General features: G+C 44.7%; 3 protein-coding genes across 5 annotated transcripts; all 3 read left to right on the top strand.

Moving 5' to 3' along the window:
* The first annotated feature begins 6,287 nt into the window (after positions 1-6,287).
* TP53RK (TP53 regulating kinase) lies at positions 6,288-9,232 on the top strand. The gene is made up of 2 exons (XM_063111951.1): positions 6,288-6,634; positions 8,646-9,232. The coding sequence occupies exons 1-2, from the start codon at positions 6,355-6,357 to the stop codon at positions 9,122-9,124; spliced, it is 759 nt and encodes a 252-aa protein (XP_062968021.1). The 5' UTR covers positions 6,288-6,354; the 3' UTR covers positions 9,125-9,232.
* A 25,780-nt stretch (positions 9,233-35,012) lies between these two features.
* Positions 35,013-117,735, top strand: SLC13A3 (solute carrier family 13 member 3). 3 transcript variants are annotated; one of them, XM_063108791.1, is made up of 13 exons: positions 35,013-35,123; positions 69,216-69,481; positions 70,455-70,618; positions 78,665-78,731; positions 79,973-80,158; positions 83,519-83,644; positions 87,555-87,650; positions 88,622-88,726; positions 93,138-93,235; positions 98,153-98,265; positions 111,724-111,885; positions 114,662-114,799; positions 117,559-117,735. In XM_063108791.1, exons 1-13 carry the CDS (start codon positions 35,013-35,015, stop codon positions 117,733-117,735), a joined length of 1,809 nt encoding a protein of 602 aa, XP_062964861.1. The 3 variants fall into 3 exon arrangements, with proteins under 3 accessions (XP_062964861.1, XP_062964874.1, XP_062964867.1); XM_063108804.1 differs by lacking the exons at positions 35,013-35,123; positions 78,665-78,731 and having other exon boundaries at positions 69,213-69,481; positions 79,973-80,156; positions 83,600-83,644; XM_063108797.1 differs by lacking the exons at positions 35,013-35,123; positions 88,622-88,726 and having other exon boundaries at positions 69,246-69,481.
* A 7,663-nt stretch (positions 117,736-125,398) lies between these two features.
* OCSTAMP (osteoclast stimulatory transmembrane protein) lies at positions 125,399-133,164 on the top strand. The gene is given in 6 exon segments (XM_063094379.1): positions 125,399-125,442; positions 129,678-130,680; positions 132,513-132,864; positions 132,867-133,012; positions 133,014-133,090; positions 133,092-133,164. Coding segments are annotated over 6 exon segments (1,695 nt in total).
* Positions 133,165-144,179: the final 11,015 nt, after the last annotated feature.

Below are 144,179 nucleotides of genomic sequence, written 5' to 3'. Positions count from 1 at the left end.
CTTTGGAGACCTAATTTCCCCCTCACTAGGCAGTCTTCCACTTTCCAAATCATCTCACTTTCTTATTCAGAGCCTCTTGGATCTCCACCCCTACCTCAAAGTAACTTGTACAGTAAACAAACCTTGGTAAACAAAAATCTGTCTACTCATTCACCCTTTGGCAATCAAAAAAAAAAAAAAAAGAAACAATATTTGAATACAGTTTTATTTATCATGAGCACATGCTCAGGCAAGGTTACCTTTCCTCTCCAGGGTGATGCATTGGAAAACAGACAAGCTTCTTGCCTAGCTGATAGCTAGTAGGGCAGAGAGACATTAATCAAATAGTCACATGACAAACAAAAAAGGGAATCTGTGACGGTGATAAAGAGGAGAGGTTTGCAGGGACATAGCAGCTTATAAAAGTTGGATTTCCCATCCTCTGAGAGATCAGCAAGGGTTTCTCTGAGCAAGTGACAGTTGAGCTGAGAACGGAAGGTTGCCTATATGGATCTAGGTAACAAAGGGAGAGAAGAGAACTTCTGGCAGGGAAAATAGCAGGTGCAAAGGCCCTGTGGCAAGAGAGCATGGCAAAAGACTGAGAGAAGGTAAATGTGTCTGAAGAGCAGAGAACAAGGGGGAGTTTGGTGGGAGATGAGTCTGGAAGAGGGTGAGGAAGTCCCATACAGGATCTTGTGGACCGAATTAAAAATTGGCTCTTTATCCTAAGCACAGTGGGGAGACATTAAAAGGTTTTAAACTGAGTTTCCTACCATAGAAGCCAGAACCAGCCTGAACATAGCAAGCCTGGGTCTTGTAAATATGTTTGCACAGTAGGTTTCTAACAAAGGGATTCAGATGGATTTGGCAACCATAGAGATGGCTATGTGGACACTAACAATTATGATAATGAAGCCACAAACCTGAGAAACTGGAAATTATAAACAGAATTGATTCTGGGCGAGCTTTGAGTAGTCTGGGCTGATGAAGGGTGCTGAAAGCCACATTATGCTAACATAAAGGGGCTGATGTTTGAAAAGATGACCTGCTGTATATATGAATAAAACTAGGGACTGCAGAGCCAAGGGCGCTGGTGTCATAGCAACCCTTAGGCCAAAAGATCTTTCTCCAGTATTTCAAACAGGGCCCCAGTGACTGGGGGAAGGAAAATGAACATATAAAAAGTTTCTGCTATCCACCAGGCACCCATCATCAAAATCTTATTTAATTTTAATAAGCACTTGCAAAGTAGAACTAATTATCCCCATTCTGAAGATGATGACACAGGAACTCAGAGAAATGATACTGGGTTGCTATGTTGTACAATGTGACAGGCACTTGTGGCTGCCTCCCCAGTAGTTATGCCCGGCTCCCTTGTTCTTTGCTTGTAGAGCACATCTTCATCTACAGAGGCTGAAAATGCCAGATCCTCACTTTTCCAGCTTCCTCTGCAGCTAAGACAAAGAAACACCGGCCAACTGTGGCCAGTGTCCTGCTGGGGAAATCTAATGGAGGAAGAGGGACTTCCAACAAAGGGTTTTCTCCCCAATTGACAAGTGTACAGGAAGTAGTGCCTCCTTTGTTTAGCCAGATGGTTTTGTGTCTTATATGATGTGTGGAACTTTGGTGGCCATCTTTTGACCATAAAATGACAAGTGTAAGGACCAAAACAACATGCTGAGGCTGGTAGAGCAGATAGATGGAAAGATCCTGGGTCCTCGATATCATAAAGTGGCTGAATGACACCTGGGAGCACCTACCTCTTGAAATTTTGTGAAATAAACTTATTGTTTATGCTAATTAAGCTAATGAGGTGACTAATCTGTTAGTTGCAGGCTAAAATATCAAAACTGTGGCAGAACCTGCTAATTTTCCCTCAATATCATACCTCCCATACCTCCTTTTAGTAATTATCCCCCAACGTTTTGGCTGAGTCCATGGCTGCCCTGCTAGAGAATACGTTTCCCAGCTTCCTTCGCAGCTCCATGGGCCATGTGACTGAATTCTGGCCAATAGGAGGTGAGTGGAAGTGATGTGTGTAACTTTAGGTCAAGTTGTTAGCTGCCTGCTCTCTAGTTCCTGGCCCTCATCCCCCTTCTTGCTGAGTGGAGAGGGTGACAAGTGGAATAGACTAAGAGAAGCAAACAAGGGATTCAGGGTGACAGAACTGAACTGTTATATAAGAGAGAAACAAACATCTCTCAGATTTAAGCCACTATTTTAGGTTACTTTGTTACAGCAGCTTATCCTGTCCCCTAACTAATACAGTAATCAAAACACATAACCATTCAGTGGTGGTATAAGTCAGGGTTCTTGCTGCAAGCCACACAAAAGATAGGGTAAAGGAAGGGCTTCTATAGTAGGAGAAAGACACCACAGGACAGCACACAATGGGGGAAGCTCCCCCCAATAGTGGTTAGATGCTGGGAGTCTAATCATAATAGCTACCATATTAGGCACTCCATTCATAATAATAGCTTCCATTTCTGAAGTGATTATCATGTGCCTGGCATAGTTTGATGTGTTTAATCTCTAGTTACCCATTTAATCTTCACCAAACCCCTACAAGATGGATATTATTTCATAGATAAGAAAACTAAGGCACAGAGAGGTTAAATAACTTGATTTTTCTCAAGCATGCCAAGCACACTTCTGCCCTTGGGCCTTTGTACTTATTAGTCCCTCTGTCTGGAATGATCTTCCCCTTAGGAATCCATTCACAGGGCTCAAATGCCACCTTTTCATTGAAGCCTTCTCAACCACTACTTAAAATTGTACCACTTCCCTGCCACCTCCCATCCACTCTGATACTCATAGGGTGATCATCTAATGTATGATCCAAATTCAGATGCTTCTGAGAGTAAAAAGGGGGCACTATCAATAATTATGCTAGGGCAACAGACAGCAACTGGGGCTGGCCCTGGCAAGCCCAATACATGTCTTCCTACCCATTTCCATTCCCTGCTTTATGAAGGTACTTTTAGAAGTTCATGGAAAAATAGAATTAAAAGATAATATGAATCTTTCCATGAACATTTTGAAGACCCCTTGTATTTTTCTCCATAGCACCTATTATACCCTGTCAACGACATCTTTTCCTTATTCATTTTTTTGTTTGTTTATCATCTGCTTCTACCTACTAGAATATAAACTCCATGAAGGTAGGAATTATTCTCTCTCTTTTTTTAACTGCTGGGTACCCAGGGCTTAGTACAATGTTTGGCATATAATAGTTACTCAATAAATATCTGTTAAAAGAATATGTGAATCAATGAATGAATGAGCATCTGATGCTGACAGGAAGTAAGGAAGAGACTACAGGGTTTCCTTCAGGCTCAGAAAGGGCTCACAGCTGAAGAGTGGAAGCCTCCCACCTTCATCCACCACTGTTTGGCTAATCTACACAGAGCCCACTGCCCATTTGCAGCCAGAGATGGAAGCTTCAAAGGGCCATGCTTGGTGCAGTCACCCCAGCCTTGCAGCACCTACCTTCCAGCAAGAAGAGTCTTTTGGGACCAGGCCACTGCCCCTGCGCTTTCAGCTCCCAGCCTGTTCTCAGTGCCACCCTGCTTCAGCCACATGGAGCTGCTTGTCCTTCTGTGCTGTGTCTGTTCTCTCTGCCTGGAACCTGAGCACCCTCTCACCCTCTGGTTGAGCCTCTGAAACCTGGGAAGCTCAATGAGGGCAAAGATAAGATATTAATTTGACTGAAGTATAAATAGGCACAAACTTTGGGAGCACAGTTTGTCTGATGCATCAAATTCCAAAGTGCTCATCTCCTACAACCCAGCAATATCAGTTGTAGGAAGATGTTCTCAGAAACACCCATGCACGTATGCAAAGAAGCCTGGATAAGCCTGCTCACTGCAGCATAGTTTGTAAGAGAAAACAAACAAAAAAGACAAAACAAAATTGCAGCAGAATAAACATTATTAAAATGTCAATACTATCCAAAGTGATCTACAGATTCAATGCAATCCCTATCAAAATTCCAATGACATTTTCCACACAAATAGAAAAAAATTCTAAAATTTATATGGAACAACAAAATACCATGAATAGCCAAAGTAATCTTTAGAAAAAAACAAAAGACCAAAAACAAACAGAAAAGACAAAGCTGGAGGCATCACACTATCTGACTTCAAAATATGCTACAAAGCTATAGTAATCAAAACAGCATAGAACAGACACACAGACTACTGGAACACAATAGAGATCCCAGAAATAAATCTCTGCATTTACGATCAATTAAGTTTCAACAAATGTGCCAAGAACACACAATGGGGAAATGACAGTCTTTTCAATAAACGGTGTTGGGACAATTGAATATCCACATGAAAGAATGAAATTAGACCTGTAGGTCACACCATATACAAAAATCAGCTCAAAATGAATTAGAGACTTAAATGTAAGAACTGAAACTGTAAAACTATTAAAAGAAAACATATGGGGAAAACTCCATGACATTGGTCTGGGCAATGATATTTTTAATATGACCCCTAAAACACAAGTAACAAAATAGCAAAAACAGAAAAATAGGAAAATGGGATTACACCAAACTAAAAAACTTCTGCTTAGCAAAGGAAACATCAACAGAGTGAAGAGACAACTTATGAGTGGGAGATAATATTTGCAAACCATGTATCTGATAAAGGGTTCACAAAATATATAAGGAACTCAAACAACTCAATAGTGAGAAAGCAAATAACCCAAATGAAAAATGGGATCTGAATAGACATTTCTCAAAAAAAGACATTCAAATGGCCAAGAAGTATATGAAAAAATGCTCAACGTCACTAATCATCAGAGAAATGCAAATTAAAACCACAACGAGATATCACCTCACACCTATTAGAATGGCTAGTATCAAAAAGACAAAAGACAACACGTGTTGGTGAGAATTTGGAGAAAATGGAATACTTGCACACTGTTGGTGGAAATGTAAGTTACTACAGCCATTATGGAAAACAGTATGGAGGTTCTCAAAAAATTAAAAATAGAACTACCATATGATCTAGCAATCTCACTACAGGGAATATATTCGAAAGAAATGAAATCAGTATTTTGAAGAGATATCTGCATTCCCAGGTTCATTGCAGCATTTTTCACAATAACTAAGATATGAAATGAACCTGTGTCCACCAATGCATAAATGAATAAAAATGTGGTATATGTACTGAACAGAATATTATTCAGCCTCAAGAAAGAAAGAAATCCTGTCATTTGGGACAACATGGATAAACCTGGAGGACATTAAGTGAAATTAGCCAAGCACCGAAAGATGAATACCACATGATCTCACTTACATGTGGAATGTAAAAATGTTGAATTCGAAGAAGCAGAGAGTACAACGGCGGTTACTAGGGGCTGGTAATAGTAAATAATGCACTTTCCTGAAAACAAAACAAACAAAAAAACCCTGGAAACAACTGTTTAGCTACAAGGAACTGTTTGTGTGACCAGGGAAAAGAATTTGGTAGCTTTGTATATACCGAAATGGAAAATTGTCCAAGATAAATTGCTTAGGGGAAAAAAGCAAGTTGCACAACAATGCTCAGTACGATTTCATTTATGTTGGGAAAAAACCTAAAACTATTTGTGCGTGTGTAAAAAAATCTGGAAAGAAAGTTTATACAATGGCAGCGGTGGCGTAGATTGGTGAGGGGCAACGGCAGTCGTTGATTTCTGTGTGTGCAAAATTCTGCATTGTAAGAATTCGTTACAGCCCGTATTAGCTTTGTAATGAAACGGAAACAGAAAATTTAATTACTCCCAATTCATCTTAGGTTTTGTGTCTGGAAAACTTTTCGCCCTCTCTGAACCTCGCTTTTCTGTCAGAGGGTTTTCATCACTTAACTTTACGACTCCTGATTGCTCTCCATGAATGGTAGTTATTATTATCCTAGCATTTACGACGATGTCGGAAGCATGGTTCATAGTCTGCTTGCCCGCCCGACTCTGACTAGTGTGAGTCCCTTTTGGGGGAATTCCGGAGTCAGGGATGAGGAGTTCCAAAAAGAGACTACTGGGAGGTGCAGTTTTCCAGAAAAGAGCAAAGAGCAAAGACGTTTCTCTCTAGACGTGCCGAAGCTTTCCGGAGAGAGCCGAGGAGTGGGGAAGAGCTGCTTACCGAGAATTGCCGAGCGTTTGCGGAGATAGCCGAAGGGTGGGAGGCGGGGTCACAAGAGTCGTTCCCGAGGGCCACCGAAGGCCTCGAAAAGAGCCGAGACGTTGGGAGGCGGAACCACTCCCTCAGGGCGGAAGTGTCGGGGGTGTAGGCGTCCGAGTGCGAGGATTTCCGGAGCGAACGGAAGCATTTCCGGCAGTTTGTGGAAAAAGCGGAGAGGCTCCCAGCGGTGGCCCCGGGGCGCAGTCATGGCGGCGGCCGCTGTTACGGCTGAGAACAGCGAAGAATCCGCTCCGGAGGCCGAGGCTCTGGTCGCGGCCCGGGAGCGCAGCAGCCGCTTCTTGAGCGGCCTGGAGCTGCTGAAGCAGGGCGCCGAGGCGCGCGTGTTCCGCGGGCGCTTCCAGGGCCGCGCGGCCGTGGTGAAGCACCGCTTCCCCAAGGGCTACCGGCACCCGGCGCTGGAGGCGCGGCTGGGCCGGCGGCGGACGGTGCAGGAGGCCCGGGCGCTGCTGCGCTGCCGCCGAGCAGGTGAGGCGAACTCGGCTCCGGGGCCAGGGCGGCGGCGGGTGAGGGACTCTCCAACGCTGCGTGCCTCCATTTGCCTCGGTTTTTCTGTTAGCAAATATCATATTTTCATCTCTTAATTTATTAAATCTTAAGAAGCCACGTGGCTTTGCAGCGACTGGTAGTTGTCCTCGAGCTATTCCACCTGGTTCAGATCTCTACTGCTCAACGTTGATCATGTTACTTAACCTCCTTGAGCCTCGGTTTCCACTTTTGTACCGTTTCAATTTTCGATCATTATCTTTTCTGTCACTAGTTTTAAGAAGCAGGTGTACTTGCCCTGAAGCCAGGGTCCCTGGGTTCAAATACTAACAGCTTTCAACAGGTTATTTAACTTCTCAGCTTCAATTTCCTCACCTGTAAAACGTCAGTCATAGTAGCAATATCCATCTCGAAGGGATGTTATTAACATTAGACGAGGCATGTATGCCACATAATATGTTTGAATGTATGCCAGGCACATAGCAGTGAATAAATGTTAGATTTCATTAAATCGTTTATTTTTGCATAAAAACGGTATTGTGCACCATCACCATAAACCTTTTCCTCAGGTGAGAAGGTGAAACTCGGAGAGGGGAAGTAACTTGCCCAAGGTTGCACATGTTGAACTAAAAAGAAACTGATGCCAAAACATATAAAGCGTAGGGTTTGTTGTGCCAATATGATGGTTGCAACTGGGGAAACGCATAGATCACCTCACCCTGAGAGATGTTCTCCAAAGGGGACCAGCAGAGCTTAGCATTTTGTAATCACAAGAAAGGGGGAGAATCAAAGATAGAGAAGATGACAACCTCCCCTCCCACCCCACTTTGTTACATCAGTTTTTCTATTGGCTAGGACACATTTACAAATTTTGAATTGTTACTAGTTTACATCCTACATGCAGGAATCTAGGGTAAGGATTACAAGAAGCATTCTAGGGTATTTTGTTATTTTTTCTGTGCCTGTATGTCTGGAAATGGTCTTATGATAACGTTTTCAAGGACACATGGATGTGACTACTGACTTATCTTAGATTTCCCAAGGCACTACACTTTAGCAGACTTGGTCAGAGCAGATTTTTTTGTTGTCACACAGCTAGTAAGTAGCCCAGCCAGGGCCTCAGCGTGTATCCCTCTGACTCAGAAGCACAGGCTTTTTGTTTTTCACACTTCTTGACTGTCTTTCATTTTTAGGCAGGGACTATGCACTAGGACATTTTTAGGTGCTGGGAAATCTGGAGGAAGATTTCTAGCTAACAAGCAGACACATTGCTGCCCTTGCAGAGAACTGATGAAGTTATTTGTTTGTTCATATTTTCTGTTTTTACCCTCTCTATGATGTAAGTTCCATTAAGCAGGGATCGTGGCTGCCTTGTTTACTGCCGCATCCCCATTGAAAAGTCTTCAGTTTCTAGAAAAGTGTCCTGAGCATGGTTCACGTTCAGTAAAGATTCATTGACTGAGTTGATTGGCGGTATTGTTCTCTCATTATAGTAGCAGAAGCTGAAAGCTTGGAGAAGTTAATTTAACTTTAAGGTTACACAACTAATAAGGAAGGGAGCCAAGATTTGAACTCCATTCTTTCTGACTACAAAGATGAATCTGTAAACCATCACATTGCTTGGCCTCCTGTTTGGTCCTTGTCAGGTAGAAACTGCTCTTACTGGCTGTGCTGCTCCTTCTGGCTCTTTGTTTTGTTTTTTAGGGACTAAGTATGACAAATGAAGTCCAATCATAAAGGGTGGTTTGGGAAAGGAGGAGGAAGCTTTGGCACTCCTAAACTTAGCTGTGGGATGTCTCAGGCATAGTCTTGCAGGGCATGAGCAAGAGAAACTTGCTGATGAGTTAAGTTGTACCGTTGTCTGCAGCATTTCTAAGTCTTTTTCCCAAAATAAGTAAATGTAGACTGAAAAACTGGCTCAGTCTTTGGAAGCTAAACTTATCATTTTATAAAAAAGAATCCAACCCAATAACCACATATGTCTTGATTGCAGGGATATCTGCCCCAGTTGTCTTTTTTGTGGACTATGCTTCCAACTGTTTATATATGGAAGAAATTGAAGGCTCAGTGACTGTTCGGGATTATATTCAATCCACTATGGAGGCTGAAAAAACTCCCCAAAGTCTCTTCAGCTTAGCCAAGACAATTGGGCAGGTGTTGGCTCGAATGCACGATGAAGACCTCATTCATGGTGATCTCACCACCTCCAACATGCTACTGAAACCCCCCCTGCAACAGCTGAACATCGTACTCATAGACTTTGGGCTGAGTTTCGTTTCAGCACTTCCAGAAGATAAGGGAGTAGACCTCTACGTTCTGGAGAAAGCCTTCCTCAGTACCCATCCCAACACTGAGACTGTGTTTGAAGCCTTTTTGAAGAGCTACTCCACCTCCTCCAAAAAAGCCAGACCAGTGCTAAAAAAATTAGATGAAGTGCGCTTGAGAGGAAGAAAGAGGTCCATGGTTGGGTAGAAGAATGTGTGTAAAAACCACACAGTTAGGTGTTTTTTTCAAAGTAAATTTGAAGAAATGCTATAGATATGAGATTAGACCTAAATAAAAGTGTTGAGATACTTTTAAGTGGTGTCTGTGATTATGCTCAAGTGTCATCGTCATCTGCAGTTCCCTGTTCTGAAGAGCTTACTATATACATAAGACATGTTCTAGGTTTAAAATAAATCTAGGCCAGGCTTTCTCCCAAATTATGACGTATATACCTCATGTACATAGGCATTGAACCACACAATGAGAACATTCTCTTTTCAGTCCTTCTGGTGAGCAAGTCTGAATTGGTGATAGTTTATGTTTTTATTAGCCCTCTAACCCAGTGTTATTTGTGTACATGATGTATTTGTCTTGAACCCAGTTTAGTGGTATACAATCAGCATTTTATTTATTTATTATTTTTGGCAGCAGGGCAGTACAGGGATCAAACCCTGAACCTTGGTGTTATCAATACTATGCTGTAACCAACTTAGCTAACCAGGCAACTCACAACCAGCATTAAAAAAATGAAATAGAATCATAGACTAGAAAATATCAGTGTATTGTTTTATGAAACTTGTTTCAAATGTATATATAGACAAGAGTGTGTACTGGGTTTTGATGTAAAATATATTTCTTTTTCAGGGTCATGGTAAAAAAAAAAAATCTAACTCCAGTTTTCTCTTTTTTAAAAAAAGGCTTATAGCTTTCAGGCAACTGAAATTCATGTTAACATTGTTTTTATTTTTATTGCTCTGTGTTTTTATGGTTACCTTCTAGATAAGACAAGTGATTGATATATAACTTTTAAGGTTATATAGGTAAAATAGTGAGTTGATTTGTATCACAGGCAGTAGGTAGAGCAGAAGTGGTGAAATGGCTTGTGAATGATTGATGTTTGATAAAGTGGTTTAAGGTGCAGGAAAACTGAGTTAGGATGCAAAGTACCGGTGTCTAGCTCTTAACCTTGTCCAGCCTCAATTTATTTTTTGAAAGAACGTGGGTATGTGGGTATGCGGGTATAATAAAATACGTTTCCTCCTTGTAATTTCCCATCAAGTATATTTTGAGTGTCTTATGTGCCTGGTGCCGTCCTGGGTACAACAGTGAGCAAGGTGGGCATGGTACCTGCTTTTGTGGGCTGAACATTCTGGTGAGTATGGGACTGTGTCTGGTTTGTTCACCATGGTCAGCACCCACCCAAGTGCCCTGCGTATGACAGATGGCCAGGAAGAATGAAAATTTCCCTTTCTGGGTAGTTGTGACTAGGAGAGAGAACTAATATCAATGCCTGCTTACTGCATGTCAGGCATTGTGCTAGGATTTCTCATATTGGATCTAAAACAGTGCACCTTCCTTTTGGTTCTGGGGGGGGGTCTCAGGAGGCAGGACTACATGTAGCCTCTGCCAGGAGTCTCCCAGGGAGCAGGGCCACATGCAGCCCTGCCAAAAGAGTGCAGTGAGGTGAGTTGCTCAGGGCACGCCTTGAGCTAGGGGCTGCCACCTAGGGAGGTGGGCAACCAGAAATCAGACACAAAGTTCTGGGGCTTAGTGCACGCACTGAGCAAATTTATTGTCTCCAAACGTGTATTATATATGTTTTAGCCAGCTGTAAGCCCCTCTCACACCTCCCCATCTCCTAGGTAACTCAATAGGAAGTCTGTGGTTTGTGGTTAAGCTTTGCAAATTCTTGCTGACCCAGTCTATTTGCATTTCTGTTGATACCATCTAAATCCTGGAGAGCAAGAGTCCCTCCATCTTTAATATGTGTTCTCCTTCATTTTCCTCCACAACATCTCTAATTTAGGTACTGTCCCCATTTTATAAATGGAGAAACTGGCTCAAAAAGGAGGGAACTTGTTCAAGATGTTGCAGGTAGCAAGAGGTACTTTTACCTGGCTCCAGAGCCTATGTTCTGTCCACTGATCTTTTAAGAAATGAGACCAGCTATGGCACATCTTTATATTATTATAATATGTACTTGTATTACATAACATTTTCAAAGAACATTGAGGGCCACAGGAGCTGGCAGTGATTTTTTCAATTAATATTCTCAACATGGCTGAGATAGCGCCTTCCTCAGTTTCCTCACATGTACTGTAAGGCTAAGACCTGCCTCATGGTGCAAATGACTGGTTGACTCTTATACACAGGCATTAAGTCAACAAATCCCTAGTGCTCACCTAGTGGAGATTTAGAGGGGGGACACGATGGCTACCCTCACTCTCTGATACTTAAGACAATTTCAGACAGAGATTAGTGAAGATGTGAAGGAAAGCCAGAAATGCAGGAGATGGGGGGGGGGGGGATATCTTCCAGGTAGAAAAACTATCACATACAAGTTGGTGAAGGAGGAATGTCCTTGAGGGACAATAAGCCCAATGTGGCTGGCATGTAGCGAGCAAGGAGGAGGAGCAGAAAATGAGATTGGAGAGGTGGGCAAGAGCCAGATCATGCAGGGCCTTGTAACAAGGTTGGGTTTTATTCTTACTGGGACTCAGAGGGTTTTGAGCAGGATGACATCTGATTAGTGTCTTGAAAGGGTTGCATTGGCTGCTGGTACGTAAAGAACTGGAGGGGGCAGGAGTGCAGGCAAGCAACCTGGAAGTGAGAAGGCTACTGCAACTGGCCGGCTGTGTGAGAATGGTCGCCTGGGGTGGAAGCAGTGGCCAGCACGCTGCAACTGCTTGGCACAGGATCCAGCACCCAGTGGGGCGTGGAACATGACAGCCAGTTGCAGTGCGGGTAGCAGCAGTGGCAGAACCAGGAAGCAGTAATGATCTTTGCAAGAGTTGAGAGGGAGGTAGACACTGGAGATTGGAGAAACTTCAAAAATGTTCTCAGGAGTATTGTCCATCTATGTACCCAGCCATTAGCCCGTGATGGGAAATAAGGGGTTAACAAACATTCTTAGGTGAGCAGTGGATTGTTTCCCTAGTTCAGTGTCTCACAAAGGAGCCCCCAGATCCCTCAAATCCACGTGGGGAACAGTAAGTGCTTTGCAGTGATGAGCCAACAGCACTAACAGCTTTGTGTGACTCCCCACCCGAACCCCACCTGATGAGGATTCTAATCCTCATTTTACAGATGAGGAAATAACTCTCAGCAATGTACAATCTCATGTCCTAGGGTCATTGAAAGTGATAGAGCTGGGATGCAAACCCAAATTTTTAACAACAATAGCTAACTTTATGGAAATTACTAAATTCTTTATGTGTGTTAACCCATTTTACAGAGGAGACAACTGAGGCACAGAGAAATTAAGTCTTGCCAAGGTCACTCCATTGGTGAGTGGCAAAGCCAGCGAAATGGGATGTGACATTGAGATGTGTACAACACCAAGAAGAACAGGCCTGTATTCTCTAACATTTGAAAGTGCTCTGTGGCCAGTCCATGGGGCCAAGAGAGGTAGTTCAAGAATGGAGTTACTTTTAGAGCTTGACATAGTGAATGCTCAGTACAAGCCATGTTCTTGTCAAATGAGATGAGCTGACCATGCTCACCCCATATGCTGGTTGAGGGGATTTGGGAACAACATTACTGAAGGCATGTAGGGTAGAATTTCTGATGTAACTAAGTAAGTAAACCCTAATTTTGATCCTGGTTCAAGTGAAACTTCATTTACAAAAACAGCTGGCCAGCCTGTGGGCCACAGTTTGCCAACTGATTTTTAAAACTTAGATTAGATTAAAATGCTTGTCTTGATTATTGAGTTTTTTGGTTCCCCCTTAAATATGTGCCCTGGGCAAGTGCCTCACTTGCCTCCCTAGTCCTAACGCAGCTGTCTGTGACTTCCAGAAGACTGGTAGATAAGCTGTGTTCTTACAACCAACCTTTTTGGAAACTGGGAGTCTCCTCTTGTGTCCTTAATTCTGGGTGCTGCAATTCAAAGAACAGTGGCTTTCTTTTGCCACCAGAGGTCTCATGTTACTGTCATTCCCTGTGCAAACAGGTAAAGAGGTGAACTGGAAGCTTCCCCGACTTCCCTCTCTTCTCTCCTTCCTCCCTCCTTCCCTTCTTTTCCCTCCTCCTTCCTCTACTTTCCTCTTTTCTTCCCAACTCCCTTCCTCCCTTCCTCCCTTGAACTTATTCATTCACTCAGCAATCCCTTAGCTGAGCAATATGTGGTGGCCCTATGCTAATCACTGACAATGAGTGACCAAGACAGACGTGGGGAGATCTAGTTCCTTCCTGTCTTAATTTTTCCATCTATTCTCTTACTTCTTCACTCATTTCTTCACCAGGTATTTAGGGAGCGCTGAAGCTGTGTCTGGCTCTGTGCTGGATCCTCAAGAAGCTTCAGTGATGAGAGTCCAGCCACGGCCCTGGAGCCCCTCCCCCTCTTTCAGCACTGTTGGAATTGATGGCTTCCTGTTGGTCTCCTGGCTTCTGCATGGCCCCTACTTCTTTCTCACTCAGCAGCCAGAGGAACGCTTTTAAAGCCAGTTCTCTATTCAGCAGTTTGATGGCTTCCCATCTCACATCTCCTTGCATACCAGCTGCATGGCCTGGGACCTCCTCACCACACACCTCTGAGCCTCAGTGTTTTCACCTGTAAAATGGACTAACAATGGTGCCACCTGGTGAGCACAGCCATGGATCAGGATCCCCAGGAAGCAGAGTTTGAGATGCAGTTTATCTTGTGGGATGTTTATTAAGGCCTGCCCTTGGGATCAGCTGCCACAGTAGGGAAGGGAGCAGGAGAGGGCAAGGAGACGTGGAGCTGAGAGGCAGACCCCATGACAGCCTCAGCCACCCATATGGGAGCTCTGCAGCCCTTAGAGATGTCCCAAGATGGGCAGAGATGGCCATTCACAATCCCACATTGTGCAGGCATTGATGGGCCACCCTTGGAAAGGGCGTTGGCTTGGGTAAGGTCACTCTCCACCCACCGTGAGGCAATCTCTGCAGGGGCTGACCATGGGAGGCTGACTGCTGACTGCTCTCCCTGCCTCTGGGACAATCAGTCCTTTTTTGAAGGGATCTGGGTCACACATCAGTGTCCAATGCAAGCATCAGCGTAATGGCACACACAGAGCAGTACCACAGTGCCTGGTACATTGTATCAATGAGCAATCATTGTTGTTATTATAGTATCATTTATTTTGCTATTATTTTTACAGACCAGCAAACAGGTGATTACAACACAATACCATTTCTTCCACTTATAAGCCAAGGATAGACAAGGTGCACTTTCCTGCATTGCCTGGCCCCAGCCCTGGTGTTTCTAAATCAAAGGTCTGAGACTGGGCTGAAAATTTGCATTTCTAACAATTTCCCAGGTGATGCTGAGGCTGCTGTTCTGAGAACCACTGCCCTAATGAAAATCAAGGTGTGTCATGAGAAAAATAGGAGCTGGATGCTGGCAGGGTAAGAAACAAGTTACTTACCGTATCCATTTTACAGATGAGGGGGCCAAGTCTCAGAGATGCTAAGCGGCTTGCCCAGAGTCATCAGCCTGTAAACGGTAGAGACTGTGCCAGACATTGTCTGTTGCCTACCAAAAGCCACCTCCTATTCCTTTTGGACAGAGCCCCAATTTATCCAGTGAAGGTCAGACCGGTCCTTGATAAAGGGGTGGGCGTGTGACCACTTCCTGGCCAATAAGACACAATAGCAAATCTGCAAAGATTGCTTTTGTGGAAGATTTTGCTTTTTGTAGAAGGTGAGAGGTATATGAAAATTCTCTCTCTGACTTGACCCCAACACATCCCCATCAATAATTCCTGCTTTTAAATACAGTTGTGATAACTGGAGGTTCAGAAGCCATCGGGAGACCATGAGGCCACCCCTGAAGGTAAAGCGTCAATGAGAGGAAGATGATGGAGTGGAAAGATGGGCAGAGTGTGAGTCTGTCCTCAGCGACGTCAGACCTCCAACCTCCTTTCCCTGACTTATTACATGCCTAAGTAAACATCTGTGAAGCTGAAGCCCCTGCTATTCAGGTTTTCTATCACTTGAAGCCAAAAGCATTCCTAATCAAAACAGATACAGTTCTCAGTCACGCAATGTCATACTTGTTTGTAGCACCTTGCTGCCTTTCCTGATTGGGTTGGGGCATATCGAGAAGCACATGCCTCTCAATTTAGTTCAAAATCAAGGAGCAATGAGGGACTGACTCCAGCTCCTTCTCTCCAACAGCAGGGAGGCAAGAACTCGGGACTGAGATACAGCCTACCCAAGGCTTGGCTGGTCTCTGCCACCAACTCCCTATATGAGTTTGGGGAAAATTCTTGATTTCCCTGGTCTGTTTCCCCATCTGTAAAGTGAAGGATCTAATCTGGATTTGACTGGTTGGTGTACCTGTAGACATTTTTGTTGGGTCCATAGAGTATTTTTTAGTTGCCAATATTAAATAATTGGGATGTTTTCCTATACAAATCCATATATCTGACTTCTCTGGAAACAGCAGGTCTGGCCACAGTGGGCCCCTGTGGTATCACCTCCCCCTTCAGAAGGGGAACTGTGCTCTCTAATTTGCCCTAGTCCCCACCCCTCCCCATTGCCCCTTGACTCTGAGGCTGGCTGCCAGTCACCGTTTATCATTGTGCTTGTCCTGCTGGCCTTCCCATTGTAGAGTTAAGAGGAGAGTGAAGTATTTCCTACTCCCATACCTCTGCACCTGCATGTTACTTGTCTCTGAGAGCATTTGAATTTGCAACCCCTAGATAAGATGGTCTGTTTCCTCTCCAGGGGTCTCACAAGCATCTCAAAACTCAACATGTCCAGAAACAAAATTCTGGTTCCACCCTTGGTCTCTGCTCCCACTACAGCCTTCCCATCTCAGTCAACGACAGCTCTTTGAATCCAGCACTTCAGCCCCAAACCTGGGAGTTCCCTTTAATGCCCATATTTTACCCTGTCCCCATCCAGTCCAGCAGCAGTTTATATTTACTTGCAAAATATAATCAGGAAGTCAGGGGAGTGGCTACCCTTGGGGGAGGGGAGGTGACTTGCAGGGGGCTTCGGGGGACTTCTGGGGGAATGGCAAGTTCTATTTCTTGAGCTCGGTGCTGGTTACATGGGTGGATTTGGTTTGTAAAACTTCATCAAACTGCACGCACATTTATATGTGCATTTTTCTGTGTTTATGTTACACTTCAATAAAAAGCTCATGAATACATGATTAGAACCTACCTCTGTGTTTCCCCTCCTGGCCACTCCCTGCCACAACCATCGCAGCTGCCTTCTCACCCGTCTCCCTCCTCTGTCCTCACCCCCACAGTCAGTTTTCCATGGAAGCCTAGGAATCCTATTAGATCTCAATTCAGGTCATGCCATTCCAGAGCTCAGAACACCTCAGTAATCCCCACCTCACTCAGGGCCAATAGATCCACTTGCCCCCACCCAGCACTCACCTTTCTGATCCCCTTCCCCTTCCTCTCTCCCACTGCTCGCTTTGGGTCTACACTGGGCTCCTGGCTGTTCTTCTAACACCAGCCATGCTCGCAACTTGGCATCGCAGTTGCTGTTCCCTTTGCTGGGAACACTGTTCCCACAGATGTTCACACAGCTGCCTCCCTCATTTCCTTCAGGTCTCTGCCAAATGTCACTTTGTCTGGGAAGTGACACCCTACATAAAAGGTAATACCCCCACCCCTGTCCTGCCCCCATCTGCTTCTGCAGCTTTGTTCCTCTCTGTCACACTCACAACTCCCTGGCATCCTTCATAGGCACTTGCTCATTTGCTTACAGTCTGTGTCCCCCTCTAGAACATGGGCTCTGGGCAGGGAGCCTGGTCTGGTCCACTCCTCTAGCCCTAGTTTCTATAATGGTGCCTGGAATGTGGCAGGTGCTCCATAAACATCTATTGAATTAAACTGAATTCCCTTGTATGCGCCCAGCCTGCTTGTTGGAAAGAAAATCAAGGAGCCACAGGAGCCTTCCTCATACGACCCCGAGTGCACACACTCACATGCACACATGCTGCCTCCCCGCTGTCTTCCCTGCTGGAGCTAAAGCAGAGTATGGAACAAAAAACATTCAGAACGCTGGGGGTTTGATGCCGATCAAAGGTCTCTTCATGTTTGTAAACCTTCACCCTTTGCCTGGGACGGAGGAGATTCAGGGATGGTCCAGAACCCAGAGTTAGTCAGAGCTCCAGGGTAGGGGGTCCGGGCCTGCCCCCTTCCCCATCGTGAGGAAAGGCCCTGCAAGGCCAAGCTGCTTGAATCTCCCACCAGGGGAAATAAAGGGGGTGACTGATCCCAACCCCAGTCTGAGGGCTCTCTGCTGGGACCTGCTTCAAAGCCAATATTGCTCTTGGAGCTGCGGAGGCCTGGAAGGAAATGTTATTCTGAAAGATGCTGATGGGTACAGGGCTCAGGTGGGGGGCAGGAGTGGGATCAAGAATCCCTTCTGTGGAGGGAAAACTGAAATTTGGAGCCAATGCTCCCCTCCTACTCTCTCCCTCACACTTTCTTTTTCGTCATAGCACTAAGTATCATGTGATAATGCCGTATGTTTTACATATTTATCTTATCATAAAGCTACTAAAAATGAAAGTTCCATGACAGCAGAGACTGTTGTCCAATTTGATCACTGCTGCATCACCAGCACCCAGAATGGTGTCTGATGCATAGTAGGTGCCGAGAAGGCAGCTGCGATGGTTGGGCTCTGGGTGGAGAGCCTGGTCCAGTCCACTTGTTGAATGAATGATATTCATGATTTTGATTGATGTCTATAACAATAAAAAACAATGAGAAAAGGCACGTTCAATCATTCAATATTTATCAATACTCTACTATGTTCCAGGCACTGTTCTAGGCACTGGGAAAGTGGCAGGGGACAATTGCAACTCCTTCTTCTCATGGAGTTTAGTCTAGTGTGGAATAATTCCAAATGATGTAGAGTTGAGGACAGCTGTGTTTCATTAGATTAGATGGTCGTAGGGACCCCTCTGAAAAGGTGACAGTTGAGTTGAGACCAGAGTGAGGAGAAGGAACTGTCACTGTGATGGTGGGAGTGGTTGGGGGGGGCAGTGGTGAGGGAGATCCAGGCAGAAGGAGCAGTAAAGCAAAGAACCTGGTATGTTCAAGGAGCAGAAAGAAGGCCGTGAAGAGGGGAGCACGCAGTGATTGAGGGGAGGGAGGTGGGGCATGGGGTCGAAGAACTAGGCAGGACCTGATCATTCATGAAAGTGCCCAGCACAGTGCTTGGCATACACTGTCCTGATGACTAGAATTGATATATCTCTTCACACCTGACATAGCTTGTAATTTCCCAATTAAAAATCATTAATACTAATTAGTGAAGGGTTGATAGATACCTGGCCCTGTGCTAAACGAGTAAACATGAAAAGTAGACTGAGGTGGCACTCTTCGCTGAAGCAATCCCCAGATGGGCTGATGGCCGAGGATTGGCTGCTGGGAGCATTCCCAGCAGTTGGAGTCTTTCACTCCTAAAGGGGCACTGACTAGGCCACCACAGCATTCATCATAGAGTGGCCTGAAAATAAGTCTCCTGCTAGCTCATGTCCCCCAACGTAGCAACTTCGGTTGCAGATAACTGAACACATAAACATATAAGGCTCAGCACACCAGGGTTTGTACTGTCTTGTAAAAGAAGCACAGAGATAGTTCCATGCGTTCATTAAGGATCTCAACTCCCATCTTTCTGCTTTACCATCCTTAGTATGTACCTTCCATTCTCAAGGTCACCTTGTGTTCTAGTTGTCTGTTACCACATTACAAATCACTTCACAACTTGAAACAACACAATTTTAAAAAATTATATCTTATAATTCTATCATTGACTGGGCTCAGTTGGATGGTTCTTCTGCTTCATGTGGTATAGTTGAGGTCACTTTGGTGGCTACATTTAGCTGGCATTTTGGTTGGGGTTGAAACATTCAGGATGGTTTCTCATCTTCCAGGGCTCTTCTCTATGTAGTCTTTCATCATTCAGTAGTCTAGCCCAAGCCTCTTTATGGTATGACACTGCTGCAAGAGGATGCACTTGAAGAAGACAAGCCCTTATGTGCAAGTGATTATTAAGCCTTTGTTTGCACCACATTTGCTGATGTCCCATTGGCCAAAACAAGTCACATGGCCAAACCCAGAGTCACTGTGGGAGGTGACCACACAAGTGTGTGAATAGTGGGAGACATGGTTCATTGCAGACCAACAGTACAAGAAGTCTCTCAACACCTCATGATCCAAGAAGGCTGCTGGAGCTCAAGCCATTATACCCACTTTCTAGGAGTTGGGAAGGAGGAGGTGAGAGGAAGAGCAAAAGGATGTACTTCTTTAAAGACACACTCCTGAACGTCCTTCACAACTTCTATTAACTTCTTATTGTCCAGATCTTAGTCAAATGGATACACCTACCTGCAGGGAAACCTGGGATTTTTTTTTTTAAAGCTGGTCACGTATTCCAAGGGAATACTACTACTAACTAAGGGAAGCTGGATATGGGTGGTCCCTGCTATATCTAGCCTCCCAGTGCCCTTCCTAGGAGACAAGCAATGTAATCAATTTCTTATTTACCCTTCTGAACTGTTAAGTAAATGTAGATGCAATTTTCCCCTTTGTACATACTTTGGCCAGTATGAAGTTTTATATTCATTTCTATATGATGTTCTTAGCACAGTGCTTGGAACACAATTTTATAAATGGTAGACATTGTCCCTCAAGAAATGGTAGTTATTACTCACATTAATATTAGTACAATAAAATTATGAGTGCCACGAGTCCACTTCTCTAGTTTGCCTTGAGTGCCAATGATCAGATCAGACTAGTTCACGTGGCCTCTTGCCAAAAAGTCCATCAACCTGGGGTTTTCCTAACTCTGTCACCTGAATGTGGGCATGATGGCAGGCTTAGGAAGTAGTCTAATTAAGGGTTAGCTGCACAAGCTTTGGAGTCCAAAGAAGCATCTCTAAGCTTCAGTCTCTTCCTCTGTAATGAGGGTAACCATGTCCACCTGGAAGGTGGTTGTAAACATGAAATGAGAGAAGCTGGGGAGGCGCCAAGCACGGTGCCTGGGGATGGTAAGTGCTCAATCAATGCACCGTGGGTTTGCAACACTGATGAAGGGGCTTGACTTGTCTCTCTGACCATCTTTAAAGGGAAAGTAAAGGGAGGCAACACAAGATTATTCCTTTAGCCAAGTGTCTCTGGTTTTCAGGCCATGTGTTAAATTCCTTCACTCAACAAACATAACAACTCCTTGCTCTTCTGATGCTCTAATAAGGAAAGAGATCAGTATTCAGGTGGGAGTGGGGGGAGTAGCTGTGTGTATCATGGGAATTTCAGCTTTATCATGCACTAGCTGTGTGAGCTTGACAAATGTCTTAATCTCTCTGAGTCTGTTTTCTCATCTGTCCAATGGGCATACCTAGCAGGTGATGAAAATAAATGCTAGTCACACCATCCATCAACTGTGGAAGTTCTTTAAGAATTTCCTCCCACAATCTACTTCCTTTTCAATGCAAAGGGGAAAGAAACAAAGAAAGAGAATTAGTGGGTCCAGCCTTGGGGCCACCTTTCCTCCCGTAGGGTTCTGAGGTCCAAATCGTCCAGCTGGGGACCCTGTACCCTGCAGACTCTCCTTACCCTAAGAAGCTGTAATCCAAGTAATAAAAGTAATAGTGGTAGTAACAGTTACTGATGGCTATACAACAGATTGCTCCAACACTTAATGGCATAAACAACCACTTATTATGCTCAGAAAGCACAGGGGTCAGAAATTGGACAGGGCAGCAGAGGGATGGCTTGTCTCTATTCCACCACATCTGGGGCCTCAGCTAGAAGACTCGGGGCTGGGATCTCCTGAGGGCTCATTCACTCACATGCCAGGTAGGTGTGGCTGGCTGTTGGTTGGGAGCCTTTGTTTCTCTTCATATGGCCCTCTCTGTGTGGGTTTTCTGCCTGCTTCAGTTTGAACTTCAAATATGGTGGCTGGGCTTCAAAAGCGAGGGTCCCAAGAGGGAGCAAAGCAGGCAGAAGCTGCACCTGCTTTGTGACTTAGCCTTGGAAGTCACATAGCTCTACTTCTTCTGTGTTCTATTGGTTGGAGCATCACAAGCCCCCACCCACATTTAAGAGGTGGGAACATAGACCCCCAAGACTCAGTGGGAACAAGTACGAAGAATAATAATTGCTGTCAACTACTGAACACTTACTCTGTGCGGCTATTGTGCTACACCCTTGCTTATTAACTCTCGCACCATCTCTATGAGTTACATATTATTATAGTTCTCATTCCAGATGAGGCAACTCAGGCCCGGTGGAGTTAAACCTCTTGCCCAGCCACAAGCAAGTGGCCCAGCCAGAATTTGAGTTTAGCTTTGTCTAACGCATGGGTTTTCTAAGGATGAAATGAGCTAATACATGTAAAGTATTAGCTGAAAACAGTGCCAGGCACATAGTCAGTGTGGTATATGTGCTTGCTATTATTAATATTATTATTATTACATTTGAGCCACCATATTGAAACCTCTGCTCTAATGCCAAATATTGTACTCTTAATCTCTCAGCTGGTTCTGGAATAGGGGAGCCAACCAGGAGCCCTGGTGAGGTATACTCTGGGTCCACCTGCCTCCACTTGGACTTTGAGGAATGGATCAGAGTTTCTATGATGTTGGCTGGTCCACATCCCTAGGAATACTTTTTCCGGTTTGAAGTACCCTGTCCTCCCATGCCCAGGCCTCGAAGGTTCAAAGTGCTCCCTGGATGGCCGTGCCCCTCTATCCAGGGTTTTCTTAGAGCCTTTGATGAAGCCGGTTATTGGGCTGGCTCCGAGTCAGGTCCCAACCTGAAAGGTCATAGGAGAAAGTTTCATCACAGCTTGGAATGGGTCCATTTGGGAAATTACTTGCCTATGGGATTTATGGGAATGAGAGCAGCATGACCTTGCTAGGGAGTGAGTACCATGCCCCTTCCTGTGCCCCCTTCTTATCATCTTGCAGCTTCCCAAATTTCAGATCTTGACATCTAATTTTTGGAATATCGCCATTACCATGCACTCTCTGCCTATGAATTACCTGGCATTTTTCTTTGAGTTGCTTCACATTGTAAACTTAAACAGATTTAATTTAAATGTTTTTTTTAAAAAAAAGTCATGGGCTTTAATAAAAAACAAAAACCGCTTACTCTAAGTCAAAAGTAATTATAAGAATAAATAAAATAAAGATAAAACTCTGTTGTCTGATTCCAGCAAGATGCCAAAATCTCTGACCCTAAAGCCTTCTCTGTCTGTTACAGTGAAAGATTTACAAGTGATGAGGTGTTAAAGGGATACCGACACCCACCTGGGACTCTGTCCATCATGTGACGAAGAGCCAAAGAAAGTGACACAGGGAATAACTTTCACTTTATGCCATTCAATGTTATTATTTAAATGCTGTGTGGTGCAACATAAACTCATCTGTTTCCTCACTGGTATGACTCTCACACTGAAAAATATTCCACCACCTCATCTGATCCCAGTAACAGTTCCTGTCTCTCATACCCTCGTCAGACTTTCAGCAAGACCCGTCAGCTCTACTGGCAAAATATATCCAGAATTGAATCACTTCCATCATTACTACTCTCTTCCATCATTACTATCCCTCAGCCAGAGGGATCTTTTACATGAAAAGCACACTCACTGGGATGGTCATAATAAAAAAGACATAAATAAAAGTGCTGACAAGAATGTAGAAAAACTGGAACTCTCATATACTGCTAGTGGGATTGTAAAACAGGGCAGACACCTTAGAAAACAGTCTGGCAATCCTCAGAAGGTTAAACCAAGAGTTACCATATGACCTAGAAATATCACTCCTAGGTATGTATCTAAGAGAAATGAACATGTATATCAGTACTAAAACTTGTACACTAACGTTCAGAGCAATGTTATTCATAATAGCCAAAAAGCGGAAACAATCCAAATGTCTATCAACTGATGAATGAAGAATAAAAGTGTCACACCCCTACAACAGAATATGATTCATAAACAAAAAGAAATGAAGTATTGATCCCTGCTATGGCATGGATAACCTTGAAAACATTCTGTTAAGTGGGAGAAGCCAGACACAAATGGACTGCATATTGTATGATTCCATTTTTATAAAATGTCCAGAATAAGCAAATGTATAGAGACAGAAAATAGGATAGTACTTGCCAGGGGCTGGGAAGGTTGTGGGGAGATGGGGAGTGACTGTTCATAGGTGTGGGGTTTCTTTTGGGGGTAATGAAATGTTCTAAATTGATTGTAGTGGTGGTTGCACTGCAAATGTACTAAAAACCATTGAGCTGTACACTTTAAACGGGTAAATTTATATTGTGTGAATTATATCTCAATAACGCTGATACTTAAAAAAAAAAAAAACAAAGCAGAATATGCCACAGTGCTTAAATCCCTGTAATGACTTCCCTTGTCGCTCAGTGTAAAAGTCCTTACTCAGCCTTCAAGATCCTGTGTCCTCTACTTCCTGACTGCTCATCTCTGATCCCATCTCTGCTCTGAGCTCTTTGATAACTCAAAGACCTGTCAAGTTTCTCCTGCTCTAGGGCTGGCCGGGTAGCTCAATTTGTTAGAGTGTGGTGTAGATAACACCAAGGTCAAGGGTTCAGATCCATGTACTGGCCAGTTGCCAAAAAAGAAAAAAATGTTTCTCCTGCCTTGGAGCCATTGCACTTGACTTCTCCTTTTTCCTGGAGAACGTATGCAGAGGGCCCACTTGCTCACGTTCCTTAGGTCTCTGCTTAACTTAGGGTCCTGATGGGGGAGGTGGAGGAGGGCTTCCCTAACTACTTTATCTAAAGTAGCACCCCATTCTCTGTTTCCCTTCTTCACTTCCCTGTGTTTTCCCCACAGCATTTGTCATCTTTTCGTCTTTTGACTATAATACATTTCACTTGTTTGTTCATTATTTGTCTCTCCCCACCCCCCATGTAAATTCCATGAGGGCAGGGATTTCAATTTTTTATTTTTATTCATTACTGAATATATGGCCTTGTATATGGTTGCCATACAGAAAATATTGAATAAAACGAATGACGAAAGGTATATATGGTTGATCCCAAGTTTACTTGGAGAACCAAGTTTGGTATTCAAATATTATTTAAGTATCATGGACAAGGCACCTACCACAGACCATGCCCATGCCCCAGAGATGGTAGATAGCAAGATTCTGTACCATCTGGGGAGGGTTATAAGGCCCAGGTGGAAGCCTTTAGATTTGATGTTACAGAAGACAGTTCATATTTTGCAACAGGGATATGATTCCAGCAGAATCCAGCAATGGATGAATTAGATTTGAGGAATGTGGGAGTCGCAAAGCAGTGCAGTTGTTTGAACAGTGGTTCTCAACCTTGGCTGCACATTAGAATCTGCTGGGAGCTTTTAAAAACCCTGATGCTCAGGGCCATGCCCCAGACAATAAAATCAGCTTTCTGAGGGTGGGGCCTGGGGAATAGCTTTTTTAAAGTTCCCCAGATGACTTGACTTTAAAGTGCAGACAGGGTTGAGAATGACTGTGCTAGAGATTTACAGGAGAGCAGGTAGCTCTTGTCATTGAGGGTCATGAGCATTGGGAAACAGTCTCTTGAGTGAATACATTCAAATTGCTGACAACTCCTTTAATACTTTAGGCAATTTGGAGGATGGAGAACACCCACTGCTATTTTACTTTGTTTAATGCTCAGTATTAAAGTCATATTTCTCATATTTAATAAATACACATAAGATGAGTCATTACTGTATGTTAGGCATGTGTACTTTGGGGCTAGATTACTGGGGTTTGAATCCCCATTTAATAGCTGTGTATCCTTTGATAAGTTACTCAAACTGCTTGTACCTCAGTTTCCTTCTCTGTGAAGTGAGGATAAATTAGAACCTACTTCCTAGGGTCGTCTAAGTGTTCAATGAGTTAAATCTTGTAAAGCTTTTAGAACAGTACCTGGCATAGAGTAAGCACTCAGAGTTGGCTATTATTATTCATAAATAAATAAAATGGAAAAGCAACATTTCCTGAGCATTTGACACAGATCACAAACTTGGTAAATTCCCTTGAATAATATAAATGATAATTACAAATTTTAGTAAAGCTGATTCTTCTGAATGATTCAAGCAATTAAACAGCAGATCATTGATGATAAAATCTATGAATATCCTTATTCCAAGATCAGTTACAAAATGCTGAACTCATAGAATTTACTTTATTTCTTATTTATATTTTTAGAACTTTGTGCGGTTCTAATTTTTACCTCTTCCTAGATACAAGGTGAAAAAAATATCTTTGTGCGCATTTGATAATCTTACTCAGACTCAAAAGACAAAAAGTATTGGCTCAAACATGCCATGTTTATAGGATCTAAGTTATCAACTGGCTGATTTCTGATCAGACCATTGGATCTGGTTATATATTTAATGTGATTCAGATTTGAGCAGTATGCCGAGTTCCTTTTTATAATATAATTTCCCCTGCTATATCTATTATATATTATCTACCTATTTATCTGTCTGTCTATCTACATTAAGTCCCTGTGTTTTACGTGGGGTTTAATCTTGTCTGGCTCTGATATAGAAAGCTATAAGAGACTCTTGCTCCCACTGTAACAACCCCCCCCCCCACATGAAAGGACGAGTCGACACCAGTTGACGATCCACCAGAGAGAGCTCGTTTATTAGGCAGCACACACATATACATAGGGCTTTTAGGGAAGGCTGATTGGCTTAAAATACAATCCCTACTTAGCATACCGCATGGGGCTTGGGGTGAGCTGATTGGTGTGTGATTCACGCCGGCGGGAAGGAGGGTACAGAAGAGAACCAGCGTCATGATGGGGTGTGGCCGAGAAGGACTTATGTGATCAGGGTGTGATCCCTTGGGGCATTTGGGTTCTTACACCACACACAAAAAAGGAGGCTTTATAAGCTACAAAATTATAGTTTTAAAAACTCTTAGAGAGCTGAGCACACAAAGAAACCCAAAGGAACTAAACTCCAAGAGGAAGTGCCAAAATCATCATAGCAGAGAAGAAACTCATAACTGCTTCTAATCCTAGTGCGACTGCCTGAGGAAGAGAAATCTACCATACGTGGGTAAGGAAAAAGCAGCTAAATTTTTAACAGCTGCATGTGAAGTCCTATGTAGACTAAAATGGGGGAAGAACCCTACTCACAGAATAGGTCTGAATTTGCCTGCCAACTCTTACTATTGAATTTACCAAGTACAGGGGTGATACATGAAAGGGATGAGATGAGAGCTAAGAAGGCTTCCCCTGAGAGAAAGGGGTCCTCCCTCAAGTGCAAGGCACTCTCAAAAGTGGGGGCAGAGAACAGGACAGGAGAACTGAGAGAAAATTTGAGGTGATACGTTTTCACCTACAAAAGTTGGGGAGTAAGGTAGAAAAATTGAGAGAGGCCCTTCTCTCCCAGACACTCTGGCATTTGACTACCAGAGGCTGGGAGATGTATAAGATAGCTAAGAGACACCCCTACTAGACATTCTAGGCCTTCAAAATGGGCAGGGTCGCAACCCTCCAAAAGCCAGAAGAATGAAAACAGAGCTGAAAAATTCTAAGGTGCAGGAAAAAAGGGGCAGAATATGAGAAAAAAAGAGACCCCCCCATGACCAAAAAAAAAAAAAAAGGCAACTTGGCTCTACAGAAGGGAGAGAACCGCCACTATTCCAAAACTGGGAAACTCTACTGCAAAGCCAAGGCAGATCTCTAGAATCTCACCAGTGCTCAGATCTCAGGTCCCTACTTAAAGTTCTGATCCTGCCCTCAAAACATTTGGAGCCAGTGTTGAAGTGAACCAAACTAAAACTGCACCAATGCTGAAACCCAGCTCAACTACAGATCAGATTGATTAAGTCCATACTCTATCAGTCTTACAGGAAAAGGGGAGTGTTACCTTCTGGAAGTACATATTATTTTCTTTATTCTTTACTGTTCCTTCCTACATAATATCCAGAATACATTCAAAGAATAACAAACACACAGAAAGCAATAAAATGTGACAGTCAAGAGAGAAAAGAATCGATAGAAGCAGATCCAAAGATGGCTCAGGATTTGTAATTCTCAGAGGCTTAAAAAAAACTCACAAAAATGCTAAAAATGAAGTGATCTAAATAAAGAACAACATGCATAAATAAATGGGAAATTTTAGCAGAGACCTGGAAACTTTAAAAAGAACTAATGAAAATGCTAGAGTTGAAAAATACAATATCAGAAATGAAGACTTAGACCAAAAGAAGACTGGACACAGCAAAGGAAGGAATCAGTGAGGTTGAAGGCAGATAATATAAAATGCCCAAGTTTAAACACATGGAGAAAAAAAGTGAAAAATATAGAAAAAAAATCTGAAATTTGTAAGATAATACCAAATGCTTAAGTATAATTAGAGTTCTAGAATGAGAGGAGAGAGAAAATGGGGCAAAAGAAGTATTTGAAGCTATAATGACTGGGAACATTTCAAAATTGATGGAGATCAACGCACAGATCCAAGAAGCTCAGCAAACTCCAAGGAAATAAATACAAAGGAAACCACACCCAAGCACATCATAGTCAAACTGCTGAAAAGTCAAAGATGAAGAGGTCTTACAAGCAGCCAGAGCAAAAAGGTACATTGCATGCAGGGGGACAATGATACAAATAACATCTCATTTCTTACCAGAAACAATGAAAACTTGAAAGACAATGGAATGACATCTTTAAAATGTTAAAAGAAAAACCCGAAGAAGAAAAAACAAATGAAAAAACACCCTGTCACCCTGTCTTCGACATCCAGTGAAATAACTTTAAAGACAAGGTTAAAAATAAAGATACTTTCAGATAAACAGGGAAAATTCATTTTCAGCAGACCAGCACTATAAGAAATGGTAAAAGAAATGCTAGCATCTGAAAGAGAAATAATTCTGGTTCTGCAGGAAGGAATGAAGAGACAGGGTAAATATCTGGAGAAATACAAAAGACCTTTTTAAAAGTACTTTTATTTTTATTTATGTATTTTGTATACGTCTTTAAAAGATTATTGAGTGTTTAAACAGCTGTAACAATGTATTGTGGAATTTATACAATGGGGTTCTGGTAAATGTTAACAACTGGTTCTCTGAGGAAAAAAAGCCCATGTTTAACAGCATTTTAATTATTTCCATGGTGCAAATATTCTCACTATGAGTGATTTTAAGCTACTATCAGTTTTACAGCTGATTCACAGATTTTTTAAAAATATAACAATCATCTCTCATGAGGTAGAATGAGTTAGTTTCAGTACATCACTGGATTTATAGAATAAATTTAAAAAGACAATAAGAATACAAAGAGTGAGAGGAAGGTGGTAAATGGAATTATGCTGTTATAAGGCTCTTATCCTGTTCCTAAAATAATATGTTAGCATTTTTTTTTTTTAAAGATGACCGGTAAGGGGATCTTAACCCTTGACTTGGTGTTCTCAGCACCACACTCAGCCAGTGAGCTACCAGCCATTCCTATATGGGATCCGAACCTGTGGCCTTGGTGTTATCAGCACCACACTCTCCTGAGTGAGCCACGGGCTGGCCCCAATATATTAGCATTTGAAGGTAGACTGTGATAAAAATGCATGTTGTAATCTCTATAGCAACCACTAAAATAATAACACAAAAGAATGCTAAAAATTAATACAGAAAATAAAATGAAGTACCAAAAACATATTTGGCTGACACAAAAGAAGGCAAGAGAAGAGGAATAGAGGAATGAAAAACAAATAAGATAAATACAAAACAAATAGCAAAATGAGATGCTTAAACCCAACCAGATAGGTAATTATATTACATGTAAATGAACTAAACTCTCCAATTAAAATCAGAGAATGCCAGACTGGATTATAAAAAAAGTCCATCAATATACTGTATATAAGAAACACAGTAGAAATATAGAAACATAGACAGATTAATAGTAAAAATGTGGAAAAAGATATACAATGAAAACATTAAGCCTAAGAAAGCTAGTGTGGCAATATTAATATCAGATAATGTGAACTTCAACAAAAATAGCATCTGTAGTGACAAAGAGATTTCATAATGGTAGAAGATATAACATCCTTACATGTGTACACATTTAATGACAGAGTTTCAAAATCTATGAAGCAAAACTATGAAACAGAACTAAAGTGAGAAATAGATAAATACACAATTAAACTGGAGATTTTAAGAATCTAGATTAGAAAAACACTACTGGCTGGTTGGTTAGCTCACTCAGTAGAGCATGGTGCTGACAACAGCAGCGTCAAGCATTTGGATCCTCACACCTACCAGCCACCAAAAGAAAGAAAGAAAGAAAGAAAAACACTTTCAACCTAATTAATATTTATATGGCTAAATACACTCAACATAGTTTTGCTCCAGTTTTATTGGGGTGTAACTGTAGACAATGAAATTCACTCATTTTAAATGTTCAGGTTGGTGAATTTTGATAATTTTATACAGTTGTAAAACCACCAACACAATCAATAAAATACTTTTATCATCTGAAAAATAAAATTTTCTCGTGCTCCTGTCAGTTGATCCTGTCTTTTAAGTCCCGTCACCAGGCAATGGCGTTGATCTACTTTCTGCTAACGTTAGTAGTTTCTGTTAAAGTTTAGCTTCTTCTAACACCTCATATAAATATAATCATACAGAATGTAGTCTTTTGTGTTTGGCTTCTTTCATATAGCATAGAGTTTTTGAGATTTATCTATATTGCTGCATGTATCAATGTTCCAAAGAATAGGTTTGAAATTAGTTTATCCATCCACTGGTTAATGAACATTTGTGTTGTTTTCAGTTTTCTGCTACAGTAAATAATGCTATGATGAATATTTGTATGGTCTTTAGTGTGGATATGTTTTCATTTCACTTGAGTAAATATCGAGATGAGTGGGATTACTAGATTGCATGATAAATGGATGTTTAAGTTTTTAAGATACTGATATATTGTTTTTCAAAGTGGTTGTATATTTTTTCGTTTCTACCAGCAATTTGAGAGACTTCCAATTGTTCTAAAGTCTTGCCAACACTTGATGTTATCTGTTTAATGTTGCTATTTTAGTGGCTGCATAGTGATATCATATTACACTTTCAATTTGCATTTCCGTGCTGATATGGAATGTTCAGCATCTTTTTATGTGCTTATTGGCTATTTGCATAACTTTTTTTTGGTGAAGTGTCTTTTCAAATATATTGCCTATTTTTCAAGTGCATTGTCTTATTACTGAGTTGTAATAGATTTTAAAATACATTCTATATACAAGCCCCTTGTCAGATATATTTTTGAGAAATATTTTCCCCAGACTGTGGTAAATTTATACTTTTGGATGCTTATATGAGGGTACTTCAAAAAATCTGTGGAAAAATAGAATTAAAAGATAACACTATGGCCAGATGCAAAACAAACAAAAAAGGTTATACAAATATTTCTATGAACTTTTTGAAGTTCCCTTGTATTAGGAAAGAAGAAAGGTATGAAACAAATGATCTAAATCCCCCACCTTAGAAAGCTAGAGAAGAAGAGAAAAATAAACTTTAAGTAGTAGAAAGGAAATAAAATAACAGAGGAGTTTCCACTTCCAGGAAGATGGAGCAGACATAGCTTTCTCTATGCCTCCTGCTAAGAACAACTAAAAACCCTGGACATTACATATAACACAAACATAAGAAGACTCTGAAAAGTGGGGAGAAGAAGGCAGAGGCTTGGGATCTGGAGACCCAAGGAACAACATAATGGTGAATTTCCTGGGTTTTCTTTTTGCCTACTAAACCCCAGACTTGGAGCGGAAGAAGTAGGCAATGCGGAAATGCCAAGAGGAACAAACAAACAAAAAAGCCTCAACAAAATCCTGCAGGAAAGGATCAGCCTAGCAAGGCAAAAACTTTTCAGACAATAACTGCTCTACTCTAGCCAAACACCACAGAGAATCTGTGACCCCACCCCTACCAACCTAGGCTGAGTGAAGAGCCTAGACTTCCACCCTCACCAGCTGTAACAGTGTGTCCCAACCTCCTCACTGGAGTGGTGGCTGAGAAGGTTGAGAGGGAGCTAGGACTTTTGTCCCATCTGGCTAGTAATGACCCTTCTCTCCCCCCACAAACATGTCAATGACCACAGGGGGAACCTGAAATTCCACCCCACCTGACAGTAATGAGGCACCCATTCCCCTTCCTGCTGTGGTGGTGTCAATAAAGGTCTAGTGGAGAGTCCGGACTTTCACTGTCACCACCACCCAGCAGTGACAAGGGCATCCCCCTCCTGTGGTGTCAATGGAAGCCTTGTGGGGATTAGAAACAAGGCACTTCCACCCTCCCAGCCGGGGAAATGTCAGTGGAGGTCTAGTGGGACTGAAACTCCCACCACTGTCCATCAGTAATGAGAAGTCCCCCACCTCAGGTATTAATGAAGGCTGAGGTGGGGAACCTGGACTTCTACTTTCATCTTATAGTAATGAGGTGGCATCCCCACTTCCCTTGCCAGACTAGTGACAGAAGTCAGCTAAAATGGAAGGAAAAAAGGGTGATGTGTAAAATTATTCAAAGAAGTAACAGTTGAAAAATTTGGCAAAAGAATAAATCTACAGATCCAAGAAACTGAGTGAACTCCAAAAAGGATGTACTAGTCTGTTTTTTGTTGCTTATAACAGAATACCTGAAACTGGGTAATTTATAAGAACAGAGGTTTATTTGACTTATGATTCTGGGACAGCTGCATGTGGTGTGGGCCTCAGGCTGCTTCTACTCATGGCGGAAAGTGGCAGGCAGCTGGTGGGCACCAGCAGATCACATGGCGAGAGAGGAAGCAAGAGAGAGAGAGAGAGGAGGTGCCAGGGGCCTATAACCAACCAGCTCTCATGGGAACTGACAGAGAGAGATCTCACTCACTACCCTCCCCACCTGGGCATTAATCTATTCATGAATGATCTGTCTCCCTAACCAAAACTGCTCCCAACATTGCCAAGTTGGGGATCAGATTTTGACACGAGCTTTGGGGAGACAACACATCCAAACTCTATCACAGGATAAACCAAAGAAATCCACACCAAGACATACCATAGTCAAACTTCTGAAAACCAAAGACAAAGAAAAAAATCTTAAAAGCAGCAAGAGAGATATGAACCTTACCTACAGAGGACAAAGCAAATGATAGTGCATTTCTCACCAGAGACCACGGAGGCCAGAAGGAAGGGGCACAACATTTTTTAAGCACCGAAAGAACAGAATCCTAAATCCAGTGAAAATATCTTTCAGGAATGAAGGGGAAATCAAGACCTTCTTACGCAAGGGAAAACTAAGAGAAGAATTTGTTGCCAGCAGACCTACTCTAAAAGAATGACTAAAGAAAGTTCTTCAACAGAAAGGAAGTGATAAACAGAGGAATACTGGAAGGAACATCAGGAAGGAAGAAATAACACAGTAAACAAAAATATAGGTAAATGCAGTAGACTCTTATTCCTCTTGAGTTTTCTAAATTATGTTTGACAGTTGAAGCACAAAGTATAACACTGTCTGATGTGGTTCCAAATGTATGTACAGGAAATATTGAAAGCAATAATATTATAAACAGGGTAAAGTAAAGGGACATAAAGACAAGCAAGGTTTCTATAGTTCACTGGAATTGGTAAAATTATAACATCAGTAGACAATGATAAGTTATGTATATATGATAGTACTTCAAAAAGTTCATGGGAAGATTTGTATTATCTTTTAATTCTTTAAATTTTCCCCAAACTTTTTGAAGTAATCTCATACAATGTAATACCTAGAGCAAGCACTAAAAAAGCCACAGAAACAGCAAAAAGCAACTCAATTCAAAAATGGGCAAAGGACTTGGGTAGACATTTCTCCAAAGAAGGTATATTGATGGCCAATAAGCACATGAAAAGATGCTCTACATCAATAATTATTAGGAAAATGTACAGCAAAATCATGAGATATACTTCACACCCATTTGTATGGCTATTATTAAAAAAAAAAAAAACCCAAAACACACAGGAAATAAGTGTTGGCACGGATGTGAAATTGGAACCCTTGTGCATTGTTGGTGGAAATGTAAAATGATGCATTGTCTGTGGAAAACAGTATGGTGTTTCCTCAAAAAACAAAACAAAACAAAACAAACAAACAATAAAAAAACAACATAGAATCACCATATGATCCAGCAATTTCACTTCTGAGTGAATACCCCAAAGAATTGAAAGCAGAGCCTCAGACAGATATCTGTATGCCCATGTTCATGGCAGCATTTTTTACAATTGCCAAAAGGTGGAAACAACCCAATGTCTATCAACAAATGAGTGGATAAACGAAAATGGTATATGCATGTGATGGAATATTATTCAGCCTTAAAAAGGAATGAAGTTCTGACACATGATACAATGTGAATGAACCTTGAAGACATGCTAGGAAATAAGCCAATTACAAAAGACAAATATTCTGTGATACCACTTAACATGAGGTACTTAGATTAATCAAATTCATAGAGACAGAAAGTAGAGTGGTTGCCAGAGGCCAGAGGAGGAGGAAATGGGGAATTATTAGTTCGTGGATACAGAGTTTCAGAATTATAAAACTTCTAGGGGGGAAAAAAATGCGAGGAACTCTCCGGGATCTAGGGCTATGCAAAATTTAAAATGTTTACGCTGTGAAAGAGACTTTAAAAGGATGAAAACACAAACTACAGACTGGGAGAAATATTCGCAAACAACATATCTGACAAAGGACTGATATCTAGAATATATAAAGAACTCCCAAAACTCAACAGCAAAAAGCCAAACAATCCAATTAGAAAACAGGCAAACGGTGGGAAGACATACAAGTGTGCTTGAAAAAGTTCTTGTGCCAGCCGGTTGGCTCGATTGGTTAGAGCGAGATGCTATAACACCAAGGTTACGGGTTCGGATCCCCTTACCAGACAGCCAGCAGTCAAAAAATGTCCGTGGAAAATAAAATTAAAAGATAATAAGAATCTTTCCACGAACTTTTTGAAGTTTCCTCATAATTCACCAAAGGAGATATACAGATGGCAAATTATCACATGAAAAGACGTTAAACATCATCAGCCACTAGGGCAACAGAAATTAAAACTGCAATGAGATATCACTACATCCCTATCAAAATAGTTAAAACTAAAAGAGAAAAAGAAAAAAAAGCTGGCAAGGATGTGGAGAAACTGGATTATTTATGCATTGCTGATGGAAATGTAAAATGGTACAGCCACTGTGGAAAGCAGTTTGACAGTTTCTCTAAAAACTAATCACGTAACTACCAAATCACCCAGCAATTGCGCCCCTGTACATTTATCCAGGAGGAGAAAAAAGGCTCCTCTGGGCTCCAGCCCACAGGTGACTAATCCACCTTGGGAGAAAATGAAGAACAATATCTACAGCAGTGACAGCTCCCACTGAGCGTGTGCTCCGCCAGGCACCGCGCTAAACACGTGGCGTGCACTTGTCTGGTCGAGGCTGTTGTCATCACTTCCACTTGCAAGTTCAGAGGCCGTGGCTCAAGGTCACGCAGCGACGGTCGGGATTTGAACCCAGGTCATACTAATAAGCGCCTTACATCCTCACATTGTCATTATCAGCCATTCCTCGGGCGGCGAGTACAGTGGCAAGGACAGGTTGAGCCCGTTGCGCCAGCCCACACAGCCGGGAAGCCGCGAGCCTTCACCCCAGGCCCCGCCGCCTCTGCGGCTGGATTCCCGGCCCCTCAGTTCGCGTGCCCAACTTTCCCCAGCTTTCCCGGGTCCTTTTCCCCAGTCGCAGCGGCGCAGGCACCACCCTTGGCTGCCGGGGGGAGTAGGAAGGGGGCGGGGTCCCAGGCGCAGTCCCCTCCCCAGACCCTCCCCCCGACCCTCCCCCAGGCTTTAAGCCGGCGCCGGGGCCGGGCGGTCCAGTCCCGGCTGGCCCGCTCCGCCGGGTGACCGCGCCGATGGGGGCGCTGGCGGCGCTGGCCAAGAAGTTGTGGAGCGCGCGGCGGCTGCTGGTGCTGCTGTTCACGCCGCTCGCGCTGCTGCCGGTGGTCTTCGCCCTCCCTCCCAAGGTAACGCCTCCTCTGCCTGTGCGCGCCACCGGCAGGACCCTCTCCTGCCAAGCCTCTGAGGCGGGAGACCGCCCAGGTCCCGGTCTAGACAGCCTTCCCCGGACCCCCCTCAACCCTCTCTCCCCTTTAACCTGCCTCGGAGCCGTGAACGCCCCCAGCTCCTGTTGTCCCTTCTTGAATGCTCTTTGGAGCCTGAGTTCCATCCAGCTTTCTGGAGCTTCTCACTTCTGCAGGAATGATTTCTTTTTTGAGCTCGCACTATGTGCTTGGCGCTGGGTTGCACATTTCGCTTGACAGTCGCAATGAACACTTAATGAGTACCAAGCTGTGTGACCTGGGGCGAGTCACTTAACCTCTCTGAACTTCAGTTTACTCATTTGTAAAAATGGGGTAATGATAGTGCCAACCCATAGCATAGTGGTGAATATAAATGAGGTAATATAGGTAAATCTCTTAGAGCTAAGCCTGGTACACAGCAAGTGCCTAATAAGCGCTAGCTGATCTTTTTCTGCAGTAGGCTCACACTTGATGGGGAAAGCTAAGATTTAATGAGCCCTTACTAGGGGTAAGGCTTTCCCTTATGTGCATCACTTTATTTAATCCTTTCGGTGCCCCTCAGAGGGGGAGGATTATTTACCCCATTTTCCAGAAGAGAAAATCAAGGCTCAGAGAGAGGAAGTGACTTGCTGAGACTCGCACAGCAAGTTACTGAGTGGGGATTCAAACCCTGGCTTGTCGGAATCCAGAAGCCTAGCTATTTCCAGACTCCCAAAGAAAGTAATTCCTATAAGATCGAAGGCTGCAGGTTGAGTTCAAGAGTCCTGACAAAAGTCAACAACAGTGAGGGCTGGAAGTAGATGGCACCACAGGTCCCTACTGAGTCCCTCACCTGTGTCCAGCCCATCTTGGGCATCATGGAAGGGCTCTAGGCTCATAAGACAAGGCTTCTACCTGCGAAAAGTTGCTTCGCCATCCCTCAGTGAAGTATTAAGCGTTCACAGAAATAAAAGTAAAGGGCTGGCCCGTGGCTCACTCGGGAGAGTGTGGTGCTGATAACACCAAGGCCCCGGGTTCAGATCCCATATAGGGATGGCCGGTTGCTCACTGGGTGAGCGTGGTGCTGACAACACCAAGTCAAGGGTTAAGATCCCCTTACCGGTCATCTTTAAAAAAAAAAAAAAAAGACAAAAATAAAAGTAAAGAGAAGGTGTAATTTAGTGGTGTGTTATCCAGCATCGACCATTTGAGAACAGGGGGAGCTGCCTGGAGGAAGGGGCCCTGCTTGGGCACAGGGAATGAGGAGGTGATACCAGGTCGTTCCAAGGAAATCCAGGGCTAATACACAAGCAAGTTCTTTAGTGTGGAATTATCCAAGCTGTTAAACTTTCTTGACATGGAAGAGGAAAAAAATGATTAGGTCACCTTTTCAAAAACCAGCCCATCCTGGGTCACTTGCTGACCTGGGGACCTTGGGTCATCCTCCTTTCTCTTCTGGGTCTCACTTTCCTTGTCTGTAAAATGGGACAATCACCATATTAGCTCCTGGGGATTGATGTGAAGGGCTGAGCAAGGCTTTGTAAAACATCTTTGGTGGAAGGATGCATTGGTGAGGCTTGATTGTTGTCTGTGAAGCCCCAGGCAAAGCTCCAAGCAAGAAGACATGAAACACACAGGCTTTAGCAGGCGTTCTGACAGCTTCTCTCTGCTCTGCCTCGACCAAGATCATAAACCCAGGAGGAGATCCAAGTGTCATAAGGCCTGAAGCATGTACTATTTGAGGGATCTCTTTAAGAAAAAGGATACAGATTTACAAATACAAAATCCAGTACAGGGTTTAGGAGAGACTCCCCTGCTCAAGCTTCATTAGGTTCACAGGGAATCCTCTTCTGTGCATGCCAATGGAGGGCAGGGAGAGGTAACGTGAATGCCGTACCCTCTGTGATGGTGGTGAACCTCATGAGGAAGAGGCTTCGTTGAATGCTTAGCTCTTGCTGTGTGCAAGGCTCCATGCTAGGAGCTTCCCAAGCATTGTCCCGTGTAATGTCCACAACCACCAGGGAGGCAGCTGCAACGTGCATCCCTATTAGACAGGTGAGGAAACAGAAGCTCAGCGAGGTTTGGTGACTTGCCCAAGGTCACACAGCTGGTACAAAGCTAGAATGCAGAGTCTATACTTCTTTTTTTTTTTGACCAGTAAGGGGATCGTAACCCTTGGCTTGGTGTTGTCTGCACCATGCTTAGCCAGTGGGCGCACCAGCCATCCCCATATAGGATCCGAACCCGCGGCCTTGGCGCTACCAGCGCCGCACTCTCCCGAGTGAACCACAGGGCCGGCCCCAGAGTCTATACTTCTAATGGCTGTGCTTTGCACACTTTGCTTAGTTATAACTCAATGAAAACTCTTCCTTGTTCCTTACAGTTCCCTGGTGGAGACCCTTTGTGTAGCCCTAGATGTCACTACTGCTTTAAGTGACTGATAAGCCAGGGTCTCCTCCCAGGAGGCAGGTCCGGCTACTTGGGGGATTTTAGCCTCCCTCAAAATCTCTAGGGCCGGCCCGTGGCTCACTCGGGAGAGTGTGGTGCTGATAACACCAAGGCCCCGGGTTCGGATCCCATATACGGATGGCCGGTTCGCTCACTGGGTGAGCGTGGTGCTGACAACACCAAGTCAAGGGTTAAGATCCCCTTACCGGTCATCTTTAAAAAAAAAAAAAAAAAAAAAAAAATCTCTATTGGCATACCTGAAGCCTTCTCCCCCTACAACAGTATTTACACAATATTATCATCATTATTACATTCTTGGATATTAAGAACTGACATGTTTCTCAATCTAATGTACATGGTGAATAAAAGTATCCTTAGAAAACATTGCTGTTTTATTGATCTGTGACATACACTTAAAGCACGCACAGTGGGTTTGCTGTGCACACGTACCTTCAAGACAATTCCCGTAATTTTCACCAATTGCTCCCTGTGATAGCCTCCCCAAACAAAGGTTGGTAGTCTCAAACTTAAAAACGTGCTTGCTGTGCAAATGTGGCTTAAAGACAAGTGTCTCCAGCATCTGCCCCCATTCCCAAAATTAGATTGCCACTTCAAAGCCTCTAAGCCACATAAAAATTCTGGAGCCATCAGTTCAGGTTGTATTGTACATATGGGTTTCTGAAAACTTTTGCAAAAGTGCAGATAACAGATCAGGAAAGAAGTTCAGCTGCTTGAGCAGTTGCTATTTGCCCGGTGGTATTGAGTGAGGGACTGCCTCTCACTGGGCCTGGTTTTCCAGCTTGGTGATATTTCCAGGCCACTACTACTCTGAAGTTCTAGAATTGTGTGTGGTCTAGAGGCCTGGGGCTCATGCACCTATCCCCTGGCGACTGGTGAGCTGGTCTGCAGGGAAACTGGGGTCAATTTGCAGAGCAGATCCAGGAGGAACAATTCTTACGTTATGTCCTCTGGCTCAGGAATGCTGTCATCAGGGATGAAAAGGAGTGGGATGCAGCTCTGGAATGCAGTGGCTGCCATTACCAGTGCCACTGGGGATCTCAGCTCTTGCTATGAGTGCCAGAGGCTCAGGAAGTCAGAATGCTGCGAGAGGCACCACTTCAAATTTTTCCAAGAATGGCTGTCCAGGAAGTTGGAGGTTTGGGGAGTGGCCTTGGACAGCTTGCAGGCATGTTGCGATGTCCCGTGTAGATGGGACTGTTAGAACAGGCTTACAAATAAGCACCAATCCCCTGTTTTTGCAAAGAAGTCTTGCCACCCTCTTCCTGCCTTATACCCACTGAGAGCAAATTAAGCTGTCCTGACCATCTGGCCATGATGAGTTCTTCACAGTGGGTGCTCACAGGTGACTCTGAGGATGCTTTGAGGAGGAGGAGTTTGAGGATGTTCTGGGCAGGGCTGCTACAGAGTGTTGCACAAGTTATGCACTGCATAAAGGGCCTTGAGGAGGCAAGTGAGGCTGAACCAACCCGTACTCCATGTGGCAAACTGGGCACACAGTGCAGAGCTGGATCCACTTGAAGAAGGGTCCCTTTTCTAATTTGCACAAAAGTGTCATATGGGTTAGCAGCAGACTTGTTCTGGGTGATCTTTTTCAGGATGGTAGTGTACCTGTTAGGTCAGAGGCCCACTTTCTTGCATTTGCCTAATTCTTGGGTAGGTGGTGACCAGGAAAATGGCCATTTTATTTCCGGTCTTGAGGCATTGGAATCAGAACTCAATTCTCATTCCACACACTTGCTCTGTGACCTTGGGCAAGACATTTTACTTCTCCAGGCCTCTCTCTTCATTTATAACATAGCTATAATATCATCTTCCTTCTTGGTTGTTGTTTGGGCTCAGTGAAATAATATGTGATACCTGCATTATAAATTCTTTTTAATTCAATGTTCAAAGTATGTTTTAGCTCTCCCATTTCACAGATGAGGAAACTGAGGCTCAGTGAAATGAAATGATGGAAAAAGCATGGGCCTTAGAGTCGGGCAGACCTGGCTCTGAAACTATAAAAGAGGGGAGCCTGGACTGGAGACTTTGAGTTTCTGAGCCTCAGTTTTTTCATTTGTAAAGTGGGGAGGACTCAGACCCTCTCCAAGGGCTATTATGAGACTTAATGAAGTTATAGAAATTGTCCAGTGCAGTGTTCAATACATAGTGACAGTTTATGATAATAATAATAATAATCACAATTTTTTCCCCACATTTACCATATGCTGTTTTATGTGCACATTTGAGCTCATTTACTCTTCACATTAGTTTTCAAAAGTAGGAGCAATAATGATCTCCATTTTTACAGATGGGGAAAGCAAGGCACAGAGAAGTTAAGTAATGTTCCTGAGGTTACACAGCTACTAAATATTCCTTCAGTTCCTGCTCCTTCTCTCTTGGTCCTAGATTTTGAAAGACTGGGTGGCCAGGGTTCTGAGAGGCCCTTGAATCTTCCCCTAATAGGAATTTCCCAGAAAAAACTGCAAGTCGAGCTCTGTGGATTGACCACCTTCTCTGGCCAGACACTGCCGAGTGCTTTTAATTTATATCATCTCATTGAACCCCAGAGAGCTCAGATGGGGATTTGTCCACATGCACCCCAAAATGGAGCGGGGTCTGATTTGATTTCTGTCATCCAAATACAACCCACGTTATTTTTGCCAGATCCCCTTCCCACTCAATATTATTTACTTCATTACATTTGTATTATTTATCCAATTTTTTTTACATTAATGCCTTACTGCCCTCCCCCCGCCTTTTAAAAAATTACTTAAATGACTTTAAAAGGAGGTTTTATGTCAGTATCATGTATGAGAAACCATCATCATGAGTGATTAATAGAAGAAAACTAGCAAAAATTAAATAAATATCCAACGTTGGTTAATTCTGGCTACATACTGCTGCCTGCATGAAGCTGAGAGCCTGAGATCTGCCCTCTCTTTGTTTCAAAGGGAGGGAAATGATCAAGAGAGAAATTAAAGATAAGCTAGTACCAAACTGACACTGGGTTTTGGAAGTAATGAAGAGGAAGAGAGAATCAGAAAGGGAGTAACCTCAGTGTCCTTTACCGTCCTTCTGTGTACGATCTAAAGTCTTCCAAAGTTGGCCTTTAACACCTTGAGAAATATGGAACTCATAGCCTGGGTACATGCCTTGTCTGGGAATTTATGAGGTTGGCTGCCAGTCTTGGCTCCTGGTTTCCTCATCTGTAAAATGAGGGAACTACCCAGATGGCCTTCTTTCCACCATGACGCTTGGTGGGCTAAGTAAAGGAAGTCTCCAGCATGTGGTCAGCTGAAAAATGCCCATCAAAGATATTAGTGTCCTAATCCCCTGAACCTGCGCATGTTACCTCTTATGGAAAAAGGATTTTGCAGATGTAATCAAGGAGAGGGTCATGAGATGAGGAGATTATTTTACATTATCTGGATAGACCCAATGTAATCACAAGGGTCCTCATAAGAGGGAGGCAGGAGGAGTCAGAGTCGGACGGTGATGGCAGCAGAGAGAAAAAGCAATGTGATGTGAGTGCAGGCGACCTCCAGCAGCTGGAACAGGTAAGGAATGAATTCTCCTCCGGAGCCTCTAGGAGGAACCAGTCTGGCCATCACCTTGACTTTAGACCAGTGAAAATGATTTCAGACTTCTGACTTCCAAAACAGTAAAGTAATACATTTGGGGTCTTTTGTTACAGCAGCAATTGGAAATGAATGGCAGATCCACCCCACTGGATTGGTTCTCCCGGGAGGGGACTGGGATGTTTAGCTTCGCTTCTGCTTCTGAATTCTGATGCACTGATTGTCCATCATTCACAGATGGGTCCAGCCATGTAGGCCCCTTGTTCCTGGGTTGCAAACCCTGGTGTTCAGGAGAAAGAGCCTGGTTTGGTTAAAAAGGTCCAGGCTTTGGATTCATTTGGATATAAGTTCATCTCTGGCTCTTCCCCAAAGAGCTGTGTGTTTCAGGAAGAGTAACTTCACCTCTCTGAACCTGTTTCCCTATCTGAAAAGTAGAGATATTCATAGTCCTTTCTTCATGGAATTTTGTGATGAATAAGTAAGTTTACAGGCACGATGCATGCATCTCAGAGGACACATAAATTTTGTTTCTTTGGCAGTCTAACCTTTACGCATTTTTTTTCTGGGTGGGATCTTTGAAACTGATTTGGACAAAATAAGAGATGCTGGTAGCATTCGATGGGAAGAGCTATGTTGAAATGGTCAGTTCTGTGCCTTCATTTTCTCACCTGGAGGTTGGCTCTAACCGTAGTTCAGCCTCAGAGTGTTGTGGTCCTATGTGAGAGGCACTTTGTGGAGTGCTGCCTCAGAGCAAGTGCTCGGTAAATGTCAGCTATTATTATAGCAGTTGCCATCGTAGCATTTCAGACTTGGTGATTGTTTTAATTTAACTCCCGTTAAAAGGAAACTGAGGCCCAGAGAAGGTAGTGAGTTGCCTGAGGCCCCACAGCGAGGGTGTGGGAGGGCAGGGGTGAGCACCGCCACCCCTTCTCCAGTGCACAGCCCTTCCCAGATGTCTGTTGTCCACATATTCTTCTAGTGACATTCCATTTAATCTCTGATGCCTAACTTCCAGAAGAGATGTAAGGGGGTTAGTCAAATTCACTTACTTCTGTTCCAATCACAGTAGGCCCTCAACAAAGGATGAGAACGGCTAATATTTATTGACTGTGTAGTAGCTCTAGCCCCTGCTCCCATGCAGATCCCATCTCCCAACCCCTCTACCCCTTGCTCCCTCTGCTCCTGCCACTGTGGCCTTTTTACTGTCCTTTAAATATCCCAAGCTTGCTCTCACTCCAGGGCCTTTGCACTTGTGGTTTCCTCTGTCTGAACTGCTGTTCCTCCAGATGTTTGCAAGGCTCGCTCCCTCACTCTGTTCAGCTCAGCTCAGATTTTATCTCATCAATGGCCTTCCCTGCCCCTATCTTTAGACCTTGTCTAAAATATACAATAAGGGGCCGGCCTGTGGCTCACTCGGGAGAGTGCGGTGCCGATAACACCAAGGCCACAGGTTCGGATCCCATATAGGGATGACCGGTTTGCTCACTGCGTGAGCGTGGTGCTGACAACACCAAGTCAAGTGTTAAGATCCCCTTACCAGTCATCTTTTAAAAAAAATAAATAAATAAAAATAAAATATACAATAAAAACTTCTTCACACTCCATTCTCTTTTCTGTCTTATTTTTCTTCATGGTCTTTATTACTACCTGACAATATATTATGTATTTAACTATGTATCTGTCCGTGTATCATCTGTATTCCCCCATGGGATGTAAGCTCCACCGGGACAGGGATTTTCTTTTTTTTTGTCTGTCTTGCTCACCATTGTATCTTCAGTGCCTAGCACAGTGCCTGGCACATAGTAGGTGCTCAATAAATATGCACTGAATAAGTGAAAGAAAGAATGCCAGTCATGTGCTTGGCAAGGGTTTTCTCATTAATCGTACCACAGTTGCAAGAAGGAGCTGCGTGATCATCTCCATTTGCCCAGTGGGGAGTCCAAGGTGCAGAGAGCAGGAGCCCCTGTCCCCATAAGGCAGATGGCAGCCATGGGCTTGGTTCCCAGGCTGGCTCCCACACTCTTGCTTTCTCTCCCTCCTCCAGGCCCTTTGCCTCCTGCATAGAGATGCTGACGCAGTGCACTCTGAGAACAATCAGGGGCCACTTTGAGAGCCAGGGCAGGGGGTTGGGGTGACTCAGTGACAGAGAAAGGCTGTGAGACTCACCATTAAGCTTGAGGGCTTCTTGTCTCCAGCTGATTTTGCACTTGGATTGGATGTAGCGAGAGAAAGAGAGAAAGGAAAGGTGCTCCTGGAGAACGGCAGAAACAAAAGGCCAGAAGTGGGAACGTCCTGAGCACAGGGAGAAAGGAGTCCCTCGTGTCAACTCTTGAGATGCGGACTTCCAGACCATAGAGCCAGGAGGGCAGAAATTGGCAAAAGCAACCAGTGATTGAGCACGTGCTAAGTACCAGGTATTGTGCCCCTTGCTTCATGTGCATTGTAGCCCATCCTTATAACATCCAACAAGGTGGCCCTACAGGGAAGTAAACAAAGGCCAGAGCAGTGGAGTGATGTACCCAAGGTCTCCCAACTGGTAAGTAGGGTTTAAAATGGAATCCAAAGTCATGGCTGTGGCTCCCAAGGCCCTGCATCATCTGGCTCCTGCCCTCCTATCCTACCTTGTCTCTGTTTTAAGGGTACCAGAATCTGTTTTCATCAGGTATGGTAAACACACAGACACAGAAATCACTGTCATGAAGGAGGAAATTTATTATATTTACAGGTCTTTAGGAACAGGAGGCACATCATGTCACACAGGGCCATGTGGGGAAGCACCAGGCCCCTCAAGGAGGTAGAGGGAGCCAAAGAAAACCTGGGCAAGAGCCTTTATGGTGGTTTTTGTGGAAGAAGCAGGCAAGTCTGGGTAGGCAGGTTTATGATTGGCCAGTTTGAATAATTTCAGCAGGTTCTGGGGCCTAGAGGCTGTCCCTAGTTGTCTGTTATCTGGCTCTGGAGTGATTAGGGGAGATTGATAGTGGCCTGTAATGTGAAAGCCCAGTAAAGGAGGTGGCTGGATTGGTTGTTTTGCAGATGAAGGAATGCTTGCAGGATGGTAGTTTATTATCTTTAGGAATTGGCTAGCCTTGGGGGATGAGGGGTGGGGGATGGAAGGCAGTCAATCCAGGGTATCAGAGCATCAAATACAGAAACCAGAAAACATGATTATTACAATCTCTTTCCTCACTTATAGATATTCTTTTAGTTCTTCAAACCAGCAAGGCTTGCTCCTGCCTCAGGGCCATTGTACTTGCTGTTCCCTGGAATGCTCTTCCCCCTAATATTCCACAGCTGGATCATTCCGGTCATTTAGGTCTTAGACCCAATAATTCCTCCTTCTAGGAATTGACCCCTTCTCAAGCACAATTGCTCTCCTCACCCTACCAATCACTCTCTAAAACAGATTCCTGTTTTATTTCCTTCATGGACTTCACCTTAATCTGAAATGATCATTTCTTTGTTCAGTGTCTGCATCGCCCACTAGGCTGTGAGCAATGTAAGGACAGGGCCCTCGGCTGTCACGTTCTTTGCAGCCTCCCTAGGACCTAGAACAGTGTCTGAAACATAGTAGGTGCTCAGGAAATGACAGTTGAATGAATGAATTGGAATTGGAATTGGAACCCAAGTTTCTTTCTTTTTTTTTTTTTCAAAGATGACCGGTACGGGGATCTCAACCCTTGGCTTGGTGTTGTCAGCACCACGCTCAGCCAGTGAGCTAACCAGCCATCCCTATATAGGATCCGAACCCGTGGCCTTGGTGTTATCAGCACCGCACTCTCCCGAGTGAGTCATGGGCCGGCCCTGGAACCCAGGTTTCTGACTTCAGAACATGTGCACTTTCTAAAACCTCCAACGGTGGTTGGTTTATGGAATATCTGAGCTGGAATCAGTGTTTCCAGTCCTTTCTTTCTTCAGCTGGGAAGACTGAGGCCCAGAGGGGGCATAGAGGGACTTTCCCAGCCTCTCCTAGCCAGGTGGTCCCAGAGCCCTCATCTGTGCCCCTACATGCTCTCCCCACCAGGTGCCCTGTAGCCCCTTGCCTGGAGTAGGCACACAGACCCCTTGACCTAAAACCATTCCTCTGAGGCCCAGCCAACTTTCCGCTTTCCCGGAGCTTCTACCAGGTGTGTAAACAGGCTGGCATGATTCCCAGTGCTACGGCGGGGAGCAAGATCATGTTTCCTGACCCAACTCAATAGGACAGTGCCCTCTGGACAGATGAACAGGATTTTCTGACATCCCCAGACCTTGAAGACACAAAGTTAGTACCCTAGTTAGGGCAAGACCTGGCTGGGGCCTGGAACAAGTCACGCACGTGTGCTCGAACTGTTCTCTCCAGCTGAGGTCCATCAGGGGCCTTAGGAAGAGACATACAAGGTCACTTCACTTCCTGGCAAGTCATTTCCCTTCCCTGAGCCTCAATTTCCTCATCTGCAAAGTGGTCACCATGACACCTGCTGGGAAGACTTGAAAGTGCCCTGCCCATAGTAGGTGCTCAATAAATGATGGCAGCTGAATAGAGAGACCAGGCTCTCTGCTCTACCTGCTTGTCCTTGAAATCTGCATGAGGAGGGCGGCCAGTGGCGATGTGCCTGTGGTGGTGGGTGAGGTACCCATACACAGAACATAACAGTGATTCTCAGTTGGATAAGACATTGGAGAAGGGCCTGGAAGGCTAGCGCCCCTGCCCTGCAGGCCAGCCTGGTGGGTTCCCCTCCCTCTTCACTTCTGCTCTACTCCCCTGCAGGGGACATTATCTGGGCTGAGACTGGAATTTGATTCCAACCACCTCAAGCTCCCTTCAGGAAAGTTCCGGTCCCTGGAAGGCTGCAGGGAGTAAACTCAGATTGGTTGATGTCCTGGCCACATGCCTTATTCAGGTCCTCTCCTCTGTCCCCCAAGAGACCTCATAAGAGCCATAGCTAATACCTCTCTAGCACTTACTTAGTGCCAAGCATGGTTCTAAGCACTCAAGATTTGTTTATTAGCTCATGGATGTTCATCACAGCTCTTGGGGTAGGTGTGATGGAGAAACTGAGGCACAGAGTGGTTCTGTCACTTGCCCAAGTTCCTGTGGCTGGGAAGTGGCAGAACTGGAATTCAAACCCAGCATTCTGGCTGCAGAGTCTGTGTTCTCAGCCATTCTGTATAACCTGGAGCGACGGACCCATTTTACAGATAAAGAAGCTGAAGCCCAGAGAGGTGAAGCCACTTGCCCTGCATCTCACAGCCATCAACTGAGTAGTGGGGCCAGCATTCAAGCCTAGGTCGCCTGGTGGAAAAACCCACGCCCCTTCGTGGTTAAGGGAAGCCAAGGGGGAAGGGAACGATTGTGCTGGATGGGGAGGGGGACATCAAGGAAGGCTTCCCAGAGGAGAGACATGTCATTCAGAGAGGAGTTTGGAAGTCTTGGGGAGCTCTCTGAGGGTCGGATTTTATGGAGACGGTATGCTCCCATAAGCTGGTCAAGCATGGTAGGTAGGAGGCTGGGTTTACCTGCTTGGTTCAAATCCTGGCTTTTTAACCAATTGTGTGACCTTGGGCCAGTTACTTAACCTCTTTGTGCCTCAGTTTCTTCATCTGTAAAATGCATATAGTAATAATAGATGATGCTTGTAAAGAGCTCAAAAAATGTTGGTAACTTCAGGGACAAAGCACCTACTCTGTTTAAGGCCTTAGAAGAAATGCTTTAAATCAGTGATTCTCAAGCAAATTTGCTCCCCAGGAGACATTTGGAAATGTCTGGAGACAATTTTGATTGTCGCAACTGCGGTGGGGTGCTGTTGGCAACTAGTGGGTAAAGGCCAGCGATGCTGTTAGATATCCGACAAGGCACAGCCAACACGACAAAGAATTCTTAGGCCCTAAAGGTCAGTGGCACCAAGGTTGGGGAGCCCTGCCCTAAATGCCTTAGTTTCATTGATCTTCCTGACAACCCTGTGAGGCAGGCAAGGTCAAGAGTCCCATTTTGCTGATAAGGAAACTGAGGCCTAGAGAGGGCAGTACTTGCCTATGGGCAGGCAGCAGAGGGCCTGGCAGGAGGAGATGATATGGAAATGGAGGGCGTTCCAGGCATGACAAAATCATTCCTAGTCCCCCAGTCCTGCTCAGAGGCCAGCTCCAGGCTCTACTGGATGGAGCTGACTGCCCCTCTGCCCTCTGGGCTCTCAGCGGCTGGAGAGCCGCTTTTCCCTGGGGGTAATAATAAAAGAAGCCCTTGTTCACCACTTCACACATCCCTGGTAGTCCCCTGGATTTAACATGCCTCTTGCACCTTTCCTGACAAGCTGAGAGTGGCTGGCTCCGGGTGCCTGGGGGTGAGGGGTAGAATGAAGGACGATTCCTCCTGCTTCTTTGAGCCACTTCCCACCCCTGTCTGTAGGCTCCTTGGACTTCTCTGGAATGAGCTAGAACCAGTCAGCCAAACTTCTCATGGTGCCCGAGTAGGGCATTTATAGCATGGGGTCCAAAAACAGACGTGTAGACAGTTTACTGAGAAGTGAGTCCTGCTCTGCCTACATCTGGGACCAGAAAAATGGGGTGTCCAGGCCTGGGGGAGCCCACAGAGGCCTGACACAGTGCCCTGCCTCAGTCCCAGCTCCCACCTCCTGTTTGAGGTTCTAGGAGAGACCAAGGCCTGTTCTGAAAGGACCTTCTCACCCCAACTAAACCAGACATCAACCTGGGAGACCTGGCTCGGTTTCCTGCCCCCCCATTTTTCCTGCTGAGGAACTTCCTCCAGACCTTGGCTTTCCTTTTCTGGAAAAGGGGGCCTGTCACACCTGGGCTGATGTCTTCCTCAGAATTACTTTCTGCAGGATAGGAGTGGGAGGGACAGCATGGTGAGAGTATGAGCCCCAGCACCAGGCTTCCTGGACTCCAGTCTTGTTCTCTCACTTCCTGGCAGTGTGACATTGGGCAAGTTAGTCAGCCTTACTGGGACTCAGTTTTCTCCTCCATAAAATGAAAATATTGATAGTACCTACCTCATAGGGGTGTTGTGAAGATAGGTTTGTATACCTAAAGTACTTAAGGCTGCCTACTAGGTAAATGTTTGCAATTATTGTTACTCATAGTATTAGTATTGCTATTTGCATTACAAATGAGCCCATGGATCTAGGGGTCTGGAAGTGCTTTACATGGGATGAGGCTTGTTCCTGAATCCTCTTGCCTCCTCCCTTTTAACCACTTGGGTTTTGGGGTTCTCTGAAACTCCTATTTCCTCCCCTATAAAATGGAATGAAGCTTATCTCGTAGGGGCTGCTGGGAAGATTAATGAGATAGTGTTTGTTCAGAGAAAAAGTTCAGTGACAGTTCCCTTGCAATTCTTTTTCTTAGCCTGAATCCAGAGTCCCAGGGTCCTGAGAAGTGAGGGCCTGTGAGCAGTGGACGCTCACTGTCAGAAAGGGCTTAGAAACTCCACAGGTCAGACCTCAGTAGCAGGGGCCAGCTGCCCCATCTCTCACCAGTTTCCTAACTGTGCTGGCTCCCAGGATGCCTGGGGCAGGGCCAGCTAGGCTGGGGGTGGGGGTGGGGGGTGGGGCTGGGGAGATGGCTGTAAATAGTAGAAAATTAAAAATGTCAGGGGTGGGGCAGGCCCCCAGTGCCCAAGAAGCAGGGGGAGCACAGAATATGGGCTCAGATGACCCAGGATGGATCGAACTTTGGCCGAGAACTTGGTCTGTGAGTGGTTGCAAGATGCTCCCCTTCCCAGCCTCGGTTTCCTCGTCTGCCACATGGGCTCACCTACCTCCCATGGCTATGGAGAGGAGCCAGGCAAATCAAATGCTCTGTAAACTGTAAAGTGCCCTGAAAATAGTAAGGTGCAAATAGGGCCTTTGTCCCTCTTGTTCACCATTGTACCCCCAGCACCTAGCACACAGTAGAGCATAATAAACATGTCCTGAGCGAATATGGAATCAAAAAAGATATTTCCTTGGCGTTTCCTGTGTGCCAGGCACTATCCACAAGTGACTAATACAGTGAGTCAAAAAGTATTAATTGAGCACCTACTAGGCACCTGTGACTATTCTAGGGGGACATGGCAGTGAACCAAACAGTCACAAGTTCTTACTCTTGGGCCGGCCCGTGGCTCACTCGGTAGAGTGCGGTGCTGATAACACCAAGGCCCCGGGTTCGGATCCCATATACGGATGGCTGGTTCGCTCATTGGCTGAGCGTGGTGCTGACACCAAGTCAAGGGTTAAGATCCCCTTACCGGTCATCTTTAAAAAAAAAAAAAAAAAACAAGTTCTTACTCTTGTGGAGCTGACCTTTTTTGTGGGGGTGGGAGGAAATATAAAAAACAAAAAACAACCAGATAGATAAGTAAGATCTATTGTGTGTCACGTGACGGTAAGTGCAATGGAGAGAAAAGTCAGAGAAAAAGAGCAAGAGGTCAGGGTTGGGGGTAGAGCAGCGTTAGAGTCAGGAAAACTTCATCAAAAAGGAAGCATCTGAACATCCGAAGGAGATGGCGTTTGAGCAAAGACATGAAGGAAGTGAACAAGCGAGCCCTGAGCGTCTATAAAGGAAGAGCCTTCCAGACAGAGGAAACGGCGAGTGTGAGGTCCCAACGGGAGAGTGTGGCGGGTGTTCAAGGGATGGCACATGGTCTTCCTTGGTCCTTATGGCAGCCTTTCCCAGCAGACTGACCCCTGGACCCCAGGTCTCAGAGAAACTAAACTGCAGAGCCTAGCTGGGATTTGCAGGCACATCCCACCCCTGTGCTTGCAGGCAGGGTTTCACTTCAATCAGAGAAAAGCCTGTTCGTACAGGCCTTCGAAGGTGTGTGTGGGGGTGTCAGGGGAAAGGGGGGGTGGCCCTGAGCCGTAGATGCACTCCCCCACCCCCATCCCATGTTGGGAGCTAAAGGAACCACTTGGACAGATGGGGAGACTGAGGTCCAGAGAGAGGAAGGAGCTGCTCAAGGTCACACAGTGAGTCAGCTTCTTTTTCCAGAACCATGTGTCCTGGCCTCCTTGGGCTGTGACGCCACTGGGGGCTCCTGGGTCCAGTGTGGCTCCTGCCCATCCCTACCCACCCGCCTGGCTTGTGAATGATTAGTAAGGTCTGGGAAGCCGCAGGGTGTGAGCCACCCCAGGAGCACTTTTAATGAATGGTTCCGAGAACTTGAACTTGTCAGAACATCTGCTAATGAGTCCGGGGTCTAACACATTCCATTGCAGGGAAGGGATGGGAGGATGGGGTGGCTGGGCTGAGAGGTCTCCAAGGCGAGTTCTCCTTCACCCTCTCCTCTTTCTCCCGTTGACTCTCAGGCCCAACTGGACACAGGTGGCCTCTCCCTGCTCCCTCAGAGCTTTTTCGAGCATGGGAGAAGACAGAAGGGAGCCCTGGCTGGAAATCAGCCCAGACTTCTGGGCTGCCTCAACCACCTTTCTTCATCACTCTGAGCTACTTTCTGGCTTAACCCTGCATGCCTCAGTCTCTCCCTCCAGAAAGTGGGAACACTGAAGTCAGCTCTGCCTGCCCTGAAGACTCAACAGACCCAGAGAGGATGTGAAAGTGTCTGTAAAGCACTTTCTGCTGAGTGTCTGTCCTTTAATTTCCTCCAATAGAAACTACTGGAGTGTGTGTAAATGGCTTAAACCAGAGCCTTCACGTAATAAGTGCTCTAAATGCTGGCTGTCACCATCACTGTAATCCCCCTCACTGAGGAACTAGGGCCCATACGACCAGGACTAAGGCCCTGGGATCAAGCCACCATGGGGGGATTGTGGCTTCATCTTTCGCTAGATTAGCACACATGGATGGAGAAGGTGCCAAACCTCTCTGTGCCTCAGTTTTCTCATTTCTAAATAGAGCTGTTGTGGTGAGCAGGTGAGCTAGGCCTGCCAATAGTAAGCCCTCAATGAATGGTAGCTTTGCCGTTCCCATCTACCGTTCGTGCTGAGGTAGAGGGATGTTGGGCATGTCCCTCAAGCTATCTGGGCCATGGTAAACTTAGCCACTGGTAAACAGTGGTCGCAGCTGCGTCCTGGGGCTGCAGGTAGAGTTTAACAAGGGAATCTGCAGAGCCATGCCTGGCACATAGTAAGTGCTCAACACATGGACTCTCTGTAGTAGCTGTGGTGTTGCTCCGAGGCAGCGAGGGAGAGTGCTGCAGAGGCTGGGGGAGAAATGCTCCCAGCGTCGTGGCTGTCAAAGCACGGTCATGCCCATGCTCCTCTCGTCCTGCCAGGCTGGCTCTTTTTCGCTAGGCCTGCTGTGTGGATGCTCCAAATGCCTTTCCCTTTGGGGTCTATATCTGTGTGGCTCCTAGAATCATTACCTTCATCCCCAAATGGCAGAGCAGAAGTGCCTTACGGATCATTGGGATGAAATTCTAATGTAAAGAGGGTGAGAAATGTGCTCAGAGTAACAGAGCCCATCAGCAGTAGGTGACATTACATATGTAGGTACACAGATGCTTCTTGACTAACGATGGGGTTACATCCCAATAAACCCATTGTAAGTTGAAAATATTGTAGGTCAATAATACTCCTGACCTACATCATATCTTAGCCTAGCCTACCTTAAACATGCTCAGAACACTTATATTAGCCTACAATTGGGAAAAACCATCCAACACAAAACCTATTCTATAATAAAACATTGAATAACTCATGTAACTTATTGAAGAGATCAAAATTCAAAATTTGAAGCATAGTTTCCACTGAAGCATAGTTTCTACTGAAGCATATACTTTCACACCATGGTAAATTTGAAAAATTGTTAAGTTGAACCATTGTGAGTCGGGGACCTTCTGTGCGTGTGTGTGTGTGTGTGTGTGTGTATAGCTTTCTCTGTGCTATGCATTGCTCCCAGCACTTTACCTACATTAACTTATTTAATCCTGGCAACAATAACTTTATGAGGTTGAAATTCTTATCATCATTATTATCATTACCCCCATTTTACAGATGGGACACAGAGGAACAGAGCTGAGTTAGGTGGTAGAGGCAGGATTTGAAACCAGACACTGTGATGCCATACGCCAAGCTCATAGACCCCAAACTCCTCTGGGTCTTGGCATCAGGTCAAGATTTCTACCCTTCATCTCCTAGCTCCCTGTTCATAGCTCTTTCTGCTGATTCCAACATCTCCTGCTTCTTGGGGCCTGGCCACCCTCCTGGCAGTGTACCACTGTGGCGATTCTGTGATGCCATCGTTCCCATGTTATCCATAAACAAATTGAGCTCAGAGTGGGAAAGTGAGTTGGCCAAGATCCATACATCAGTTGTGAGTGCCTGAGCTGTGATGCTTCAAACCCGTGTGGCTGCGGAGGTTCTGATCACTGTGGGGGACCAGCCCGAGGCTGAGGCTTAAGGCTTGGCTTCTACCTTGTTTGAGTTCCAAGTTCAGGGCTCCACAGCATCTCCTGGAGAGCGGGGCCTCTAGGAGGCAGCAGGAGGGCACCACTATGGGTAGCTGGCCCCAGTCCTGCCCCCGAAGGGCCAGCCATCCAGTGCTCTGCCTGGCATGAAGCTACAGGTACCTGCCAAGAGCCTGGTCACAGCCCAGTGCCCTGACAAAAATGTCTGCTGCCGCCCAGGAGGGAGCAGGGCAGGGGGAAGGGGTTGGTGGTGGATATAGTGTCCTGAAAGCACCTGCCCCTGGGCCCTGGAGAACAGACTATTTCTCTTTCCTTCCTTTCTGAGGGTGAAAGCTCGGGGGCAGTGGGGGAAAAGTTGCCTTGTGTCTTCCTGGAAATCATTCCCCAGCTCAAAAATTAACCACCTGACACAGCATTTTCTCCCCCCTCCCCCACCCCCCATCTCTGTGTGTTTTGCCTGCAGACTTTAATCCCTTTGGTAATGCATTGGCTAAGCCCAATGAGCTGGGATTTCTTTGGTGAGGAGATTATAAGGCTTCCTGTAAGAGGTCCAGACCATGGGGAGTGTGTCTGGGTTGGGTTGGCACGAGTAGGGCTGGGTCAGGGACTATGACCAACCCCTACTCCCACCCTGTGCTGGCTCCCAACAAGGGCCAGGACTGGGTGAGCCAATCGGCCCTAGGGAGCAAAATTGAAGGAGAGGCTCACTGTTAGGGTTGTGCATGTCCTTTGTGTCATCCCTGCTCCCAACTCTGCTGCCTGGCAAAGCTCAGGGCACAATGGTCTTTCAATGATGTAAGATAAAACAAGTCCTTAGCTTGTACAATCTACCTCTGACTCGCTGTGTGACCTCAGGCAAGCCATTTCCTTCTCTGGCCAATCATTTCCTCTATTCTACTAGGGGTTAGATTAGACCAGGCTTTCTCAATATCTGCACTATTGACATTGATACTATTAAGAAGAAATAATTCTTTATTGGGGGGGCTGCTCTGGGCACTCCAGGGTGTTTAACAGTATCCCTGCCCTGTACTCACTAGATGCCAGTAGCACTCTTCACCAGTTATGACAATCGAAAATGTCCCCCAAGGGACAAAATTACCCATTGTTGAGAACCATTGGATTAAGTGATCTCAGGTTCATTCTGGCTCTCATAGTTTAAGATTTAAGAACAGTATTTTTTGAAGCCCAGCTTTAAGAAATTAAACCTGTGCTATTAACAATAAGGTAATATTAATATATGATTATTAATAATTAACACAACAATAGCTGATATTTATTGAGTACATTCCATGTATCAATCACTGGGTCAGTGGCCATCTTATATTAAATAAATGCCTCTCCAAGGCAGGTGCTGTCATCATGAGTCTATAGCACACATGGAGACTGAGGGTGAGGAGAGTTTAATAATGGCCCAGGATCAGTAATTAGAATGGGGAAGAATTGGGTCTTGAATTCAGGCTTTTCTGATTCCCAAGCCCATGCTGTTTTTACATGTTTGTTGCAGAAAGTTTAGAAAATACAGATACGCAAAAATAAACATAGTGCTTTCTGATAACAAAATTACTAGGTGAAAAGCGCTTATTTATGTTGGTAGGATAAAGACCCTTACTTCATTCATCTTTCCAAAGCACTCTGAAAACAGTCACAAAAAGCAACAAAAGGAGAAGAAAATGGTTCTAGTTTTTTCTCTTGGTCAGTAAAAAAAACCATAAATGTGAAGAGACACCAAGAACTGTGACTTTCTTGAGTCTTCACATTGAAACTTCAGCCTGCTTAGAGAAGAGACATATTCCAGGACAGTGTTGGTGAGAAAGGGTTCTGAGATAGTCAACAGAGCTAAAGCTTAGGCACCTGCAGCCCCAGACCATCTCCCCACACTTTCCTCCAACAAAGTACCATTCTTTAAAAAATGGCCCCAATTCTGTGAGGACCTACATAAAGATAGTATGAGAGATAAGGACAAAGGGAACATAAAATAAAAAGTAAGCCAAGAATAAACCTTGGAAAATTTATGTTATGAAGTAGGAGAAGCTATTGAACAGATATTTCTCTGTGAAATTAAAAATTAAAAAAAAAAAAAGAAATGATGACCTTCCTAAAACAAATCTCAAAATAGGAAATGAAAGTGTCAAAGAAGCAACATTAGGGAGTAGAGGGAGGATTGGCCAGTTAGCTCAGTTGGTTAGAACATGATGTGATAACACCAAGGTCAAGGGCTTGGATCCTCATACTGGCCAGCTGCCAAAAAATAAAAAATAAAAAAATAGAAAGAAGTAGGGGGAGACTAAGAAAGCAGTGCTCAGGAAGTAAGCGGAAGAGAAAAATAAAGCCACTCTATTATAAAAGCTGTATTAGAAAGAGCAAAATGGGGAAGTATTAAAAACCTAATCAGGGACATGATGTACAACTAAGAAGGTTGAGCAAAATGAAGTGGAAAGGAAGAGTAAGAAAGGATGGACAAAAAAGGATCAATGTGGAAGACAAAGGAAGTCCAACATCTGCATAATTGGTGTTGTTGAAGAAGAAAATTAAACAAATAAAGCAGAAAACAATATTAGAATCTTTAACAGAAGAAAACTTCTCTGAAACAAAACTAAAACATATGTAGATTGAAAGAGCATCAGTGCTGAGCTATAGCATGATAATGTTAATGGATGTGAAGTTTGAACAAAAAAAGATCTTATGGATATCCTGGCAAAAAATTCAAGTGAACTATGAGGGGGAGGAAATCAGGCTGGCCTCAAATTTCTGCAAATAGAGTAATTAAATATCTACTAATTTTCAGAGAAATTAAGTGTAACCCAAGAAAATTAAGAAAGTGTAACCCAAGAATTTTACAGATATATTACTTTTGTATTTAGATGATATCTTTAAAAAATATATACATATTTGTTGTTGAAATTTGGAAAATAGAACATGTAAAGAAGAAATCACAATGTATTCATATCCTCATACCTAAGATAGATAAATACTTTCACGTACATTTATCCTGATGGGACCCTCTGTGATGTAGACATACCAATATGGCTATTTCCAATTTGCAAACAAAAAAATTTAGGCTCAGAGTGCTAGGTGGCTTGCCCAAAGAATTCATTAGCAAAACCATTGCACCCAGGCTTCTTGGCCCTCAGGCCCAAATTCTCTAGAGCAGCCCTGTCCAATAGATCCTCTGTGATGGTGGACATGTTCTCTATCTGCTCTATCCAAAATGGTGGACACTGGTCACATGCGGCTGTTGAGCACTTGAAATGTGGCTGGTGTCACTGAGAAACTGGAATTTTTAAGTTCATTTAATTTTAATTAACTTAAACTTAAATTACCACATGTGACTAGAGGCTATTGTATTTGGACAGCCCAGCTTTAGAGACTTCCCTGGCATCTTTCGTCTTCAAATGCAGCTGACCACTTTGCATTTCAGCCATTCCCTGCTCCCCATCTCCCAACGCTATCCATATCAAGTTCTTCCAAAATTTGGACTCTGGGGTCAAAATCAGCCTTGATCATTAGGACCAGACTTCTTGTTGTAGCACCCGTCTTCCTGGGCTGCAGTTCTCCATTAGGTCTGTTCTCAGCTCCTCTATCCATAGAGGTTTTAGTTGAATCATGCCGGCTTCTGAAGGCAGAGGGAATAGGCTGGAGAGTTGAGAGATGTTTCACCTGGAGCTGCTACTCACCTACCCTGAGCCCCCTCAGCAAAACTCTCCCTCCTAAAGTGGAGCCTTTGGACAAAAAGTGGCAAGGAAGTAATCTGCTTACCCTGAGATGACCTAGAGAGTGACTCTGCAAAATCAGACACCTCACCCAACCTCTGAACTCCAGAAGTTAAAATTCAAAGAAATAGTGCCTTGGGATTGCACTCTAAAATCTGCTCCTGAGAGATCATGGGAAGCCTCCATTTTGCAAACACACAGACTGAACGTCAGTGTGGCTGCCTGGCTGGTCTCAGTTCACCAAACAGGGGGCCCAGAGGCAGAGGTGGAACCAATTTGCTGTGAGGCGAAGTAAGATCTGGTTCCACCCAGACTCCACTCCCTGGTCCCACTATTTCAATGGTAACCAGGACTGGGAGCAATGAGATGTGTTCTCATTTCTGTGTGGTCCTGAAGAAATCATGCCTCCTCCCCATACCTCAGTTTTTATATCTGCAAAATGGGGGGTTTACAATGGAGCAGGGGTTTTTAATATAGGGTCCTGTGATCCCTAGTAAACTGTCGACACTTTGACATTGCACTCATTGTATATGTATGAGCACTTTTCTGTAGTTTTCATTAATTACTAAAGGCATCCATGAGTCCACCAATTAAAATCATTTAGGTGAGAGGTCATAAACTGTGGACTATGGGTTGGATACTGCTTACAGATTTTTTTTTTCCTTTGGCTCACACCTTCCTTTTAATGAGCAAATCTTGAAAACTGTGAGATTTCACATAAAAGTATAATTTCAAGGTTCTCATGAAAAATCAGGAGATCTGGCATGATGGGGCCCACATATCCCCATTGCAACAATAACAGGAGCTGAACAGCAGTTGTCCTTAGGGGGGCCTGTGCACTCCACTTTACCCCAGTCCCCACCCCTCCCTACTGTACTCATGACACTGAAGTCCAATGCCAGCAGTAAGTTATCACCAAGCTTGGGCATTTTTTCCCCTGCTAAAATGGTTTCCTGTGCCCTCAGCACTGTCAAAAGTGCAAATGAGACCTGAGAAAATGATATTATTTTATACCAGCCCTCTTCACTCATTAAATTGTCCCCTGCATTTGAGTTTGTAATGCCTGGTTTATATTATTTTTCATTCATTTAACAGATATCTATTGAGGCACTGAGGAAAGAGGTGAACGAAGACAGGCAAGGGCCCTGTTTGCATGGAGCTTTTGGTCTGGTGGGGAGAGAGAGATAATAACAAGTGAACAAATGAAGAATACACTTCAGCTAGTGATAAGTGGCTTGGCAATGATGAAGCCACAATTGATAGTGTGATCAGAGAAGGACTCCCTGAAGAGGAGGCCTTCGAAGTGAGGGCTGAACAACCAGGAGCCAGGAGGCCAGGCAGAGGAACAGCAGGTGCAGAGGCCTGGAGTGGGGGCTTGGCCATTTGATCTCTGCGAGCCCACTGCTTAACATCGTACAGCCCTCAGCTCTCCAGACCCTGCCTCCACGCCACCTGCGAGACCTGTGTTCTCTGGAAGTCAGCTCTGTCCTCCAGGCCTGGCAGGGTAGGCAGAGGGGAAGAGGGGCAGCAGCATTAGTAATTCCCCAGCAGATGTCTGGCATCCAGCTGGCAAATCTGAATCCATTTGCCCACAGGAAGCTCATCTGGAACAGGGAAGCTATTTGGGGTCACCTGGCTCTGCTGCAGTCCCTAACCAGCAGTGTAATAGAGCATGCTCTGACCCGTGCTTACTGCCAGGGCCTTGTGCGGTCCAAGGATTGACTTCCCAACTCCTGCCACTTCCCTTGGGTCACCTCCCTATCTGATGCCTGCTGTATCTGGAGAGAGAAAGAGAAAGAGAGAGAGGGAGGAAAGAAGGGAGAGAGAGAGAGAGAGGGGAAGAGAGAGAGAGGGAAAGAGAGAGGGAGGGAAAGAGAGGGAGGGAGGGAGGCAGAGAGGAGGACGGGGAAGGGGAAGACAGAGAGCAGGAGAGAGAAGAGGGAGAGAGAGAGGAGGATGGGGGAGAGGAGGAGGAGAGAAAGAAAGAGAGAGAGAGAGAGAGAGAGAGAGATACAGGTGCCTGGGACTCAGAGCCTCGGAAAGGCAACTCTTGCAGTCAGAATTTAACAACACGCCTACCCCCCATTTATATAATGTATAGAATGAATACATTGCACAAGAGGACTCATAGGCTGCCATCCTGAAAGCAGATGTATTCAAATGTTCATAACAGCTTTATTTATAACAGCTCCAAACTGGAAATAATCTAAATGCCCATCAGCAGAAGAATGCACAAATAAATTACTGTATATTGACAGAATTGAATATTACTGAGCAATGAAAAAGAATGGTCTACTGGTATACCAGATGCATGGATGGATTGCACAGACATTATACTGAACAAAACAGCGAGACACAAAAGTGCATCCTGTTTGATTCCATTTATGTAAAGTCCCAGCCCGGGCAAAACCAATCTGTAGTGAAAGAAATCACAGCAGTGTTTTGGAGGGAGTGTAGGAATTGACCTCAGAGGGAGGAGGGAATTTTCTGGAGAGATGGAAATGTCTATGCCTTGATTAGGATGGTGGTGAAATGAGTCTGTACATTTGTCAGAACTCTTCCAACTCTTTTCTTATAACGGATAAATTTTATTGCATGTAAATTATAGCTCAATAAGGCTCATTAAAAAAAATAGTCATGTTTATGTTTCTTTCCGGCTATTGCTCTAAAACGTTTTCAGTGGTGGGAGTTATTTTCCTATTACGGCGCTTGGACAAAACCTCCTGCAGACACATGCCTTTTTGTATCATTCTTGAGAAGTAATTAAAATCCTCTAATTACTTTGATACTCAAACATGGTCTCAATTCAGAAATGGGAACATTCAGTCCCAGGTGATGATCAAAATGTGGAATTTGATTTGAAGTGAGGGCTTTCCCCCTCCCCTACCTGGGTGCTCTGTGGGCTGGAGGCTGGAAAAGAGAAAAGGAGGAGATGCTTTCCTCCTGAGTCCCCCTTAGGATTTCACCTCTTCCTCCTGATTTTCTTGGGCGAGGTTTCTGACATCCACTGTGAACTAGGTGGCAAAGTGGCAGGGAGCAGGCAAGGGCACGACCATGATTTTCTCAGCTTCCCTTAGAAGTGACATGTTCTCTTGTGAGAATTACAGGGGTAGGATTAGAGGGTCCCCCCTCTAGGAATACTTAGACCTTCCCTTGGGGGATACACTTTTCCCTGTATCCCCTCCAGTCCCTGATTTCCTATATACGGTAACTCTTTTGGGGGTTCTATACCACTCAGCAGCAGGCCTCTTAGGCAGGGTTTAAAGTGACTCCGGGCTGAACTTCTGTCATCATGACCTACATCTGGTCCTCAGAAACACCTGAGCTTTCCTTCCTCACATCTCTGGAATATTCGTCCAGCTAGGGGTGCCGGATAAAACACAGGATGTTCATGTTGAATTTCAGATGAACAATGAATTAGGTTAAAAGTATAAGTATATCCCAAACATTGCATGGGACATACTTATGCTAAAAAAATTTTGTTGTTGTTGCTATACATCCCAATGCTGATTGAACATTTGGGAATAGGCTGCTTAGCTTCTCCCTGTCTCCTGCTTCTGTGATAGCATAATGCTAAGAGCAGAGACTCACTAGTCTCGTCTCTGTGTCCTTGGTCAGTTTACTTAATCATTCTGTGCCTCAGTTGCCTTATCTGTTAAATGGAGACAATCATGGAACCTACTTCATAGGGTGGTTGTGACAATCACAAGTAAATTAGATAATGCAGGTACAACAGTTTGAACTGTGTCTGGCACATAGGAAATTCTCAATAAGTGTTAGCTATTATTAGTGTTATTATGGTGGTGGTTTTTGTGGTTGCTGTCACATGAACAGAAGAAGGACCAGAGTTTCTGGTTAGATTATTCTCTGGAGAAAAGGAGCCAGAACTGGAAGGACAAGGCTCCTAGGATGGGGGATTGGGAGAGGACGTGATGGTTATTAAGAGTGTGCCCCACAGGAGAGAGCAGGGCAGAGACGGAGGGGCATAAGTGTCAAGGCCAGGCCAGTGAACTGGAGAGAGGTTCTTTTGGCCTAGGAACATGAGAGATTCCAGGCATGTTAGAGATTAAAAGAGGATGTGGAAATTTTGCCAAGGCAGCCATGGCTTGTGCAGAAATCCATAGTGTTAAAGAATGCAAAAGCTGGAGTCAGGCTGCCTGGGTTCAAATCCTGGCTCTGCCTCAGCAACCTTGGACAAGTGACTTGGCTTACCCTCTCTGCCTCAATTGTCCCATCAGTGAAATGGGCATAATAATATCTGCCTCAAAGGGTTGTTGGGGGAATAGAATGAGTTAACAGGTGCAAATTACTTGGAAATTACTCACTGATTAATTGTTAGTGATCATTATACTTGAAGTCCCTTAAATGTTCAAGAGAGAAGAGTTTAAAAATTAGGATTTGTTTAGAGTAGGCAGTTCATGAGCTGCAACTCTACTCTGAGACTGAATGACCTGGGTCACAGCTTTATATGCATGATGTAAATAGATGAAAAGAGTTCCTTCCTGAAAAGGTTGTAGTGAGCCTTAAGTGAGTTAAGGCATGTGAGATACCCAAAACTTAGTAAATACTCAAAATATGGGGGTGGTTGTGGTTCTCATTATTTCTGTAATTATTCTTCTGCATAGTGATGTGAGGCAGGATAGGAAAGGAAACTCAGCAGAGCTCCTCAGAGTTGACATCTTCCAGGTGACTTTGCATGCCATTATTCTCAACCATTATATTTTCTTTTCTTTTAATGCCCTTACCAGGATAATGCAGAGAAGAGGGTTTTTCTGGCCTCATAAAATGAATTGGGAAGTGTTCCCTTTTTCTCTATTCTCTGGAAGAGTTTGTGTTAAGATGGTAGCATTTATGCCTTCAATGTTTGATAGAATTACCATTGAAGCCAGCAGGGCTTGGAGTTTTTTTGTGGGAAGGTTTTTAATGATTGATTCCATTTCCTTAATAGACACTGAAATATTCAGCTTTTCCCTATTTTCTGATCATTGAGTAAGTTATGTTTTTCAAAAAAATTATGTTTCCTTTAAGTTATCAAAGTTATTGGTATAAAGTTGTTTAAACTATCCCTTTATTATCCCTGTGGTATGTAAGATCTGTGGTCCTGTCCTTTTTTCATTGTATTAGAGTGTTATCAGCACTCCAACTTAGAGTGTTATCAGCAGAGAAGCTTTGATATCTTCTTAAATTTTTTTTAACTTTGTTGCTATTCATGTATAACACACACACACACACACACACACACACGCACACACACGCACACACAAACAATTCCTGTCAAGTTAGAGGAGTAAATTTGCAAGAGTCCCCTACTGCTCCAGAAATTTGCCTTCAGATTTAAAAGTACAATAAACAAATAAATGCCCAATGCTTGCTGGACAATGGGAGAGTCTGACCGTAGGACTCTACAAAAGCTTTCATTCTCTAAGATTTAGTTTAAGTAGCTCCTCCTGAGAGAAGTCTTCCCTGCTACTCCCCCTTGTCTTCAAAACTAAGTTAATTACTCTCCTCTAGTTGTCCAGAACCACATCTCCTATTGGACATGTTGGACACACATCTCCTATTGCATGTGTTGGACATGCTCTGTGCTGCAGTTATTGGAGTCTGCACCCACCCGCCCTACCCCTAGACTTTGAGCTCCTTGAGAGCAGGTGTTCACTTACTCATCTCTATATCCTGAACCTCTAGCATGGGGCCCTGAGAAGAGTAAGAGTAACAATCCTTCCATCCATATATTAATTCACTCATCCATTCATTCATTCATTCTACACTTACTGATATCAAGCCCCTGCAATGTGTTGGGCACTATGCTAAGTGCTGGGGATACAGAAGTGAATGAGACAAAGAAAACAGGGACCCTCTTTTCACGGAACTTTTATTCTAGTCAGGGAGACAGTGAAGCAAATAATTTTGAATGAATGAATCTTTTCAGGGTACAATTTGGCAGCATTTCCAAAATATTTTCCTTGGAACACTAGTTGTGTAAGATTTTAAGAAATACTTCCATCTGTGGTCAAATGTATTTTGGAAACTTTGGGTTAAACAAAGACAAATGAATGTATTTACTACATGTTTGTCAGAGCCTTCAATGTACCAACTATGAATTTTTAGAGCAGTCATAGGAAAAACAGTTCTTGAAAAACTTACTTGGCTTTAGAAGCCTTTCTTGGGAATATATCATGTGACCTTAGATCATGTACTGGGAAGTCTTACATTGACATAACTTAGGACCTTCTGGCTCAGCTCCTGCAGCTAACTCAGATGCCAGTTAGTCTACCAATTTAGAATGTGCCTGATACACTTTTCTGAGTATGAGTGACTGCTTCTTTTATTCCAGAACCACACTACTCATAGAAATATATATTTCCATCTTGACTCATTTGAAAGTAACAAGTAGATATTCCCAAAACAAAGTTCACCCTTGTGACCTTGCTACTTGAAAATATATAGATTAATATTGTATGTTAACACTAACAAATATTGGGAAATGATCCACTTTTCTCCTCCCCTCCATCTTTCCTTACCTCCCTTCCTTTCTTCTTTCCCTTTTTTCCCCAGTTGGCATACTATGACATTCTATGAAGGTCAGTAGGACACAATTGATAAGAGCACATAGTTTAAAGCCAGACCGCCTAAGTTTGAACCCCAGATTCACCACTTCCTAGCTGTGTGGCTTTGGGAAAATTATGTAACCTCTCCGTGCCTCAGTTTTCTCATCTGTGAAATGGAAACGAAAATAATAGTAATCTTCCTTTATAAGGTTGTTTAGTGAACAAATAGATATAAGATTCTTAGAACAGTCCAAGGTATATGTTAAGCATTCAATAAATATTTAGTTTTTAATTTTTTCTTTATTGTGTAACAAAGATATTCTGAATTTTGTAATAATGATAAGGAGGAGATCACACATGATAAGTTTCATTAAAATGGTGGGTGTTATTATTAGAAATGTGGAGAAGGTGATTTATTAGTCAGGGCTCTGAGTTGCAAATGACAGAAGCTTAAAGCACAAAGAAGTTAAACCACCTACCCAAGTTCACACAAGTCATAGTGAAACAGCCATGGCGCAAATCCAGAAGGTTTGGTTCCAAGCCTTTGTTCTTAACGACTGCGCTGTCCTGCTCTTCTGAGAACCAAGTGCTGTGAAAGCACAGATGTTGGAATTGACCAGGGCTTTGGGGTGGGGGTCAAAGGTGTGGAGGGACAGTAAAACTGGCCTTTACAAGATGAGTCATAATTCACTAGGTAAAGAAGTGAAGAATGTGCCAGGCAAAGGGAAGAGCATCTGGGCAAAGACCCAGAGAATGACAAATAGGGCAGACTGCTTAGAGAACGGTGCCCAAGACAACAGACAAAGTGTGCAATGGTGGGAAGAGCATACTGGGGACACACTGATCAGCTTGAATGCCATGCCTAGGAGGCTGCGGGCCATGGGAAGCCACAGGAGGTATTTGAGCAGGGGAATACCTGATCTGAAGTGCATATTAGAAATATTTCTTCGTTGGCTCATGTGGAGGTTGCATTGAAGCCATGAAGATCAGTGCAAAGGTTGGGTAATAGTCCCAGTGAAAGCTGATAGAGTTTGGTCTTGAGCAAGAGCAGTGGGGATGGAGGGGAGGAGACTAAATATACAGGCTCAGACGACAGAGCTTGCGCTCTCTTATACCAGCTTATGCCTGTGACTTCTCTCAACTGAGTTGGCTCAGACAAGTTCCAAATCCAGGTGGAGGCCATGACCCTTCTTTTTTCACTCAAATGCCAATGAAGCTTTCAGCATAGGCAAGAAGGCAGCCCCTCTCCTTCTCTGTGCCAAATACCTCTCAAATCCTAACTCAGAAAGATGTCACCATCTCTGAGAAGCCTTCTATCTTAGGTTGGTTTCCCAGAAGGACCCTGAGATAAGGATTTGACTGCAGGGGACTTTTTGGGGAGTGGGGAAGTGAAATGGTGAAGAGCATGGAAGTAATATAGGTATGTCAATGAAGAACTGACGACTGGAGCAACAGGGACTCAGTCTCACTGCGGACCTCTGGGAGATGGTATTCAGCATACCTCAGTTGTCCCACTGGAAGGGCAAGCAAACGTCTCAGTTGGAAGCTATTCCTAGGAGAGCTATTTCCCTGGCAGTCTTGGCCAAGCATGCTTCTAAAGCTAGAGATAGCTGAAGTAGTCACTGGTGTGAACAGAAATGGTAAGAGCCAAAGAGAGATGAGTAATGTCTTAGTCTGTTTGTGTTGCTGTAATAAAATACCTGAGACTGGATAATTTATAAACAACAGAAATTTATTGCTCACAGTACTGGAGGCTGCGGAGTCTAAGATCAAGGTGCCAGCAGATTCGGTGTCTGGTGAGAGCTGCTCTCTGCTTCCAAAATGGCGCCCTGTTGCTGTGTCCTCACATGGTGGAAGGAAGGAAGGACTTCAGGCCTCTTCTATAAGGGCACTAATCCCATTCATGAGGGTGGAGCCCTCTTGACCTGATCACCTCCCAAAGGCCTCATCTTTTATTACCACCACAATGAGGATTAGGTTTCAACACTGAATTTGGAGGTGACATGAACATTCAGACCATATCAAGAAGGTACTGAGGAGTCTGCCCCTCTCAGACTGCACTGGCCAACTCAGTTTCCTTCCTTCTCTGCTCCCATGGCTCACAGTACCAAACTCTGTGTTTGCACCATCTCTCTACAGGTGAATGACTTATGGACACATCCGTCTCCTTGAGCAGGGGAAGCCAATGAGTTGGGGGGCTAGGGGGAAGGCAAAAAACCTTAAAAGCCACATAGAGGAGTCTACCATAGCCTTGGAGTCTGGGTGTTTATGATAGACTAAGATGAAAGTGAAGCATCTTTTACTTGTGTTTTTTTCAAAGTGCAAAGATGGAAGATTGTCTAAGGAGGCCCAAGAGTTCATTTATGGTACATCCAGGCTCCTGCGGGCATTTAGATTACATTCCTTGCTGCAGACCCATATTTTCCAAATTGGGATACCTGTTGGTCTGTCAGGTGGTACACAGAACAGGTTAAATGTGGCATGTGTTCCTGGGACAGCAGGAAGATGTGACAGAAAGGAATTGTATATTTTAAAAAGCACGAATTCACTGGGGAGCATGATACCAAGCATGGATTGAAGAATGTCAAGTTTGCAGCAGAATGTGACCCAGATTCCTTGGGTGGGGGGCAGAATGCAAGGATGTTCTTCTGCCTAGAGACCCACAGGAGTGCTCTGGAGCCAGCTTGTGCTCACTTGGGAAATCTGATTTTCGTGAATTTTGCTAGCCAGTTGTTAAATACAGACATTAATACACATACATACACACACACACACACACACACACACACACACACACACACACTTTCAGAGAGCCGGGTGTTAAACATTTACCAGCACACCTGTGCTCAGGGATATTTGACAGATAGAGTATGGGAAGGTCATTTGAGTTTGAGAAGGACTGACAATAGAAAACTATTTTATGATTGGCGTGGTCAGATTTGCTTGTTACAATTCAGGAACTATGTCTTAGTCATTTTCCTCTTCTCAGTCCCCAGTCCAGGACTTAGCATGTGGGCAGGAATCATGTTTGCCAGGAGGAAGGAAGAATGGATGATGGCATGCATTAAGCATTTTCTCTAAGTTGCTCAACAAATATTTTGAGTGCCTGCGATGTGCCAGGCACTGTTCTTGGCACTGGAAACACAATCCCTGCCCTCCTAGAGCTTGCGTTCTAGTGGAGGAGAACAACGATCAAGTAAAAAATCTGTTTTCAGGTGATAAAATCTTGTTTCAGGTGGTGATAGTTATACGAAGAAAAATGAACCAGGGCGAGGGGATGGAAACGGGCATCACTCTTCTCTACCAGGAGCTAAGGTTCAGGATGGAGAGATGGCTCTCTCTGTCCAAAGCAATGTGTCTTCAGGAAAGCCATTTCACCTCTCTGGGCTGTGGAAACTGATTGTCTTCAGCTGATATTTGGGTCCCTCTGCAGACTCACTTGGGTTCTGTAGAAGAGCTGAATTGGCCTTGACCAAATTTGCTTTTTTGTAGTCTGAAGCTTTGGATGCAATGGCTCCCTAGGTGGTTCTTGAAGTTCTGCTGACAGAATGTCAGGATTCCAGGAGCTTCTGCAAATAGGGTGCTGTTTATTGTACCACTGCTTTCCCACATCATTGTTTGCTGTACAGGAAGAACCTGTGTCGGGCCTGCCCTCGGTTCCCTTTGTGGAACCCTGAGACCATGCCCTTTGGCTCCAAGCACCCACTGGCACTAAGAGGGCCTTTTCCACAAAGGGCCTGGTGCAGAGTCTCAGCCACCTGGGGAGACTTTAGGGTTCTAGAAACAGCTCTGCAACCTACCTGCGGTCTCGCCCTTCCTCTCTCTGGTCCCAGTCTTCACATCTGTAAAGCCAGAGAAATGCTAGGACGTTGGTGATGACCTGATCATTCTTGCCTGGATCAGGGAGGTCTCAGAGGCTGCCTGGGTGGGTGGAATGGAGAGAGAGAAGAGAGGAGCCCTGTGGACAGTTCGTCATCCCACTTCTCTCAGAAAAGCTCCTTTTTATCTGATTTTTACATTCAGGGTTTCTCTGTTTTATATATTGTGATTCAGTATACAATTGAGCTTGAACAAAGGACTGGGGGTTATAAATATTTATAGACTGCAGCCTCTGTGATCCTCTAAGCGATCTCACCTCTGATATGTAGAGATCTACCTGGGTTAGGAAATTGAAAGAATGATGAGAATTTAGAGAATTTTTTGTCATGGTGTTTGATTTCATATTATTGCTTTTGCTTTTGACCTTTAACATGTGTGTCTGATAACCTGGGTTCTTCCAAGTTGGGTTCATTTGTTTTACAATTGTTCTTCTCTGCCCTCTTAACAAGTAAGTTTTAGATAACTCTGGAGGCCTATTTAATTTTTTTTCCTTCAGGAGAATGTGTCTTAAGTCCATAGGGAAACAGGATTTGCTGTACAGAAATTCTCTCTGCAGAAGACTTTTTGTTCATCTGCAAATTTCTTGAGTGAATGTGAGCACCAGTGCAAAAGCTAAGAGACTTGGGAATCTGGAAATTCTCCAATGTAGGGCATGTTAAGCAGCCTTGGGATGTGTTTCTCTAGGTATGATAGTGCATGTGAGTGTGTTCCGTGGTCTTCCTCATCTCAGTAAATGACAATCCCATTCTTCCCGTTACTGAGACCAACTTTCGAATTGCCTTTGGCTTCTCTCTTTGCCTTACACACCAACAACAGATCCATCAGCAAAGCTCTCTGGCTCTTCCTTGGAAACAGATAAAAATTTGACTACTTCTCACTACCTGCACCACCCCCACCAGCCCCGAGCAGCCAGTATCTTGCACTTGAATTATTGCCAGAGCTGTCTCATGGGCTCCCTGGTCCTGCCCTGGCCCCCCTGTTAGATGGATTCAATAATCATAGCATCTTCTACATAACTTGATAACTGTCCTGTTTAGCTGAGGATATGTTCTCTTAGGATAGTGCTTGTTAGCATGGTGTCCTGTGGACACCAAATAAAGCCAACAAAACTTACCATGCGGAAGAAGTAAGAAGTGTGAAGTGACACCAGACAGCACCAACTCCAAGAAAAAGTTTGTGTTTCCTGGAACATGAAAGATCACTGCCTTGAGACAATATAAAAAGCAAGGGTGGGGCAGTGAGTAGTTTTATTCAGTGTCCATGTGAATAATAAAACACTGTTTATTACAGATCCTGTGGGACATCAATGTATCAGGTGGGGAGGCATTGTCATCCATTGCTCTCTTGTTTTGAGAGCAGGTTTCTATTTTGATGGGTTTTGACAAATGTACACACACATGTAACCACCATTATACCCCAGGTCTAGAACATTTCCATCACCCCAAAGTTTCCTTCATGCTCCTTTGTTTGTAACCCCATCCCTCATAACACATACACCTCCCAGCCCAGCCACCATCAATCAATTTTATTTTGAATCTTAAATTGCCTTGTCTGCCTTTCACTGGTTCTAGTATTGAGCCAATAATGGCAGCAGGGTACTTGGTCAATAGCACTGGCTATGGAGGTAGATTGCCTTGGTCTGCTCAGCCATTACCTTGCTAGTAACCTCCTTGCACCTCAGCCATTGCCTTGCTAGTACCTCCTTTTAATTCATAATATGGGGATAATACTTGTACCCACTTCACTGTGAGGAATAAACAGCACCTGGCACTTAACAGCCCAATAAATATTGGTTATTGTTACTATTCAGAGTGTGCCGTGTGTGCTGGGCATCATGCTAAGTGCCATGTATGAATGGGGCAGTTGCTACTTGGGCTCCTGCCACAACCCTTTGGTCCTCACCATTCCTGTACATGCCAGTAGCTTCTTACTGCATCTGAGAAGCTCCACGGGAGTGTTTTCTCTGGCTGCAGGAGCATGCTCCACCTGTACATGGGGAAGACCAGAAGCATTAGGGAGTTTCTTTTCCCAGGACAGCCCTTAACCAGTGATGGCCAGGAGTTGGCAGACAACTACTCCAGTTTCCTTGCCTCTCAGGCAGGACAACTCTGAGGCATGTTCTACACTGTCTCACAGGGTTTTTTATCAGGACTGAGCCCCCATTACCCACAGTGGTAACCTTTGCATAAACATACTCTGTATTGGCTTTCTTCTCTATTTCACTTCACCACTGCCCTTCTAGAACTTTCTGAGATCCCCTATCAGGTTAACTGCTTTCATTCTCATCCTCATCCAGGGGTTACTTCTAAAAAAGTGGGGTCATTCATTTAGTCCTCAACAGTCCTATGAGGTGGACAGAAATGGCTTCCCCATTTTATAGTTGACCAAAATGAGGCTCAGAAGGGTGATGCCATCTGCTCAAGGTCAAAGCTCTGGGTACTTACATACTCCACAGCTTCCCCAAGACTGCATCTTGATGGGCTCTGCCCCAGGACTTCTTCCCCCTCTGCACCTGAGCTCTACTGACCCCTGAGTCTGCGTCTCCCCCACTACAGGAAGGCCGCTGCCTGTTCACCATCCTGCTCATGGTGGTATACTGGTGCACAGAGGCTCTGCCCCTCTCGGTGACAGCCCTGCTGCCCATCATCCTCTTCCCCTTCATGGGCATCCTGCCCTCCAGCAAGGTCTGCCCCCAGTACTTCCTCGACACCAACTTCCTCTTCCTCAGTGGTCTGATCATGGCTACTGCCGTCGAGGAGTGGAACCTGCACCGGAGAATTGCCCTCAGGATCCTGATGCTCGTTGGGGTCCAGCCAGCCAGGTAAGGCCAGGTAACAGGCCAGCCCTGCACTGGGGAGGAAGAGGGACCACACCTCTCAAAGCCCAAACCCATTCTTCCTGATTTAGTCACCCCGGCCAAGAAACTCATCTTTTCCTGCCATTCATTCACTTATTCATCCCTCAACTATGAATATTTAGTGAGCACCTGCTGTGTGCCAGACTCAGTGCTAGAACCACAGGCAGTTGTTTTCAGAGGTGCATAAGAATCACCTGGAAGCGCTTGAGATGCTGAGACCCTCTGAGGCTCCACCCCCAAGGAGTCCAGTCCCATAGTTCTAGAGGAGGCCACCTTAGTAGTATGACCCAGACTGCTCAGGGCTGAATCCCAGCTTACCTGCTCTGGAAAATGACTTAACTTCTCTATGCCTGCAAAATGGTGATGCAATAACACCTCCTTCACAGAATTGTTGTGAGGATTAAGTGAGTGAATGCAGGTAAATCACTTAGATCTGAACAGTAAATGCTGGAGTTATCATCCTTGTTTACCATTTACCTGCCTGGGTGGTGGAGGTAGGGGATTGGAGAGGGGAGGGGAAGCCGAGGGGATGGGAAAATGGGCTTGGAGAGAGGGGGAGGCACAGTCCAATCCTACAGGGCCCCAGGCCCTCTGGCTAGGAGCTGGACTTTTATTCTCAGAGGGTTAAGTGGCCTTTAAAATAGGGGTGTTGTTTCAGTCTTTTCTGTTGTTGTTTCACAAACCGCTTTGGCAATTTGTTGAATCTTAAGGATCATCCCAGAATAATGTTTTTAAATGCACAAAGCACAACATATGATTTAAAACATATATGAGCAAAGTTGAGCAAAGTCTCCTAAAGTCTAAAATAAGCCTGGAGAGTGGATTTGGTGCTCGCTTTGTCATTGGCTTGCTTTTTCTGAGCCTTAACATTCCACCTGTAAAACAAATGGGTTGGATCTGGGTTCTGGATCTGCCTCTAACTCCCTCTGTTCCCCAGGCTCATCCTGGGGATGATGGTGACCACGTCGTTCCTGTCCATGTGGCTGAGCAATACTGCCTCCACTGCCATGATGCTGCCCATTGCCAATGCCATCCTGAAGAGTCTCTTTGACCAGAAGGAGGGTCGGAAGGACATCACCAGGGAGAGTGAGGAGAATGCAGGTGAGGCTGTGGAAAGGGACAGGGGCCAACTCCACCAGTGTGAAGGAGTGGGGGGCGGGGGGGATGTCCAAAGGATGTCAGGAAAGGCCAAGGGAATGCACACTTATTGAGCACCTACTATGTGCCAAGTATTTTAATAATAATAATAACTGAGAATTAGATAAGTCAGACCATGTTACCTTGCTTTTAAAAACTCTGCACTTATTGAGTGCTTACTATGTACCAAGCAATGAGTTAAACACTTTACATATGTCATTCCCTTTAACTCTCAAAACATCCCTGTGAAGTTGGTACTATAATTAAACATTGTTTTAAAGCATTTGAAGAGGTGCTCAACATCATTAATAGCCAGAGAAATGTAAATTGAAACAGTGAGATTTAAATCAATGAGACTGGCAAAAATATAAAGCCAGAAATGCCCAGTGCTGGTAGATATGGGGGCCATGGGAACTCATGTGCAGTGCTGGAAAGAATGTAGACTGGGTCAGCCTTTTTAAAGGGCATTCTGCAAGTATTTAATCCAATTGAATGTGCATATACCTTGTAACTCAGCAGTTTTGCTCCTGAATGCAAATGCCAAAGGAATTCTTGCACAAGCCCATGAGAGGACACACATGGCAATATTCCCTGCAGTATTCTTTGTGGTGTGGGGAGTTGGTGGCCACATGGGCTCCATTGCTAGCAAAAGGGTGGGTGAATGTGGTAGGTGCACACCACTGAGCACTTTGCTGCTTGTAAGAGAAAAGAATTAGCAAACCATATAGTTGTATAAATGAATCTCATAAAACAGTTATGATTGGGAAGAAAACCAGAATGTGATATAGAACACAGTCCCAATATGTAAACTAAATATACACACATGTGAATGACAAAACATTTTGTGAAAACACAAACAAAAAAGCTGCACATTATACACAGAATGGTTGCTATGGGAAGGATGGGAGTGGAAATGGGGACAGAAGGGACTAAAAATAAATAAATAAATAAGACAAAAGAGGGACCTTGGGCAACCAACAGTGGTAACGTGCTATGAATGGGGGGATTTGATTTCCTCCACCTTCTAATATTGTGTTCTTAACAAAACAAAACACAGTTAGCCACTGTGTTTTTAGATGAGTATGTGACAGCTCAGAGAGGGAAAGTGCCTTCCCCAAATCAAACAGTGGGCAAATGGCTGAGCCTGACTTTGAAACCAGGTAGTCTGGTTCCACCCTCTTACCCATGAAACCAGCTGTACTCAAATCAGTGAAAATTCTTTTGGCTGCAAGTGGCTTAAAGAAAAAAAGATTTATTTTCCTCAGATATCAAGAAGTCAGAGAAAGGCAATTCCAGGATCAATTCAGATGCACAACGATGTCAGGACTTTTTGTTGGCAACTCTGTGATTCTCTTGGTCTTTCTCTCATGGTTGTAAAGTAGCTGCCCCATCATGTTCACTTTAAAATGTCTTACTTTTAATTTACATAAATATATTTTAAAAGGAAAGTTTAAATCAATACATATGTGGGCAGAAATTGTTGGTTTATCCCCAGCATGGATTCTTCCTTTGTTCTTTTAGTAATAGAATCCCCACATGGGTACATGGCTGTGCAGAGAAAAGACTAAATTTCCCAGTTTCCCTTGCAATTAGATGTGGTCAGGTGACTAAGTTTGGCCAATGAGATATGAGTAGAAATGATGTACACAACCTCTGGGTTCTGCCCTTCCTGCTGTCTACTTCCTGCTGGGTGGAATATGAATATGGTGGCAGAAGTGAGAGATTCTACCTGGGACCCAAAGAGGGAGAACTAGATGGCAGATGGGATTCCAGCTGGGACCCATCTTGAGAGCTGGATGGTAGATCTGCCCCAGAAGCTTTGGATCATTTACCACAACTAAAATCACAAGCATTAAGCATGAAACCATGGGTTTTGTGTGCTAGTTATATTTTTTTCAAATATGCATTAAAATAAATATGTATTTGTTAAAATTTAAATGTTGATTCATATACCTCCTAAGTTAATCTCACTTGCTGACAGTGGTATGAGTATTTATCCATCATGCACTAAGGGGTCCTGCTTATTTTATTTCCACAACTGCCCTGAAAACTAGGAATAATTATAAGTACTTTACAGATAAGGTTCAGGGAGAAGAACCCGATGATGTAATCAGAATCACAATATTGGTAAAGTAGTGGAGACAGGTTCTATGCAAGGGCTAAGTCTTCCACATGGAAGGGAAGAGATGCTCTATGGCAGGGGTCAGCAAACTTTTTCTGTAAGTGACCAGATAGTAAATATTTTAGGCTTTGTGGGCCACTCTGTTGCAACTACTCACCTTTGCCCTCACAAAGAGAAAGCAGCCACAGACAAAACATAAACAAGCATGCGTGGCTATGTGGCAATAGCATTTTATTTTGAGTGCTGAAAATAAAATGTCATATCATTTTCATATCATTAAATAATATTAGTCTTCCATTGATTTTTTCCAACCATTTAAAAATAGTAAAACCATTCTTAGTTGGCAGGCCACACAAAAACACGGGGTGGACCAGATTCAGCCTGCTGTACAGTATTAGCATTACTGGGCTTTAAACTGTTACCCCCAAGTCATGGGGCTCTGAGAGAACTGCCCCACAGTCACCCTGGAGTGGCAAAAAGTGGCTGGGACTCTGTCTTTCCCTCCATTCCAACCCTAGCTAGATCCACTTTATCTGTTTTATACAGTGGGCTTCCAAATAACAATAACAGATGTTTACTGAGAACTTACTTAATACAAGGACTCTTCTAAGGGCCTCATATCTGGATGAGATGGAGCTAGCACTGACCTCATTTAGAGGAATAAAAATTGAAGAAGAAATAAAAAAGGAGGATGAAATAGCCTCCCATGTGACATAGTTTCAAAACACTGGCTCTGGTGTTTTAAATCCAGGCTGGCTGACTTCAGAGTCTGCATTCTTTCTCTCCATTATTCTGCCTCCCCCCAAGCAAATGTTTGAAAGCCAATTCTTTCATTATAAAAGTGAAAAAAATCTGAGACCCAGGAAGGGGAAGGGACTTCTCAAGGTCACACACAGCGGTGGTTGTGTAGTGAACTCCAAAGTCTTCCTCCCTATGCTGCAAGATGTCAGGAAGGAAGAGACCCAGGGAGGCTGGGGCTATACCTACTTTCACAGACCATGGGATCAAAGAGTAGGAATTGGTTAATGATCAGCGTGTCTGACCTCAAACAAGGCTAATTCCAAAGCAAAAAGAGATAATCCCTTTCACTCAGTTTCTGTGTTTTGACCAGGGGGCAGGAGGTGAGGACAGAGGTGGAGGGAGTGGACTCTGTTAGTGGGCCATGAGAGGAACAAGGGGGCTCCCAGGGACTTTAAATTCAGGAGGGACGTCTATACCAGCAGCAGCAACAATAATGAGCTATCATTTTCTGAAGAGCCACCATATGCTAGACACTCTGCTAAATTTTTCATACCCATTAGCTCATTTAATCTTCATAACTGCATCATGAGATAGAGGATCCCAATTCTATGGATGAGGTGACTGAGTCTCAGAGAGGCAAAATGATTTGCCCACAGTAACATGGTAATTTAGTTGCTGAGTTCTGTCTGAATCCGGAATCTGTGCTTATGCACACCATGCCATGGTACAAGCCTGACTCTGCCACTAACCCACTGGGTCCTCTTGATCCCAACCTTAACCCGCATCTCTGGGCCTCAGTTTCCCCAAGTGTAAAGAGGAAGGTAATAAATCTCACCTAGCTTTCCAAGGCAGCTCCCAGACTGCTGTAAGATTGCAAATGTGAAAGTCCTCAGTCTCCCCGCCTGATACAAACTCAAGGATTGGTATTACTCGAAAAAGACCTTACGTAAGCACCAATCTCCTAATTAACCAGTGATTTCTGGACCTGGAGAGGTCTCTTTGGAGACTGTGCCGCACTGGCCTGTTTCCACGTGGTCTTTTGGGCCGCTATGGCAAACTGGTGAGCACACAGACCTCTGAGGCATGGGCAGCCCCTGGAGGTTTCAGTCCCCCGTCTGTAACTGCAGACGACTTGTTCTCAACCCTGGTTGCACAACAGAATCACCTGCAGAACTTTTCAGAAATACTGAGGGCCCGGCCCCAGTCTAGGGCCACTAAACAGACTCTCTAGCATGGGGCCCGGGGACCCCCAGGGAATTCTAGTGTCCAGTCAGGGTTGAGGAAGGAGGCTGTGGGTTATGCCTGAGATGCTGATGACTCTGTGGACCTGGATACTGTGTGAAGCTGTGGTCCCGGCCTAGGCAGGAAGGGTATAGAATGAGCTAGAGATTGGGGGTAGCTTAGGGGTCACTGGGTCAGAGTCCTCTCTATCTGGCCATCCCCTGGGGAGTGACTTTGCCCCCACCATCAGTATGCTATTAACAGCCCTTCGCTTCCTGCTTCAGTGCTCTGGGCTCTAGCTTCGGGCACTGCATCTGGACATGTGTTCCCATCACGCGAGCCCTGAGGCCCTTGTCCCCATGGCCTGGGCTGAGATGACCTGACTTTCATTCTCCAGGCCCCTGCTGGCAGTCAGCAGGGCCAGCCTCGGGCACAATAAAAATGAGGCAGTCACCATGAAATCCTGTTCCCTCATGGTACCAACAGGCAAATAGCAGCCCAGGTGGGAAAGGGACTTCCCAAGCCAGGGGGCGAGACCGGAAAAGAGCTGAAGCTGGGGTCCAGCCCCTTCCTCCCAGCCATGTGGCTGAGTATGTGGCCTGCTTTCCATGTGAAGGAAAATTCCACATAAAAAGAAAAGATTAAACTTTTTTTTTTCTCTGCTAGAGTTCCTTTTCAGAGTATCAACACCCTTCAGCCAAAGACCCCAGGAACTCTAGGTAGATAAACAAGCCGAGTCTATTATTCATTGCAGCAGGCAGGAAAAGCCTACACCATGCTGTGAGTATCTCAGTGAAAGGGTATTAAAAAGAATCTGTGAGAGGATTTGGGCTCCGGTTGAATCACTTGGGGGAAGGTCTAAGGAAGCAAGGTTTGTTCTAGATTGTGTGCAGTCAGACACCAGGGGCTGTTCTATGACTGAGTAAAGCAATGCAGTCGCTCATTTAGCAAGGGAGTGGAGAGCTTGGTAGTATGTGGGCAGCATAGTGACCTTGCACTTAGACAAGATTATGAAGTGGTCTTGCCTTGTCTCATTCTGTCACAGTCTCAGGGTGACTTTGTCTGAGGTTCTTGTTCTGTTAGATTGCTGAGGTCCAACAGAGAATAACACGGCTTGGCTGTGAATGTCAGACCAGTTCCGGATGTCAGGGGCTGCTTTTTTTATTCTTTCTCAAGAGTAATCCACATTTACTGAATCCTTGCTAGTACTCAGCTTCCTGTTAAAATTTTTATATCAACGGTTGGCAAGCCATGGCCCACCAATTCCAGCCCATCTCTTGCTTTTTGGGCAGCCTGTGAGCTTAGGATAGTTTTTCTCTTTTTAAATGGTAGAAATAAATCAAAAGAAGAAAAATATTTTTTGACGTGCAAATAATATGAAATTTAAACTTCAGTGTCTCAAAATAAAGGTTTGGCCACACTCAATCACTGATGTACTGTCTGTGGCTGCTTTCCTGCTATCGTGGCAGAGCCGAGAAGTCATAACAGAGACCACATGGCTCCCAAAGCCTAAAATACTCACTTTGGCTTTTTACAGAAGTTTGCTGGTCCCTGCTCTAAATGGGTTAAATCTTTAATCCTCTAGACAATCCTAGGAGAATTGTTACATCTATTTTGTGAATTAAAGAACTGAAGTCCAGGGAGATTAAGAGATTTATCTAAACCAGGGTTTCTTAACTTCAGTGCTATTGACAATTTGGATAGGATACTTCTTTGTCAGGGTGGGCTGACCTGTGTATTGTAGGATGTTTAGCAGCATTCCCGGCCAGTAGCAGAACTGCACCCCCCATCCCCCCCAGTTGTGACCACCAAAACTGTCTCCAGATATTGCCCAACACACATGTGGGGCAGAATTGGCCCCTGTTGAGAACCAGTGACCTAAGGTCACGTAGTAATTGATGGAGCTATGATTTCAAACTAGGGCCCACATGTTTAGCCACTAGCCACACCCCCAACTCCCAGGGTGGGTTGTTTTGCCCTTGGTGGTGGTTCCAGCTGCAGGAACTTTCAGTTTATTTATTTATTTTTGTCTCCAAAATATGGTCAAAGGCGCCTGGGGAGTATGGTCTATTAAAGCAGAGGGATACTTTAAAAGTGAAGTCAGATTCTGTCCTGACCCTCTTCTGCTCAAATGCTAACTCAAAGAAGCCAAAGTCCTTACTGTGAGCTCGGAGACCCCTGCATGACCTGGCTCTCTTCCTGCCATCCCCACCCTTGCTGTTTCTCTCGTCTCGCCTCCTCTTACTCTCCTTTCCCTTGGTCCCTCCAGCCCCACTGGTTTCTCTTCTACTCCTAAGACACTAGGCACACTCTCACCTCAGGGTCTTTGCACCTGCTCTTCATCACCCCAGATATTTGCATGGCTCATCCCTTCAGTTTCTTTAAGTCTCTGTTCTATGTCAGACTTTCCTTCTCAGTCAGACTTTCTTTCTCAGACTTTCCTTCTCAGTCAGACTCTTCTCAGACAGACTTTCTTCTCGGTCACTTTTTTCTCGGTCAGACTTTCCTTGAGTCTTGAAAAAGGTGTCTCACTCAGAACCCCTGTCCCCATCTCTGCTTCTCCATGACACTCATCTGCACCTGACCTACTATATATGATGCTTATTTGTCTATGGTCTGTCTCTCCCACTGGAAGGGAAGCTCCACAAAGCATGATGTTCATGTCTTGTCACTTTGTGTCAGGCACAGGAGAGGCACTCCATAAAGATTTACTGATGATTGATTGGCTAGGGTTCATGAGGCTGAGGGCTGGCCCTGGGCTCTGAGTTGCACTGAGCTCTTACCCCAAAAGCAGAACTGAAACACATCCACAGCTTATTCACTCTTGGTTTCTACAGTCACCAGGCTAGTCCAGCCACCATCGTCTCACCTGGAAAAAGTGATAGATCCTGAACTGAGCTCTCAGCTTTCATTCTTTCCTTCTGCAGCTTATCCTCTCCTACCAGGTACAGAGATGTTGGCAAAATGTAAATCATGTCATCCCTCTTGGGCACTAAAGTCTTCAGGGAATCCCCATTCCTGATTTGGCTCCTTTGGACCTTTGCCCACCCCATCCCCCATCCCTCCTAGGCCTTCCCTCCTTACCACTTTCCCAGCACATTCGACTTTCTTGGTTCCTCAACTCTGCCAGCCTTCTTACTGCAGGGCCTTTGCACTTGCTATTCCTGTTTCCTAGAATGATCCCATGGCTCTTCATATGACTGGCCCCTTTTTATCCTTGAGGTCTCAGATCAAATGCCATCAGCTCACACAGTGTCTTCTCTGTCGACCTGACCTCATAGTCTACCTGCTCCCCCTTCCCACTTTACAGTCACTTTTTGTCACATTGCCTAGTTTTATTTCATCCATAACATTCATCACTACCTGAAATTTTCTTTATTCATATATTGCCTGTATCCCCTTCTAAAATATAACCTTCATGGGAGCAAGGAACTTTTTATATGTTGGTCACTGAGTACCCTGAGTTTACAGGCAATAGCACATAGTAAGTGCTCAATAAATACTTTTTGGATGAATGAATGAATGAATGAATGGACAATTGGGGTCACCCATCCCATTGCTGATCCATTACCATTCATAGCTGGTCTCTCCCAAATATTGCTTTAGCCATGGCTGCTCAGATAAATTAAGGCTTGAGTTATGGGTTGTCAAGCAGCCTTGCAGCTAACACCCTGCGCATGGGCCTGGGGCCATCTCCAGTGTGGATGGTGGGTCAGGAAGATGGAATGGTAAGTGCCTTGGCTTTTCTTTTTCCTTCCTTTCTTCCTTCTCTCTATTTCTTTCTTTCTCTTTTATTTTTTTAATTCAATGAATAGTACAGGATCCTTGGCAACGAAGATGGCATTCTTGACTGACTACACAAGCATCAGGACACTCCTGTCCCATTTGCTATGTTACACTAAAGACATCATGCTCTTTCTTCCTAGCTGCTGTGCGGAGAAATGGCCTACACACTGTGCCCACGGAGATGAAATTTCTTGCCAGCACAGAAGAGTAAGTTCCTGGTGAAATTCATAGAGAAGCCAGTGCTTGATTCAAGGAGATGCCGAACAAGGATTCAATTCTTTGCTGCAAGCAATTCCCCTCCATTCTCTGAATTTTTCTCCAAATGACCCAATGCCCAAGTTTCCATCATTCATCCTTGTGGCTTAGGCAAGCTTCCTTTTTAAAAAATGTGGATGTGGGAAGGGCAGGGGAGCACATTAAATCCCTAAAGGTCTGAGTGAGGTTGAGGGTTTTAGGTGCTTTCTTCTTGAAAGGAGGGACCCAGAAGAGCAAGACAGTACAAACTACATAATAGTCAAGGAGAAGAGGCATGCAGGCAGGCAGGGTCAAGAGGCTCTAGAGACAAAAAATGTCCTCTGAACAATAACAGGCCTTTGCACTTGTAAGATTTAGAAAGCATCTTTACATGGGTGTCTCATTTAGTCTTCAGCGTCCTTTGCTTATGGCAACGTGGTTATGATCATGGGATTTGGAATCACCCAGACCTGACTTGAAACTCTGGCTCTGCTACGTACCACCCATAATGCTGCTTTGTAACCTGCTATTTCACTTAATGGAGTGTAGTCGACATCTTTTCATCTCAATAAATTTGCCAACATCATGATCTTTTAATTATATAGTTAATATTCTTAATTTCATTCTTTTCTAAAACTCTTTAAGTATACAGGGAAAACAATCCAGAAAATACAAATAAAGAATAAAAGGAAAAAAAATCCATAATTCCTCCCCCAAGAAAGGCATCAAAACAACTTTGTGTATACCATTCTAGACCTTTTAAATACATGATTATTCATGAAACATGAATATTTTTAGAATTAAAAAACTAAGTAATACTGTTCCCTGACTTTTCTTTCATCTTAAAAAACACCCATCTAAATCATCATTTTAATAGCTGCATTGGTGTTCCATTCAGCAAGAGGACCATCTTTATATAGCCAATCCCTTTTTGAGGGACATTTAGGTTGTTTCCTATTTATATTTAATGCCATGGTGAACTCCCTTGTACCCACACCTGAAGCACTTGTCTATTCCTTTAGGAAAAATTCTTAGGGTAGAATATCCGAGCTGAAGGGATGCACATTTTTAAAGGCTTTTGATGTCTGCGCCAAATTGCATTCCAGAAAGACCACTTAGCTCTCCCAACCCCCAGGCAGTGTGTAGCCTGTTTCTCCACAAGGCTGGGAATTCTGAATGTGTTCTGAATGGATTCTCTTTGGGTTTATTTAAAGCAAAGACCACCCTGAGGAGGTGGAGGCTCCACTGGATCTGCTGGCTGACTCCAAGAAGGAGGAGGAATATCGCAGGAACGTCTGGAAGGGCTTCCTCATCTCCATCCCCTACTCAGCCAGCATCGGGGGCACCACCACCCTCACGGGCACAGCCCCCAACCTCATCCTACTTGGCCAGCTCAAGAGGTAAAACAAAGTAAAGTGTCCCTGCCCACACTGAGGTTTCTGCTCCTTCTGTCCGTTTTTCCCCATTTATTCAGCATTCAGGGAATGTATTAAGGGCCATCTATGGAAACCCAACTTGGTGGTCAGGCCATGAGAATAAAAGAGAAGGATTCTCCTACTGATGACTTGTTCAGTCCATTATTCCAAGCCTCGGGTCTCTAAGATTCTTAAAATTTAGTATTTCAGGGTTGTCGCTAGGATTTTCAGATTGCAGGATTCTGAGAGACTGGGTTTCTAAGATTCCTTTGCAGTGGAGATGTATCCCATGCTCATTTAATTTACATAAATGCAAATGTAAGCATTTGGCAAACTGCAACAAAAAGTATTTGATATTCAACATGGTTCCAGATGCTGGCCAACTTCTTTACCAGGTGCTCAACCAAAGAATCAAAAACCTATGAAGATGAAGGGAGAAAGGTTGGCCCTGTTGGTCTTCCTGAGAGAGTTGGGGTAATAAAACCATCAGTAGTACTGTACTTGTGAGTAATCAAAGCTATCTTCATGAGTTTTCAGTACACCCACGTTTGGCTCACATGCTGATTTTAAAACCTTACCCCCTGGGCCGGCCCCGTGGCTCACTGGGGAGAGTGCAGCGCTGGTAGCACTGAGGCCGCAGGTTCGGATCCTATATAGGGATGGCCAGTGAGCTCACTGGCTGAGCATGGTGCGGACCACACCATGCCGAGGGTTGCGATCCCCTTACCGGTCAAAAAATAAATAAATAAATAAATAAAACCTTAACCCCTGGGTAAGATGAATTTCTACTCCATTCTCAAATTTTTTTGTGTGTGTCTTTTTTTTTGGGGGGGGGGGGGACCGGCTGCACCACGCTCAGCCAGTGAGCGCACTGGCCATCCCTATATAGGATCCGAACCCGCAGTGGGAGTGCTGCTGCGCTCCCAGCGCCGCACTCTCCTGAGTGCGCCACGAGGTCGGCTCTCAAGTTTTTTGATTTTAAGATCTGATGATAGAAACCAGTGATTCCTAGCCATGCATGCAAATTCAAATCACTAGGGGAAGGGAAGAAGTCTGGGCCTGACTTACGGGGATTCTAATTCAGGAGGTATGGGGTAGGGGCTGAATATCCATATTTTACCAGTTGGTTTGAGCCCACTGAGTTCTGCTATAAACCGTACGTGTCTTTTTTCTATTCTTTGAACAAGGCCTGGCTGTGCCTCGTGGCTTTTGGTCAGTGACAGAAAAACCATAATCTAAGATGATCCTTCTTCAGATGTGGGGAGATTCTAGGCTTGGCCCTCTAGTCTCCTTGGTTTTTGTTGAGGTCGGAGCTGGCATTCGGTATTAGGGTTTGCTGGAGCCCACCCCCAGGACTGGACAGGAAGAGGTGGGCTCTGGGGGTGGGGGGCAGGGCCTGAGTTGGGGGATGGAGAGAAGGGCAAGGGGCAGTTGCTGTCAGAGGGTTCTCAGACTGCCTGTCTATTCTAATGTGAGTGGGATTTTCTTCCAACCTGAAAGAAATTAGAGAAAAAGCACTAGAGCTGTAAGTAAAAATATTAAACATGTAGGATTTTGAGTAAATTACATGCAAATTGTATGCAACAAACAAACTTGGACCCTCTGATATGGAAGGAGGGATTGAAAAGGAATTCCAAGCAATATTGATTTTGATTCTCCAGCTCAGAGCCAAAAGGAGGCTGGGGAGACAGGAGAAATAGCTCCTCTGAGTGGTCCCTTGGTTCTTGTTCCCAAAATACATTTTATTGGTTTACTCTGATTGTAAAATGATATAAGCACATTATAGAGCACTTGGAAAATATAGAAAAAATTAAGTCTGAAATACCTTCAATCACATTCTTAATATTTTAGCAGACTTCCTTCTAAGTCTTTTCTATGTGAATTCATTAAATATATGAATATATTTAACCTTATTGTCATCATATTGTTTATACAGTTTTAGAGTATAATTTTATCATTGCAATTTTTTAGAAACATAATTTTTAATGACTATAAATTTTCCCATTTTGGGTAAGTGTCATACTTTATTTAAAAAATAAAGTATTTAAGGGCCGGCCCAAGGCTCCCTTGGGAGAGCGTGGCGCTGACAACACCAAGTCAAGGGTTAAGATACCCTTACCGGTCATCTTTGAAAAAAAAAGTATTTAATTTTAATAAAATATCTTATAAAGTATTTTATAAAGTATATTTTATAAAGTATATTTAATAAAGTATTTTATTTTTAATGGGCATTTAGTTTTTCATTTTATTATTATTATTACTAGTTTGCTACTATAAATTATGAGACTGACAACATATCTTCTGATATTTTAATATTTTAAAAACAATATTTTTAGTTTTCTTTTGTCTAATGACAGAGGTGTGCTTATTCATTGTAGAAAATACAGATAAAGAAATAGAAGGAAATAAAAATTTCTCATAATCCCACTACATAGAGGTTATTAATGTTTTTGTTAGTTTGCTTGCTTATTATGCAATAGCTGTTAATATTTTAGTTTGTTTGTTCACTTGTTTAGAAGTGTCTGGGAGTGGGTTTGTGTTCACAGACTTTTGTATACACCATTTTTTAACTTACTGTTTCCCTTTTCTATGCTGACCACATTTTTTTTTTTTAAGATATATTTTTAGTAGTAAAATTTTTGGATAAAAGAGTATGCACATTTTAAAGACTCAATGCATTTTACCAAATTCCTCTCTACAAAAGATTGTTCCAATGATCAAGCATCAGGAAATCTGCCTGTTTTTCCACATCTTAACCAGCATTGAGTGTTATTGTCTTTAATCCTTTCAGGCTTGACAATGTCTTAAGAGGTTGGACACTGCTGGGCAGAGAAAGAACTCCTAGACATCCCCATCATTTGGGCACAACATCCAGGCTCTATGAGAATATGCAATGCATAGGTCAGAGGTTGCAGCCTGCAGATGTGTTTTGTTTGGTATTTTGTTAAATGCCTACATTTAACATTATATAATTACAAGTAAAAACTCAGATCTGGGCTTTCTGGGCCTGCACCCTTGAATGGCTTCCACCCCTTTAATGGATGGGGTGTGTGTTCTTCAATTGACCATGGTCCCCCCTGGCCTGCTTTACGCACTCAGGGACTGTCTGGACCCCAGGAGGCACTGAGATTTTGGCTGTAGGACATCTACAGTCCCACTAGTTCAGAATCCAGCGTCTCCCAAAGAAGAGATTGAAAGGGTGCCTTCTATTAGAACGGATGGAAAACTCTGTTCCCATGACTCCCACGGGACCCTCTTGACCCTCTGCTGCTAGTACTCCCTGCCCGTCCTCCCCAAATTGGCATGGCTGACCTTGGTCTGCTCTTGTCTCCCTCTGTTCTCCAGTTTCTTTCCGCAGTGCGATGTGGTGAATTTCGGCTCCTGGTTCATTTTTGCCTTCCCTCTTGTGCTGTTGTTCCTGTTGTTGGGCTGGATCTGGATCTCCTTCCTGTATGGAGGGTTGAGCTTGAGGTACTTCATTTTCTTCTTGGGAGGTAGGATGGGCAAGTAGAAGAACATGAGCTCTGGAGTCAGTCTGAACATGTGGATTCCCAGCTCTCCCGCTCACTAGGGCATGGCCCTCCCACATCTCAGACTCCTCCTATGAAAACTGAGGGTGATATCATTTCATGTCATATTCTCATGTCTTGACCTCCCGGAACATGAGGATTATGGGGTGTGTGTATGTCTTGCCTGCCATACCCAGGCCCTCAGCTAATGTCACCCATTACTAATAATTATTAATAGTATTGTTCTATCAATAAGGTAAACACTCATGACCAGAGGAGAGGGAAGAGCAGTGTTTCTCATTTTATGGGTCCCTGGTACAGAAGATAATTTGGGGTGCCATAAGGACGAGATATTAAGTAATACTGAAACATAGAGTGAGAAAAATATTCCTTTACCAACTCCCATCAAACTGATATGCTTACGTTGAGGAGAAGTCTCAGCTGGGTGCTAAAGAAACTTTAACCTCTCTCTAACCCTTCCAAATCAGCCTTTTAAACAAAGAAAGAGCAAGCCTCAGGCCCAGATGCTTAAGCCAGTAATGGTATCTAGCGAAAATGTATTAAGGTGCTTTGTTTGTATATTTATTTTTGTGGTTACTTTCTATTTATGACAAGTGATTCTTACTTTCTACGTATAAGAGTGATATAAAGCTTTCTGTCTAAATACATTTCTTTAATTAAATGGTGAGTCTATTTGGAGGAAAATTTTAAGCAAATATGAGCCAGGTAACATGCGGATATAGCAACATTTGTGAAGGCAGGTTAGGAATGCCCAGAGTTTGGGAACCCTAAAATAGGAGATGGAGCTCAGAGCTGGAAGTGGCAGGCATGCCTTAAAGTTACTCTCTGACTCATTCCCCTCCCCACATATCTAGGCCTTAACTTGCTCATCTGTAAGATGGACAGATGAAGCAAAATGTCTGTAAAATAGACAAAATCAGTAGAAGCGACTCTGGAGCAGAGGTGTGAAAATACTTTAGAAATAGAAAGGCTCTGAGTTGGTGTTCCTTGACTCAAATGCCTTTCAGGATTTCTTACAGCAGAAACTCGGGTTCAAAGCCCAATTTAGTGCAGGGAAGCAAGCCCAGTCTTTGGACTCAGATGGTACAAAGTTCAAATCATGGCTCTGGGTGATCTTGAGCGGCTCTGTAACTCCTCTGAGCTTCTAATTTCTTTAATTTCTTCACTTGTAGATTGAGGATAAAAATTAGTTACAGCTAAGGTAAAGGAATGAAGGAGAGTGTGTAAACTGCCCAGGACAGAGCTTGAAGCAGAGTCCCTCTGTCTTGCCTACCTGTTTTAATATCACCTGTAGTACTTGGCCTCAAAGGAGGTGTGATGGAGAAAATGCAGTAGGGTAGAGGGAAACCCACAGAGAGAGGCGTTTCTGAGTGGGTAACAGAAAAGGTTCAGGCCAGACCCATGATTCCATGTTGACTCAGCAAATGTCCATGGAGCACCTAAATGTGCCTAACACTGTCATAGCCATTGCAGATGCAGCGGTGGGCAAGGTAGAGACAGTCCCTGCCCTTGGGGAGCTTACAGACTAGGTGAGGGAGATGGACAATGAGCAATTAAGCATGGCGGGAATTACCAGCGGTGGTAAGTGCTGTGAATGAAGAGCGCAATTCGAGAGTGGGCACTGGGGACTCTCATCCAACCTGGGGGGTCAGGAGAGCTTTCTTGGGGAACTAACTTTTGAACTGGACTATGAATCATGAGTAGACTTAACTCAGTAAAGGGAAGGAAGGAGAGGGGGATGAAGAAGAGCATTACTGGGAAACACAACAGCAAGAGCAAAGGCCCTGAGGCCAGAGGTAGCAAGGGATGTTCTGGAACTGAGAGAAGGTTAAGTGACTGCGTTCAGGGAGTGTGGGGGAGATATGTGGGAGATGAGGCCAGGGAGGGAGACAGAAGTTTTCAACTGGGGATTATTTTGCTCCCCACCCCCCAACATGGGGACATTTGGCAACTTTTGGAGACATTTTGGTTGTACCAACTGAGGAAGTACTACTGGCATCTAGTGGGTAGAGGCCAGGGATGCTGCTAAACATCCTCCGATGCACAGGACAGTCCCCCAAACAAGAATTATCCAGTGCAAGATGTCAATGGAGTTGAGGTTGAGAAACCCTGGGCTAGATCATTGAGGGACCTGTGGTAGTTTGATCTTCCTAAAAAAGAGCTATTGTGGGTATAAATATACACACACACAAATGATATATATATTCATTTATTTATTAAATTTGGATAAGCAACACAAACACATGGATCAAAAAATAAAATAATTCCAAGAGGTACTCAGAAAGAACTTTTCTTCTCAGCCATGCCCACATTGGCCCATATATCCCCCCAAATAGGTATCCACTTTTATTGGTTTCTGGGTAATCTTCCACCGTTTCCTTAAGCAAATATAAGCAGACACAAACACATTTTTCTGGTGACTGGTCTCCCTGACAGATTTCATTTTGTATATTAGCAGGCATTTTTATAACATACATTTCTAGAAGTGGGATATCTGGATCAGAGAATAAACACATTTTTATTTTAATAGATATTGTGAGATCATTCTTCATAGGAATTGTACTAATTTGACATGTCATTCATAATATATGAGAGAGTCTGTTTTTCTGCAGCAAAATGGATCTTTGTCAATCTTAGAAGAGAAAAATAATTTGCATTTATTTTATGGAGTAATTTTGAGCAACTTTTCATGTTTGGGGGCTATTAGTATTTCCTTTCCTGTAATTGCTAAACTGTGTGTTCTGTTCATATCCTTTGCATATTTTTCAGATAGGTTGCTGGTCTTGGTCTTATTGATTTCTAGTACTCTTTATATATTAAAAAGATTAGCATTTATTTTGCTACATGAGTAGCAATTTTTTTCATGATTTGTCTTTTGACTTTGCTTATGGTGCTTTTTTCCATACAAAATTCTTTTCAAAATTTTATGTGGGTAGATTGATCAATCTTTCCTCATAGGGCTTCTGAAATTTCAATTACAGTTTAGAAAGATTTTCTCATTACAGGAGTTATAAAAGAATAATCCATATTTTCTCCTAGTATTTTCATATCTTTTACATTTAAACCTCTGATCTATTTGGAAGTCATACTGGGTACTGTGTGAAGATTGGACCCAACGTCAGTTTTTGTTCCAGATGGCCACCTAGCTGTCCTAACACCATTTACTGACATGAACTGTTGCCTAGTCCAAGGCCATGAAAATGTGCCCCTATGATTTCTTCTAAGAGTTTTATGGTTTTACCTCTTACAGTTATGTCTTTGATCCATTTTGAGTTAAATTTTGTATATGGTGTGAGGTAGGGGTCCAAATTCATTCTTTTGCACGTGGCTATCCAGTTTTCTTAATGCTATTTGTTGAAAGACTCTTCCTTCCCCATTGAATGGCCTTGGTACCCTTACCAAAAATCAATTGTCCACAGATGTATGAGTTTATTTCAGGATGCTCAATTTTATTCCATTGATCTGTACATCCAACAGCATTCATTTTCCACAGCAATCTGAAACACCAACTTCACTGTAGACTGAATTCCCATCTGTGATTGAGTCTATTTCTGACTTCCTATTTTGTCCCGTTGATTTATCTGTTTATTCATGTGCCTTTTTGACTCAGTAAAGGGTTTCAAGTTTGGGAGCCATAGGATTAGATTTGCTTTTTAAAAGATCAACCAGGCTATATGTGAGGAGAGCAATTTTAGGAAGAGAAGAGAGAGGCAGGGAGACCAGTCATCAGGCAGTTGTGGTCTCCAGAACAGAGATTTTGTGATTTGGCCAGGAGGTGGTGGTGGTGGTGGTAAGTGACAAGTTAGTCATACCTGCAGTGACTACTCCTAACCTCTCACTTTCTATTTCAGGGACTGGAGGAAGAAGAAACCCCAGATAAGAGCTGATGCAGAAGATAGGGCCCGAGCTGTGATTCGGAAAGAATTCCAGAACCTGGGGCCCACCAAGTGCGTGGGGGGTCCTTGGGGTGGGGAGAGAGCCAGGCAATAGACATTGAGAAGAGCTACCTCTTGGCCTAGACCTGAGTCCAGGGGCTGAGTCCCACTTAATTTCAGAACCAATAGCCTGGGATCCTGGAGATGGAAGATGGGAGGTGGCTTATACAGTCAGTCCCTTGCCCTGGTGCTGGGGTAAATACCCTGAGGAACATAAAGCTCCTCAGGATGTACATGGGGTGGGAACCTGCCACTTTCCCACCTAAGGCACGCTTTTCCTCCTGGTACACAGAATATGTGACACCATCTTTGGTGACTTCCAGGACCTTGTTTAATGCATGTTTCTCAAGTGGTGAAAATTACTAGGCTTCATCAGGCCTGTGTTCAAGGACCAGCTCTGTCACTAACTTCCTGTGTTGCCTTGGGCAAGGTACTAACCTTCTCTGGGCCCTGCTCTCCAATCTGTGAATTGGTTACATTAGGCAGCTATTTCTTCCAACATTTGGGGATTCTCTCTTCCTACCTCTATCCATCCTCCTCTCCATGTCTGTCTCCTCTCAGTGTGTCTGTCTATCTCCTTCTGTGTGTGTTTTTGTCTCTATGACTGTTCCTCTCTTTGCCTATCTCTGTTTCTGTCTGTCTATCTGTTCCCCCTTCTCTGTGCTTTTCTGACCCTGCCTCTGTTGCTCTTTCTCTCTCTTGATTTTCCTTAGGACTGTGGGAAATTCCTGGTGATAATGACATAAACATTTTGGGGGAGGGGAAGTCTTGATACTTAGGAAGGATCCTGGGGAAGTGTGGATGCCCCAGGACATCCCTCCCCTCACTCTGGGGACTCCCTGGGGAGTGAATTATTTCTTTCAGTTTTCTCAGATGTGGGGCCTGGCCCAGTCATGCCCAGTGGGCACCTGCCTGATCCCTTCCCACGCCACGGTCTGCCTGACACCCAGGGTCACCATCGTGTCTGTATATCTGTGCCACAGGTTTGCTGAACAGGCTGTTTTCATCCTTTTCTGCATGTTCGCCTTGCTCCTCTTCTCCCGGGACCCGAAGTTCATCCCTGGCTGGGCCAGCTTCTTCACTCCTGGGTGAGATTCTGGGGACCCACAGGATGGAGTCCAACAGGGAGGATTCTGGGAATGACTACCTGGAGCTGGGGAGGCAGTATAGCTGGGGAGACCTGTGTCTAGGTTTACATCTCTTGTCCCGTGTAATTATTAATAGCTCCCTCTTTCACTCCCAAAAGAGTTTAGGTTTAGGTGATAAAACATTTGGTTTTCATGCGTAAAGAGCTTTGACTTTGGAATCAGACAAGACTGGGTAAGAATTCCAGCTCTGCCACTTCCAAGCTGCATGACTCTGAGCAAATCTTTCATTCAATCAACATTTATTGAGAGCCTATTGTGTGCTAAGCACCATGCTGGATGCTGGGGACACAGACAAAAGCATGTAGTTAGACAACAAAATAACTTCAAACTGTAATGAGTGCTACGAAGGAAAGAGTGAGAGGGTTCTATGATAAAATAATGGAGCAGGGGCATTGACTTTGGATGGTTCTGTGAAGAGCCAAAGGTTAAGCAGTGGAGACACACTGGGAATATCTCCTGAAGCCTGAGGGAGGGACAAATTTGGCATGCTTGAAGAATAGAAGGAAGCCCAGCAGAACCAAGGCCTGGGGGAAAGGAGAAAAGTGGGCCAGATGTGGCTGGAGGGGTAGGTGAGGGCCAGATTACAGAAGGTCTTGTCAGGCATTTTATGCATTTTGATCTTATTTAATTATTTTTTTCTGAGAGCAGTGGGCAGCTATTGGAGGGTTTTTAATTACTTAACCTCTCTGTGCTTCAGTTTCCTCATCTGTAAAATGATATTGTAATAGTACATCTCTTGTTGGATTATTCTGAGAATAAATGAGTTAATACATGTCAAGTGGTTAGAATGGAAGAAGTAGGAAGAACTCAATAATTGTTGGCTATATTCAGTAGGGAATGGACAGTGGGGCAAAAATATAAGTGGGGAGAACAGTTAGGAAATATAACACCATCTATATGGCCCTGTCTCCTAGGACAGGAGTCAGCAAATTATGTCTCATGGGCTAAATCTAGCCCATCAGTTACTTTTGAACAATTTTTACATTTATAAATGGCTGGGGAAAAATCAAAAGACAATTACTAGTTTGTGACCCATGAAAATTATATGAAATTGAAATTTCAATATCTACAAATAAAGTTTTATTGGAGCACAGCCACACCTATTCATTACATATTATCTATGGCTGCTTTCACACTGCACCATCATGGGTGAGGCCCATGTGCCCGGCAAAGCCAAAAATATTTACTGTGTGGCTTTTTACAGAAGAAGTTTGCTGGCCCCTGGTCTGGGGGACAGCTTCAACGGCTTGAGCCAAGGTGGTAGCAATGCAGATAGAGCAGTCAAGATATATTTCAAAGTGAGATCTCATAGGACTCACACTTGGTTGGATTTGGGGTTGTGAGGGAAAGGATTACCTGCATGGATGGTGGTTAGTTGGAGAAGAACATTCTTTAGGGGGTTAGGGGTGTCTTATCCACAATTCCATTTTGAGTTGGTTTAGACTTGTCAAGTCTAATATATCATTTAAATATTTCAATAGGCAGTTGGATATGCAAGACTGGAATTCAGAGGAGGTGTTTATGTTACAGATATAATTCTGGGAGTCATCGTATAAATCTGGAATTTAAATCCATAGGAATTGATGGGCTCAGCTAGGGAAAGTGTATAGGGAGAGTAGAGAAGACCCCAACACTTAGAAACTGGGAAGGCTGGCCGCTTGGCTTAGGTAATTAGAACATGGTGCTGATAACACCAAAGTTCAGTGTTCGATCCCTGCACCGGCCAGCCACACACTCACACACACAAAGGAGCTGGGTAGAGGAGGGTGACCCTGTTAGAGAAACAGAGAAGAAGCAGTCAGTGAGGTAGAAGGAAAACCTGGAGCAATGGATTGGAAGAGGCCAAGAGAGGGGAGTGTTTTAAGAAAGAGCGAGTGGGCAAAGTTGTCCAATTCCAGTGTGAGCTGGAACACAATTAGATTTATCTTGCTGGGCGATTTCGATCAGCACCGTCCAGTTGAGATATAATGTGAATCACATACATATTTTACATTTTTTTAGTAGTCACATTAACAAAAGCAAAAAGAAACAGGTGAAACTGGTATTAATAATATACAAGAGTACTTTAAAAAGTTTGTGGATAAATGGAACATGGGCTACTCAGTAAATGGAATTATTATTGAGATATTTTACATTCTTTTTTAATATTAAATCTTCAAAACCTGATGTGTGTTTTACACTTGAAGCACATCTTGGTTTGGTCTCACCATGTGTCAAGTGCCCACAAGCCATATGTAGCCTTTGGCTGCCATATTGGGGCACGCAGCTCTAGATAACCCCCCCTGCCCCTCTGAGCCTCAGACTCCTCGCTGGTGAAATGGGTGCTATAAGTTTTGATCGCCTGAAGGTTGTCATAAGGAAGAAACAGTATAATTTCATGGAGCCAAGAGAGGTCACGCTTATTGCTATTATCATTCTTTTATTTTTCCAAAGCGTAGGTACTTTGTCATTTTTTTTAGATGAAAATGGGTGTTATACGCAATCTAACAATACAGATAAGTTGAAAATCACCTAATATCTCAGACTCCAGTTTTGATATATGTCTTTCCTGACTTTTAAAAAATGCCTACCTGGGAACTATTTTACATTTTGATCGCATTGTTGGTTATAAACTCATTGAACTGTACCCATAAGTCAGCTGCATTTTATTGCATGTTAATTACGCCTTAATAAAACACATGCCGATTAGCTAAAAAGAACCCCACTGAAACAGGATTTTTTCAACAAAATCTGGCAACAATAAACATATTATTTGTGATCTGCTTTTTTCTTTTTTGTTTAATTACAAAAGTTATGCATACTCATAACAAATTCAAACAACGCAGAATTGAAAAAATAAAAGTTCGTTGCCTTTCACTTACCTCCTGTCCCATTCACCAGAGATGATTATGATAAATAGCTTGGTGTATAACACAGGTCACACACACATACATTAATATACACACAGACATGGAAGTATACAGGTAGCAAAGAATCGGAAAATACAGTAATGTGCTCATGGACAACTTGCTATTTCTGATTTATTTCATTCTTTTTAAACACTGCATAGTATTCTACAGAATGGGAGCACCTTTGTGTTCAATACGACAAATAAAATCTTGCTTTTTCAAAAAAATTTACAAGGTATCTTGATTATATTTCTATGTCGCTACAAAAAGATCGAGACGATCTTTTATTTAAAAAAAAACAAACAAACAAACCAGATGCAGGGAATTTCATTATATGGATAAAATGCAATTTATTTAAACATGCCCCTATCAAAAATCTTTCGTTTTGTTTTACTCTTATCAGAAATGAACTTCCCTGTAACATAATCTGTGTTTCCCGAGGATAAATTCCTAGAAATAGAATAACTGGGTCAAGGGGTATTCCCATGTAAAATTTTGAAACACGTTGCCAGCTGCCCTCCAGAATGTTAAAACCATTTATTCTCACATTACTAGTATATGTTCCCAACACCTTCACCAGGTTTAATACCCCTTTTCAAGTTGTGCCAGTCTGTTAGCAGATGAATGGTATTCCATTAGAGCTTTGATTAGTATTTTTCTGATTGTAGTAATACCGACCATCTTTTCCAATCTCCTGGCTATTTGAATACTCTTCTTTCCAAATGTGTGAGCTGAAAGAGCTTTTGTTAGCAGTGGGCTCTGGATCATTGAACTTGGAGCCAGAGAAACCTGGTTCGAAGCCCATCTTCTCCACAGACCATGGTCTGGCCTTGAACAAGTTGTTTCTGCTCTCTGACCCTCCTCCGATGACTCTTTATCTGAAATGGAAGATGCCTGCCCTGAGGGCTTGACATGTACAACACTCCTCCAAAGGACACACTGTGGATGCCTGAAAGGTGGCCTTTAGGTTCTGAGGGGCTGTGAGCTGGGTGCATCTGGGCTTCATTGGTGTGATGGGCTGCATCTCTGTTTCTTGAGCTTCCCATCCCAGGAGGAATTCAACTGTGATATGAATACGTACATACAAGGCTCTCAGGAGTCCATGTTAGGGTGATTTATGGGGGTTCCATGACCCCAATATTCTGTGGCTCTCAGATTCTTCCCTCTTTGGTCAAGTCCCTCTTCCTACAGTCCTTGAATTGGGAGGAGAAGCATTTGTTTAGCTCAAACAGCATCTAAGTCCCCAGGGAGCTGCGGATAAGGGTCTTTTGCATCCAGGCATGGTTGTGTTCATGCTGAGTCGAGTTCATGCACTGCAGGACAGGACCCAACGACCCAGCCTCCAACAATGCCCCCTTCACAGCAGGCCTAATTCCCTTCCACAAATCCTTATTTGCAAATCTCCCAAGCCGCAGCCTGCTGAAATGCCCAGGGTCACATGCATTGGGGCCTTCTCATTGTAGGTTTCTTTCTGATGCTGTCACCGGTGTGGCCATTGTCACCATCTTGTTCTTCTTCCCATCTCAAAAGCCCTCTCTCAAGTGGTGGTTTGACTTCAAAGGTAAGGTGGTCAAGGCAGGGGTCTCGGTGGGCTCAGTGAGGACTGCCACGAGGAGCGTGGTGATCAGTGAGGAGTGTGGTGATCAGTGGCCTAGAAATAGGGCCCCTTGCAGTAACCACGTGATCCCTTTTTCTGGTTTGAGCTGTTACCTCATCTGGGGACTTAGGGCTGCCCAAGGTGGTACTCCAGGACAGGGTTAGCATCTACGGTCTGGGGCCAAATCCAGCCGTTGTCTGTTTTTATACAGCCCATAAGCTAAGAATGGTTTTCACATTTGAAAAAAATTAAAAGAAAAATATTTCATGACACATGAACGTTACATGAAATTCAAATTTCAGTGTTCCTAAATAAAGTTTTGCACTTCCTCAAGAAACTTGTGGAATTTTATTTTCTTTAGCTATATATGTACCTACACAATTGCCTCCATTTTCCTCTTGGCCCACAAGGCCAAAAATATTTACTTTCTGGCTCTTTATTACGAAAATGTTGCCGACCCCTTGACCCAAAGCAGAAGTTTCAACTCAGTTGCCTAAGGGACCAGGCAAGGTTTCAACCGAATAGGACATGGTGGGGACTGAGGCAAAACTGCCTACAGGCACTCACATGCAGTTTTTAAAAAATCACTGAGCCCTTCTAACCAACATGTCTGTAGGCTGTCCTTCAGACTGCCAGTGCGGGACCTCCCTGCGGTCCCAGCTGACGTCTGCCAGAAGGCGGCGCCGACGCCCACCTGCCACCTGCGAAGGAGGCCACCACTGGCCCATTCCCCACCTGGGCAGTGGGATGAGCTCTGGACCAGGACGGAGTCAGGAAGTAGGGGTCCTAATCGGACTATTTTCCCTTGTTGAAGAAAACAGAGGCTTACACAGGATAGCGCCAACTGCGGAAGAGTCAGGGTCCGAGTGCGGGGGGAGCAGCGTAAGGCTCACGGGGAGGCCAGTGTGTCCCGGCCCCCAGAACAGTTCTGTGGTGTCGCCGGAACGGGGCCCGGAGGCCTCGCTGTGGGGCTGCGGTCGCTGCAGCTGCGCGGGCTCCAGCCCCTCCCCGACTCTGCTGCCGCGTCTTGCAGCCCCCAGGCCTCTCTCTCCATCCGCTCTGCAGACCACGAAGCGACCTTTCCGTAGTTTCTGCTGCTGCTTCATTTTGGCATCCTTATGGCTTCTGCTTCATTTTAGTTTCTGCTTTCTCATAGCTCTGTTCCTTTGTAGTGTCTGCTCCTTTTGCAGATGCCACCCTTCCGAGTGTCTGTCCCCGCGGCTTCCGCTGGGTCTGCTCCCGGCCGGTTTCTGTCACCAGTAGCCTGTCCTCCCCCACACTTCCTGCTGCCTCCTGGCTTCTGCTTTCTCACAGTGTTTACTCCTTCCTGGTGTCTGTCCGCAACCTCACAGAACTCCAGCCACCCGGGCCCCTACCACATCATGCGGCCTCCCTCTGCGTTCATTCTTGCATCTTTAGGTGTCACCCCTTTTCACCCAGTTCTCTCTACTTCCCATCGATACTTCCCAGAGTGCAAGTCTGGCTGGTCCAGCTTGTTCTTATTTGGCAGATCTTCTTCCACAAGATCCGTCGTAGCCTCATAGATTCCTGAGTCAAGTGCCCATCCACGGATCTGTCAACTTTAGGTGAACTCATAATGCCTAGAGCTTTCTCTCGGCTGAGGCTGGAGGGAAGACACTATGATACAGGTGACTGGCATCCCAGCTACTAATCTGCTGGGTGACCTCCGGGAAGTTTCTGTATTCTCTGGGCCTTGCTCTCCCACTTAGAAAACGAGGGAGTCCCTTAGACACCTTTCACCTCTGGCTTTTAGTGGTTTTATCGATGAGGGGTTGCACACTCAAATGCCCGCAGGGAGGTAACGTTTATATATAGCAGATCGGGTACAGGAACATGTGTTTCGTGAAACACGTGGACCCTCCTTGTCCATCTCCTTTCTCAGTTTTGAAACAGAGAACAGATTCTGCATTCCAAGGAAAACAGCAGAGAGCGCAATCGTAAGTAGCAAGGTCCTCAGTGTCAGGGCACAGTGGGGTCTCTGGAAAACCAGAGAGCAACTGAAAGGGAGCCAGTGTTACTCAGTTTCCACCGATTGTCACCATGTGGGAAAACAGGACTAGTTTTGTTAGATTTGTTGATTTTTCAAGAGAAGCAAAAAGTGTGGATTTTTACATGAAATCTCCCTGATTTTAAATGTTGGCAACCAATTCAAGTGGAAAAGCAGACACTCCGTGGGCCAACAGCAGTCACACTAAAACACACAGGTGTGTTGGGTCTGGTCCATGGAGTGTCAAGGTGCTACCTCAGGTCAGAGTTCTTTCAACTGGGGTGACTTGATCAAGGTCACACAGCTAGTTAAAAGAGACAGGATGGAGAACCCAGGCGTCCAGGCCAGCCTTGGTTTTCTTATTCTCCCCACCCCACTGTCTTCCATTCTTTTATGGGTGTGAGTTAACACTTGCATTTCTCACCCCAGAGTCAGCAAGTATTGATCCAGTATCTGCCATGTGCCAGGCCTGGTGCTTGTGGCTGACAAGTGGCTGATGGTGATGGTGATGATGGTGATGATAACTTCCATGTCCTCTCTGCCCAACAAGCTCTTCCTCCAGATATTTGCATGGCTCACTCCATCACTTTGTTCAGAGGTCTATCCAAATGCCACCTCCCCAGAGAAGCCTTCTCTGACTACACCATCTAGAAAATCGCCCCTCCTTTGTTACTCTCTATTCCTTTACACTGTTGTATTTTTCTTCATAGCACATACAATTCCCTGACATTGCCTATTTACTTGTTTAGCACCTGCCTTCCCTACTGGAATGTAAGTTCTGCAAGGGGAGAGATTTTCTGTTTTGGCTACTTCCGTATCCCCAGTGCCCAGAAGGGTGTGTGACACATGGTAGGTACTCAACATATATTTGTTAAATAAATAACCAGGGACTTGCCCTGAGCAATGCCCTGCACTGAGCCCTTTGCACACATGGGCCATTTCATCCTGCCAGTAAGTCTCTGAGGGAAGTGCTTTTACCCTGTTTTGCAGATGGGGACATTGAGGCTCAGAGAGGTAGAGAGTCACTGGTCTAAGTCACACAGCTGGTAGATGGCAGAGCTAGGATTCAAATCTAGTTCAAAGCCTGTGTTTTTCGCTACTGCTCTTGACAGCCAGCTGGCATAAAGTTGAGCTGCAAGTGGGAAATCCACATAGCCAGAGACTGTGCTTATAAGAGATGGTGGCAAAGGCATGGTTGGATGGGAAAGTAATAAAAATAGTAATGGCTAATGTTAATCAAGGGCTCAGTTTGTGGCAGGCAGAATAGCAAGCACTCGCCATTTAAATCTGCATTACAGGAAACCCATGTTCAGAGTTTCTGCCTTCCCCAAGCTACCGTTACCTGGTATGTGGGGCAAGTCACTACTTTTTCAGACTTCCCCTGCCTCTTTAAGGAAATAATATTTTATCACCTGAAGGCAGAAGGCTGGTCACCTGACACCTCCAGTTGTCTCTTCCAGTTCTGGAGTTAACAGTATCTTGTATTTGGCCCAAGAACCCCCGGGTAATATACAACACCTGTGCCATGTGTATACACCTTTGGGCTGTATATACCTTTGTGCTGCCAGCTGGCTGTTGGGGGGATGTTATTAAGTAGCTTTTATTGTCCTTATTTTGAGATTATTGTACAAGGTTTTATAATCACAAAATAAAGACAATAAAAGCTACTTAATATCCCTCCAACAGCCAGCTGGTGGCACACACGTATATACAGCCCACAGTAGTTAAACCACTGTGTAAAACTTGGAAAAAGCCGCAGAATGTCAATGATTGCTTGACCAGAAAGTGTCCTGGGAGGTGGGGAACCACCATGAAGGAGCCAGACCTGTCTCTGCTGCCTTCCTGGTCGCAGCCTGCAGGGAAAAATCCCATTTCAGCATAGGGCTGTGTGTCATATACATTATTTAACAAACACTTATGGAGCAACTCTCAGGTGCCAGGCTCTGTTCTAGACACTGGGGACACAGCTGTCAGCCAAACAGAAACACCCCTCTGCACCTACACATCCATCATTGCCTGGGTCAGTGTTTGCAGGGACCCTTCAGGCATTATAACAGTGCCACATGTCGGCTGAGAATATGGGGCTTAGAGAGGTGAGGGCACCTTTCAAGGGCTCGCAGGAAGCCAAGGCCCAGGAGGGTCTGTGTTCAGACCTATGCGCCTCACCCAGAGACGGCACCTAACGCGCATGCGCCAAATCCGACCGGCTGCCCGCTTTGGTCGAGGTTACGGGGACGTTACCGTACACGTGGTTTAAGTGCTGTCTCTGGCTGCTTTCACGTTACGATGACTGGATAGTTACAACAGAGGCTGTGTGTATGGCTCGCAAAACCTAAAGTATTCACTCTTGAACTCTTTACAGAGAAAGTTTGCTGACACCCCCCATCCCCCCACCCCCAACTGCAGTTAACCATAACACACTGCCACTTCTGAGGAGATAAACATCATCCCAAAACTTCATGGGCCAAAGATATCCATAGTTCCTATTTTTCTGAATCTCTTTCCTCTTTTTTACCCCTCTCTGTAAACATTCAAATACAAAGAAAGCCTTTTCTCTTGTAAATGAGGATAAAAATAGCACTTCTGAAGAAGGGATGTTGGGAGATTTAAACTGTCCTTCCTGCATGTGAGTGTCTGTCCCAGAAAATTGCCAAGCTGTACTATAAAAGCCATGAAAATTATTCTGACTAGAGCAGACACCCATCATGATGCTTGTGGGGTTTTTCACTAAAACTCCAATATCAGGCACTGGAGCCAGACCTTGGCTTCCTGGGGACCCCTGAGTGTCCTCACAAAGATGGGGCTGCAGGGCTGGTGGCCCCCTCCTCAAGCTGAAGGGTCCTGACTGTGTGCTGGGTGCTCTCTCGGCCCAGCTCCCAACACGGAGACAGAGCCCTTGCTGACCTGGAAGAAGGCCCAGGAGACAGTGCCCTGGAACATCATCCTTCTTCTGGGAGGGGGCTTCGCCATGGCCAAAGGCTGTGAGGTAAGACCCGGCAGGAGCAGCGGGTGGGCTGTGGGCCTGGGGAGGGGGGCAAGTCCCAGTCCCAGTGGCAGCTCCAGGATCAGAGTGAGTGGACGACATGGGCCCTGCAGGCACCACCAGTTTCCTCATTTGCCAAATGGTAGTAATCATAGTTCCTACCTTGAGGGCCCACACTCAGTGCCTGGTGCTGTGGAGGAAGAGAAAAGGTATGATCTGGGCTTACCAGGAGCTCACAGTGGGCATAATGCTAATGCTATCATTACTCAACGACCCTGTGAATGTAGAGGACCAACACTGTGGCCACCCCGTGCCAGGCACCATTCACATGCTTTCCACATGTTAACTTACTTAAACCTCCCGTCAAAGCTATGAGGTAGATGCTATTGTTATCCCAATTCTATAGATAAGGAAAACGGGACACAGGGAGGTAAGTAATTTGCCCAATGTCAGTCACACAGCTCTGCAGTTAGGATTAGAATCCAGGCAGTTTGGCACTAGAATCTATGCTGTTAACCATTCTAATATGACTGTTAGATAGTAATATTAATTAACATTATTATTAATGTTATTCCAGAGGGCTCTGTGAGCTCAGAATCAGGGCTGGGACTGGGGTAAGGCAAGTGAGGTATCTGGAGTGCAGAGTTTCAGGAGGTACTCAACTCTCAGGGTCGTGCAAGTTCAAGGTCAGCCAGCCCTACTCAGAGTAAGTGCAGCCTCCGTGTCCAACATATATCATAATGTATTGTCTTATTTAATCTTTTTTTTTTTAAATTTTATTTTGTCGATATACATTGTAGCTGATTATTGCTCCCCATCACCAAAACCTCCCTCCCTTCTCCCTCCCCCCTCCCCCACAACAATGTCCTTTCTGTTTGCTTGTCGTATCAACTTCAAATAATTGTGGTTGTTATATCTTCTTCCCCCCCCCCCGGTTTGTGTGTGTGTGTGTGTGTGTGTGTGTGTGTGAATTTATATATTAATTTTTAGCTCCCTCCAATAAGTGAGAACATGTGGTATTTCTCTTTCTGTGCCTGACTTGTTTCACTTAATATAATTCTCTCAAGGTCCATCCATGTTGTTGCAAATGGCAGTATTTCATTCGTTTTTATAGCTGAGTAGTATTCCATTGTGTAGATGTACCACATTTTCCGTATCCACTCATCTGATGATGGGCATTTGGGCTGGTTCCAACTCTTGGCTATTGTAAAGAGTGCTGTGATGAACATTGGGGAACAGGTATACCTTCGACTTGATGATTTCCATTCCTCTGGGTATATTCCCAACAGTGGGATGGCTGGGTCGTATGGTAGATCTATTTGCAATTGTTTAAGGAACCTCCATACCATTTTCTTTTTTTTTTTTTTTTTTTGTCGTTTTTTCGTGACCGGCACTCAGCCAGTGAGTGCACTGGTCAGTCCTATATAGGATCCGAGTGCGCCACGGGCTCGGCCCCTCCATACCATTTTCCATAGAGGCTGCACCATTTTGCAGTCCCACCAACAATGTATGAGAGTTCCTTTTTCTCCGCAGCCTCGCCAGCATTTATCGTTCAGAGTCTTTTGGATTTTAGCCATCCTAACTGGGGTTAGATGGTATCTCAATGTGGTTTTGATTTGCATTTCCCGGATGCTGAGTGATGTTGAGCATTTTTTCATATGTCTGTTGGCCATTTGTATATCTTCCTTAGAGAAATGCCTACTTAGCTCTTTTGCCCATTTTTTAATTGGGTTGCTTGTTTTCTTCTTGTAAAGTTGTTTGAGTTCCTTATATATTCTGGATATTAATCCTTTGTCAGATGTATATTTTGCAAATATTTTCTCCCACTCTGTTGGTTGTCTTTTAACTCTTTTAATTGTTTCTTTTGCTGTGCAGAAGCTTTTTAGTTTGATATAATCCCATTTGTTTATTTTTCCTTTGGTTGCCCGTGCTTTTGGGGTCGTATTCATGAAGTTTGTGCCCAGTCCTATTTCCTGAAGTGTTTCTCCTATGTTTTCTTTAAGAAGTTTTATTGTCTCAGGGTGTATATTTAAATCCTTAATCCATTTTGAGTTGATTTTAGTATACGGTGAGAGGTATGGATCTAGTTTCATTCTCCTGCATATGGATATCCAGTTATCCCAGCACCACTTGCTGAAGAGGCAGTCCCTTCCCCAGTGAATAGGCTTGGTGCCTTTGTCAAAGATCAGATGGCAGTAAGTGTGTGGGTTGATTTCTGGATTCTCTATTCTATTCCATTGGTCAGTGTGTCTGTTTTTATGCCAGTACCATACTGTTTTGGTTATTATAGCTTTGTAGTATAGCTTAAAGTCAGGTAGTGTTATGCCTCCAGCTTTATTTTTTTTGCTCAGCATTGCTTTGGCTATGCGTGGTCTTTTATTGTTCCATATAAATGTCTGAATAGTTTTTTCCATTACTGAGAAAAATGTCTTTGGAATTTTGATGGGGATTGCGTTGAATTTGTATATCACTTTGGGTAGTATGGACATTTTCACTATGTTGATTCTTCCAATCCAAGAGCATGGAATATCTTTCCATCTTCTTGTATCCTCTCTAATTTCTCTCAGCAGTGGTTTGTAGTTCTCATTATAGAGATTTTTCACATCCTTGGTTAACTCAGTTCCTAAGTATTTTATTTTTTTGGTGGCTATTGTAAATGGGCAGGCTTTCTTGATTTCTCCTTCTGCATGTTCACTACTGGAGAAAAGAAATGCTACTGATTTTTGTGTGTTGATTTTGTATCCTGCTACTGTGCTGAAATCATTTATCAATTCCAACAGTTTTTTTGTAGAGGTTTTAGGCTGTTCGATATATAGGATCATGTCATCTGCAAACAGGGACAGTTTGACTTCATCTTTTCCAATCTGGATGCCCTTTATTTCCTTCTCTTCTCTGATTGCTCTGGCTAGTACTTCCAACACTATGTTGAATAGGAGTGGTGAGAGTGGGCATCCTTGTCTAGTTCCTGTTCTTAAAGGAAAAGCTTTCAGCTTTTTCCCATTCAGGATGATATTGGCAGTGGGTTTGGCATATATGGCTTTAATTATGTTGAGATACTTTCCCTCTATACCTAACTTATAGAGGGTCTTTGTCATGAATGAGTGCTGAACTTTATCAAATGCTTTTTCAGAATCTATAGAGATGATCATATGGTCCTTGTGTTTGAGTTTATTAATATGGTGTATCACATTTATTGATTTGCGTATGTTGAACCAACCTTGCATCCCTGGGATGAATCCCACTTGATCGTGATGAATAATTTTTCGTATATGTTGCTGTATTCTGTTTGCTAGTATTTTAGTGAGGATTTTTGCATCTATATTCATCAAGGATATCGGCCTGTAGTTTTCTTTTTTGGTTATATCTTTACCTGGTTTTGGTATCAGGATGATGTTTGCTTCATAGAATGAGTTTGGGAGATTTGCGTCCGTTTCAATCTTTTGGAATAGTTTGTAAAGAATCGGTGTCAATTCCTCTTTGAATGTTTGGTAAAATTCTGCTGTGAATCCATCTGGTCCTGGGCTTTTCTTTGTTGGGAGCCTTCTGACAACAGCTTCAATCTCCTTTATTGTTATTGGTCGGTTCAAATTTTCTACGTCTTCACGGTTCAGTTTTGGGAGCTTGTGTGTGTCCAGAAATTTATCCATTTCCTCCAGATTTTCAAATTTGTTGGCGTATAGTTGTTTATAGTAGTCTCGAATGATTCCTTGTATTTCAGATGAATCAGTTGTAATATCGCCTTTTTCATTTCTAATTTTTGTTATTTGAGTCTTCTCTCTTCTTTTTTTTGTTAGCCATGCTAATGGTTTGTCTATTTTATTTATCTTTTCAAAAAATCAACTTTTTGATTCGTTGATCTTTTGAATTGATTTTGGTTTTCAATTTCATTCAGTTCTGCTCTGATCTTAATGATTTCTTTCCGTCTGCTAACTTTAGGTTTGGATTGTTCTTGTTTTTCTAGTTCTTTAAGGTGAAGTGTTAGGTTGTTCACTTGCCATCTTTCTATTCTTCTGAAGTGAGCATTTAATGCAATAAATTTTCCCCTCAATACTGCTTTTGCAGTATCCCACAGGTTTTGGTATGATGTATCATTGTTTTCATTAGTTTCAATAAACTTTTTGATTTCCTGCTTGATTTCTTCTTGGACCCATATGTCATTAAGTAGAATGCTGTTTAATTTCCATGTGTTTGTATAGTTTCCAGAGTTTTGTTTGTTATTAATTTCTAGTTTTAATCCATTGTGGTCTGAGAAGATACATGGGATAATTGCAATTTTTTTGAATTTATTGAGACTTGATTTGTGACCTAATATGTGATCTATCCTGGAGAATGATCCATGTGCTGATGAGAAGAATGAATATTCTGAGGTTGTTCGGTGGAATGTTCTGTAGATATCTGCCAATTCCAATTGGTCTAGAGTCTTGTTTAGATCTTGTGTTTCTCTACTGATTCTTTGCCTAGATGATCTGTCTAATATTGACAGTGGAGTGTTCAGGTCCCCTGCTATTATGGTATTAGTGTCTATTTCCTTCTTTAGGTCTAATAGAGTTTGTTTTATAAATCTGGCTGCTCCAACATTGGGTGCGTACATATTTATGATTGTTATGTCTTCTTGATGGATCAGTCCTTTTATCATTAAGTAGTGTCCCTCATTGTCTCTTTTTATGGTTTTTAGTTTAAAGTCTATTTTGTCAGATATAAGAATAGCTACTCCAGCTCGTTTTTCTTTTCTGTTTGCATGGTAAATCTTTTTCCATCCTTTCACTCTTAGTCTGTGTGAATCTTTATGGGTGAGGTGGGTCTCTTGTAGGCAGCATATAGTTGGGTCCTGCTTTTTGATCCAGTCAGCCAGTCTGTGTCTTTTAATTGGGGAATTTAAGCCTTTAACATTAAGAGTTGTTATTGAAAGGTGTTGATTTATTCCTAGCATTTTATTGGTTGTTTGGTTGTCTTAGGTGTCTTTTGTTCCTTGCTTTCTGATTTACTGTTTGGTTTCTTTGTTTGTTGGTTCCTTAGGTTGTAGTTAGTGTTTTTGTTAGCTTGTTTTCTCTTCATGAATGCCATTTTTATTGTACTAGCGGGTTTAGATTTTTCTTGGGTTTTTATGGCAGTGGTAGTTATTTTTCAGGAACCAAACCCAGTACTCCCTTGAGGATTTCTTGTAAGGGTGGTCGTGTGGTAGTGAACTCCCGCAGTTTTTGTTTGTCTGAGAAATATACTATTTGTCCCTCATTTCGGAAGGATAGCCTTGCAGGGTAGAGTATTCTTGGCTGGCAATCTTTGTCTTTTAGTATTTTGAAAATATCATCCCATTCCTTTCTAGCTTTTAGGGTTTGTGATGAAAAGTCTGATGTTAACCTGATTGGGGCTCCCTTATAGGTGATTTGACGCTTCTCTCTTGCAGCTCTTAAGATTCTCTCTTTGTCTCTGAGTTTTGCCAATTTGACTATGACATGTCTTGGAGAAGGCCTTTTTGGGTTGAATACGTTTGGAGATCGTTGAGCTTCCTGGATCTGAAGATCTGTGATTTTTCCTATACCTGGGAAGTTTTCTGCCACTATTTTGTTGAATATGTTTTCTATGGAATCTCCATTTTCCTCCCCTTCTGGAATACCCATGACTCGGATATTTGAGCGCTTGAGGTTGTCTGATATCTCTCTCAGATTTTCTTCCATGTCCTTGATTCTTTTTTCTTTCTTTTTGTCCGCTTGTGTTATTTCAAACAGCCCATCTTCAAGTTCAGAGGTTCTCTCTTCAACTTCGACAAGCCTGCTGGTTAAACTCTCCGTTGTGTTTTTTATTTCGCTGAATAACTTCTTCAGTTCAGCAAGTTCTGCTACATTTTTTTTCAGGACATTGATTTCCTTGTATATTTCCTCTTTCAGATCCTGTATACTCTTCCTCATTTCATCATGATGTCTAGCTGAGTTTTCTTGTATCTCATTCAGTTTCCTTAGAATTATCACTCGAAATTCCTTGTCAGTTATTTCAAGGGCTTCTTGTTCTATAGGATCCAGAGTATGAGATTTATTAACTTTTGGTGGTGTACTTTCTTGATTTTTTGTATTTCTGGTGTCTTTTTTTTGGTGTTTATTCATTGTGGCAGGGGGTTTCACAGTCCACCGGTTTGAGACTAATGACTAACTAGGATGTTTCTGTGGTTGCCAATTTGGTATGGCTCCCGCCGTGACTGCTCAGTTGGCCTCTAGTGTCTTGTGTGTGTGGTTGCCTCGGGTCTTGGGCTTCTCCGGGGATCCACCTTTCTGGTCAGCTTGGACTCTGCTGGGCTGGTGGATCACGTACCACAGGGTGTGTGATCTCTGTTGAGCTTTCACTTCCTGTACAGGACTTCTCCCCGTTCCGTGTGCTCTGGCCCAGGCTGTTAGATCGTGCAGTGTGTGGTTTCTGTCGAGTCTCCGCCTCCCTGGCCGCACGTCTCCCCCCTCTGTGCACACTGTGCTGGGCGGGGGTGTGTCTTCTGCACCCCTCGTCTATCAGCTGGGCCTTCAAGACCCTGCTCGGCACCGCCTCACCCAGGAAGTCTACCAGGTTTCTGCTAGGCACAGACGACCGGTCTCTCTGGGTGCCTTTGTAGCACTGTGTAGATCTTTCTCGGGTCTTGTTCACCTTTGTATCCCCCCGGTATAAACCGAGTCTAGTGCCCGCCTGCAGCCTGCTCTCCAGCAGGTTCAAGCGGACCTGGGAACTCTCCTACCACACTATTCCCAACCAGAAATTCGTTAGGCTTTTTTCCAAACTGGTGGTCGCAGAGATGGTATCTGCCTCCCAGTAACAGGAAGTTTACCTGGGCCGGAGTCCAGGGTGTGGTGGAGTGACAGTCGGCCCGCCCGTACTTCCTTGCCCTCCCAGCACTGGTCGGGGACGCCCCACGCCCCCAGCCCCGCCAGAGAACCGCGGAGGGAGTGGGAGAGGAGGCCGGCCCGCAGGCTCCGGAAAGCCCCACGCCAGGCCAAGCAAATGGGCTCAGTGATGGCCGAGCAGGGTGGAGCTGCCCGCACCTGGGAAATGGAGGCAGTACCGGGGCGGTGAGTGGCCTGGTGGTGCAGGGGAGCCGCGTGGGCATCCACCCCCCGAACAGAGCTGTGCCAGGGATCACTCACAGTGCTGTGCCAGGTCAGGTGCTCGCTCTCTGTCTCTGGTTTGTCGCCTTCCGTGTTCTCGGCGCTGCCGCCTCGGGCTGTTCAGTCGCGGCGTGGCTCGGGCGCTCCCAGGAATCTTCTTTAATGCCGGCCTGAAACCTCGAATCCTGAATAGAGCAGCTGGCCGCCTTCAGCGCGGCCCCGGCCTCCGGGATCCTGTCTGCATCCGCAGCAGCCCTGGCGCCGTGTTCCCTGTTTAGAGACTCGCTTTTGCAGCTCTGTCTTATTTAATCTTCACATTGACTCTGAGAGACAGGTAATATTTTTATCCCCATTTTACACGTAGGAAAACTGAGGCATGGAAAAATTACACAACTCTCCTGAAGTCATACTTAATCGTACTCTGCTTAGGAGCTGGGATTCGAACTCTATCTAATTTCATAGTCCAGGCTCCTAATTTTTCCCTCTAGAGAATTTCCCACATGCCAGATGCTGCTTGAAGCACTTTGTGAATATTGACTCAATTACTCTTCACACACATCACTGAAGTAAATAATATTGCTGTCCCCATTATAAAGATGAGGAAATGGAGGCAAAAAGGGGCTAAATAGCTTGCTTACATTTGTGCAGCCAGGAGATGCTGGAGCCAGGATTTGAAGCCAGAGCTTGCATTGCCGGGCTCCCCCCGACCCCTAAATCTCCCTGTGTAAGCCACAGCATTCAAAACCACAACAATTAAGGGTCAATCTAAATTAAGGTAAAGAAAACCTGAAATTACTTCTCATATCACTTTCTCTTTTTAATTCAATTTTAACTTTTGAAACATCCCGATTGATTGAGAATGGCCAGGCCTTTATATCCCAGCATCCATCGATCAGTCTGTGGATGAGCTGTCCCAGGAATGGGCATGACATTGGGTGAGGTAGCTCTCGGGGTCTGAAACAGCTGCCTGCACTCCCTGAGCTGGGGCAATGAAGTCTCACATTCAGGTTCTCTACATGGGTACTCTTTTTATAAAATATATTTTACTTTATTCATTCCCCCCACCCCACCAAATAACACATGTACAATAGTATAGACTTCAAAAGGAACAAAATAATGGATGAGCAAAAGTACTTTTTGTCTCCATTTTAGGAGTCCTGAGACCCAGAGAGGTTAAGTGACTGGTTCTAGGTAACACAGCTCATTGGTAGCAGAGCTAGGATTTGAACTCATGTCTGTCTGACTTTTCATGCTCCTGCCTCCTACTGGGGGTGTATCATGGAAGGCATCCTGGAGGAAGTGACATGTTGTGCAGGTCTTGAAGAGGCTGTGTAATGCAATGGAACCAGATCATTTGGATTGGAATCACAAATCTCCCACTTCTCAAGTGTGTGATCTTTGTCATTACTAAACCTCTCTGGACCTCAGTTTTCTCATCTGTAAAATGGGAATAATAGCAGCATCCACTTGGTAGAGTTGTCACGATTAGTAAATGAGTCAGTGTGTGTGGAGAACTTAGAATACTTAAGGGGAAAGGGAAAATCAGAATCAAGGATGACACAGAGGTTCATGTCCTGAGCAACTCGGTGGAAATGGTGTTATTTATGGTGATAATCTGAACCCAGCTTGACCCTGAGGTGGGGGGCTGGATGAGATGACCCTGCAACCCCGAGGCTTCTCTGAGCTTGGGGGGTGGTGGGAGAAGCAGGGGCTGTCAGTGGGGGCTGGGTTGCAGAACCGCTGAGCATGCTGGGAGGCCAGTCTGGCTCTTTGCCCAGCGCTGGGCAGCTGGCCAGGGTTTCTGTTCAACGGGGGCTTTGTGTAGTAGCTGCCCCTTCCTTCTAACCTTTGCCAGTACCATCCCCTCCCCAGGGAGCTATAGACTGGCCCAGGAGTGACCAGAATGCTTATGGCACATTCTGGTTCCCGGCCACTGCCCAAGGCCTTCACTAGGCCAGGCCTCCTGAGGTGGGGAGGTCCTCGGATGGGGTCCAGGGTGAGCCTGGACATCCTGGCTGCCCAGTGTTGCTTCTGAAGGGCTGAAGCATGTCCTAGTGCTTACTCTGAGCTTGGGCAACTCGCTTAAGTCCACTACGGTTTTCTCCCTCTGCAAAACCATGTACTCATGACCCCCTATATAAACTCAAGTCCAAAGGCTTCCCTTGATTACCCACAAAGCCACACAAGGCCTGGCCCCTTGCCTACCTCCCCAACATTGACACCTCCCTTCCTTCCTTCACTCCCCTCCACTCCCACTGGCCCCTTGCTGTTCCTCAGCCCCATCAGACTCATTTGTACCCCAGGCCCTTTGCATCTACCTCTTCTCTGTTGAATACTCTTCTGAGATCTCTGAGTCCTCACTAATCAGGTCTCAGCTCCTCAGAGATATCTCCTAGGCCACCATACCTAGAGTAGCCATCACCCCCAGTCCCTCTCCCTCTCAGTGCCTTCCCTGTCTATTTCCTTTATACTGCATCTACCTCACAAATGATCCTGTGTATGTGTTTATTGGTTGTCTCTCTTACTAGAATGTAAGCTCCATGAAGGCAGGGACCATATCTGTCTTCTCTACCACTGTTCCAGGCATCTAGAAGAATCCTGGTACATAATGGTGCTCAAGAAATATTTGTTGACATGACCTATAGGATGGGCTATTTTAAGGACTGATAACATAATGTATAGCAAGTCCCTAGAAGAGAACTGATACATACCAGGGGCTAAAACCGGGAGCCACTCTCACCTTCACTACTGTTACTGCTTTTATTATTTTACTATCTCATGGATGAAAGATTGGTTTTATTCTGTTAACCTTCTTTATATCTTTAATCACCGCAACAAACTGATCTACAAATTTATTGAGATTACAGAAGCTTGTTATTAAGTCAGAGTGGAGCAAACCCCACAGGCAAGTAGAGATGTGTATTCTCCCCACCCCTCATTTCCTGCTAGAAATCTGAGAGTCATATTTATTATTATTATTATTATTATCATTTTATTGGATAAAATAATGAAAGGATTAAGCCTAATTAAATGATTGAGATCCAGATTCAGAACTCAAAATCACCAGGGAGAGTCACTTCACTTATCTCAGCAAATCTCTTAAACCTCTTTGTGCTTCATTTATTTTTTTCCCATAAAATAGGGATAATTGTATTATTTTGTGGGGTTGTTATGAAGATTAAATAAGTTAATATTATTAGCAAAGTACTTAGAAGAATGTCCAGCATAGAGTAAGCACTATATTAAGTGTTAAATTAAATAAATGATAATAAATTACGTTCAGTGTTTACTATGTACAGGGACTGTTTTACGTGTGCTCTTATAATCCTTACCACAATCTCTTAAAGAAATCAAGGAACAAAGATGTTAATTAATTTGCCAAGGTCACACAGCTTGTAAATGGTGCAATGGTTTGAATGTTCAGACATGTGCATAAAGTCTTCTCTTTTTTCCTTTAATCAAATTCACTGGTGTCTCTACCTTAAGAATTACTATATGGAATAGTATATGCACAGCTGAGCCTAACTGTGTTTTATGAGCCTTTTAAAAGATTTTCAAGGGCATTTTTGGCTGCAGGAGACTTTGACTTTGAACATTGAACTTATACCTGAACACCTTCTTTATAAGATGTGAACCTACGGTATATCAAAGAGATCAAGAAGAGAAGACCTGGTTGCAGTAGAAAAGTAGGAGGGGGCTGCCCAGTTAACTCAGTTGGTTAGAGTGCAGCTTGTAACACCAAGGTCAAAGGTTCAGATCCCCGTACTGGCCAGCTGCCAAAAAATAAAAATAAAAAAGGAGAAAGAGAGGGCATCATCCTGCCAGCTCAGACTCCCCCCTTCCCATCCTGGGCAAGGTGGCCTCCAGTACTTCTGGTCATCTTTGGGGTCCCCTAAGGAACACAGTTTGACAACGTTGGGTAATTTCTGAATCCCACCACTCTGGGCATCTTTTGACTTGATACTACCAATTGCAGCTGGCAGGCATTGAACACTTACCAGGTGCCCAGCCACATTTCTGGGCATTTCATAGATTAGCTCATTTCCTCCCAATAACCCTCTGGGACAGGCACTATTATCCCAGGTTTACAGATAAGGAAATTGAAGCACAGAGAAGTTAAGTTATTTGCCCAGGATGACACAGCTAGAAAGGATTAAGCTGGTAAGCAAACTTAGTATGATTCCAGATCCCTTTCTTCTCACCCTCTGGCCATACCTTCTCTGGCCTTGGCTGTCGCTGGTCACTGGAGTCCCCGGGAACACTGAGGGGCTGTATGTTTCCAAGAAAATGGAGCTTCCGATTTCTAATGGAATGGAAAAGGGCAGGTGAAGTCCCTTCAGCATCCTCAGCAGAACCCCAGGCAGCTGTGGCTTTTCCTCTCTCATGAAGCTGCCAGACCTCCCTCCAGTGTGGAAGCTGAGCCAAGGACCAGAGTGGTTGCCAGGACATTGGCTAGAAGCCTGTCACTCAGAGGCCCAGTTAAGGGAGGCTCTTGGCTTCTCACTCACCCAAATCATTAATATTCTCTCTCAACAGCCCCTCTCCGTCTAATTGTGCTCACTGCCATTGGTCTCTTTGCCAGGGCTGTGGCCTGTGGGAAAAACCAGTGGCCCCATTTTTTCCTTGCAGCACTCCCCGGGCCAGAGGAGGGGGGGGGTGGTTCGACTCGGCCACATACCATATTTGCCAGGCTATCAGACAGTGTAGACGTGCAAGAAACACCTTAATTTAACAAGGACTCTTCTGGGGAAAAATATTTTTAAGCATTTATTATTCATGCATTGAAGGCAACTTTTAAGTCATATTGTAGAGGCAAAGGTATTGTTTTATTTAGGCAAAAACTCTATGCTGTATTATAGAATCCATTACAAAATTTTAAGTTCTAAGTAAGTAGAGAATTTTCTGTTAAACATAAAAGAAAATAGATAAAGTGTCTTTGATAAAACCACATGTACTGGTCCGGGAGGACACCGGGTTGATAAAAGGGCTATGGTAGAAATACATTTGATTCTAAATGTTAAAGGACAGGGCACTCCGGTTAGCTCAATTGGTTCCAGCACAGTGTTATAATACCAAAGTCAAGGTTTCAGTCCCCTTACTGGCTAGCTGCCAAAGCAGCTAAACCTGTACAACCTTGTTATTTGTGTGTGTTAAGTAACCCACGTGTAGGTAGTGCCTTTGTAGCTTTACTGCGAGCTTGCAGCATGGCACCACCAGGGGGTAGCATCGAGCATAATTTGACATGCTTGGCTTTGCCGCTTTGTGGTCATCAGAAAGATGTGTTGGACTCAGGGTTATTTAAGAATGCATTTGATGGCAGGCAGGCAGGCAGAGGTGAGGAGTGTACATATTATATACTGGTAAATAGGGTAACTCCTGGAGAAGTCTGCAGAGAGAGAACCCTGGTAATTCTGCAGCACTGGTGGGAAACTTGAGTCTAGGGGTACTGCCCTACTCTTCTCTGTCCTGGAGGACTGTGGTGAGCTCCAGGCATTGCTCTTAATTAAGAGGTGAAGTGACAGACTGGCGTGTCCAGAGGAAGGTGCGGGGTGGTAGGGAGCACTGCAGAAGCACATTCGCTTCTGGAGGTAGATGTGATCTCAGTCACTACTTTTGGGGACCTTGGCAAGTCACAAAACTTTCTCAGACTCAGGTTCCTCTTCCATGGAACAGGGACAATAATATCTACCTTACAAGGTTGTTGGAAGGAGCCAAGGAGGTAACGCATGCAGGTGCCTGGCCCCCTGTAAAGCCTCAATAATGGTGATTCCTATGACATTGAAGAATAACATGATGTTAATAAGGTTAATATTTGTATTATTATCATTGAAATAGTTATCCTTATTGTTGATCATTAATACCTTTATTAATGATAATTACATTGGTTGTGTTGCACCTGATGTATATCTGATACATGTTTTATATTACATATGATATATATTATGCCTTGTATATATAATACATTTGATGCATATTAATATATCACATAATTATAATAATAATCAATATTTTATATAAATAATTATTAATATTTTTGTGATTAATAACTACTGTTGGAGGAATGAGAAGATTTACCATGGAGGGTCTGATTCCCCTCTCCCAATCAAGCTGGAGCTTAGGGGTGTTAGAACCAACTGGATTATTGGGGACCCAGGGGTTTGAAGTGGAAAATAGTTTAAAAAGTAGAGAAGCTGACTCAAGCCCCGGTTTGAATATGTGACTTTGGCTCAAATGTGTGACCTTGGACATGTCACTCTGCACCTGTCTCCCCGTCTGTGAAGGGGCACAGTTGTCATTGTTATGATCGATCCCATCCCTCCCTTGGGGGCAGCAGGTGGGGGTGGGCTGGTTGTGAAGGTGTGCCCCCTCCCCTCTGCAGGAGTCGGGGCTGTCTTTGTGGATCGGCAGGCAGCTGCACCCCCTGGAGAACGTGCCCCCCATGCTGGCTGTGCTGCTCATCACTGTCGTCATCATCTTCTTCACAGAGTTTGCCAGCAACACGGCCACCATTATCATCTTCCTGCCTGTCTTGGCGGAGCTGGTGAGGGTCCTTCTGGGGAAGGGAGGGCAGGGGAGGACCCCTCCATTAACAAAGCTTCTGAAACCTCTCCCCTACCACCCAGAGTGTCACTGGGTGCTGTGTTGCCATAGCTCCCTTCCAAAGTGCATGGAAGTGTCAGAACCACGATGCAGTTTTTTAAATACTTCTTTTATTCCTCAAGAAGTGCATAAAGAGAATAAATATTCTCAAAGTACATCAGATTCCCTCCTGTGGGAAAATTAACCCTTGGTGACATGGAGAATTTCATAGGAACACATAAATTACTAAATTTGGATAAGAAGTAGAAAATCTGACTAGACAAATTCTAAGGTAGGGGAAGCTGCAGCCGCCCTCTAAAGCAGGGGTTTCAGCACTATTGACACTTTTGGCCAGAGAATTCTTTGTTGTGGGGGTTGTCCTGTGCATCGTAGGGTATTTAGTAGCATCCCTGGCTTCTCCCCACTAGAGGCCAATAGAACCTCCCTAAATCATGACAATCCAATCTCCAGACATTGCCAAATATGCCCTGGGGGCCGCAATCATCCCTGGTTGGAACCACTGGGCTAAAGATCACCAGCCCCAGATGGTTTGGTAGGCGAGTGCTAGCAAATCAAGGGACAGATGGTTCCCAACTCATCCAAACTGTTCCTGAGCACAGAGATATAGAAATAGCCATTCAACCCATGTGTAAGGTTAGCAAAACCCTGACACTGAAACCAGACAAGGAGAGCAGAGGAAGAAAAAGCTGTATAGTTCAGTTTCACATGTAAACAAAGATGCAAATAGCAAAATGAATCCAGGATTGTAAGAAAAGAATATATCATGGTCAAGTAGATGTTATAGTAGGAATTCAAAAAAGGATTAACATTAGGCAACTATCAATATAGTTTTATATTTAAATAGATTAAAGACCAAGCCATATGATTATCTTAATATAATACAAAATTGATAAAATTAAAGCTGTGTTGCAAGTACATGCTTTGTATGCAAGCAGTGATACACCAGCACACTTATCTGCATCATCTTTGTAGTTTTTATTTGCTTATTAAATGCATTAATTTATAATGGTGATCACACTGTATTAGCACACATTGATACGCTCTTTGTTCTTTTTCAATGACTGGAGAATATTCCATTATAAGTGGACAGTTGTTAGGGTCGGCCCGTGGCTCACTTGGGAGAGTGTGGTGCTGGTAACACCAAGGCCACAGGTTCGGATCCCTATATAGGGATGGTTGGTTAGCTCACTTGGGAGAGCGTGGTGCTGACAGCACCAAATCAAGGGTTAAGATCCCCTTACTGGTCATCTTTTAAGGAAAAAAAAATGGACAGTTGTTAATTTACTTAAACAATTTCCCACTAATGGACATGTAGGTGTCTCCAGACTTTGTTAGTAGTTTGGGTAGTTTTGTTAACCTGCCTCCATATTTACCAACTTTTTCTTCTGCACTGTTCATTTTCCTGTTAAGTGTATCCTGCGAATTTTTAATTTTAGATTTTATTATCCAGCAATGCCACCTTGAACTTGCCTTGTCTGTCTATGCATCTTAAATTCCTTCTAGAGAAATTCCTATAACTGAAATTCCTGGATTAAAGAGCATGTGCATTTAAAATTTGTTAGATATGAGGAAACTGCCCTCCAAAGTGGCTCACTGTTTTACACTCCCCTCAGCAGTGTGGGGTGGGTATCCCCATACCCTTGCTAAGTGTGGTTGGATTTCATCAGACCCTTTCCGAGGATCTGAGGGACCTGGCAATGGAGAGAAATGGGGGTGCCATGGGGTGGTATGGGGGAGAAGAGGGAGCATAGAACCCACCCAGGCCTGTAAAGGGCAGCTTTTGCTAGAAAAGCCACTTGCAAAGGACACATTCTTCTAATTTGCCTATCATCAAAACCAAAACATTTTACACACAGGAGGATAATTTTAGAGCTTCCTGAGAAAATTTATATGCTTTGGGTTGCAAAAATTCCCTAGAGGGGCCAAAACGTCCTATCTTAAGTAAAGTATGAAAAACATGATCAACATGAATTGTAGGTGAATATGTCATTTGGGAGAGGTGAAAAACTCGTGGACTGATGACTGAAGCCACCCACAGCTATATTTGATCCACACAGTCTTAGAAATTTGGAAATGCTTGCCAACAGATGCTATCCTGAGCTCTCTTTATCTCTGAAGTCCAGTGAGGCCCCAACAAAAGGTGCTCAGAGGCCAGCTTTGGGGTTCGGATCATTGGGCTGAGGGAAGGTCCAGACACGGGCATTGTGACTTTAGAGCCTGGCTCTCATCATGTGGTCCCTGGGCAAGCAGCATCAGCATCACCTGAGGAACTTGTTAGAAACACACATCTCCAGGTCTCACCCGAAACCTGTGAATCCGCAAGTCTGGGTGAGGTGGGGCCAGCTGTCTGGGTTTTAACAAGCCCTCCAGTTGGCTCTGATGCATGCTCACCCACACCCATCCCTGATGAAACTGCAGTGTGGTGCTGGCACGTCACTAACCTTGGGGATGTTCTCTCCACCTCTCTCTTGGTCTGGGTCTCTTCTTGTCTCTATGTCTGCCTGTGTGGCTGCATTTCCGGCTGCATTTCTCTCTGTCGCTTACTCTCTCTTACTTGTCTCTGTTGTCCCCTGTCACTCTGCCTGCCAATCTCTATTTATGTCTTTGTCTCTCTGTCTCTGAGTCTCTGAGTTACTCTCTTTCCAACCATCTCTATCTCCTGAGGGGTTTCTCTACATTTGTCTCCATCTCCGTCTCTCCCACCCTGCTGGGCCCAGGCCATCCGCCTGAGAGTGAACCCCCTGTACCTGATGATCCCTGGCACGATTGGCTGCTCCTACGCCTTCATGCTGCCCGTCTCCACACCCCCCAACTCAATCGCCTTCGCCTCTGGACACTTGCTGGTCAAAGACATGGTGAGTCTGGGCATCTCTAGCAGAGGCCCAGGGAGGCGGGTGGCACCAGGTGGTAGGCAAGTCCTGTAGGCAGGACTCCTGTGCTTCTACCCCATCCCCCAGTCTCTGAATAGGTCATTCCAAGTGGGACCAGGAATACACATTCTAGCAAACGCTCTGGGACGATTCTCATGCTTAGACAATTTCGGGAAACACCGCCTGAGTGACTGCTTTCCAAAGTTTGCTTCAGGGACAAGGGACTCCCCTTCCCTCTGGGCACTGCTCTCTCTTCCTGCTTGTTTGACCAACTGCTTGGTGCCCAAAATCTTTAGGAGAGAGAAGCAGCAGACTCACCTTGGTACTTAGGGGTGGGCCTCGGTGCCCAGCCAGCCGGGTGTGAGGGTGTGAGTTGGAAGCTGAGGGTTGTGGCAGTGATGACCCACCAGCTTCCAGCAGGGACCAGCCACTGGAAATGTGCTCCCTCTTCACGAAGCTTCCTGCTGAATCCACTCCTCTCTCCCTCCCCCTACCTCCTGCAGCCTCTACTCTCTTCCCTGGCTGCCTGGAGCCTTTGTACAGCGGGCACTCAGGGAACGCATGCAACCCTTACAAAGCTGGTGCAGCCGAGAAGGGTGATCTGCTCTCCAGGCACAAGACCTCAGCAGAATAAATGGAGGGAGAGAGAGAGCCAAAGAGAGAGGGAGGCAGAAAGGGATACCAGAGCAAACAGAGAAGAGAGGAGAAGAAGGGACACAGAGACACTTTCACCTATTTGTTCATTGCACAGGGAGCTGCTTAGTGCATTCTGTGCTCCAGCACCAGGGCTTCAGCAACGTGGGAGAGACGCAGATTCTGCTCCTAGGAGGTTGCTTTCTATTGATAGAGACAGACAGTAGACAAGCACATTTAAAAAAATTAACTAAATTTTGATATTGCTAAGTGTTAGGAAGGAAAAGAAACATGGGGGAGTGGAAAAGGCTGGTGGGGGCAGGGTTGGACAGTGAAAGCCCCTCCAAGGAGGTGACCTAGGAGCTGAGACCTGATTTGAGATGCAGCCAGTCTTGCAAAGAAAATGGGGAAGAGCACTCCCAGCAGAGGGTACAGTGAGTGCAAAGCCCTGGAATTGAGGACCAGAAGCACAGGGCAAGTCTGCTATGATTGGTGTGGAGTTGGGGGGTATGAGGTTGGAGACTGGGGGTCAGGGAGAGAGTGCAGGGCATAGACTTGGACTGTTATTAGAGGTCTGTGGAAGGGTTTTAAGCAGGGCAGTGATATGATTTAACATCTGTCTTTGAAGGATCACTTTGGCTGCTGGCTGGGTGGTTTGGTGGGGGGGGAGGGCCAAGTGGGGAAACAGAGAGGCTCTTCATAGAAGACAGTGAGGGGATAAGAAATGCCAACAATACAGATCTGGAGAACAAAGAGACAGTGAGAGAAATGGAGAGACCCGAACAGGTAGGGACTTAAGAGGTGAGGCAAAGAAACGCCCACAGTCAGCCCATCTTGAGCAGGGCATGGCTCACCTGCAGGGTTTGCTCCTGAGAGTGATGATTTAAGTGCTAATTAAAGTAACTAATATGGGACCAGCAGGAATTTCAAGCCAGGCTCCCAGGACCCTGGAAAAAGGAGACCCAACCATGCCCCCAGATCCCCCAGAGCTTTGGCCAGCCTCCCTCTCATCCTTCGAAGGTGCCAGGGGCTTTCAGACCCCCCAGAAGAAGGCAGGACAACACAATGCAGTGTTTTCCTGACCTAACCTTTTGGCATCCTACCTTCACAATATATTCCCTTTCCATGAACCCTCTGTGGTAATAGTTATTTAACCATTTTACTAAGTCAACTTAACATTTTTAAAAACACTTAAATAAGAGTATTTCAAAAGAAAAGTTTCCAGCACATCTGTAAATGGAAAACTGTATTACATGCCATAGAAGGCAGGTCTAAAAAGGCAAAGAAATAAAAACAAAATAATGAAGTTCTCCCTGATAACGATTGCCTGGAGAAGGTTCTGAGCCTCTCCTTGTTCAAAAGGGAAATTGGCAAGGAGTAGAGAGTGCTAAGGCCATGCTGGCACCTAAGGGAGACTTGCTCTGTGAGGAATAGATTCGAAAGAGAATTGAAAAGGGAATCACTTTTTCGCTGTGTGCTGCGAGGCTGGGTAAGGTAGAGCAATCAGTAAACCCAGAAGAGAAAACAGGGAATTTCAGTCCAAGGTGGACCGAATGGTACAAGAGGCCAGCCGGGGAGGGGCAAAGGGCAAAAACTTTCCAACTATGTAAAGAGGTAAAAATTTCCAGAAGAAAAATTCTTCCCAATAGACAAGTATAGCCTTAACTGAACCTGCAGTGTGTGCACATGTGTGTGTGTGTATCGGGGGGGTGTTTAATGATCAAGATTATGTTCAAGTTGCATGACCTTGGGCAAGCCGACTTCTCTGGACCTCATTTTCCTCTTCTGGAAAATAGGGCTTAATAATAATAACCTCTGTGAGGTTGCTTTCAGGGTTGAATGACATAACCCTATGACAACTGGCGTGGCACAGTGCCTGATTCCTGGAAACCACTCATTGAATGGGGACATTTGCAACTCTTTGAATGATAGCCTTGAGTAGTGGAAAGATGGAAAGGTCTTGGGCATTGAGCAACCTGGGTTCGTACTGGCTCCATCACTTCCCAGCTGGGGGATCTTGGGTGAATGATTTCCTGTCTTTGAGCCTGGGTTTTCCCATCTGTACGATGGGTCTAGTGCTGACCAATCCCTCAGTCTATGTTCCATTTCAGGTGCGGACAGGCCTCCTGATGAACCTGATGGGCGTCCTGCTGCTCAGCTTGGCCATGAATACCTGGGCACAGGCCATCTTCCAGCTGGGCACCTTCCCAGACTGGGCCAATGTCCACTCAGCCAATGTCACAGCACTGCCACTCACGTTGGCCAATGACACATTTCAGACCCTTTGAATACCCCTGAGAGACTCCCTTTAGGCTGGGCCCTCCCAGAGGGCTATCACCATCACCTGCTGCTAGGACCCTGTAGGGCAATCAAGCAATTCTTTTTTTGTAATCAAATATGCAGCAAGCAAGGGTGACCTCCAGTGGTCTACTTGGGTCCACAGCCTCGTTACCTAGGACACCTCTTTCCCTCTCACGCAGTTCAAGGCCAGATTATCTTCCAGACCTGCTGCCTGAGAAACAAGCTCCTTTATGTGTGAGCTATTATGTGATTAAAATCAAGAGTCCAATTTCAGCAACAATAAGCAAATCTGGAAGGGCATTTGTCTTGTGCAGTTGAGGCGGCAGCCCATCCATCCCCACGGACACAGCTAACATTATCCCCCACTGATTACCTTAGCTTGCACTCTGGAGAGACCATTTTGTCTATAAGGATCACTTTCCTGGAAGAGGCTTTGGGGGCTGCAATATTCCAGTCCAGTTGTTCCAGCTGTTCACAACCAGAGTGTGTTCTTCTTGGTTGGTGCCCGTTCTCCACCAGTTGTTTGAATATTACCCCTGCTGATACCCAGCAGCCAGAGATGGTTTTCAGTCCCTGGAAACGGGGAGGCACAGATGACTTCCTGAGGACATGGAGACTGTGCAAAGTCTCCTTGCTGTTTCTCTGGGTTCCCAAGCACACCAGGGGAGTTCTAGAAACCCCAGCTGACCTCCCTACCGAGGAGTTTTAGGATTTTCCTGTTTAATCTGATTCAGTTTGGCCATAATTCTAGGGTGAGAAAAAAATCAGAAGATAAATTGGAGCCTTGTAAAAGGCAAGGGTAAAATGTCTTAGGCAGGCATACAGGGAAAACTGAGACATTCCCATGAGCCAGTGGCTAGAGAGGAATGTCCTGGAGGATTTAATCCCTCCTTGTTTCAAGCAGAAGCATCTTGGTGTCTTCAGTGAATAGCACAGTATTCAGCCCAGCAGGCACTCAGGAAGTGTCTGCTGAACGGAATGGCCCAGTGTTCGCCCAGCAGCAGTAAAGTCTCCAGCCGAGGGACCCAGAACCCTCACACTCCCCTTCTTCTTGCTCCTCTGAGGGCCGAGATTCCCCTGAGGAGCAGCACCCAGGGACTGTACTCTCTAGATACAGCACAAGTGAGTCATGGGTGTTTCCCTGAGAGCAGGGGGAGAGGCCCCCTGAGTTGGAGGTTGAGCTCTGCCTCTTTTCCAAGTGAGCACGTCAGTATTTAATCACAGTCACAGCCCGTCGGGGTTTGCGGGGGGGCAGGGGAATGCGCTACTGTGGGACAGGGGAGGGGAGAGGTTCATCCACAGAGAAACCCACGGGACTTGTAACAGATGAATCATGATTTCAAATACTTCCGATTGAAAATGCTATAAAATAAAGAATGTTAATCAACATTGGATCTGGAGATTATTTGCCTTTCTGAACATAAAAGAACTTCAAAGCCCCAAATTCCTGGGCTGAGGGTTCCACAGTATTGACCTTTCTGACTTAATTTCCTACTGCTCTCCCCTCTCCTCTCCTCAGCCACTTGCCCAACTCTCCTGCCTCAGGCCCTTTGCACGTGCTGTTTTCTCTACCTAGAACACTCTGCTCCCAAATATATGCCTGGTTCCCTCCTTCACTATATTCAAGCCCCTGCTCAGGCATCACCTTCCTGGAGAGGTTTTTCTGACCATCTTGTCTAAAATATCACCTTCATGACCCTCCGCCCTCTTACTCTGCTGTATTTTTCGTCTTAGTACTTGGGACACTGTATTATTTATTTTTTTGTTTATCATCTTTCCCTCTGGAATATAAACTTATAAAAGTACAAACTTTATTTGGTTCACTGCTGTAACTCCAGTACCTAGAACAGTCTCTGGCACACAGCAAGTGTTCGGTAATATTTGATACCTGAATCTACACCGGAATTTATGAGAAGGCGATCTCATCCTTTGTTCTGGGGTCTATTTGGGTCATTTCTTTGTTCATTCATTCTTCCATTTACTCATTCAACAAACATTTATTTAGAACCTGTTATTTGCTGGTTCATTGTTGCCACCTGCCTGGAACTTACATTCTAGCAGAGGAAACAGGCAGTGGAAGGTAAACAAGCAAATAAAATGACTCTTGTCATGATGTGGGCTAAGAAGAAAATGTAACTGGCTAATGGGGTAAACTGACTGAGAGGTGGTCTCAGGAAGGACTTCCCTGAGGAGGCGGCATTGGACTGAGACCTGAAGGAGTCAGCCAGATGCTCATGGCAACGTGGGAGGAAGAGAGATGGCAGGGGTTGGTGCAGGGTCATTGGAAATACACCAGGGGCTCATGTCTTGAAGATACCAGGAGTGCCTACAAGTCAGAAAGGACAAAATAGAAGAAACAAAAAGTCTGTGCTTGTTATCTGTGGCTGCATAATGAGCCACCCCAAAATGTAGGGCCCTGACACCCAGCAACGTATTGGCTCACATTTCTGCATTTGGACAGCTCTGCAGGAATGGTTTTTGTCTCTGTTCTATGTGATGTGGCCCAGGTGGGTCACTTAGCTGGGGAGTTTAGCTGCGACTGGAATGTCTGCAAGAGCTGCTGACCCTCCAGGGTCCCTCTTCATGTGGCTTCTCCAGGGGTCTAGCCTCAACCTCTTTACCCGACAGTGGGTTTCGAGAAGCCCATTGAAGCTCTAAGGCCCCTTCAGACCTCAACATGGAAGCCAAAGAATGTCAATTCTGCCACATTCTGTTGGGCAAAGCTGGCCACCAAATGGTCTGGCTCAGGGGGAGGGAAATGGACTCCACTGCTCGGTGGGAGGAGCAGTACCCAGCAGAGAGGGGAGGAGTGGGAGGAAGCCATCTACCAGCACATTACCCCCCAGTGGAAAATGAGGGAAAATATGAAATGCTGTTCCGAAAATGGCCAACAGGGCCCTGAAGAAATGCCCAAACCCGCTTGTTTATAATCAGGAAAATGTTAATTAAAATAAGGTTCAACAGTATGCAAACCAAACAGGCAAACACTAGTGGACAGTAAGTGAAGGTGGGATGTGAGGAAACAGAAACCCTCATGTTCTGCTGGGGAGACTGTGACCGTCAGCCTGGCAAGCAGTTTGGCAGAAATTAGGGGAATTTGTTCACTGTATTTCCCATGACCAGTGATCCTGAGACAGAACAAGCCAGGCTTGTGAACCGAACTGACTCCATTTTCCCTGTAGAGGACACCTTGTTACTTTTCCACTCCTGTGTCATGAGGAAACCGCACATAGTTGCAGTCTCAACAGGAAATAGTAAGCAAATGAACTGAAGGGTCTTTTCCAAGGTGTGAGCAGAGAGGAGGGAGACCACAAGGGAGAGGGTGGGAGCCTGGTGGTGGGGAGGGAGGGGGCGGGAGAGAGGGGCACCTCCCAGCTGAGGCCTCAAGGGAGCCGCCTTCCAGGAGCTGAGTCCAGGGACGCAGTGGCTCAGGATGATTCTGCAGGGAGGAGCTGCTGGGGATCTCCCTTTCCACCCTCTTTCAGCTCTCCTGCTGGGGAACTCGGGGTTCTCCAGAGAAACAGGCCGACAGGATGTGTGTGTGTGTGTGTGTGAGTGTGTGTGTGTGTCTCACAGAGGGGAAAAGAGAGAGACAGAGAGATTTATTTGAGTAATTGGCTCACACAGTTGTGGAGGCTTTCGTGTCAGTCCACAATCTGATAGGGGAGGCTGGCAGGCAGCTGGAGACTCAGGAAAGAGTTGCAGTTCCAGTGTGGCGGCTATCTGCTGCAGAACTCCCCCTTGCTCGAGGAAGGTCAGTCTTTTGTTCTATTCAGGCCTTCCACTGCTTGGATGAGACCCACCCACGTTCTGGAGGGCCATCTGATTTTCTCCAAGTCCACTGATTTAAATGTTAATCTCATCCAAAACCAAATGGATCCCCATACTGGTCAGCCGCAACAACACAACACAAAACAAAACCAAAAGAACAGCCTAACAGAAACATCCAGAATGATGTTTGACCAAATATCTGAGCACCATGGCCCAGGCAAGTTGACACATAAAATTTTGTGTTGCACCAACAGAAGCCAGCAAGCAAGGGAGTCTGATGCAGCCTACCCTGGTCCTCCTCCCAGGCACAGGGCAGGGAGGAGGAGAGTGGGGAGCGGGTCTGAAGAGGCAGACTGCGAAAACATGGCACAAAGAGTTTAGGCCACATCAGAGCTTGCAATCTGCTGATCCCTAGCTCTGCATCCAGCCCTCAGTCAGGTTTTGGTTTGCCCTCCTTCAAGCAATGAGTTTTAAGTTATTAACTGGTTGCTAATTTTTAAAATTCAGGAGATTTCACATAAAAATCTGGATTTCTGCTTCTGTTGGAAAAGAAAACACCTCGCAATATGGAACCCTCATTGCCACCTGACAACAATTGTTTGGAGCTGAGTAGTTGGGAGAACTCTCTCACTTGCCACAGTCCCCACAACCCCTTAATGTCTTACTCTGGCTCTCCTTCCCCTCTGTCACCTTCCTGGCCTGTAAAGTCATTTGAATCTATGACTCCTGAACTGCATGATCTGGAAGGTCCATTCAGCTTTAGTGGTCACTGGTTCTGATGACCTAGAGCAGCACTACCCAATAGAACTTTCTGTAATGGTGGAAGTGGTGTGTATCTGCTCCATCCTACATGGTACAGCCACTTGCTAGGTATGGCTGTTGAGCACTCATAATGTGGCTAGTCCAAGTCGAGATGTGCCGTAGTATAAAATGCACAGCAGCTTTTAAAAACACAGTATGAGAAAATGAATGTAAAATATCCCATTAATAAGTTTTTATATTGTTTACATGTTAAAAGGATAATGTTTTGGATATACGAGGGTACTTCATAAAGTCTGTGGAAAAATGGAATTGGAAGATAACATGAATCTTTCCACGAACTTTTTGAAGACCCCTTGTATTATATTGAATAAAATATTTTATTAAAATTAATTTTAGTTTTTTATGTGCTCCTAGAAAAATTTAAATTATACATATTTGTGGCTCACATTCTGTTTCTATTGGATAATGCCCATATGGCAAGATTTCAGCCACCTTTCTAAGTTCTCAAATCACGTGGACAGTGGCAACCTTCTATACCCACACACCGAGAGATTCAATGACTCTAATATCCTATGGACTTTGCTTCTGACCCCAGACCGAGCTCCCCAGGCACATCTGAAGGCTTACCACTTCCTCTTCCTCTTCTGTCTTATGGCTCTGAATCCTCCACCCACAAATTCCCCTCAATAAAGCTGCTTCTATTTTTGATGATTCAGAAGCCCCCTCCAGATGCTGTAGGCCTTATATAGGCAGAGGTGACTGGCTACATGAGATGAGAAAAGTCAAAAGTATCTTCCGCCCTTTCCCCCATGCCTTGTGTTCCCAAATCTCTTACCCACCAGAGGCCTTCTGGAAATGACCTACATGGTCCTTAAGCAATCAGCTCCCTAGTGACAGTGCAGAAACAGAAAATGTGGGTGGGTGACTTCTAGGACTGCTTTCTTCTGACCAGCACAATGCCCTGGAGCTTCCTATGTGAGGGGACCCAGGCCAGGGTAGCCTGAGCAACCAAGTCTGAGCAGCCTGGTGCTCAGTCAGGCAGAGCATCAGCCCAGGTGGGAGGGAGCAGGGTGTGAGCACTTATCTACTGCTTGCTGAATGCACTATATGCGTTATCTCATCGAATCCTTAAACAACCCTAAGAAGTAGGTATGGCATTCCCCTCCTTATACAGAGGCTGCACAAGTACAGAGAGGGACAGTGTCTTGCCCAAGGTCGCACAGCACAGTAAGTGGAAAAGTGGCATTTGAATGCAGGTCTGCTGCCTCCAGCCCAGGGCCCCTGTAGCTCAAGGGAACAGCTGGAAAGCTCCCTGCAACCAGGCAGCTGGACAGCAGGCCCACCTGAGGCCTTCTGCAGGGGCTGCAGATTGGTGACCTTCGGGCTGGCTTTTGCCCACAAACCTGTTAAGATTGGTCTGCCCAGTAGTCTTTCATTTTTAAAAGAATGCTGTCTTTAAAAACTTGGAGATTTTTACATAAAAAGGGGAATGATTGGCATCTTTGGTAAAACTGGGAAATCTGTTCGTGTTGGGCCTCATTTTCAAGGGGCTTTGATTCTTGTTTGGAGCTGAGTGGTGACCCTTTGTGAGGGAGTCTACGCTTTGCAGCTCGCTGCTATTTTCGTTAGACCTGCTGTGTTCATCACCTTAGCTGGCCAACCCCTGTAGGCATAGGAGTTTGTTGCTCCCGGTCTATTTTGTGTGCCTAGTTCTCTGCAGATGGGGTGGCTGGCATGGCTTCCTGGAGGGGCTTATGATCTGGGAAGGGTGTTAGACCCTCCACAGGTTCTGGCCCCAGGTGTCTCATTCAATTGTTGTGTGACTGTGAGAATATCACTTCCTCTCTCCGGGCCACAGAATGCCCTCCTTCAGACCTGAGCATGTGACCCAGGCAACATGTCCTTATAAGGGAAATTGATAGGCAGTCCAGAATACCACTGAGCTGTGTCCTGTACTGGTCCATCCTGCAGGGTGGGGGCTCTGGGGACTCAGGAGAGGCCTCTTGAGGAGGAAGTCCTGCTGTCAGTGATGGGGTACAGAGATGATGGGGGAGAAGTATCTGTGTTCCAGGTAGGAATTGTCTTTCTGAACATCTGGAAGTGGCTCTGCAGGACATGATGCAGCAGAGGGTGTATACAGGGAATTTACATTAATTGAGCACTTACTATCTGCAGTGCTGAATGCACTGCAAGGTGCTCATGAGATTTGTGAACTACTCCCTCCACAGTAGAGCACAGTGGCTAACTGGTAGACCCTGGAACAGACCTGCTGGGTAGAAATCATGGCTTCACTATTTATAGCTGAATGGCTTGGTTGGTGACTTAACTCCCTGGGTCTCAGTTTTCTTAGCTGAAGAATGGGAATAATAACATTCCCTACTACAAAGGGAGGTTGAAATTAAGGATTCAATGAATTTGAACAGAAATTGTTTAGACAAGCACCTGATACATAGCAAGTGCTCAATAAATGTTAACTGTTCACGTCATTGATCTTTTTTCTAAGAGGAGAAAACTGAGACTAAAGGAGATGAGGTCTCCTACACAAGGTCACACAACTAGGGAGGGACAGAGCTGTGCTTCGAAGCCAGGTTCCAGTCAGGCTAAAGATGAAGGGAGCTGGAGAGGGGGACCACAGCTACTATTCTTTGGTCTGAGCAGGGGTCTGACTATCTTCTGTAAGTGCCACCCCCTAAGAGTCAGGGATCAGGCTCCCCTTGAGTCACAAAATTATGGAGGGGTAGGGAACAGGGAAGCAGAGAATTCTAGTCTGACACTACTGTTAATAAGTTGTATGGTTTTTCTGAGCCTCAGTTTCCTCTTCTGTAAAATGGGGCAAATTCTACCTTCCTGCTATCAGGATTAAAGATGCCACGTAGAAAAGGCTCTCCTCTCCGCCCACACCTTCCACCCACTGCTGCCTGCAGGGAGAGGATGAGACAGCCTGCCCAACCCCCTTGGAGGTGGGCCTCAAGCAGGGCGGGACAAGGCAGCCCCGAGGGCTTAATTAAAGCATGGAAAAGCAGAAGCGACAGGGTTTCCCGAGTCCCAGCAATTTCCCCCACTTCCTCTCCACCTGCCACAGCTGCCAGAGACCACCCGTCTGAAACCACAGGGAGCATGAGGGGCCTCCATGGAGCAACTGAGCACCTCATCAGGACCCGGTAGGTCTGGGGACTTTGGACACAGGGCTACAGAAAAGAAACCAATCAGCAGTCAGGAGTGATGGGTATGAGCCCAAATCTCAAGCTCTGTCATTCTCTAGCTGTATGACCTTGGGTAAATCCTCACCTCTTTGAACCTCAGTTTTCCCTTCTATGCAATGGGAGTAATAATGTCTACGAGACTGTTGCCAGAACTAATAAGAAAAATGCATGCTTATGGCTCGGGTCAGAGTAAGCACTCAATAAATGGCAGCTAGTTTCCTTGTCATTTACAATACTCAGCACAGAACTTGTCACCCCAATTAACTTAGTACTGGCTTTCAATTCTTAAAATCATTTTTATTCTTAGCTATTATTCCAAAAGCTACTATGTTTCAAATACTAATTCTATAGTAGGAGGGAGTGTTTACTCTCAAACTCAAATGCCTCCACAGGCCAGAAGGGGATGCACCTTGGTGAGGCCACCTGATGTCACAGACCCATACATTGAGGGGGCGGGAGGCACAGTGTGTACGCGATACACCCCTGTCCAAGGGGCAGCGGATATTCAGCTCCAGTCACCCGTTGCAAAGGTGGGAATTCTAACCCAGATTCTTTTATTTCTCAAGAAATGCTGGAAATCCAGATTTGAATGTGAAACTTCTTTATTTCCAAATGGGGACAGCTAACACACACACACACACACACACACACACACACACACACACATGCATACACTGCAGACCAAAATAAAGCATATTTGCACACTGGATTCAGCACTTGGGGCTTTCGGATTGTCACCTTCAGTTCAGCCCAACAGTCTTCATGCATCACAGCCTCCTGCTGTGTCTTATTCCTTCTCACTCCCCATTTCCTGATGGTGCTGGTCAGAGCTCAGCACCTTTGTACCTTCTGTTGGTGATGCCCAACCTCCCCTCCCCACCTAAAAGCCAACACTTGTCCTTCCGGTCCCAGCTGGAATGTCACTTCTTCCAGGTCAAATTCATTCACTCTCCACCTACCCCACCCCAGTCCAGGCCCAGGCATACCATTCTGAGAGTTCTTTTTTAGTGGACCTAAACTCTAATGATCTGTTTAAGGTTCCCCAATTAGACTGTGAACTCCTCCAGTGTGTGGACTATGACTTAATTCATGTTAGTGTCCACAGGGGTCACCACCATTGCCTGGCACAGAGGAGGGTCCAGTGAACATTTACATCATCATTGTTAGCATGATCATCATCACAGTAATATGTGGTACAATTTTATGGGGTCCCTCTTTTGCCAGACACTGTGTAAAGAGTTTTACACCCATTATTTGATTTTACTGTCACAGAAATCTGTGACAAAGGTTCCTGTATTGGTCAGGACTTGTTTATTTGCAAGTGACATTCATCTCACACTGGTTTAAGAAACATGGACATTTCCTAGTGTGCGTTCCAGCATAGATCTCAGCTTCAGACATGTCTGGCTCCAGGGACTCAAGCGATGCCCTTGGACTTCCTGTCTGTTTCTCAGCTCTGCCTTCCCCATGTTGCCTTCTTCCCAGGCAGACTCCCACTATGTGGTGGTCTCCAAAGCTCCAGGCATCCCTCCTGCCAGCTTAGCTCTCCAGAAGACAAAGAGCAGTTTGTCCCCAACCATTGCTGCAAAGCCCCAAGGAAAGCTCTCATTGGCCCAGCTTGGGTCGGGTGACAATCCCTGCACCAATCACTATGGTCAGGGAGCTATGGTGCTTGGATTGGCTGGATGTGGTCATATGCCTGACCCTCAAGCTGAGGGCGGAGAAGAATCAGGGACTTTGCTTGTAACAAACATGGCTGTTGCTTCCCCATCACCCTCCCTGCCCACTACAACCATGTCACCAGAACCAGAATGGTCATTGCATCCTCACCACCCTCCCTGCCCACTACAACCATATCACTGGAACCTGCATAGCAATTACCTCCCCACCACCCTCCCTGCCCAGTATGCCCCGTGTTACCATATAACCATGCTGCTTGGTCTCACTTAAAATATTTCATGACCACTAGCCTCAGGTCGGTCCTCAACGTTGCTCAGCATAGATTTTGTTTCCCTAGTTTATTTATTCTCCCACATTACAGACAACCATTTTATACTTTCTTCTTCATCTTTAAGCAGCCATCATGTCCTCCAGCATACTACTGTCACAGTTGACCTTGCTTCCTGCTAGCCTGAGCAAACAGAAACAATCATGCTACATTCAGTGAATATTTATGGAACACCCACTACATGCCAGACAGTGTTCTAGGCACTTGTGATATATCAGTGATCAAAAGAGACAAAGTTTCTGCCCTGGTGGAGTTGCCGTAGTGATAGATAATAGATGACATGGTGCTTATGATGTGCCAACACAAAATGACCCTATGATGCACATACTTTTATTGCACCATTATACAGATGAGAAACCTGAGGCACAGAGAGGTTAAGACACTTGCCCAAGGTCACACAGCTGGTGAGTGGTGGAGTGGGGCTTTGAACCCAGGCAGTTTGGAGATTATGTTCTTACTCATTACTCTGTTCTGCGTATATCAGATGATACTTTTCACAAATGCCCACAACTTGCCTGTCCCTTTATCATCCTCTGCACCCATTTCCTCTGCTGCCCAACTGCTGTTAAGGGGGAATGTCCCCTGCTACTTTCTGAGCCCAGCCCCACCTTGCATGCTCTGAATCTCACCTCTTGCACCTACCAAAAGATATCACTCTAGTGAGTCTCTCCATCAGTGTCTCATCTCTCGAATGCATCTCCCATCTGCAAACATGCTACAGTTTCTTTCACATTAAATGAACCTTCTTGGTCCCATTTCCCTTACCAGCTACTGCTCCATTTCTCTGCTCCTTTACTGCAAAAGTTACTTGAAAGAGTCATCTCTGTATTTGCGTCTCCCATTCTTCTCCTTCCAGCCTCTCCTGGATGCACTCTAGTTGGGTTTTGGCCCAACATGCCCCTGAGCTGCCCTTGCCAATGCCACCAGTCACTTCCCAGTGGCTCAATCCACTAGGCATTCCTCAGCCCTCATCCTTCTTGACACATCAGCAGCGTGTGACGTATTTGCTCACTCCCTTCTCCTGGAGACATTTTTCACTCAGCTTCCCAAGCACCAACTTGGTTTTTCCATCTCCTTTGCTGGTTCCTCCTCATCTCCCAACCTGCTAATGCTGGGGTGCCTTGGATCACTCTCCTCCCCAGCAACACACTCTCTTGGGGAATCTCATCCTGCACCATGGATTTAAACAGCACCCATAAGTCAATGACTCCCAACTTTATATATGTGAATTTCAAATTCATATTTCAACCACGTGCTCAACAGCTCCACTAAATGACTAAATCAGCATCTCAGATGAAAAGTTCCAATCTGAGTTCTTCCTCTCCCGCTTCTTCCACTCAAACCTGCTTTGACCACAGATTTCCCATCTCAGGAAACAACACTGTGATGTCTCTAGTTGTTCAGGCACAAAACCTCCTCCTCATCCCCAATTCCCCTCTCTCTCACACCCCACAGCCAATCAGGCTGCAAACCTACCAACAAAATGTGTCCAGAATCCAACCTCTTTTTGCTGTTCCTCTGCTATCACTCTTTAATATAAACTCTAGGGATTTTTGTCTGTTTTATTCATTTCTGTTTTTCCAATGGCTAGCAAATCGTAGTTGCTTAATAAATATTTGTTGTATGGATAAATATAAGGATAATAGAGTAGAAAAGTTCCTCAGAGACCAGCTGGTTCACCCTTTCCTCCCCTAAATTATAGAGGAGACCCTGAAGTCTGTAAAGAAGAGAATGTCCAGGATCATACAATAAGCCACCAAGACTGTGAATTCAAGTGAGATAGTTTCTTTCTCTCTCTCTTCTCGATCTCTTTCTCTCTCTTTCTTCTGTGCCTCTCACTCCATGACTCTTTCATTCTCTTGGGCCAGTTGCCCTCACAAGTCTGTAATTATGGGCTGAGCAGCCCTGACATTCATTCTTGCATCCTCAAGAACTGCATGGGAAGTGGGCTCTTTTTTGACAACTCCAGTGAGAATAATCCTAGGGAAGACTCTGATTGGTTCAGCTTGCATCACGTGGGTATCGGTTGGGTCACTCTGGTTCATCTGGGAAGTATGTCTGCCCCTTTAACTGGAAGGATGGAGTCTGTTAGCAGGCAATGGGTTTGTGGGGCAGGGGCAGTGGGCAGACACCCACCTCCCCCTGCCCTCCTGATAGAGTGTCCTCCTGGTTTCCTTGTGCGCAGGTGGAGGTTCTGGCACTTGGGGCTCTGCAAGGCCCTTGCCCCACTGCAGGCCACCTGGGATGCCTTCTCCCAGCCTGTCCCAGCCAGCTCTGGCCAGCTGCTGACCCAGCTTCTCCTGTGTGGTTCCTTGGCTACTGCTGCTGCAGGTCTGGCTCATCACTGGCTGGTGTCCTCGCTGCTTTATCCTCTGGGATACTCAGCCATAGTGGCAACTGTCTGTGGCCTCCTGATCTTCCTGTGCTTGGGCCTGGTGCCCCCAGTCCGCTGCCTGTTTGTGCTCAGTATGCCCACCCTGGGCACGGAGCAGGGCCGCCGGCTGCTCCTGTCTTGCAGTACTGCCACCCTGGCCATTGCCGTGGTGCCAAACATCTTGGCCAATGTGAGCATGGCTGGGCAGGTGCTGAGGTGTGTCACCGAGGGCTCCCTGGAGAGTCTGCTCAACACCACTCACCAGCTGCGTGCAGCGTCCAGGGATCTGGGTCCTGTGGGCCAAGCAGGCAACCGGGGCCTGACACTCGAGGCCAAGGGCAATGGCTCCGCCTTCCGGCTTCACATGCTCAGGGTCACCCAGCAGGTCCTCGAGGATTTCTCTGTCCTGGAGTCTCTGGCCCAGGCAACAGCTCTGGGAACCCAACGTGTGGTCGCAGGGCTGTTTATGCTGGGCCTCCTGGTGCAGTCGGCCTGCTACCTGCATCGCTACTTGACTGACCTGAGATTCGACAATATCTACGTTACACGGCAGTTGGCTCAGCATCTGGCCCAAGCCCAGGCCACACACCTGATGGCCCCTCCCCCTGCTTGGCTGCTCTGGGTGGCCCGGCCAAAGCTATCTCAGGAGGAACTGCTGAGCTGTCTCCTCAGGCTGGGGTTACTTGCCCTGCTCCTGGTGGCCACAGCTGTGACAGTGGTCACAGACCACGTGGTCTTCCTCCTGGCACAGGCGGCCGTGGACTGGGCTCAGAAGTTGCCCACTGTGCCAATTATGCTCACCGTCAAGTATGATGTAAGTGTGATGATGGGAAGATGGGCACAGAGTCATTTCCTTGAAGGAAGGGGCAGGGTTTGTTAAAGTCTTTTAATTGTATTTGTATAAAAGTTTACTTATTATTCAACATAGATTTATTTTATCAGGTTTTTCTCATGTATACATAAAAAGAAAAATAGCAATTTGGTGGTTTTCTTAAAATGTGCTCCTATTGGAGCCTGACTGTCCTGAATGACCCTGAATGAGCAGTCAGTGTCCAAGGCTTTTCACTCAATATCTCTGAGCCTTCAAGGGTGTCGGTGTGCCCCACCATTGTCTCCAGCATTTTCTTCCAACTTTGGGACATCTACTGTGCAGGTTTTAGTGCTGCCACTCTCGATCCTCCAGGAAGGCATGAATTGGACACACCCACTCCCCACTGCTTGGACATTCTTTCCTCTTTTCCGAGGGCTTTCTCCTGCTGTCAGTTGAACTATTTGGGCTGTGGTGGGCTATCCTTCCATGCATGCGTTAGTGACTCCACATAACACAGCTTTATCTACTTGCATGAGCCTCCTTCCATAAATTGTTGCTTCACAAGAAAGTTTGAGATAAGGGTCATTCCTCAAAAGTGAACACGTGTTTCACTCTTTTCACATTCATGCCCTTTGCCCTGTCCTTGATTTTGGTGGACGCAATAACCACTCATTTTGTAAGCTGAATCAAAGCAGAAATTTTTTGAAGACATTTGAAATGGCAGACTCCATACACATACTGATGATGTCTATGGTTCAAGTTTACCCCTGCACCCGCAGTGTCCACTGCTGTGACTGCTGGAAGCAGTTACAAGTCATATTGATCTTAAGACACATCTTAATTTCAAAAGATGTTAAAATGTGAAAAAAAACATTCATCTCAGAACTGATAAAATAAGATAGCTTATTTACTTGCCATCATGATCCTATGAGACAGGAATTATTAGTATCATCCCCACTTTATGGATGAAGATACGGAAGCTCAGAGAAGTTAGAGAACTTACCCAAATTCATCCAACCCATAAGTGGCAGAACCAGGGCTGCACTGTGACTTTCTTGGGCCTCAGGCATGTTCACTTTCATGGGCCCTTTTCTCCATAAAAAATATTAATGACTGCATTGGTATAAAGACAGATATAATAATATTATATGGTGAAACATATTCTTCCACTTAAAGTTCATATTTTTCTTAAATTAAAATATTTTTTGTGGGCCCCGGCACTGTGCCTGCTATGGCTCATGGAGAAGGTGGTCCTGGCAGAGTCAGGATCCAAACCAAGCTGCCTGGTCCAAAGTTCAAAGGTTAACCTCTGACCTCCCTGCCTCTCTAGACACCATTCCTCCCTGCTCTGATATACCCACGGAAATCCTAGAGCCTGATGCTTATGAGCAGGACATTGGAACCCACCTTGGCTGGGACCCACCCCCGAGTCAGCCACATGTAACCCACCGTGTGGCTGTGGGTTTCCCATCTTTTAAATGAGGCTGGGCTCCACTTCATAGAATTGTGCATATTTGATGGAATAGTCCATCTAAAGAGTTCACTAAGGACTCAGCAAAGAGATGCCCGTACGCATTAATATATTTTCTCTAAAATATTCTGCTCAAAGATAATCATAGTGATAACAACATTTGCCCGGTGCTTTTTATTTGACAAAGAGACGGTTTCAGACTCCCCATCTCATCGGGTCCTCCCCAAAGGAGTTGTTTCTGTGCCCATCTTGCAGATGAGGGCAGGGAAGGCTGGCCCCTCCCCGCAAGCCTCTGCAAGTGGCAGGGGACAGGGAGTGGCCGGTGTGAGCGTCTGCTGACTTGGCTTTTTTCTCCCTTTTGAAGGCGGCATACACCGTGCTGGGCTTCATCTCCTTCCTCTTTAACCAGCCGCCTCCGGAGAGCCGCTTCCTCTCTGCCCACCACTCCTACCAGTGGGAGCTGCATCTCGCCTCCCCCGGCTGCCCGCTGCGCCCGGCGCAGCGTCCCCGCGCGGCCGCCCCGCTGGCTGCGGGGGCGCTGCAGCTCCTGGCTTGCGGCACCGTGCTGCTGGAGACCTACGCCCGCCGCCTGCGGCACGCCATCGCCGCCTCCTTCTTCCCGGCCCAGGAGGCAAGGAGGGTCCGCCACCTTCACGCCCGGCTCCAGCGACGTTACGACAGGCACCGAGGCCAGCAGCGGACCCCGGGGGCTCCTTCCTGGCCCTGACAGTCGGGCCCGCTTGCAAGCCCCCAGCCTGGAGAGACGGGCCGACGGCACGCCGGACGCTTTGAAGAACCGAGAGCAGCAGGACAGAGGGGAAAGGGCTTTGGAGGTGCACAGACCCGAGGTGTAACCTTGGCCCTTCTGCTGTCTGCCGGTGCGACCTCGGGGAGGTCGCTTCACCTCTCCGAGCCTCCGTTCCTACATCTGCATAATGACAACTGGGGTGATACACTTTCCACACGCAAATGTGGTAAGGACAGAACGAGATATTGGGCATAAAAGGCCTGGATAACCAGTAAAAAACTCTGCAAAGGTGAAGTCAAGACAGTGCAGAGACCGCGGGTTCCTCTAGCCCAGCTGGAGGTCAGTCAGGACTCATCCGCATCAACTGCTTTACCTGTGAGGTGGAGACTTTCCACTAGGAATTTACCTAAATGCTCCTGGAACTTGTTTATATGCCTCCGAATCCTCCGAACTAATTAGTAGTAATTTAAAACTTTGACTTTATAAATAAATGTATTTACTAAATCTTAAATTAGGTTGTTAGTCTTCTGCTTCAAATTCCTTCAGGGGCTTCCAAATAAAAATACAGAACGTCCAGTTCACTTTGAATTTCAGATAAACAATGAATACTTGTTTGTTATAAGTATGTCCCTGGCCCCTGTGTGATCTTGGGTTCCCTATCTTTTCAATGTGGCTCCTGCTGAACTCTGCCTCATAGGATTGGGCTTACTCGGTGGAGGAGTCCGTCTAAAGTGTTCACTGAGGGCTCAGCAAAGAGTAGATGCCCGTAAGCATTAGCTTTCTCTAAAATATTTGGCTGAAAGTTAGTAATAATGAAGATAATAGCATTTGGATTTCAGATAAATAGTGAATGCTTGTTAAATATAATTATATCCTGGGGATATACTTATACTAAATAAGTATTCATTGTTTATCAGAAATTCAAATTGAACTGGATATTTCATATGTTATTTGGAAGCCCTGTCCCCATAAAACTTATAATAAATCGAAACTCCTTACCCTGTGGGCTTATTATTCCCTGTCTGCCCTCCAGATCATTATCTGCCCTCCTGTACAATTCTATGTGTATCATTTCACCCTGGCTCCCTTGTCCTCGGACTTCTAGTTCGGCTCAGGAAATGGGAGGTGCTGGCAGGAGGTCCTAAGGGAGGGAAAGACGTCAGCATGTTTATTCTCAGCCTTCTGGGCTACTGTTTGGTGGCAGCCACTTTTCTTACATGCAGCTGCAGCTCCTGTCTGGTTGGGTGGTGCCTCTCGCATGGCTACAACAGCTTGCACTGTCGCTAGTCTCTGGGGGCATCCCATCCTTACTTTAACTTAACTTAGTCCCTACCTCTGTATCTTCGTTAAACTCTATGTATTCATTTATTTATTCCAGAACACGTTTATTTGGCATTTGGAATGAAATGGTTCTCACAGCATCTTAAGAAAAGAATTAGTGCACCATCAAACCAAACCAAACCCAAAGTAAAAACTCTCACTAAAAGGAAAACCTAAAAACAGGCATTGAGACAATGTGTAGTATCAAAGTCTGCCTCCACAAGGCAGGGCAGAGGGCAGCTGGGCTCTGAACCTCTCTTTATTCTCCCTTTGAAACTGTGATCTCTTTGCTGCCAGGACCCTTATTGATCTGCCCTGGGTGACAAAGCCTGCCTGAGCTGGCCTCTCGGACCTTCTCACGCCGGCCTCTCCCTCACTTGCTGTACCCTGGCCACATGGGCTCAGATTCCTCAGACTCACTCGGCGAATGCCCCTGCTGCTCCCACTTCCTGGAGGACTCTTCCTTCAAGTCCTGGCATGGCCTGCTCCCTCCCATTATCCAGGCATTAGCTGAAATGTCACCTCCTCCGAGAAGCCTTCCCTGACCCCTCTACCTAATATTGTCCCCATCCCACCTCATTTCACTCTAGCACAGGGGCTGTCAAACTACAGCCCACAGACCAGATCTGGCCTGCTCCTGTTCTCATGAAAAGAGTTTTATAGGAACTTTGCCACAGTTGTTTGTTTATGTATTGTCTATGGCTGCTTTTGCTGCAATGGCATGTTTGAGTAATTGAGACGGAGACTGTGTGGCCTTCAAAGCCTGAAATATTTACTATCTGGCCCTTTAAATAAAATGTTTGCTGATTCCTGATCTATTATATTAAATTGTTTTATTGTCTGTATAAACATCTTTATCTGTATCCATTACTATCTTACATACGTATTTATACATTTAGTTGTTTCTTTGTTTGCTTATTTGCTGGTGCATTTCATGTCATCCCCACAAGAATGTGTACTCCATGTAAGGGCCATCCTGTCTCTCTGGTTTCCATGATATCTCTAGCACCTAAAGCAGTACTTGGCACAGAATAAGCTCCAGTAAAAGTTAGTTGAATGACCAGATAACTGGAGGTAGAATTGCAATCTCTCTGATCTCGACTCCTTCTTGAAGCCTTGATTTGGGGCTTACAGAAAGGAATTGTCAGGCATTGGAAGGAGCCTGCATTGGGTTAAGTTTGTGGACGCAAGGGGAAGATACAACCCTGTAAGAGATACAGTCTCCAGACAAATGTTTCAACTCAGGCAGCCAATGTGCTTGGGAGAAACACAACTGGCCCCAGGAAGCATGTCAGCTTTGTGCCTCCCAAAGCCAGATCCCTGTGACAACATGTCTGGTAGACAGAATAATGGCCCCCAAAGATGTCCTAATCTCCAGAACCTGTGAATATGTGACCTTACGCGGCAAAAAGAACTTTGCCGATGTGATTAAATTAAGGATCTTGAGATGGGAAGATGATTTTGGATTATCCGGGTGGGCCCAATGTATTTAGAAGGGCCTGTATAAGATGGGGGTGGGAGGATCAGAGTAAGAAGGAGGAGATGTGATGATGAAAGCAGAGGCTGGAGTGATGCCATTGCCAGGAAGGGGCCATAAGCCTTGAGTCCATGAGTCCATGATTCTACGATTCTGTATGGAATGTGGGCAGTCCCTCCTGAGATGGCAGGGCAGGACAAGGTGGGGCTGTGATGTTCCTCTGAGCCAAACACTCCTTCTCTCTCCTCCAAATCCTTTATAATTTTTGTAAAACATCTAAGTTGTCATTTTTTTTCAACGGGGCTATTAAAAATATATAAAATAGGAGTTGCAATCTCTTTATCATTACCCTTACACTTCCAGAAGAAAGTTGTCTTGCCTGATGGGTCAACTTCTAGGCCTTTCTTTGTGTAGAATCTGAATAATGGGGTAAATAAGGAAATGAAAAGAAGTACGAAATTTTAAGTTGATCTAATTTTAAAAGAACAGATGTAGGCTAATTCAGATGCCCTATCAGTCAAAGTTCAATTACAGGTAAAAGTAATTGCTCTAGATATTTTAAGCCAGGGTGGATTTAATACAGAAAATTGGGTCCTTACAAAATGGTTGGAAGGGTTGGAGGACGGGATCTACAGGAACAAAACCCCAGAACCAGCTCAACCAGGGAGCTTACTTCTGCAATGATCAGAAAAGTAAGAAATTAGGATGCCATCACTCAAAGAGTTGGCTCTAAGAACGCACTGTCTTAGGTGTGTGCATGCCCAAGGAAGACACCATTGCAACCAGAACTATGCTGCAAATCTCAGATCTGCCCCAGCAAAGCATGGCAGCCCCATGCTGGGCCTGTCGACTCCCATAAAGCTAGGGCTGGGATACTGAGCTCTCTGTTCTTACAGTTCACCAGTGTCTCCAGTGGGGCTGTTGACTCTAGGGGATGTGCCATCCAACATCACAGTCCATGTGAGTGGCACTCTCCCCAGTTGATGTGCAGCTGCCCGGCAGCCTGCATGACTGGCTTGCCAACAAAAACAGTAGTAGCACAAGTTAAGCCTCTACTTCCTACCAGCTTCCACATCTCACACAGGTGCATCTGATTGGTGGACCCTAAATTACACTGAAACTTTAGCTGCAAAGGAGCCTGGGAAATGTAGTTTTTAGTTTTCTAACCACCATAGTTCAGGAAGACACACCAGATCATGACTTCAAGACTTTTTTGACCACCACTCACAGAAGAAATACCTTTTTCTCTGCAACTCCATATACCCCCACCCCACCCCACCCACACAACTGAAATAAAAGTTTAATTAATTAAAGACATTTATTCTTTTTTTTTTTTGGTGGCTGGCCAGTATGGAGATCTGAATCCTTGACTTTGGTGTTATCAGCACCACGCTCTTTCAAGAAAGACATTTATTCTTAATTTGTACAATGCATCCTGATATTTTTTATCCTATTCTACCTTGTCCTATTCTATTCCATTTAACCATATGTGATTCTATTCTATTCTGTTTTATTCTATCCTATTTTACTTCATTAAAAAATTACTGGTAAGATCCCCATGCCAGCCAGCTGCCCCCCACTCACCAAAAATTACTGATAAGGACTTACCCAGTTGAAAACCCTGTTGAGAAGGAGGGTGGATTAGGTATCAGAAGATAGTAGACATGGATACTTTTGAGATGTGCTGCAAGCAGTATAGAGATAGCAAGGAAAGAGTGTTGGTAGGGCAGCTGCCTGGAGTATGAAATACTAAAACCCAGAGATAGAGAAAGAGGATTTTAAGCAGTTTTGTAGTGCATTATCTCTCCTAGGGTTTTCTTGAGAAACTCCAGTTAAAGACAAATGACCTTCCCTTTTGCTCTGTGTTTTGCTTTGTGTACCATAATGCTTATTTGAATGCGAGGACCCAACAGGGGCCCAGCTGACATGTATCTCACATGTGATTACAGGAGGTGGGACTCACAGGTCAAGCGTCTACCCAGGACTTTTAATCCAGGCCTCTTTACTGAAACCGAAGTCCAAAGGCACATCTGGATGGTTGGGTTTTCAAAAGGGTAGAGAAGAGAGATACTGCCACCTGCCCCTTCTACCCTATGTCCCCAGCACAAGGTATTTTTAGGCTGTGAGTCACCACCTACGGTGAGCTGAGCCACAGTCTGGCCTCTCTTCCTCCTACTCCCAAAGGTGTCTATGCTCCTCACTGAGGGCATCACTGGCTTTCCACGACACTTAGTCTTGTTTGTTTAGGCAGTGACTCCTCCACACATTTTTTTAAATCTCACAAAAAACACATGAATCCTTCTCCTTATAAAAATTATAGCATTACAGATAATGATAGCTAGTATTTGTTGGGTGCTTATGATATGTTGGGCGTGTGCCAGTAAATGCTTAATAATTGGTTCTAAAAACAAAAAGTCCCCATGTGTAGTGTGTGCTGATTCCCGTGGTGTAAGTACTCCCGCAGTGGGATTTCACTCATGATGTTACTGACTGATGTATAATAATAATATGATTATAACATTAACAATAGCATATAATAATACAACATATAATTATAACGTGTAATACATAATGAGTAAGGTAATACTAATGCATGTTAGTGGAGTTGGGCAGAGATGCTCACGATTGGCTCTCATGAGCTTCCAGCACGCTGCTAGATGTGCCCAAAACTCTGCTAAAAGTTTTACATACATTTTCTTATCTGAACCTTACAAAAATATATGAGGTAGATGGCGTTCTTATCATCCCTCTTTTAGAGGCAAAGAAACAGATTCAGAGAGTTTAAGTATTTTGCCCAAAGTCACACAGCTAACAAGCTGCAGAGCTGGGATTTAAGCCCATGCAGTTTGGCTGCCAGAGTTCATGAGTTCAACTGGTCTCTCAAATAAGGGTAAGGTCCCTTTTGACTAGCACACTCAAATCTGTTTGCTTCTTTTATCCCCACAGACATAACCACTATTGTCAGTTGGATGGGTACCTTTCAGATATTTTTCTATACATGCGTATGTATTTAAATATAATCTAGAAATACATAATATTACTTGTTGAGTTTTAAATGACATGATTCTATATGTATAATTCTGCAACTGGTTTTTTCATTCAGCAATATATCTTGGCCCTACGGAATTCTTTTTCATTGTTGAAGAGCATCGATATGTCGTTAGTTATTTAGCAGTTTCCCCACTGGTAGATGGTTAGGTGTAAACAATGCTGCAATGAACATCTTTGCGCCTGCCTCCTTGTACAGCCCGGAGCTTTCCCCAGAAGAGGTGCAGAACTTCCTAAATTACATGGGCTACTTCTGAGGTTTTAGTTTTCAGGTGTGTTTTAGCTGGTGTGGCACACAGACATCTAAGACGGCCCCTGATGATCCCCACCTCTTGATATTCTTACCTTTGTGTGATCTCCTCCCCTTGACATTGGCCAGGACTTGGACTTGCTTTAGCTAATCAAATGTGACAAAAGTGATGGGATATCATTTCCATGATCAGTTACATAAAGTCATAACTTCCCCCTTGCTAGCAGACCCTCTATTGCTGCTGCTTCTTGGCTTGCATGCTTTGATGAAGTAAGCTTGTTGGTGAGGCCCAGATGGAAGAAACTGAGGGTGATCTCTAGCAACATCCAGCTAGGAATGGGGGCCCTAGTCCTACAGCACTCAAGGAATTGTGTTCTGCCAACACCCTTCTATATGAGCTTGGAAGCAGATCCTTTTCCTGTTGGGTCTTCAGTTGGGACCCAAGACCTGGCTGACACCTTGATTGTAACCTGTCAGAGAGCCTGAAGAAGAGAACCCAGCTAAGCCCTATCCACAGTCCCCTGACCCACAGAAACTGTGATGTAAAGTATGTGTGTTGTTTTAAACCACTACGTTTGTGGTAATTTGCTATTCAGCCATTGGTAACTAATACAAATGAGATCCCCCAGAAGCCCACTCTGAGACCAGGATTTATGTTCAGGTAGTTTAATGGCGAGGTGATTCCAGGAAGCACTGGGGTGGGGGGCGGGGGGGGGAAAGCCTATACAGAATGCATTGCCGTGGAAGTCACTGCTCAGGGCAACTGAGGCTCATCCCTCTGGGGACTTCTGGGAAGTGTTCTGGGAAATGGTGTAGAACATGCCTCAGAGTTGTCCCCACTTTTGGGGGGGGGGCAGGAAACCCAGGTCTTTATTCCCCAACTCTCAGTTGTCACTGTGAGCAGTAGGAAGAAACAGACTGTTTTCTCCTACTATATTCTCTACACTCAACACAGAACACTTCCATGACCAACGCATGTGAGCGCTCTTCCCCACACAAAGCAGTTCTCCAGTGGACACCGTGTGGCTAGCCTATAATTCAGTTCAATTCTGACACCGTCTACCAGAAGTTAGAGTCAGATGCCCCAGGTTAAGGACTCGGTCTCACAAGACTGCCCCCACTTCAGATGCCAATCACAAGCAGTAGGGGACAACCAGCTATAAATTGGGGTTCCCACAACCTCTCTTCAGGTTCAATAATTTGCTGGAACAGCTCACAGACCTCAGGGACACAATTATTTACATTAACTCACTTATTATGAAGGATATTACAAGGATACTGATGCACAGCCAGAAGGAAGAGACAAACAGCGCAAGGTATGGGGGCAGGGGCGGGGAGCTCCCGTGTACTCTTTGGGTACGACACTCTCCTGGCACTTCTACATGTTCAGGCACCTGAGGCTCTCTGAACCCTGTAGTTCAGGGAGTTTTATGGAGGCATCATCACATTCACTCAATCTCCAGCCCCTCTCCCGTCCCTGAAGGATGAAGGTGGGACTGAAAGTTCCAAGCTTCTAATCATGGCTTGGTCTTTTTGGTGACGCTCCCATCGCCCAGGAAATTCCAGGGGATTTAGGAACTCTGTGTCAGGCACCACTATCACCAGAAATTACAAATGTCTTAGGAGCTCTGTGTCAAGAACTGTGGTCAAAGATGAAATATTAGAATAAAAGATTCTTGTAGCACCCCGTATCTACAAGGGTTTTATAAGCTTTATGTCAGGAACTGGGGGCAGAGACCAATATATAGTACATAAGAAACATATATATCTTACAATTTCACATACTGGTGGAGGGCTGCTCCTGGAGATGGAACTACCTTGGCACTTCCACTCTGCCCTGGCAGAGAGAAAATGACCTCAAGTACAGCAGCAAGTGCTCACAGTAGGATGTCCACAGCCTGTATGGGAACTGAAAGTGCCAAATGGACGTGGGTGGGGCTCTGACAGCAACTTCTCCATCACATATACTGGAAAGAACATAAGACTGAGAGTAGGAAAGGTCTGTCCAGGCTCCACCACTTAGTAACCATTTGACACTGAACCCATCACTAAGTTCCCCTGAATCTCATGTTCTTTTCTGCTTCAGTGGGGATAAGAGAACCTTCCTTGCATCCATGTGAGATAAGCACAGGAGGAGCTTCTCTCCCAGTCCTCACACACGCTTGGCTTCCATTAACATTTCTTTCATTCATTCAACAAATATCTGTTGAGTACCTACTATGTGTCAAGCTCTGTGCTACACTGTCATGATATAGTCTATGCAAAGTCCATGGGAAGCTTATGTCCTAGATGACAGGCTAGCAGCAAACAAGTGAAAAACATTTTTTAAAAAGATCATTTCAGGTAGAGATAGGTGCTATGAAGGAGGTGGTGAGCAGTCTTAGATGGGGTGGCCAGGGAAGACCTCTCTAAGGTGAGGCCACGTGAATTGAAGCCTGAAGGATGAGTGGGAGGCAGGCACGCAAAAGGGGAAAGAACGTTCCAGGCAGAAGAAACTGCAAGTGCAAAGGCTCTAAGGCAGGAACAAATTTGATGTTTTTGAAGGACAGAAAAGAGGACAGAGAAATTGATAGATAGCTCCTTTGAGGCCCTGACTCCTTTCAGGAACTCTCACCAGACTAACTGGTACATGCCAGGCCCAAAGGACAGAGAAAAGTGAAGGTTAATTCCAGCCCTGCTGACAGTCCCACACTTGGCATCAGAATCCTCTTACTCTCTGGCCTAGAGACAGAAGAACACAAGGTTGGAACCTCTGCGTGGTGGTACCTGCTTCCACCTTCTGTCCTGACAGCCCTCTGGGTAGGCAAACGGTTCATTACTGTGCCCATTTTATAGATGAGGACCCTGACGTTCAGAGAGGGTTATGGGATTTTCCCGGAGTCATAGTGGTAAAGTTAACCTTTTTCCTACTCAAGGATCACTCCCACACTTCCAAACAAGTGAGACGGGGAAAGGAGCCCTAATTTCCCTTGTCTGGGGTGGAGGAGCTCACCCTGAGGCCTCCCAGTTGGAGACCTTGAGTTATGAAGGACTCGGAACTTGGCAGGATCAGGGACCTTCTACTGGCTGCCATAGGGCCATCCTAGGGATGAAAGAGTCCAGGCGTCCCCTGCTGCCCCACCTCGCTCCCCACTTGGAATTGAGTTCAGATGCTGGGTTCTAATCCCCACTCCAGCATTTGCTGGCTGGAGCAATGATCTCAGTAAGTTTCTCAGCTGCTTTGGCTCTCAACTTTTCCAAGTGTGAACTAGGGGTTCTGATGTCTAAGTTCCAGTTCTGCCAAGTCAATCCCAAGGGAATGGGGGTGACAGACATTGGAAAGGGTCAGAGAAGAAAAGCTCTTGTTTGTTGACACACTTTGTAGGACAGCTTTTTTGAGGTATAATTTATACATAGTAAGATCTACCCATTGTAAGTACCAGTTTGACACTTTTTAGTGAATTATAGTGTGCAAGCATCACCGCATTCCAGTTTCAGGAAATGTACATTACCCTAAAAAGTGTCTTCATTCTTACTTCCATTCAATCTCTGCTCTCACTCCCAACCCAAGGCAACCATTGATCTGTTTCTTTCTCTATAGATGTACCTTTTCTGCACATTTCATATAAATAGAATTATACAATAGGTAGTCTTTCGTGTCTGGATTCTTTCACTTAGCACAATATTTCTGAAATTTTTTCATGTTATGTTATGTACCTGTAGAGTGTCCTTTTTTAGTGCTAAGCAATATTTGCAGTAGTGGGATACACTACAATTTACTTATTGACCAGTTGTTGGACATTTAAATTGTGTCCAATTTGGAGCTATTATGAATCACACTGCTGTGAACATTCACATATAAGTCTTTTTGTGGACACCTGTTTTCATTTTTCTTGGGTACATACCTGGGAGTGGAATCTCTGAGTAGTACAGAAGGTGTACATTTAACTTTTTAAGAGACTGCTAAGCTTCTCCAAAGAGGGTTTTTTATATGTCCACCAATGGTGTATGAGGGTTCCAGTTTCTCCATATCCTTACCATTATTTGGCGTGGTCATTCTTTTGGATTATACCCATTCTAGTGAATATTTGATTATTTTGTATTTCTACTTGTTGTTTTTTATTTTAATGTTTACTTATACATATTTGTGGGGTACAGTGTGTTGTTGCAATGCATGCATATACTGTACAGTGATTCACTTAGTGCAGACAGCATACCTTTGTACCTGTTAGTCCACCCCTTCTCCTCCCTCCCACCACCCTCCCCTCCTGGCCTGTGGTAACCATTGTTCTACTCTCTACTTCTATGAGAACTACTTTTTTTTTTAGATTCCACATATGAATGGTATTTGTCTTTCTGTCCCTGACTTAATTCACTTGATATAATGTTTTCCAGTTCCATCCATGTTGCTGCAAATGATAGGATTTCATTTTTTGTAAAGCTAAATAGTATTTCTTTGTGTATATATAGCACAGCTTTTTGTTTTGCTTTGTTTTGTTTTGTTTTGTTTGTTTGTTTTATCCATTCATCTCTTGATGGACATATTTACATTGATTCCATCTCGTGGCTGTTGTGAATAGTGTTGCGATGAACATGAGAGTGCAGGTGTCTCTTAGATATATGGATTTCATTTCCTTTGGAAATATGCCCAGTAGTGGAATAGCTGGGTCCTAAGGTAGATCTATTTTTAGTTCTCTGAGGAACTTCCATACTGGTTTCCACAATGGCTGTATCAATCTATATCTCCACCACTAATGTAGGAGAGTTCCTTTTTCTCTGCATCCTCACCAGCATTTGTTATTTTCTGTCTTGTTGATAATACCCAGTCTAACTGGAGTGAAATGATATCTCATTGTGGTTTAATTTGCATTTCCCTTATGATTAGTGATGTTGAGCATTTTTTCATGTGCCTTTTGATCATTTGTATAGTTTTATTGGCAAAATGTCTATTCAGGTCCTTTGCCCATTTTTTAATTGGGTTATTTGTTTTTTTGCTATTGAATGGTTTGAGTTCCTTATATTACCGATATTAACCACTTGTATGGTGTGTAGTTTGCAAACACTTTCTCCCATTCTGTAGGTTGTCTCTCTGCTTTGCTGATGGTGTCCCTTGCTTTGCAGAAGCTTTTTAGTTTGATGTAGTCCCAATTGTGTGTTTTTGCTTTAGTTGCCTGTGCCTTTGCAGTCTTATTCAAAAAAGCATTGCCCT

This window comes from Cynocephalus volans, chromosome 1 (assembly GCF_027409185.1).
Source record: "Cynocephalus volans isolate mCynVol1 chromosome 1, mCynVol1.pri, whole genome shotgun sequence".
Taxonomy (NCBI): Eukaryota; Metazoa; Chordata; class Mammalia; order Dermoptera; family Cynocephalidae; genus Cynocephalus; species Cynocephalus volans.
This window is presented reverse-complemented; position numbering and strand designations above follow the sequence as displayed.

Bases quoted from the DNA above. Each gene is read 5' to 3' on its own strand.
- TP53RK (XM_063111951.1), top strand. From the start codon at position 6,355: ATGGCGGCGGCCGCTGTTACGGCTGAGAACAGCGAAGAATCCGCTCCG. The intron at 6,635-8,645 runs GTGAGGCGAACT...TCTTGATTGCAG, and splicing joins GCTGCGCTGCCGCCGAGCAG to GGATATCTGCCCCAGTTGTC.
- SLC13A3 (XM_063108791.1), top strand. From the start codon at position 35,013: ATGGGGGCGCTGGCGGCGCTGGCCAAGAAGTTGTGGAGCGCGCGGCGG. The intron at 78,732-79,972 runs GTAAGTTCCTGG...GTTTATTTAAAG, and splicing joins TTTCTTGCCAGCACAGAAGA to CAAAGACCACCCTGAGGAGG. The intron at 80,159-83,518 runs GTAAAACAAAGT...TCTGTTCTCCAG, and splicing joins CTACTTGGCCAGCTCAAGAG to TTTCTTTCCGCAGTGCGATG.